At 39.3% G+C, this 108,833-nt stretch overlaps 11 protein-coding genes, 2 long non-coding RNA genes and 2 pseudogenes across 18 annotated transcripts; 7 read left to right on the top strand and 8 right to left on the bottom strand.

Annotated features, from left to right (window-relative positions):
• Positions 1–11,409: 11,409 nt before the first annotated feature.
• LOC121781066 (miltiradiene synthase KSL1, chloroplastic-like) lies at positions 11,410–14,456 on the top strand. Its single transcript, XM_042178749.1, has 10 exons — positions 11,410–11,947; positions 12,029–12,204; positions 12,282–12,379; positions 12,467–12,669; positions 12,736–12,845; positions 12,937–13,035; positions 13,117–13,332; positions 13,418–13,553; positions 13,643–13,888; positions 14,017–14,456. The coding sequence occupies exons 1-10, from the start codon at positions 11,801–11,803 to the stop codon at positions 14,350–14,352; spliced, it is 1,767 nt and encodes a 588-aa protein (XP_042034683.1). The 5' UTR covers positions 11,410–11,800; the 3' UTR covers positions 14,353–14,456.
• LOC121781067 lies at positions 11,798–14,943 on the bottom strand. Its single transcript, XR_006046128.1, has 5 exons — positions 14,811–14,943; positions 13,708–13,861; positions 12,449–12,504; positions 12,027–12,170; positions 11,798–11,939 (listed from the first exon to the last, which is right to left on the bottom strand). It is a non-coding gene; the product is annotated as an uncharacterized LOC121781067 (long non-coding RNA).
• Positions 14,944–18,554: 3,611 nt separating this feature from the next.
• Positions 18,555–21,788, top strand: LOC121782299 (probable folate-biopterin transporter 2). Its single transcript, XM_042180090.1, has 5 exons — positions 18,555–19,321; positions 20,220–20,479; positions 20,570–20,665; positions 20,738–20,908; positions 21,035–21,788. The coding sequence occupies exons 1-5, from the start codon at positions 18,949–18,951 to the stop codon at positions 21,638–21,640; spliced, it is 1,506 nt and encodes a 501-aa protein (XP_042036024.1). The 5' UTR covers positions 18,555–18,948; the 3' UTR covers positions 21,641–21,788.
• Positions 21,789–21,907: 119 nt separating this feature from the next.
• Positions 21,908–33,107, bottom strand: LOC121781667 (annotated as a pseudogene).
• Positions 30,231–30,978, bottom strand: LOC121782300. The gene is made up of 2 exons (XR_006046291.1): positions 30,525–30,978; positions 30,231–30,354 (listed from the first exon to the last, which is right to left on the bottom strand). It is a non-coding gene; the product is annotated as an uncharacterized LOC121782300 (long non-coding RNA).
• Positions 33,108–34,549: 1,442 nt separating the features above from the next.
• Positions 34,550–35,350, top strand: LOC121781666 (probable CCR4-associated factor 1 homolog 11). Its single transcript, XM_042179379.1, has one exon. The coding sequence runs from the start codon at positions 34,550–34,552 to the stop codon at positions 35,348–35,350; it is 801 nt and encodes a 266-aa protein (XP_042035313.1).
• Positions 35,351–42,026: 6,676 nt separating this feature from the next.
• LOC121780855 (early nodulin-like protein 1) lies at positions 42,027–42,907 on the top strand. Its single transcript, XM_042178497.1, has 2 exons — positions 42,027–42,276; positions 42,394–42,907. The coding sequence occupies exons 1-2, from the start codon at positions 42,090–42,092 to the stop codon at positions 42,744–42,746; spliced, it is 540 nt and encodes a 179-aa protein (XP_042034431.1). The 5' UTR covers positions 42,027–42,089; the 3' UTR covers positions 42,747–42,907.
• Positions 42,908–43,302: 395 nt separating this feature from the next.
• LOC121780854 (nuclear nucleic acid-binding protein C1D-like) lies at positions 43,303–49,244 on the bottom strand. The gene is made up of 6 exons (XM_042178496.1): positions 48,948–49,244; positions 46,487–46,542; positions 46,260–46,314; positions 45,707–45,787; positions 45,394–45,636; positions 43,303–43,704 (listed from the first exon to the last, which is right to left on the bottom strand). The coding sequence occupies exons 1-5, from the start codon at positions 49,150–49,152 to the stop codon at positions 45,401–45,403; spliced, it is 633 nt and encodes a 210-aa protein (XP_042034430.1). The 5' UTR covers positions 49,153–49,244; the 3' UTR covers positions 43,303–43,704; positions 45,394–45,400.
• A 5,124-nt stretch (positions 49,245–54,368) lies between these two features.
• Positions 54,369–59,824, top strand: LOC121782364 (pentatricopeptide repeat-containing protein At4g31850, chloroplastic-like). Of its 4 annotated transcripts, none has more exons than XM_042180160.1 (3): positions 54,369–57,987; positions 58,072–59,314; positions 59,423–59,824. In XM_042180160.1, exon 1 carries the CDS (start codon positions 54,607–54,609, stop codon positions 57,928–57,930), a length of 3,324 nt encoding a protein of 1,107 aa, XP_042036094.1. In that variant the 5' UTR covers positions 54,369–54,606; the 3' UTR covers positions 57,931–57,987; positions 58,072–59,314; positions 59,423–59,824. The 4 variants fall into 4 exon arrangements, with proteins under 4 accessions (XP_042036094.1, XP_042036092.1, XP_042036091.1 ...); XM_042180158.1 differs by having other exon boundaries at positions 54,369–58,226; positions 59,111–59,314; XM_042180161.1 differs by having other exon boundaries at positions 54,823–54,934; positions 55,207–59,314.
• A 1,695-nt stretch (positions 59,825–61,519) lies between these two features.
• On the top strand, positions 61,520–65,874 carry LOC121782483 (plant-specific TFIIB-related protein PTF2-like). Of its 3 annotated transcripts, none has more exons than XM_042180346.1 (2): positions 61,520–61,653; positions 62,003–65,874. In XM_042180346.1, the coding sequence occupies exon 2, from the start codon at positions 62,003–62,005 to the stop codon at positions 63,554–63,556; it is 1,554 nt and encodes a 517-aa protein (XP_042036280.1). In that variant the 5' UTR covers positions 61,520–61,653; the 3' UTR covers positions 63,557–65,874. The 3 variants fall into 3 exon arrangements, with proteins under 3 accessions (XP_042036280.1, XP_042036282.1, XP_042036281.1); XM_042180348.1 differs by having other exon boundaries at positions 61,520–63,670; positions 64,713–65,874; XM_042180347.1 differs by having other exon boundaries at positions 61,520–64,604; positions 64,713–65,874.
• A 997-nt stretch (positions 65,875–66,871) lies between these two features.
• On the bottom strand, positions 66,872–67,672 carry LOC121781665 (probable CCR4-associated factor 1 homolog 11). The gene has a single exon (XM_042179378.1). The coding sequence runs from the start codon at positions 67,670–67,672 to the stop codon at positions 66,872–66,874; it is 801 nt and encodes a 266-aa protein (XP_042035312.1).
• Positions 67,673–70,381: 2,709 nt separating this feature from the next.
• On the bottom strand, positions 70,382–74,120 carry LOC121782952 (transmembrane 9 superfamily member 8-like). Its single transcript, XM_042180965.1, has 7 exons — positions 73,882–74,120; positions 72,691–72,855; positions 72,504–72,613; positions 72,301–72,409; positions 72,098–72,210; positions 71,865–72,015; positions 70,382–71,725 (listed from the first exon to the last, which is right to left on the bottom strand). Exons 1-7 carry the CDS (start codon positions 73,981–73,983, stop codon positions 70,568–70,570), a joined length of 1,908 nt encoding a protein of 635 aa, XP_042036899.1. The 5' UTR covers positions 73,984–74,120; the 3' UTR covers positions 70,382–70,567.
• Positions 74,121–83,079: 8,959 nt separating this feature from the next.
• On the top strand, positions 83,080–87,006 carry LOC121783024 (BTB/POZ domain-containing protein NPY1-like). The gene is made up of 4 exons (XM_042181059.1): positions 83,080–83,883; positions 84,882–84,951; positions 85,053–86,222; positions 86,286–87,006. Exons 1-4 carry the CDS (start codon positions 83,822–83,824, stop codon positions 86,820–86,822), a joined length of 1,839 nt encoding a protein of 612 aa, XP_042036993.1. The 5' UTR covers positions 83,080–83,821; the 3' UTR covers positions 86,823–87,006.
• Positions 87,007–93,624: 6,618 nt separating this feature from the next.
• LOC121781663 lies at positions 93,625–95,664 on the bottom strand (annotated as a pseudogene).
• Positions 95,665–100,284: 4,620 nt separating this feature from the next.
• Positions 100,285–106,595, bottom strand: LOC121782629 (pleiotropic drug resistance protein 1-like). Its single transcript, XM_042180557.1, has 17 exons — positions 106,113–106,595; positions 105,919–106,039; positions 105,655–105,828; positions 105,408–105,567; positions 105,227–105,303; positions 103,685–104,730; positions 103,456–103,616; positions 103,266–103,369; positions 103,027–103,177; positions 102,765–102,943; positions 102,347–102,679; positions 101,970–102,260; positions 101,681–101,898; positions 101,384–101,611; positions 101,143–101,314; positions 100,807–101,061; positions 100,285–100,730 (listed from the first exon to the last, which is right to left on the bottom strand). The coding sequence occupies exons 1-17, from the start codon at positions 106,466–106,468 to the stop codon at positions 100,467–100,469; spliced, it is 4,290 nt and encodes a 1,429-aa protein (XP_042036491.1). The 5' UTR covers positions 106,469–106,595; the 3' UTR covers positions 100,285–100,466.
• Between the last annotated feature and the right edge of the window lie 2,238 nt (positions 106,596–108,833).

Raw genomic sequence — 108,833 nt, 5'->3', positions numbered from 1 at the left:
ATTCTAATTAATTGACTTTTATACATGCTCAGTTCTGAGAGGAAAAAAGGGAGCAAGCCTAGTTGGGAGTTTTACAAAACGTGAACAAATCGGATATACTGAAAGGTGTGAGAACACTTTCAGATCAAATCAATTTGGTGGTTCAACCAATATGTGATCGGATACAATTCAGGTTTATCGAAAAATTCGTATGCTGATTCTAATCACTACTTAGAACCGAGAATTGATCAAATATAGGAGGTTGAAGCGAAACATCGCGTCATTTCACGAAGAGTTGCGTCTCTTCGTTTTGGGTAACCGAATTTGACCGAATGGTAAAGGGTTTCTAAAATTGCAAAATAGTCCTTCAATTATCAGAAATTACATTTCCGGATGAAGATTTTTGTACAGCAACTTTAATGGAAATAAAAAATTACATTTTCCGGATGAAGATTTTTGTACAGCTCGACCCCAGCCAGGGGCTCTGCCCCTTGGACCCCGCTACTCGGGGGCGCTGCCCCCGAACCCCCGTCTAGTCATAACGAATTCAAATAAGTGTACACTACGCACTTCCAACTTATTTGATGTCTCATTATGAGCACTTTGATCAATCAAGTTAATCCAATTACACTAAAATATCCAACATGCCTAAATGGAATTATTTTAGTATTCATTGCACTTCTAAATTGCATAAAAAATAATACATCTAGAATTACTTATACAATAACATACAGTGTAGTCGAGTGGAACGAGACTTGCCCATTCTTAATCAAATAGTTAGGAGTTCAATTTCTATCTTTGAATATGTAGTGATCTTGAACTCTTGAGTTAGTTAACATGTAAGTGCCTACAAATAAGCATAAAATAGTTATTGGATCTACCGATGGATACTGTCATACTGATGCATGTAACAACCAAAATATATTGCTTATATAATTCAATATTTCCGATTCTTATTTCGTATTATACTCTTTGCCTGATTTGATGCTCATTCCTTCTTACTAAAGTGATTAAATATGTAGTTAATAATTTAAAAGTAGGAGGATCTAATATATCATAATATCACTTTCCATAAAAATAGTCTCATGCTAAAAATGAAAAGTTTCTTTTAATTTATCATTCTACTTTTCCCTTTTTTTCCCTCTTTTCTTTCTCCTATTTGAACCAATTTTGTATTATAATATGTGACGTCCACTGATAAGATTATTTTTGATGAAAAGAGGGAGTAACACTATTCAAGTTGAAAAATAAAATAATTAGGGACCATTAATTGACCTGGATGTGAAATAGTTGACTACGAAGCTCACATCGAACTTGAAGCTCAACTCATCAGGTCCAAATTGGAGATTTTAGTGTACTAATTACAAAATTGTTTTTTCTCCAACCACCTCTTTCTTGGTAAATCATACACTGTTGACTAGTATAATGTTGTTACCAAAAGTTAATAACAAAATATGAATTTAACGTGTGTTAGTGTAGTGGTAAATTAAAAATTTGTCCGATTCCAAATATTATGAGTTGTCCGATGCCAAATATTATGAGTTCGAATCCATCGTAACATCACCTCTAAATTTTTATCTATCAATAGAAAAAAAAATAAAAATACATAAATTTAATATAGTAACTTTTAAGTTTGTGGGCAACCGGAGCCCAGCCCTTACCACTTCTTTGGGCCCAATTTAATTTTTGCTGATTCAGTTCAAGCAAACCTTACCGTTATTCCACAATTTTGACATATCTACAAATATTATTGTTTATTAATATTATTTTCTCTATATAACTATTTAAAAATACACTTTGACTTAACATAAATTTTTAATTTCATAAAAAATTAAGTAAAAAAAATTAATGAAATATATTTATTATTTATAATTTTGTAATAAAATATGCATACAATAAGTTAGTGAAGTATATGGTTTATTTTAAAAATGAAAAAAAAGATAAATGTAATTTTATATAGCAGAAACCTGAACGTCAAAACATGTTACTCCCTTCGTCCCTGAAAATTTGTCACCTATTTTCTTTTTCGTCTATCCCTAAAAATTTGTCACCTTTCACTTTTACCTTTCATTTTTACCATTTTTAGTAGAAGACCCTACATTTCACTAACTCATTTACATTCACTTTTTATTATAAAACTAATATACAAAAGTAGGACCCACGTGCCACCAACTTTTTCAACCCATTTTCTATTACATTTCTTAAAACTCGTGCCGGGTCAAATGGTGACGAATTATGAGGGACGGAGGGAGATTTTAGCTGATGGAATTTGTTTTTCTTGAAGCGAGTGTGCAATCACATCCGGATGTAGGATAAAAATTTGTGGGCTATTGGAGGTGTCCACTATAGTGGCGGAAATAGAATTTTGAGGCTGTAGACAACAAAACTGGGGCTATGGACAAAAACTGGGGCGAGGCTATAGAAAAGACTAAATGCGTTAATCGTAAAAGAAAATTACTTATAAAAGAAAATTACTTAAGTAACATGCGACAATACTAGATAAAGTTCGACTCAAATTACCAAGGATGGATAGTATAAATACTGCATAGAAAATAGACATCACGTTTATGAATTGCCAACCTTGTTAATATATTACTCCAGGTACTGCCCCATCTTCTAAAAATGTAAACTTCTGAAATGACACAGTGTATTATTATATAATTGATAAAATAAAAAATTAATAAAAAGATAAAAATGATTAGTGGAGAATGAATTTCATCTTATTAAAAATAAAAAAAAGGTTTTTAAATTAGAAATTTTCTAATTTTAAAGAATAAAATAAAATGAAATAGCGTATATTTTTAAAAGTTGAAGGCGAGTAGTAGTAGTAAATAGGAAAAGAAAATGGTTAAATACATAATACAATATTCCTTCCTGACTACTAGTATATTTTTGCTATTTTTGAATATTTGGCTATTGTGGCGGCAACTATTGTTGAGTAGTAGTATTTCTAATTACTACTCATAGTGAAGTACTCCTATATACAGTCTTTGATGAATGTTTTCCGCAAAAATAAACAGTTAAAAGACTAAAAAATCCGGCCGAAACTTGTGAATATGGATTGAAGAAACAATTCGAGAAAATGTTTTAAATAAGAATAGATTCTTGAAAAGATTATAAATTTTGGTCAATTTTCGCAACTTTAAAAATGGCAATTTTCAATTATTCCATAGTCTCATGTTCTAGGAAAATGATTACTTGTGATGGGGTACGTACTAAACAAGCCCAATAGCAGTGACAGCTCGGCCAGCCCAATAGCAGTGACAGCTCGGCCAGCCCAATAGCAGTGACAGCTCGGCCAGCCCAATAGCAGTGACAGCTCGGCCAGCCCAAAGCCCAAGAGTTCAGTTCGGCATTACCAAAGAGTTCGGCCTCAGCCTACAGCTCGGTAAAAACCAACCAATCAAGCTCTGCTCTCAGGTCGGCATCAAGCTCTACTCTCAGTTCGGCATTACCAAAGAGTTCGGCCTCAGCCTACAGCTCGGTAAAAGCCAACCAATCAAGCTCTGCTCTCAGGTCGGCATCAAGCTCTACTCTCAGATCGGCAACCAAAGCAGTTCGGTCTCGGTATTCGGCCGAACAAGGAGTTAGTGGACCCATACAGGATGTCCAACACACCCACTACCACGTGATGTCAGTTCAGGCCACGATCGTAGGCCATGACCTACGCTTCACCCACGATCTTAGGCCATAACCTACACGACATCCACGACTTAGGGTGGTGATGCAAGCCATGATCTGAGTTCATTATATAAATAGAACTTAGATCTGATAGAAGGGGTTAGAATCTCTCTAGAGAAATAATCATATAGCAAGTCTGTGTTGTAAGCTGTAATTCGCAGATCAAGCAATACAAACCTGCCCCCATTTCTCCCCGTGGACGTAGATTTACCTCAGTAAATCGAACCACGTAAAATTCTCTGTGTCGTAATTTATTTTTACGAGCATTTATCATCATCAAAAATTCGCGGAATCATCACTGGCGCCGTCTGTGGGAAACAGAGAACCAAATTTGTGATAAAGCGAATTTTTGACCGTTTTTTCAACCCAAAAAAATGCATACCAGATCGCAGAGTACCCGTATTCCTGCCCGTGAGAACCAGGAGGAAGCCAATCCATCCCATAGGTCGGGAAAACAGCCTAGGGATAAATCCACCACCAGTTCTCATGGTGGAGGAACAAGCCGCTCCAAAAGCCGTCACACCGAGTCTTCCCAGCAGCCCGATTTGAACGAGGCTGTCAAGCTGTTTTTGGCGGAAAAGCAGGAGGAATTCTTAACCTTCCTGCAAAAAAGCCAAAAGCAGCCGGAGACGAAAACGGCGGATTCTCCTTCTCCCTCCATACGAGACAGTCACTACCGCAGTAGTAGTGTCATGTCTTCCAGAAGAAAGAATCCTCGGTACCGGAATCACAGGAGAACTCCATCTCCTCCATACCGAAGAAATGTCGGGTTCGCCATGTACGGAGCATTGAGGACTCCGTTCTCGGACGATATTACCTGAACTCCCCTTCCACAGAACTACCGAACTCCGTCGATAACCTATGACGGACTCGTGGATCCTCATGACTTCCTGGGACGCTATCAGTATAATATGGCGAACCAAGGTCTCAATGAGGTCCATATGTGCAAGCTGTTCCCCGAGCTGCTCATCGGGAACGCCAGAAGGTGGTTCGACAGCCTTCCTCAAGGCAGCATTAGATCCTACCGAGATCTGATGGATGCTTTCCACAGGAGGTTCTTTCAGAAAGCGGAAGCCCGAAATACTTCGGCTCAGCTGCTTTCTATACGTCAAGGTCGCGACGAAAAGATCAGCGACTTCCTGACGAGATTCCATAAGGAATGCCTACAGGTAGATAATCTCAATGATCTACTTGTCATTTCGGCATTCCAAAATGGAATCCTGCCCGGAGCTCTCTACAGAAAGCTCGTGGAGTGCGGTCCGCAAACAGCTCAAGAGATGTGGGACCTTGCGGACAAGTTTTCTCGTGCCGATGAGGCAGACCGTCGAAAACGGTCTTTAGACAGCTCATCTAGAGAAGACAAAAAGAAGCCCGGTCATAGCGATCAGAGGCATCCTCGAAGAACACCTTCTCCACTAAAGGAGAGATAGCGGTCATCCGAGGTGATCGAAAAAGAGCAAGTGTGTTCGCAGATTGCGCTTAAAAGTGCCGAGCAATCAGTTCAGCACCATCAAGCATAGCAATCACAGCAGCCGGAATCAGAGGCCGGCGAAATGACCGAAGTCACACCGGAGCCGAACTCGATGGTGTACGGCACTGAAGCCGTGATTCCGGTTGAGATCGGCATATCCAGTCCCCGAACTCAATTTCTCCTCAGAAATGAATGGTGACGGACTAAGAGCCGAACTACATCTGGCCGAAGAAAGAAGAGAATTGGCCTGCATAAAAGCAGCCAAGTACAAGGAGCAAGTAGCCCGGTATTATAACCAAAGGGTGAAAAAGCTGCAATTTCAAGTGGGAGATCTCATCTTGAGAAACAACGAAGTAAGCCGAGCAGAAAAGCTGGGCGAACTCGAACCCACATGGGAAGTTCCATATCGGGTGTCAGAAGTCCTCGGCAAAGGGTCTTACAAATTGACTCACGTGTCAAGAGCACAAGTACCCCGAACATGGTACGTTTCCAACCTCAAAAAGTTCCATTTGTAAGAGACAGTCCGGTCAATGTGCTTTCTTTGGTTTGCTTGGTTTTTGTTCGTCTCTATGTGCTTTTTATTTGTCTATATGCCTTGTCTATGTGCGTGTCGTCTCTTACAAATGTTACTGAGGTATCTTGTTCTTCGAAGGCTGATCCCCTTCCTAGAACATATACAAGCTAAACGATTGTGAGTCAAAGCTTCTACAGAAGATACAAGACCACAATTCAGCTTAAACAAGCAGTTCGTCCGAAACGAGCTGCAACAAGCCAACGATTGTGCGTCAAAGCTTCTAAAGAGGATACAAGACCACAATTCAGCTTAAACAAGCAGTTCGTCCGAAACGAGCTGCAACAAGCCAACGATTGTGCGTCAAAGCTTCTAAAGAGGATACAAGACCACAATTCTGCTTAAGAATCAAGCACTTCGTCTGAAACGAACTGCAACAAAAGTCCGATTCTCGCGATAAAACTTGCCTGAATTAGGACAAGGGAAAGTCCAATCCACGCGATAAAACTCGCCGAATTAGGACGACCAAGTTCGGTCAAAGCAGTTTACCTCATAAGACCGAGGACGACCATGTCTAGTCAAAGAGGTTTACTGCATAGGACCACTTCGGTTAACTGGGAAAGTCCGATCCACGCGATAAAACTCGCCGAATTAGGACAAGGGAAAGTTCGATCCCGGCGACGAAAATCGCCAAATTAGAACACAAAGACGAGTCCGGTCAAAGATGTTTATTTCATCAGACCAAAGACGAGTCCGGTCAAAGATGTTTATTTCATCAGACCAAAGACGAGTCCGGTCAAAGATGTTTATTTCATCAGACCAAAGACGAGTCCGGTCAAAGATGTTTATTTCATCAGACCAAAGACGAGTCCGGTCAAAGATGTTTATTTCATCAGACCAAAGACGAGTCCGGTCAAAGATGTTTATTTCATCAGACCAAAGACGAGTCCGGTCAAAGATGTTTATTTCATCAGACCAAAGACGAGTCCGGTCAAAGATGTTTATTTCATCAGACCAAAGACGAGTCCGGTCAAAGATGTTTATTTCATCAGACCAAAGACGAGTCCGGTCAAAGATGTTTATTTCATCAGACCAAAGACGAGTCCGGTCAAAGATGTTTATTTCATCAGACCAAAGACGAGTCCGGTCAAAGATGTTTATTTCATCAGACCAAAGACGAGTCCGGTCAAAGATGTTTATTTCATCAGACCAAAGACGAGTCCGGTCAAAGATGTTTATTTCATCAGACCAAAGACGAGTCCGGTCAAAGATGTTTATTTCATCAGACCAAAGACAAGTCCGGTCAAAGAAGTTTACTTCATAAGACCGAGGACAAGTACGATGAAATTTTTTCGCTAAGCTGTAAATACACAGTGTTAGAAGCGAAAACAAAAACAAAATTTCATTTTCAAATCTTGTTCGGCACACAACTCCGCTACCCTACGAGATGGCGTTACGCTATTACAAAGGACTATTCTACTGTCCAGGGTTGCTAAAGTTGAGCCATCTATTCACAAAATCCTCGTGAAGCTGAGTTCGGGCGTTCCAGGCAGCCGCAGAATAAGCAGGTCGACGAGATGCTCTAATCGACCTGCCACCTCTTCTCTGAGCCCGGGAAGCCCTAGCACCTCGGCGGCGAAGAGTCTCTTCACGAAGCATCTGCTGATCTTGCTCGCTCATAGTCACAACTCCTCGGCGAATTTCAGTCCGTCCCTGTCTTGACGATTCCGGTTGCTCCTGAGCCCGTTCTCGTCTTGACGTTTCCGGCTGTTCCGGAGTTCGTTGTTGGCTGGGAGTAGGATTTTGAACAAGGGAACCAGAGGTTTGATCTGGAGTGCGAGCATCTGTTGGCGCGATATGCCGAAGGAATCTTTCTATGGAGGGGCGCCGAGAAAGAACAATGTTGTACCGAGAAGCCCAGCGCCGCAATGATGTCACGACTTGTTGGCAAGCCGAGCTCTCCAGCGCATTGTTCCTCCGGAGTACATTATATTCCTCCCACAGTTCGTCAACTCGACTCTGAACATCTGATATGGTCATTCCCCCGCGCACACGGATGTAATCCTCGTACGCAGTCCTCTCAGCAATGGTCGTATTCAGCTCGGCCTCCAGATCATTCTTATCGGACTCTAAGTCCTTATTATCGGCATCCAGCTTCACTAAACGAGCCAGAAGCTCGTCATTCTTCGTCTGATCGGCTATAGCTCTTTTCTCAGCTTCGTCTAAAGCCGAAGAGTACAGCCGCTTCCAGTGAAGTACCTCCAGCTCCTTGAGAGTTAAGAATACAAAGCAGCTACGTCAGTTCGGCATTTCAGCTTACCGAGCAGGTAGTAAACCACAACAGGAGTAAGAGAGTACGAAAGGCTATACGAAGACACAAGAGCAGAAAGAAGAATTTTTTCATTCATAAAAAAAAAAAAAAAAAAAAAAAAAAAAAAATTTTCTATACAAGGAGGGCTTCAAGGCCATTTTACATAAAGGAAGAAACTAAACTAAGAGAAGGGAGACGAAATCATACTTCGCTAGCTTCGTCTCCACCTTCTCGGTGAGGTTCAGCTTCCTTCTCTGCTTCAGCTTCAGCCTCTGCCTTCTTGCTCTCCCCAGCCTGCTCGGCGCCACCGTAGCCGATCTGCTGCGTCTCCTGATCGGCTTCCTTCTCCGGATGCCCGGCTCGCTCGACTTCGGCCTCCCGCTCCAGCGGCTCGGCCTCACCCTCTCCGTTGTAAGTCGAAGCGGGTGAAACGGGTCCCACGGAGGCAAAGATAGCCTCCAGGTTCTCGTCCCGATCAGCTCGACAACTCCGGACTCGGTCTGCAGAAAGCAGGACCGAGGATGAAGCGAGCTCCTCAAGGAGCGGCAGATTCTGAAGCCGAGCAGCTATCTCTCGGCTGTACAGAGGCAGCACGACGTCGGGCCCCTGCTCGCCCTTATCGGCAATTAGCCTTACCAGACTACCGACAAAGGCCGAGAACTGGCTGCTCAAAAAGAGTCTCTCCGTGTAGGCACGGAGACCCTCTCCTTGGGCAACCACGGCGGCAGCATCCCTCCGTTTCGTCTGCTCTCGCTGGATGACGAGCTGGTTTTTGGCAAACTGAGCTTCATCCTGGGCCGAAATCCTAGCAACCCTGGCTTTCTCAAAGTTTGCCTCAGCCTGCTCGGCCCGGTGACAAGCAGCCGCCAATTTCCTCTGCATCTCGGCATAGTCGTTGGACGCTTTGGAGAGTTCGACGGCGACGAGCTTGGAGAGCATATCATTCCTCTGAAAATGGATAAGGAAAAAAGTTAACAGAGGGCACCAAAAATACAAGACAGAAGCCAAGCCAAGGAATCAAGATCACCTCGGCGAAGTCCGTGGGCCATAAAAATGGCTCACAGATATGCTCCGAAGGAGGCGCCAAGACCACGTCTTTCTCTGGCGCCCTTGGGGGCTTCTGGGTCTTCCCCTTCTTGCTTGCCGAAGTCGACTCCGAAGAGGTCTTTTGCCTCTTCGGATTCTTCTCGGCATCAAGCGCCGAGCTGGTAGCCTTCTCTCTCTCCGGCTCCACAAGCTCGGAGGACTTTCTAATAGCCTTATTCAACATGAACACTGCCAAAAAGCAAGAAAGCAAAGTCAGATTTTCTTCGTTAAAGCAGTAGAGCATAAAGATAAAGAGAAATCCTCACCCTCGGCCTCTTCGTCCGAAGACGAGATGTCGAACACGACGTCGCCCTTGACGAGCTCAGACTCCGTGTATTGTTTCCTAACTATGGGAATCTTGTTGAGCTCGCCATCGAGCTCGTCCAACGGTTCAGGCCGAGGGTGACGGATAACGGACTCCGGCCCTCTCCAGGGAAAACTAGGAGCCGCGGTCCTATCATAGTAGAAGAAGCGATTTTGCCACTTCGGCCACTTCGTTTTACAAAAGGCCCTAAAGGGCTGTAAAGGGATCAAGTAAAACCAAGACCCCTTCCTCTTAAATTGAAAGAATTTAAGGATCGCCTTCAAAGACAAATCCCTTCCTAACCTACGGAGTTCGGCAGCGAAGGCCGACAAGTGCCTCCAAGAGTTCGGAGTCACCTGGCCTAAAGGAAGCCGAAAAAAATCTAGTAAATCTATAAAGGCAGAAGGGAGGGGGAAACGAAGCCCGCATTCTAAGCAGGCCTCGTACACGGTGACGTAACCCTCCGGCGGGGAGTCTGCCCTGTGATCACCGTCAGGTACCACCGCCTTCCCCCCAGGAAAAGAGTATTTTTCGTAAAGGGATATCACAGTATCCTTACTCAAGATACTGTGAAAATACTCTACGGTCTTCTCCCCGGATTCTTTCCGGCTAGAAGACCCCTTACCCCCTTTCCTAACGCTACCCGACTCCGAAGAAGAAGAAGAAGACATTTTTCTTACTTTTTGAAGGTGAAGGTAGTCTGAAGAAATTTTGAAAGCGGAAGGAAATTTTTCACACAGAAGATAGAGAGTGCAGAAGAAGCCAATAGCAAAGGTGTTCAAATGATGAAGAAAGACGGTATTTATCAGATTTGGAAAAGATTTCAAATCATCGCACCGTTTCATATCCCACCTTTTCAGGATTCAACGGCCGGATTTTACTGTCGCATTTAATGCCGCATTTAATGCAGTCACGCGCAGGGCACGTCCCCTGACTTCAGCCTCCCCCGTACCCTTTTCCAGAATGCCGAAGTGACTCGCTTCGCCGAAGTGAATCACTTCGCTTTTCGGGGGGGGTAGTGATGGGGTACGTACTAAACAAGCCCAATAGCAGTGACAGCTCGGCCAGCCCAATAGCAGTGACAGCTCGGCCAGCCCAATAGCAGTGACAGCTCGGCCAGCCCAATAGCAGTGACAGCTCGGCCAGCCCAAAGCCCAAGAGTTCAGTTCGGCATTACCAAAGAGTTCGGCCTCAGCCTACAGCTCGGTAAAAGCCAACCAATCAAGCTCTGCTCTCAGGTCGGCATCAAGCTCTACTCTCAGATCGGCATTACCAAAGAGTTCGGCCTCGGCCTACAGCTCGGTAAAAGCCAACCAATCAAGCTCTGCTCTCAGGTCGGCATCAAGCTCTACTCTCAGATCGGCAACCAAAGCAGTTCGGTCTCGGTATTCGGCCGAACAAGGAGTTAGTGGACCCATACAGGATGTCCAACACACCCACTACCACGTGATGTCAGTTCAGGCCACGATCGTAGGCCATGACCTACGCTTCACCCACGATCTTAGGCCATAACCTACACGACATCCACGACTTAGGGTGGTGATGCAAGCCATGATCTGAGTTCATTATATAAATAGAACTTAGATCTGATAGAAGGGGTTAGAATCTCTCTAGAGAAATAATCATATAGCAAGTCTGTGTTGTAAGCTGTAATTCGCAGATCAAGCAATACAAACCTGCCCCCATTTCTCCCCGTGGACGTAGATTTACCTCAGTAAATCGAACCACGTAAAATTCTCTGTGTCGTAATTTATTTTTACGAGCATTTATCATCATCAAAAATTCGCGGAATCATCACTTGTGATGTATATATATACACTTTAGTTATTCATATCTTTAATTTTACACGGTACACTCCATATCTATAATTGCAAAAATATTAAAATTATGATGTATTCGATTATTCCTAAAAATTATAAGATTGATCAAATTTAGTGATTTTTTTCAGTAATTTGACCTCATAATAACTTAACATTAAACTTGATTTTAGTTTGAAACAGAGTTATCGTTTCAAGTATGGAGTATAAACTTATCCATCACATTTATTCTTTTACTACTATCATTGAAAGAGGGGTCAAAGAAAAGAATCCACAATATAAAATACAGCATACATTTGTTGACTGCCACCACCAACCGATCTGAATATAATATTAATAGCGGTCATTTGTGGCTGCATCCAATAACCAATCTTAATTATTTTTGCTGTGGAAGACTATTTTTCTAGAAGTTGTTGTCGCTTCTCTATATACAATACTACTACAACTACATGACAGAACAACAGGCGTAAATAAATAAAGCAAAAAATATACTATTTGCATTATTATAAGATCATGAATTTGAACAAGTCACTGCAATGGCATATTTCAGTCAGCCTTCTGTTGTCAAAAAATTCCCTCCTCACTTCCGTCGCCGCTGCTGCTCCGCCCATCATCACCTGCCGCAGCTCCGGACCTAAACATGTCGCTCGCCTTCAATCCGGCAGTTATGGCTTTCTCCGGCCGCAGAGTCAGAGAGGTTTTTCCAGTGAAGCATGCTACAGTCCAAGGATCTCCGGTGATCACCAATAAGTCATCTTTCGCCGTGAAATGCAATCTTGCTACAACAGTAAGTTCAAATCTCCAAATCTTGATTCCGGTGATACATCAGATGAAATATACTCGATTTGAATGAATGCATTTCTTACAGGATTTGATGGGGAAGATAGCAGAGAAGTTGAAGGGAGAAAACAGTCATTTTCCGGTCACTTTTGAACGTGCAGCGGATATACCCTCTTATCTGTGTATAATCGACACCTTCCAAAGGTTGGGAGTCGACCGATACTTCCAATCTGAAATCAACACTATCCTTAAAGACACATACAGGTATATCCAGCATCCACATTGCTTTTATGAATAGAATCAGAAGTTGAAGCTTCAATATCTGCCTTGATGATCAACAGGTTATGGCAGCAGAGAGACAAAGATATATTTTCGGATATTTTTATTCATGCAATGGCATTTAGACTCTTGCGAGTCAAAGGATATGAAGTTTCGTCAGGTACAAAGAAAAACCTTTCCAATTATACATTTGTACGAGAATATAAGATATGCTCGGATGTGAACGAACCTTTTTGTCGTTGTTTAGAGGAGCTGGCTCCGTATGCTGACCAAGAGCGCATCGACCTACAAACGATTGATGTGGCTACAGTTACCGAGCTTTACAGAGCAGCAGAGGAGAGAATAGACGAAGAAGAGAGCAGTCTTAAGAAACTACATGCTTGGACCACAACCTTTCTCAAGCAGCAGTTGCTCACGAATTCCATTCGTGACAAGAAGTTGCAGAAACTGGTACTTACTAATTGGTCACATTTTCATGAATAAATTTCATATTAATCGATTTTTTCTTTTGTCAAGGTGGAAATCTACTTAAAGAACTATCACGGGATATTGGACAGAATGGGAGTTAGACAAAACCTCGACCTATATGACATAAGTCATTATAAACCTCTAAAAGCTTCAGATAGGTAAAGAGCTTAGCATATCTGCGTCATATATCTGATAAACTGTTTGTGCCGATCTATACTAAGCAGAAACATGCTTTATCTTTTGTTTCAGATTCTCTAATCTACGCAATGAAGATTTTCTAGCATTTGCGAGGAAAGATTTTAACATTTGCCAAGCCCAACACCAAAAAGAACTTCAGCAATTGCAAAAGTATGATGACAATGTGATAGCTTAAGTGTAAAACTTCATCTAAATAACGAAAAAATATGCATTAATCCTGTGTACACGCAGGTGGTATGCAGATTGTAGGTTGGACACCTTAAAGTATGGAAGAGATGTAGTGTGCGTCGCTAATTTTCTAACTTCTGCAATTCTCGGTGATCCTGAATTGGATGATGTTCGTTTAGTCTTTGCCAAACACATTATTCTTGTGACACGTATTGATGATTTTTTCGATCATGGAGGGTCGAGAGAAGACTCCTACAAGATCCTTGAATTAGTAAAAGAGTAAGCTTCCTTCATCTATTTATTGTTTTTTTCCTTTTTATTCATGTAAAATAGTTTAGTAACTTTGACCCTTTGAAAAAAACAGATGGAAAGAGAAGCCAACTGAAGAATATGGTTGCGAGGAAGTTGAAATTCTATTTACAGCGGTATACAATACAGTTAACGAGTTGGCAGAGATGGCTCATGTAACACGAGAACGTAAAGAATTTCTAATTGAGCTGGTACGCCGTTATAGCAATATGCTTCAAACGACTGCATAGCATCTTATATGTGTTTTCCTCAAGTAATTTTATGTTTTCTACAAGTGCAGTGGGTTCAAATAATATCATGTTTCAAGATAGAATTAGACACATGGAGCGATGACACTGCACTAACCTTGGATGGTTACTTGTCTTCGTCATGGGTGTCAATTGGCTGCAGAATCTGCATTCTCATGTCAATGCAATTCATCGGAATTAAACTATCCGATGAAATGCTTAAGAGCGAAGAGTGCGTTGATCTGTGTAGGTATGTCTCCATGGTTGACCGGCTGCTCAACGATGTACAAACGTTTGAGGTAAGATTTTTCCAATAATACTAGAAAACAATAACTAAACACTAGTATGAAATATAAGCATCTCGCATCAACAAATACAGAGAAGTAGATGTTTATGGCTGAAACAAAAATCGAATGTATTTTGGCAGAAGGAACGCAAGGAAAATACAGGAAACAGTGTGACCCTTCTGCTAGCAGCTAATAAGCATGATAGTGCCTTCACTGAAGAAGAAGCTATTACGAAGATTAAAGAAATGGCCGAAGGTAACCGGAGAAAATTGATGCAGATTGTCTACAAAACAGGAACCATCTTCCCAAGAAAATGCAAAGATATGTTTCTGAAGGTATGCAGGATTGGGTGTTATCTGTATGCAAGCGGCGACGAGTTTACATCACCACAACAAATGATGGAAGACGTGAAATCCTTGGTTTACGAACCCCTAACAATTCATCCTCTTGAAGCTAATAATGTGAGTGGCAAGTGAAATGAATTATGCCAGCAACTATTCAAACCAGATTCTACATTCTTGTAAAACTATACTGACTCTAATTCATTGAATGTCACAATAAGATGTTACTTTGATTTCAACAGTCTTCAAGCATTTTCACATACTAGCATCCAACACTGTGATTAGGAAACAAATCACGAGCTCACAAAAAATGCCCTTGCTATGTTACTGTCATCAGTTTCATACCACCATACTCAAACAGAACTTTTAAAACAAAATTAGAGTGCCATAAATCTACTCAAGAACAAAATTAGCATAATAATTTGAAGCAACCTAAAAAACTGGACTAATAATTCGAGATTCAATAACCTAGTTTTCCTTAATTCACGACAATTCGCACAAAATACTGACAATTTCAATCAGTATAATTTGTTTAACATTGAGTCCATCTTCATCAGCTGATTGTGCGACCTAAAATTAGTGGCGAAATATACCTGTGCGATCAAAGCAGGGCACCAACACCGCCGATGTCGAAGCTGCGGTGAGGCTGAGGTGGCAGCGAAGCTCACAAAATAATTTACAGAAATTTTTTAATGAATATAAAATATTTTTTTAATTCGCTCACAAATTAATTTTCAGAACTTTTTTTTTGGATCGTCAATTATTGTGAAAAATTAAGTACTCTGTTTTAAATTTCTAACTAAGTTAGAGTCGTAATTTTTTTAAAACGTCCCAACAAAGCTAAGTCATTTACTTTTTGGATAAAAATATAAAACATCTGATCACTCTTATTTTATTTCATCACTTATTTTATTCTCTCTTCATCTCTTCTATTTTTTCATCTATCCTATTTATTTTACTTTCATTTAATATACTCAACACAATTTCTTAATCTTTGTGCTCAAAAGTTTTGTACCAACTTAATTGGGACGGGAGAGTACTAGTTAGGCTTTTGTTAGTATTAGAGTGTCCACAATAGGAAGGATACGGCGGCGGCCGCAGAGTCGGCGGCGCCGCGCCTCCCTATAGTGGTGGACACATGAGGCGCGACGGATAGCACAAGGCCGACTAGTCGGCCTTGACGCGGCGGGGTGTGGAGAGCCGCGGCGGTCTATTGCACAGATCCGGCGCCGCGGCGCTGGACAACTTATATTTATTTTCGTTTGTTTTTAATAAATACTCTCTTTCACAATTTATTTTCTTTCCGATAATTTTTATTCACATTAAATTAAAATATACAAATAATTGAAAATTAAAATGTGTCCAAATAAAAAGTGGTCACTATTGTTGCAACATTTTTTTTTTTGCTGTGGACAAATAAAAGTGGTTTGTCCACCACCAATGTGTCCTTCCGATCGTGGACACTCTTAAATTAGAGCTTAATCGAATACTAAATGTTACTCCTATTCTAATTTGGCAACAACCTCCAAACTGCAATAAGTTGTTATTTTTCGTTTCCTATAAGAAAAAAATATTCCATACTTTCACTGTAACTTTTAATGATGAAGTGAAATCAAAACACTAATCAGTCAATATCTAGCATTGGAACTCATACTATTTTAGTGTGTCATTTTTATATTTATTAAAGGTTGATTAGATATAGTAATAAAAGGTAAAATTAGAAAATTAGAATAAAGTACGAAAAAAAATAGTTACCAGATTTTTTGATAAGCTATCTCAGCACTTAAAACTAAATGGAAAATCTTTCATTTTAATTTAGCTCTAGTCTGATGTAATACTCTCTCGTTTTCATAATTTGATAAGCTATCTGAGCACATAAAATTAAGGGAAATTAGCCCTAAAATCATAAACTTTGCCTAAAATTTGATATTTCCCATAAACTTTAAAGTTGGTATATAATATCACAAACTTTGCACTTTGTTTGGTATTTCCCACGACATGTCTATTACTATATTTGACTAACTTACGAGGCTTTTTTTTATTATACTTGACACAATTAAATCAACGTGGTTTTCAACGTGACTTTTTATCCTACATATTATGAACTTAAAAAGAAATTTAAAATATCATAAAACGTATCACAGTTGCCTACGTAAAATGAGATTTTGATGAATATATCTTGTTTGAGTGAGTTTGAGAAATACCAAACAAAATGTAAAGTTTGATATTATAAACCAATTTCAAAGTTCATGAAAAATACTAAATTTTAGGCAAAGTTCATGGTTTTATAGACCAATATCTCTAAAATTAAATGGAATATCTTTCATTTTAGAGACCAATATCCCTAAAATTAAATGCAATATCTTTCATTTTAATTTAACTCAAATCTGATTTTGTAATACTCTCTTCTCCCCGTCCAAAATTAAGTTTCTTAAATTATTTTTCTATCTGTCCATAATTAATTGTCTTCTTTTATTTTTTATATATTATTTTCATAATGAACTTCGCATACTAAATTATCTCATTCATATATCATTACTCCAATAAAAGTAAAATCAACTTCATTAATTATTTTTACCCATTGTTCATTTCATTTTTTAAAATAGGAGCAAATCAATTTATGTCACTTAGAGCATCCGCAATGGGCGGACGATGGCACGCCCGATGGCGCGCATCGTCCGCGCCATCCATCGTCCGCACCCATTGCGGGTGCGCGCCATAGGGCGCAGACGATAGTCGCGCCCTATACTTCCGTCGCGGAGGATAGCGCGGACGATGGCCATCGTCCACGCCATCATCCGCCCCATTGTGGAGGTCGCGGACGATCAACCGCGGACGATGGCACGCGGTTTCGTTTTTTTATAAATACCGTTCATTTGTAACATTCATTTCACTCGATTTCATTTTCGAAACTTACAATTACATAATTACTACGAAATGGATTCAAGCTCCATTAGTCCTACGTTTAGCGCAGGGGCGCATTGGCCGGGTACAGAACCCTGCGATTATCGTTCGTTCGACACCAACACCCATTACGATCCCGATTTCAGTACGGAATCGTATGGGTTGTCTGACATGGAGCCGTCTCCGCACCGCCCAACCACAGCGGCCGATCCCGACCCCGCCGCGACCGCTTCCGCCCCAGCCAGAAAGAAGCGGAACCGGCAGCGGGCGCAGAAGTTGCCGCCTCCCGGTGATTGCGATGAGTACGCCCCCGGCCGTACGAACTACAACGACGACGAAACTCTCACCTTGGCCCGGTGTTGGGTAGATATATCGGAAGATCCGATATTCGCGAACAACCAGCGACAGATCGCGTACTGGGAACGCATCGCGGACCTCTACAATTCGGTGAAGCCGCCGACCGCGTACAAGCGCAAGCGTGAGCAACTCCGCAAGCACTGGGATCAAGTCAAGAAGCAAGTGAACTTGTACGCGGTGGAGTTCGAGAAGTTCACGCGGTCACAGGGGAGCGGCGAGAGCTTGAGCGACGTGCGCGCTAAAGCGATGTTGTCGTACCGGTCGATGTACGGCGACTTCAAGCACGAGGCCATCTGGGCGCTCTTGAGGGACAAGCAGAAGTTCCAAGGTGGAATTCTGCACACTGGTGCTCCGAAGAGGACGAAGACCACTGAAGCTATTCATTACACGAGCAGGGGTAGCGGCAACCACCCGGTTGACCTCAACCGGACGTACGTGGATGAAGGGAGTTCCGGCACACCGGTGTCCTTCCGGCGTCCTCCCGGCGTCAAGGCTGCGAAGGCCAAGGGGAAGGCGACCGCGACCTCATCGTCGACCGCTGCAACCCAAGCTCCGGTCCCGGTAGAGCTCCCGACCCAGACGACCACCTCGTTTGAGTCGTTAGCAACAGCGTCGATGGCAAGGACGATGTTGCGGACGCACAGGGCCCTCAAGAAGTGTACCGACCCCGACGAAGCCGAATATCTCCGGGCGTTACTCGATGAGCTGCGTCGGAAGTTGGGAATTGGTCTGACTTAGTTTTTTTTTTTTATTAGTTCAATGATGTAACTTTTTTTTATTAAAACTTCACCGTTTATTATTTAGACCGTTTTTTATTTACTCGTTACTTGTTATTTGAAAACAGTTAAATTAGTTAAACAAAATAATAAAATGATGATGTGGCGCGCCATAGGGCGCACCTTAGGGCGCGACTTAGGGCGCTCAATTGCAGATGGGGAGGTAGGAGGATAAAACTGCTGACGTGGCGCGCTTTAGGGCGCCCCATTGCTAATGCTCCTAGTCATAATTAAAGCGAGTAGTATAATATTATTTGAAATGTCATTATTTAGGAAAACTATTTTTAAACCGCTCCATTCAGCTATCTACCTGTGCCTTTGATCTTTCTTGCAATCTCTGATTTTGACAACTTTCACACACAAGAAAAAAGAAAAAACTCGGGCAAACTACCACGCCTCTGTGAAGATCTGCACCGTTGCTATTTGTTAATGAAGTAAGCAGCAGTTGTACTCTGCTCAAATGCATAGTCAATGAAGAAATCAACGGTTTCCGACAAGATTCACGATAGTTGATTCCAAGATTCTCCAACCAGAAACCTAAACCCCACTTGGGATTCCGATCCTTTCCGTTTCCTGCATAAATCTATGTCAAATCAAGATCCAAGTTGACTTTACCGAGTTCCCTCAACAAAATCTTGTAAAAAAGATTAGATTTTTCCAGCCTCAGAAACATTTTTGTTCTCGATTTCGAGTAATGGGGGAGGAAGAGAGGCTCCCAGTTCACAGCGATGAAGCGCGGGAGCTTCCGCCGCCGCCTCCGGGGAGAGAGATGCGGAGAATTTTGTACAGCCCTGTTGATTGGTTGAAGATGCTTGCAAGAGAATTGCATTGGAGCTTTGTGTTTGGAGTGGTGATTGTGTATGGCGTGAGCCAAGGCTTAGGCGGAGCTCTTGCGAGAGTTGGGACGCAGTTTTACATGAAGGACGTGCAGAAGGTGCAGCCATCTGAAGCGCAGGTTTACGCCGGCATCACTTCTCTTCCTTGGATCATCAAGCCGCTCTGGGGTATCCTCACCGACGTCTTTCCGATTTCGGGGTATCAACGGAGACCTTATTTCGTTTTGGCTGGTAACTGTTGAGTTCTTGTTTAGTTGCATTGTTTGTGGTTGTGATTTTGGTGATTGTGGTGTTCTTTGCTATTTCCTCTTTAAGATGCCTAGGTTGTTGGAAATTGGGTTCTGTAATGTGCAAGGATGGTTTCCGTTGTTCATTTCGTGTCTCTGTGTTTGTTAGATGTTAGATGTCAGTGTGATAAGCCTTTTGGTTTAGGTTCTTGAAGTAGGTTTGTGTTGATGCCATCACTTGCTGTTTGTTTATGTGATCGTGTCATTGTTGATGCCCTTGAATTGGACGAATGATAGTGAGAGAATGATGGGTTTTTGGTGATAGAGCTATTAATTTTACCTTTTACCAGCACCATGTAGTTGCTACCGGATAAAGAGTGAACTCGTGGGTGGGGTAAGGTTTTCTGCGGAGATCGATTTAGTAATGCTCGTCTGAGAATTTGGAACACCAAGAGTTAGGTTGCAATGATTGGTGAAATTTCAGCTATGTGAAATGAGAGAATAAAGGAAGCTAGTTTAGGCTAACTGTCTCAGATCTCGGTTGTAGTGCTCTTCATATATTTCACGTCTATATTGATATGGCTCTGAACAAAAGATGAAGCTTCTGGTGTTCACAAGATATTTCATTGTTTACAAAGCTTATATGGGATTCTGAATTAGTGTTCATTTTTAGTCAGAAATGGAGCATGTTTATTGAGCAAACCAGAAAATACCTCTCATGGATTATAAGAACTTAAAGAAATTATGTTTTTCTTCTTCTTTGACCTTTGTTGTATTCTTTAGTTGCATAATCCTCATTCAAAAACTGGCATCCTGTCTCTCTACTCGGGCATTTATTTCTCAAATATAGTTTGTAAGTAATGCGCGTGTATTTCATTATGCTGCAAACTTTCCTTTCCCAGGCGCCCTCGGAATTGTTTCCATGCTCTTCTTGTCACTGCACCCAGCACTACACATAGTATTAGCATTGCTTTCATTGACAGCAGCAAGCGCCAGTGTTGCGATTGCGGATGTTACTGTCGATGCATGTGTGGCACAGAAAAGTGGCCTTCATCATTCCCTGGCAGCTGATATGCAAAGCTTATGCTCCTTGAGCTCCTCAATCGGGGCTCTCGTGGGATTTTCTCTGAGTGGTATATTTGTTCACCTAATCGGTCCTCAGGTGAGCTTTCTCCGGTTTTGTTGAAGAGATTTCAAGCTACTGAAAATCTGATAACTAAACTAAACCTTTCATGTTCCTTTTTAATCTAAGGGGGTATATGGCCTGTTAACTATACCAGCTGGGCTCGTCTTCGTAGTTGGTGTACTGCTCAAGGAACAACGCATATCCAGCTTTGCTTATGAACAGGTACTAATGCATAACTGGGGTGGATCAAGATTCAAACTTGAACACTGCTTAATCTTCGGTTTCTGAAATCAGATAAGCCAGAACTTAGCCAATGCTGGCAAAGCAATGTGGAACACATTGAAATGTCCAGACGTGTGGAGGCCATGTTTGTACATGTACTTGTCCTTTTCATTGGGCCTAAACGTCTCCGAGGGGATGTTCTATTGGGCGACAGATTCACCAGCCGGTCCTTCGTTTTCTAAGGTCCATTTGAACTGATCTCATTAACAGCATATCCACATATAAAAGACATGCTTATTTTCTTATGAGAATACTCATATTAGGTCTGCAGGTGATACAGTGTGATACTAAACTTTGTTGTTTATGCAGGAAATAATTGGTTACATCATGGCAATAGGCTCCGTGGGCTCGCTCCTCGGAGCTATACTATACCAATACGGCCTAAAAGACTATCCCTTCCGGGATCTTCTCTTCTGGGTCCAAATCCTATCCTGCCTCTCCGGGATGCTGGATCTGGTGCTAGTGTTGCGCTGGAACTTAAAGCTCAGTGTGCCAGACTTCGTCTTCGTAGTGGTTGATGCAAGTGTGAGCCAAATGATCGGACGCTTGAAATGGATGCCACTTCTTGTTCTGAGCTCCAAGTTGTGCCCACCTGGCATTGAGGGCACCTTCTTTGCCCTGCTTATGTCAATAGACAATGCCGGGCTCCTCACTTCCTCGTGGTTGGGGGGTATCCTGCTCCACGTCTTGAACGTTACACGTACAGAGTTCGACAACATGTGGCTTGCCATTCTGATCAGGAACATGCTGAGGATCGCCCCACTCTTCCTGCTGTTCTTGGTTCCTAGAGCAGATCCAAACTCCTCTATCCTTCCTGATGATGTTGTCAACATGAAAGAGGCTAATGAAGCTCGAGAAGAGTCTGAAAATGTCGAGCTCGTAGCACTTGTAGACCGCACGGATGGTGGTAGATAGGACCGCAGAAGATGCAGGTGTTCAAATACCACAATGCTTAACATCTCACCTTAGTTTACTAAGCAAAATTACCCTTTTGTTAGGTCATTGTATTCTTTCATCTTCTTATATATTGAGTTCACTGAATTTTGTTGAGATCAGTGTGATATACGTACTGCTGAATTTTTACTACATGGTTAGTTTAATAAATTTGCATTTGACCAAAAAAAGTACTGTACCATTTACCAACGCAAAATGCCCCAAAAAAATTCAAACAATCCATAGATCTAACAGCAAAACTACTAACCTGGTAATGCGATCAATAAAAACAATAAATGTTGTGCTTGAAATGAAAAGCACTTTGCTACATATTTGCAAGGAAGGTTTCAAAGCTGATCAAGCAAAAGTCTTTAACTTTCATTTGACAATCTAAATATTAGTTCAAACTTCACCGTATTCGAGTATTCTTCCGAGTAATCTTCGCATGATTTCTCATTTGTCGGCGACTTCATTTTACCCTCCTTTCCCTTTCCCTTTCCCTATCTCTATCTCTCTCGCGGGTCCTTTCTCTATCGTAATCATCCCACTCCCTGCTGCCACTCTTGTCATGGTCCCTATCCCGCTCCCTTCCTCTATCACTATCCATCTCGTGTGGTCTGTCCCGTTCACGCCGTCTGTCCCGGTCTCTGTTCACATCATTATCCCTATCTCTGTCTCGGATGGATGATTCCCATTGAGGGCTTTGGCTTCTGCTTTGGCTACGGCGACGCTTTTTTGATGGCTCACGTGAGTCATCTCGTGGCTCCCTCCTCTCAGACAATATCTCTGCAGTTTGACAGTGTTAAGTGGTCAGATTTCACATGAATGCTATGTCGAAGTTTGGGATTTCAGCAATAGATACATTGAAAGCTTTTGAGGAAGCAAAATATTCTAGAACTGTCAAGACAGTGGCTTCCTTACTCTAAATCACATACACACAACATTTTACATGATTAATGATAGTGGCAGGGAATTTGAGGTTGGCCTGTTTAGCATTACAAAAATTATGGAGTGACACTCTCTTCTAAACATTAGTACTTACTTTTGCCTGACACATGAGCATTTGAGTCGACTAGACCATATTCAGCCTGCAGCCGGCTCCTGTGCACAGCAACTTTTCTCTCGATTTCCTCAGGATTCTTTATCCCCTGTTCTTCAAGGGATTGACGGTATTCCATCAAAGCAACCTCAAGACGCCTCATTTTTTGTCTGCAACAGAATCATGTATATTATTCACATTAGACAAGGTGCTCAGAAATTGAACAAAATAAAATCAAGTAAATCTGAACTTCTACACAGAACTCTTGATGTTCCAAAAAATAAAACTACTGCTACAATTTATTAGTTTGAAACAATCAGAAACATGAGCTGAAACTGAATCATAACTCACACCTACTTCAAGTACAAGCATCATCGTGTCAACCCAAAAGCACATTCCAAATTAAAATAAAAATCTACTCTAGCAAAGGGCTAATATTGGTGAGGATATATCACAGAAATTGGGGAAATGGGAAGACTAAAGACCCTTGAACTCCCTTTCTCTAATGACAATTCAAGAGATTAAGACATACTCCCTCCACCCCACAAGAATATGCACTCTTTCCTTTTTAGTCCGTCCCGCGAGAATATGCACTTACTTATTTTGGAAACTCCTTTCTCTCTAATGAAGGGCGACTCAATCTCCACTAACAATAACTTAATTACTTTTTCTTTCTACGTCTCTCTTACTTTACCAATTGTGTATTAAAATCCGTGCCCAACCCAAAATGCATATTTTTATGGGACATGGGGATTATCATGTTAACTTCAGAAAAAAATGATTGAATACATAACTAATTCAGCTCCAAACCAAAAGGAGTTATATCTTTTGTAAAGTTAATTACAGAAAGAAGTGCATTGTACCTCTGCCCTTCATTCACCCCACTATCTAGTTGTGTTGAATTAGTGGCATCGGTAATAAGCTCAGGCTCCTCTGTTTTGTAGGCAGCATCACCAGCATTCTCACTACCAGAAGATGAATAAGTCAACCCCAGGCCTCTAGTGCTTCTATCACGCTCCTCATCACTCTCCTCGTCCTCTCTAGCCCACTTAGAGGAAGGGAGAATTGATTCATTTTTTCCTTCACTATTGTTAATGTCAGATTGCGAATTTGGGGAGGAAAGAATTGGTCCTTTCCCCATTGACTGCATATTATTATCCATTTTACCACCCCTTACTGATATTTTCCCCAGATCCATTTCCGAGTTTGGTTCCTTCTGTCCACTTGGGTATCTTCCAGAGCTTGACTGGCTATGAGCAGACTTTAACTCATCATCTAATTCGTAGCCCCTTTGCTTTTCCGCCTCTTCCAGATAAAGCAGTCGAGCAACCATCATTTCTCTTCCACCAACCAGAGATAACCCATTGTGTCTGCAACGTCTTTCCAGTTCGGTAAGGGGCAAACTCAACAACTCTCTCATGGCAGCTCCTTTACCAATTGCTAAAGCAGCATCTTGGTTGAACTTTTCCCCATCACCTGCTTCTGCAGAACCAGTCTTCCTCTCTAGCTCAGGGGCATCACCACATATAGAATGGAAAGGGATTACACCTGAGTTACTAGATCGAAGAAAGGTAGCTCGCAATCCATTGACATATGCATCCGAGAACAGAAACCAATCAGCCCATACTTGAAGAACTTTCAAAACACGCTCCTGAAAATGTCAGAAGAGAAACCTTAATTTCTGACAAGGTAAGTCAGACAAAATTTTCAAGATATTGAACAAGGTAAGCATTACCTTAAGGGCTTCAGCTGTAATTCGTCCAGTTACACTACGATACAAGTCATTAAAGCTTTCCACAATGTCTGGTAAAGTTGCTTCAAATTTGGTGCGATAAGCAGATGCATTTTTCACAGGAGCGCTGCTATTGTGCAGGATGTCTGAGACTAGCATGAGTCAAGCAACATTTGTGGGAATTGGAGTTTCTTTAAGAGTCAAAGACTCAATTAATACTTCAACCACCTGAAAAACAATAATGCACATATTTATATAGAGACATTAGTCAAGTTGGCAAGCAGAGTCCACCTATCTTTGTACCGGGCAAAATTCCAAGAAGGGACGTTATGGCAAAATGTATCCGCCATTTGGACCCTGAAAAAAAAAGATTCCAGCCATGGTATAGACGCGAGAGCTTCTCGCGTGTCTTAAAAGTATAGACGCATATTCCTCTCGCGTGTTAAAAAGAAGAGACACGTCTTCCTCTCGCGTGTATTAAAGAAGAGACGCGTCTTCCTCTCGCGTGTTTAAAGAAAACACGCGACACGCTCTCGCGTGTCTCCTTGCTCCACAAAATCACTCCAGACGGCAGAACATACGACATTACGCGAAGAAGAGAAGAAAATCGGCGAAAATTCTGCCCAACCAGCCAAATTCGAAGCCTAGTCCGCTAATTAGCTCTCCCATTCCAATTTGAAGTGTTGTTAGGTAACTTTCAACCCTTATTTTCGTTTTTATTGGTATATTTTAGGTGGGGTTATAATAGTTAGGGTTCATGGGGTAGAAATCGTTTTGTTGAATTTGGTGTTGAATTATTCAATTTGGTTGATTTTATCTTGAATTTGGTTGTATTTGATGTTGAATTATTCAATTTGGTTGATGTTTTGTTGAATTTGGTGTTATTTAGTTGCATTTGGTGTTAATGTGGTGATTAAATTTGGTTGATGTTTTGTTGAATTTGGTGTTATTTTGTTGCATTTGGTGTTAATGTGGTGAATGTGATTGATATTTTGTTGAATTATTGAATTTGGTTGAACTATTGTTGAATTATTGAATATGGTTGAACATGGTGTTAATTTGTTGAATTTGATGTTAATTTGTTGAATTTGGTTGAATTTATTAAGTGAAATTTTTTTAATAAAATTTCGTTTATAATTAAACATGTTAAATTTTGATTATATTAGGATGTCGCGATATGGACCAGAATATCCTTCTGTTTTGCATTATCAGCACAGTCATATATCACGCAAGGCGTGGGCAGGCCAGGAAACAACCTCGTTCAATATTCGGCGCTTTGAGGGACATTTCTGGGAAATCGATAATCATCACAGACGCGTGATTGATTATGTTTGTAGGTTTGGTTTAGGTGGAGTTCTTTTCTGTGGTAAGGCTCTGGATGTAGATCATTCGTTGATCACAGCTTTAGTTGAGCGTTGGAGGCCAGAGACTCATACATTCCATCTTCCCGTAGGGGAAACTACCATTACATTACAAGACGTTCAAGTATTATGGGCTTTACGTGTAGATGGAGTACCCTTCACAGGAAATGGGTTTTGTGAAACTGGGTGGAGGGGTTTATGTGAAGAGCTCTTGGGCTTCCATCCCCTTCAAAGCGAGATGAAGGAAAACGGTATCTTGGCATCCGCGCTAATACATAGGATGACAATTCAACCGTTAGGAGATGGTCTCGAAGATGAAGCCTACATTCAACGGGCACGTATGATTGTGCTTGTGCTTGTGCTATTGGGAGGGTTGATCTTACCCGACGGCTCAGGGTGTAAGATACCTCTCATGTGGTTGACCCAACTTCGAGATGTAGAGGCTGCCTCTATGATTAGTTGGGCGAGTGCTGCACTTGCTGCATTATACCATAATCTCTGTGAGGCGTCTATGGGCAAAAGGACAGACATTGGAGGTCCGTCAGTGCTCCTTCAGCTTTGGGCGTGGGAGAGAATGCCCACTTTGAGACCGGATTTTACAACGGCACGTATACATACAAACAACACGCCATGTGCATTAATGTAAGTTTCTTAAGTTTGGTTGTTTCATCTCATTTGTGTATTTAATGACAACATATTTAATTGACATCTTTAAATATGCATGTTTTATTTGTTACAGGCGGAGACATTGGCACGTATATTTCAGATGTCGCGCGGTTTTGACCCAGCAGACGTCGTAGGATTGTTGCACGAGATTAACAGTCTTGCTCTTAACTGCCTCACCGAGTGCGGTGAGAGTGAACGCACGGTCATACCTTCCACACAGCGCACTGATGTGGATATGTCCCGGGGGTTTATCCGAAGAGCTCGCGGTATTGGCCAGAGAGGTATCCGAACAGGCGGGCATGGTTATTCACGGCATTTCAGAATGTCCCAAGGCATGCCAGGGTCATCACAAGCAGCAAATGAAGAAAATATTAATTCAGATGATAACATAGATTTGGATGCACTCATCGACAATTTTGCTGGTGAGCCCGAAATGCAAAATCCACCAGCACCAGATCCCTCTAGTTGGTTTCCTACTTGGTCAGACGCGCCACAGTCTAGTTGGGTGACTCCATTAGATAGAGTTGGGCTACCATGGAATCCTACTACACAGGATTCATTCTTTTCGGATGTCCATATCGTGCACTCTCCAACAAATGATGATGATGATGCTGCTGATGATGATGATGATGATGAAGATGCTGATGATGATGATGATGTTGCTCCTAGGAGTAGTGCCTACATAGAGCGCCCCACGAGGAGATAGCATATTGACCCTCCTAGGAGTAGTATTCAACTCGATCGACCTAGTAGCAGTTCACATACATCCCGTCCCGATAAGGAATGCTCCAGACCAAGTTTGTCTCAGACAATTATGGGTATGTTCCCACGTAGAAGGTCTAGCCGTGACAACAGAGGAAAAGGCCCGAGTAAATATACACCTTCGTCATTTAAGTAGAATAATATCATTAGATGTATTGTCTATTTATTACTGGTGGATTGATTTGAGATGTACTGTTGACTTATTATATGTTGATTGATTTATTACAGGTGGATTGATCAATAAATAAAGTAAACTCTGTCGAATTTTTTGTAAACAATATTACTTAAGAATGTCATTTCAGGCTTAATCTTGGTTCAAACACATAATAAACTCCAACCCTCAATCACGATTCTCAAACATAAAATAACTACATAACACGTCCTAAAGTGCACTTTCTTCTATTATGGCCGGTCTCTCCACAAAGGCGGCATCGAGGAGAAGCTCTTGGCGCATCTTCTTCGCGCTCATCCATTTGGTTGTGTATCCTCCTTCTGTTGTATCGCCCACGTGAACGAGGAAGTAGCCGTGCTGGTGAACATTCGAGTGTCCATTCAGGTTCATACCAATAATCTTGGTGTCTCAGTGGACGGAACACAGCTGCATAAAAGTGCAGATGTAAGACATGATAAAAATGAAAGAATACAAAGTATTTAAACAACATACCTGCGTACTGGTGAATCCAAACATATGTGTGGTATCGTGTATCAACATGACTAAAGATGTCATCACTGCGTTCTCTCAGCACCGCAACAGCGTGAGAGCAAGGCATTCTCCAGGTCTGCCACTTTCCACATGAGCATATCTTTTCACGGTAATCTACAACATGTATATTATGGCCTCTACCCGGACCTCTGTGATAGGTTAGCACATCATAGATGCCACGTGCTATGCTTGTAGTCCTAACATGATGACGTCTCCTTCATTAGTCATTCTTCTGAAATAACTCCCAAGCCCACGGTGTCAAAGGTGTCTGACATTGTTTGGCTAGAGTCGTTCGGTTAACAAACCAGTTGATGGTCCGCCAGAATGTAATATCAACGATAGCTCTAATTGGGAGTTCCCTCGCAGCTAACAACACATTATTATAACACTCGGCCATGTTAGTAGATGTCTCACCCCATCGACGAAATTCATCGTGTGCCATAGTCCATTGTGATCTATCTATGGTGGTTTCGAGATACCTCAGAGCTTCTGGACTCACCTTTTCTAATTCACGCCTTGCAGTCCAATATCTCCGCTCCTCACTCACTTCACCCATTATCCATACCCATTTCTTCACTCCGGGGACTTTGTGTCTTTGTAACACATTCGATCTAACGTGAATTAAACAGAATCGATGATAACCAACTGGTGCCTCTTTCCACACATCAGCCTTCATGGCATTTATAATGCCTTGATGTCTGTCACTTATTATGCACACTTCCTGGTCATGCTTTATAATATGCACTCTCACAAGATTCAAAAACCAACTCCAACTCTCGTTTGTTTCTTCATCGACAATAGCAAAAGCAACAGGCAAACAATTCTTATTTGCATCGTAACCTACTGCAGCAAGTAGTTTACCTTTCAATCTTCCACGCAGGTGAGTCCCATCAACTGATAAGACCGGCTTTGCTACTTGGAACGCCTCTATTGCTGGCTCAAATGCCCAAAATACGTAGCGGAACACCTTTGTATTACCTTGACTCAATACAGGGTCATGCAACCACTCAACGATTGTCCCCGGATTTTGAGTTTGCAACTCAGTCAGGTAGCTGGGGAGTTGTCTGAAGGACCCCTCCCACCCACCATATACAAGCTCAATAGCTTTTCTGCGAGCGTACCATGCTTTCTTGTAGCTGATTTTCACGTGAAATTTATCTTTGATATATGTATGTACTGCAGAAGGCTTGAATGCTGCATGGTTTTCAATTTGACTTCGAATGCAGAGAGCAATCATGGATGATGTAAGATTAACATGTTCACTTGGATCGTGATCTCCCATACAGCAATGACGATCAACCCATGAGTTGATAGACCAGCTACCATCACGTTTCTTAAACGTTGCTTTAACCTCCCAATTACATGGGTAGCGTTGCCCAAGGTCCCTGCCTATTCTTTTCGGACCAAATGGGTCCCTACAAACTGCATGTCATCTTCTTGAATGACTATCCATAACCTCATACATCCGACCTGTTCCCACATGCCATAATGTGATAGCAGTTTTCAACTGCAATTTGCTATCAAATTTTGTTCCCACATCTATATGTCTCGGATTATCCTCATCTCAATACCACATATCTTCATCAACCAATCCATGGTCTTCTGAAAAGTAACCACGGCTGCCTTCACATGGTAATGATCGAAAAAATGGTAACCCTTCAGGCACATAGTTGGGAATAGATTGCTCCCCACGAACAGATGGTTGTACATACTTCTCAACCATCATATCAAGTGCCTCATCGTCTGTAGAATCTTCACACGATTCTGCACTATAATCAAGATCACTTGGTTGAGAACCATCGGAACCATCACAATCAGAGTCATCTGCACCACCAACATTATCTGCACCATCACAATTATCAGAACCATCTGCACCATCACCATTATCAGACCCATCCGAACCATCACAATTATCAGAACCATCATAACCATCACATGTCAAATTTGGTACATCTAGTGGTTCATCAACCTCTCTCCCAGATGTGTTAAATTCAAAGCTATGATATTCATCATCCCTCCTAGATGTCCCGACATCAAAACTAGGATAACCATCTCTCCTAGATGTTCCAACATCATGATGAGTGATAGGTGGTTCAAATTGCAACGCAGTGGGAACAGGAGTATATTCAATAAAAAGTTCAATTTGACGTGGATTTTCACCAAACATATACTCCAACAAATTAGCATCCCCTGGTGTAGCTATATAATTCATCACTCCACTAAAAACCACAGGATGCCTCCATGTTAAATCAATCGTATGTGCATCCAACTCAATTCCAATTTTTTCACATATCATTGATACAAGCTGATAATATGATATCTTTTCATTCAATATAATAAATGAATTTGCACGAGGGGGATCATAAGCAACACCCAAACCTGGGAGTTGAATAATTTTCCCATCCCAATATAAACTCACAAACACCATTAAACCTGCAAAATAAGTGCGACATAACATCATATACTATAAATTCAACATACTTAGATAAATATTGAACAAAATTAAAATCGAAAATTCAATACCAAGTTCAATGCCATAAACCCTAAATCTATAACTAACTAACATATAGCAATGATAATTGAAATTAATAGTCAATAATTACCTAACACCACTTAAAATAGGAATTAGAGCAACAAAATCACGGATTCACTTCGATTTTCGCCGGCTAGAAACGTTGGCCGTCGCTGAGAGTGAGAGATTGAGCGAGCTGGAAGTGAATTCGCGAGTGGAAAGTGAGGTCTCTGCCGTTTGGGCTGGAATTTGTGTCTACCCGAAACACGCGAGAGCGTGTCGCGTGTTTAGTTAAACACGCGATAGCCTGATGCGTGTTTAGTTAAAACACGCAAGAGCTTCAAGCGTGTTTAGTTAAACACGCGAGAGCTTCTCGCGTCTATACCATGTCTGGAAACTTTGTTTTTCATGGTCCAAATGGCGGATACATTTTTGCACGGCGTCCTTTCTTGGAATTTTGCCCTTTGTACCGAGCTCATGACATGCATGAGTTGCATTTCCTGATGCGATAATTTTTCAAGCCAAGCAAACTTGTTCTATCAACATAAAACATAAGCTTTAGCAATCACCTCTCCTGCAGCATCAGCATTATCTAGAGAAAATCCATGGCTTCTTTTATCTGGCTTCTCTCCAATGTCAATGTACGTAGCATGTCCTCAAATTCATCTCTTTGGGTATCTGTCAGCGTCCGTTCCATCACCACACGCTGTACGAAATCACAAGATGGAATACATAACATCATTCAATATTGAATAAAATAGGAGAACCAGAAAACAGCATGAAAGACTGGAGTAGTAAGTACTTTGCTCTTCCCGGCAGCATAAGTGCTCCCAGCTTCCTTTTCATGCCCCAGGCCTTTTGCTGTTGGTAATGAAGGCGATATCCATCTTTACATGAAAATAGCAGGGTGTGAACAAAATTACATTGTCAAAACTCAAAAGTTCAATAAAAGGGCGTTATACAATATTTCAGTCACTAAACACTTTTCCTGCATGAAAGCAATAATAGACTGCAAAAACCGCTAAACATATTTTCACTTCAGCAGCAGTTACTGGGGGACCTGAAGGACCGGACAAAATGACAGTTGCCCCCTGGAAACAACACAGGAATGGATTATCATAAGATTAGAAGATAGATTAAAAAAGTATAGCATTAGATCCCATGAGTGGAAGAGCCTATACGGCAGTCATTCAAAATATCAATCAGATAACAGATGAAATAAAACATCAAACTCACCTCCTTGCTCCTGATGGCCATATTGTTGGGTTACAAACCCATCCCACATCGGATGAGGGAGGGAAGTTGGAAGGTGTATATAATTCCTGTCCAACCCTAATTAGTTTGAGGCTTTTGGGAGTGACCCAAAAACAAATCCGTGCGGGCTTGACTCAAAGCGGACAATATCAAACTAATGTTGCAGTCGACGATCCTAACAAGTGGTATCAGAGCCCAGGTGGCTATGGGTTGTGCCTGGATGAGCCCCGGTTAGGGTCGGGCCCTGAAGGACTCGGGTTAGAGTCAGGCCCAGGATGACCCAGGGGCCAGGGCTTGAACGACCCATGTTCGTGTCGACTGCGTTCCCGATGTGGTCTCGGTTTGAGGGGAGGTTTGTTGGGTTACAAACCCATCCCACATCGGATGAGGGAGGGAAGTTGGAAGGTGTATATAATTCCTGTCCAACCCCAATTAGTTTGAGGTCTTTTGGGAGTGACCCAAAAACAAATCCGTGCGGGCTTGACCCAAAGCGGACAATATCAAACTAATGTTGCAATCGACGATCCTAACACATATGTCCAGGAGGTGGAGCAGGAGTGCCTGTGATGGAAGAGAGACAGATTTACCCCATCCAATTTTCAATTCATATTCATAGACCACCACCCCTGGATTAAAAGAAAAGACGATCAGTACTCCACGTTATAGACATGTTCTATAATTGCAACTAACCTACTGAATCATTCTTCAGCTTCTCATTTGGGTTGATAGTTCCACCTCTCACGAAAGCCTTTGACCCAGGCGTATTATCCGCTTGAAATGATTCTACAAATTCCTGATACAACCGCGCAGTTTCATCCTCTGCTCTCTGCAAATATCAACAGATTAGGTGTGGATATAAGAAGATTACCGAAGCTCAATAAAAGGAAAAAATTTAATTATCTTCATTGCAATTGAAAGGAGTCAGTGAGCAGAGAAAATACCTTTTTCTTCGCCTCTTCCTCTTCTCTGTGCTTTTGAAATGGCGTCTTCTTCCGAGCACTCATTATCCTTAATGAGCAGTAATGGAGTATAATTACCTTACACGTGTTGTAAAAATATAATAGGAACAAATACTGAACCACAAAATCATCCAGTAACCATAAAAACTGTCACAAAGCCAGGTACACATATTGAGCCATAAAGAGTCGAAAAACACATTAAATAGTCCCATAAGTTCAATAATGCAAACAGCTCCAGCAAGCATACAACAATAAATAATAACCATCGATCCAAATAATCGTTAATAAATTCAGATAAATGCAGAAAATTAAATACAGCGTGGAGTGATTGAGCTATATCCACAATTGCCAATTTATCGTAACAATTCGATATTGGCGCTGCGTAGAGTGATATTACAGCAGCAATCAGACACGATCGATGAATTAAAGAATAATGGATTTTTACATGTCACAGAAGCTACAAGTTTGGTGCTTGGTCCACCTTATTGAAAAACCCTCGTATCATAGAATTTTCGTTTAGCATTAGAGTAAACACAAAGCTTCTGAAAAATCCAAAAAAATTAGAGCGAGAGAGAGAGAGAGATAGCTTACTGGAGGTTAATGGATCTGTCTGATTAGAAATAATTTATGATGTAGAAAGTTTAGGCCATCCGCAATGGCGCCTAGCGCACCGCCTAGCCGAGCGCCGGCACTAGGCGGTGCATTGCAACCGCCCAGCCATTTTCGGAATTAAAAACAAGTTCAAAGTTCAAACTCTCTTCAATTGCAGCATTAAGATTGTCGTCCCCACTTATTAAATATTGGTCGGAGGCATAGAGTACTCTGCAAATCAATAAGAAAGATAGCAAAGACACACATATAGGCAAAACAACTTCTCATTCCACAGTTATCGTTGATCCAAAACTACCAATTAATTAAGTAAAAATCATATGAAAAAATCAAAATTCTCTCATAAATTCAGCGGAGAAACAAAGTACAAACTGCATATTTACTCACAAATGATATCAAGGGAGATGACGAAGAATCAAGAGAGAACACACTATACTACTAGCCAGACATTAGACAATTCATCGTTCTAAAACTGCATAACATGTATGCCAGTTCCCAAATTGCTTTTTACATATCTGTCAACACTCATCGAGTTATGAAATGGACATGGAAATGCGGGGAAACCATGAAAACACAAAGTTGGATGAACAATAGCTCTTTCATAATCTTTTTATTGAGAAGAGAAATATTATCTCAAGAATTGCATGATCAGGAAACAGTACAACTTCTATACTTTACAGACTTACAGTAAAAAAATCTATACAGATGTGACACAGACAATAGTTTTGTATGACTATTGCACCTCCACATGATATTACCTGATCACATATTTACAAAGAGATCACTTCTGCAATGCTCCGAAGCAGCATCAAGTTTGTACAGTAGTTCAAGAGTCAAAGGCAAAGCAAAAGCAAGTTTATGTATTATGGAGTATATAAATAGGTTTAATTCTATTTTAATAATAAGGTTTCATCCTTCAGTTCGGTTAGTAAAGTAGTTAATTAATAAATAAAATTCCTTAGCTTATATTACTAATTAAGGAGCAGATTAACATGAAAGATGTAATTAAGTTGTAACATAAAAGACAGTTATTATATATACCGTTAGTTTGAATAAGGTAAGTAAGAAAAGATGTTAAAATTTCCTTATATACATTAGTTAGGGAGTAGTTTGAATAAGGTAAGATTTTGCAGATCATTACTACTTTCCTTAATAGAAACAGCGGAGAAGGGAAGATATAATCTGTTATATATAGACAGATGTGCAGTTCCATCCATCACAAAGCAAAATCATATTCTAAGAGAGAAATCAGAATTACCGAAAGCAAAAGAGAGAAATTTGAGATCGAATTATTATGGCTGTGGTGGTGAGAAAGGTTTGGCAAAGCAACCTGGATGCCGAATTTCGTCTGATCAAAGGGTGTTTGAAGCAATTCAGGTTCGCGTCGATGGACACCGAATTCCCGGGCACCATCTACAAGCCCGAGGGGAGCGTCTCGTCTCTCTCAGCCGCCCATCTTTACGCGTTGATGAAGAGAAACGTGGACGCTTTGAACATCATCCAACTGGGGCTGACCCTCTCCGACGCCCACGGCAACCTCCCCACTCTCGGCACACCCGCCACCTTCTACGTCTGGGAGTTCAACTTCCGCGACTTCGACTCCGACTACGACCGCTACAATCCGGAGTCTATCGCGTTCCTCCGCGATCAGGGCATCAACTTCGCGGAGCACAAGCGCAGGGGTATCAACTCCCGTTTCTTCGCTGCCTACTTCCTCAAATCCGGCCTTGGAATGGGCCGGGCCTGGGTCACTTTCCATGGGCTCTACGACTTCGGGTTCTTGATCAAGATTCTTACGAGGGAGGCCCTGCCCATCCATCTCCAACACTTCATGCTGCTGCTGCGTCGCTTTTTGGGCATTCAGGTCTACGATTTGAAGCCCATCACCCGCTCCTTTGCGCTTCACGGTGGCCTCGACGCCGTGGCTCGGAGTTTGAGCGTCGAGCGGGCTGCTGGGAAGAGCCATCATGCCGGCTCAGACAGTCTCCTCACTATGCAAGTCTTCACTAGGCTTGTCCTCAACTCCAACCACGCTTCCTCCGTTTGTGCTATGCTTCACCGATTCAACTATCTATTATATGGACTCACCTGTTAGATGATAGTAGCTATTCATTTCAATGTTACTTCTTGTGATTGTAAATCACCTTTACTTTACTTTCTAGTACAAATTAATCATAATGGATTTTTGAATTGCTATATATAGTGTCTGTTAGAATTTCTTATCTTCATTTGAACAAGATTACAATTTGCATCATCATATTTGAAACTTGGAAGATTAATGAGAATTAACCTTTAGGCATCATCTTTTAAACACCATGCAAGAGGTCACTTGTGAATATCATAATTAGTACGCAGTAGTTTACTTGCAAGTCTCATTAATTGTGCTAATAATTTTACTTTGATTTTGAATTCATTGTGGTATTTACCGTATTAGTGAATTTTGGAGTATTTATTTGTCTTGGTATTTGAGCAAAAGACGGATGAATTTAGAAGTGGCGCCGTGGCGGTGATGCACGTGGATTTTTCTTAAAAATTTTAAAATACCTGCTTTGAAATATTAATGTAAAGTTATAAGTCATCCGCGACAGAGTCTCTTATCTGTCTCTTAACCGTCTCATCTTTTCACTATTTATGGCCCCACTATACTTTTCACCACGTCTCTTAATTAAGAGACAGCACATGCATCCCTCCATCTCTTAACCATCTCATCCATTAACTATTCATTCAATTTCATTTTTTACTTCTAACAAATTCAATTAATAAAAACACACTTCATTAAATAAAATAAAATTACAACTTAAAAAAATAAAAAAATAAAAAAGCACATTAATAAAATCCTAAAAAAATAAAAATGCATAATTTAAAATCTTCCGCTCACTCTCTCTAGATTCAAAATCTCAAAACACAAAGAAGCAGAAGAAAGAGTTGTCTAATGATTATCATGTGCGTCTACAGGTTGCCAAATTTTGCCCAAATGTGCTCCATTAGATCATCCTAGAGTTAGCGTGGGCGGTAGAATCACGTGGGCTGTAAAACTCAAAAAAATAAATTTACCGTTGAGCGGTAATATTACCGTTTTAATTTTTTAAATTTTTTTTATTAAAATCGAATTAAAAAAAATATTTATTGCGTCAGCATGACGACGCCCACTCGCGGGCCGGCGAGTGGGCTCCACGCCTAGCGCCAGCGCTCGCCACGTGGCGCTGGCGCGTGGCGAGCTGTCTCGCCAACTCTCCCTCCGGGACGAGACGCCCGACGAGACGAGACCGAGACGGAGGGCTGCATTGCCGTCTCGCTGCCGTCTCCTCTCTCGGAGACGAGACGGATAAGAGACGCGTTGCGGATGCTCGCATATAGTTTAAATTTATTTATTTATTTATTTTTTGAAAGAACAAGATTGATTATTGAACATTATCTCATCTAAAACTTAAAAATTTATAAATAATTTTCACAAATTAAATACTCTTATTAACTTTTGATTGGGAGAAGAGACATACATTTTTATATAAGTTTATATTAATTAAAGTTTTGATGGAATTGATGATTTTAGAAAAATGAAAAAAAAAATACGTAAATTTGAATTTGAATAATAAACATAAATTTTAAGCTAGTATATTAATAAAATTAGGCCTTAAAACTTGTTCAAATTATAGAATAAACTTGATTTTGTGGAGATATTTTGTAGTAGAATTTCTCTACAATTATGTAGTTGAATATCTAGATTATGTAATAAAATCTAGACATATAGAATAGAATATAGGAAGAATGCATACAGCAAATTGTAGAATATCTAGATTATGTAATAAAATCTAGACATATAGAATAGAATATAGGAAGAATGCATACATCATATATATATATATATATATATATAGGGTTTTGATCTATGCAAAACTGGATTTAAATACAGAAACGCAGAACAATATCATAATTAGGGCACTTTTAGGTCATAATTAGGTAATTTGTAGGTCATGCTAACAAAGCATGACCTAAAACGATCTTAGTATGACATTAAATCCAAATATTATAATATGACCTAAAATTGCTTAATTATGACCTTCCGTGTTTTTGGTTAATTATTGACCATTAGATCATCTAATCCTAGGGCTGAGATTTGGTCTGCATTTCTGGATTTAAACACATACTTATTTTGATCATCTCCCTATATATATATATATATATAGGGTTTTGATCCATGCAAAATCATTTTTAATACAAAAATGCAGAACCAAGCATACAAAAGTCATTTTTAGGTCATTGTAAGCTTATTTTTACGTCATTATAGTAAGGATGACATGAAATGATCTTAACATGACCTCAAACCCAAAGTTTATAATATGACCTAAAACTGCTTTACAATGACCCTCCGTGTTTTTGTTTAATTATTGACCATTGGATTGTCAAATCTCATGGTCAGGATTTGGTCTGGATTTTGTATTGAGATCAAGTTTTGTATTGATCATTTTCATATATATATATATATATATATATATATTTGGGGATTCAGTTTACAATGTGAAGCCCATCGCATTTGCTCTTGAACGACAGACTCGGCGTGGTGGCTTATAGTTTCTGTGTCAAGCGCCGCTGTGATAGTCTGCTCAACATGCAACTCTTCACCCGTCTTGTCCTCAACAGAGCACCTGCATCGCTGTCTCGATGAGGGCTCGGTCTCTTTCCGGCGAGACGAGACCGCATCGAGACAGCGATGTGGGTGCTCCGTCGCGTCTCGTAGCCCGGGGGGAGGGGTGGTTGGCGGGCTGTCTCGCCACGCGCGTCGGCCACGTGGCAAGCAGCGGTTGGGGCGTGACGCCCACTCGCCGGCTGTGCGAGTGGGCGTCGGCTATTTTTAATTATTACTTTTTAAAAAAATCTGTAAAATAAAAAAATATTAAAATTAAAATGAAAATTGACCGTTTTTTTCGCCCTTTTTTTACCGTATTTTTTGCAGCTTTTTTCCCACATTCATCTATACGTTACCCAATTCCCCCACCATTTTTTCCACACACAAACACTATCATATCATCTCTCTTTCCTCTCTGGAAAAATGTCAGGTGACGGAAACTCCGGCGGCGACTACGACTTGAACGCGTTTGTCGACCGGGGGGCATGTACAATGTTTTGGGTGCTTCCGGTTCCGATTCGTCGCCGGGCACCCAAGGCTCGTCGACGCTGGCGTACCAAACACCATCTTTTCCAGTTGGTGCATAATATCGTCCCTCCGGTTCGAGGAGCATGCAAACGCAAGGATTATCCCAAATTAGGGAGGATATTCCGGAGGAACACACTCCGGAGGCGGTGGAGGACCGTGAGGACGGCGGTCGTCATCCATACACACAAGCGGAGACGATGGCTCTGTTCGACGCTTGGATCAGCACGTCGAACGATCCCATCCTCGGGAATCAACAAACCCACAAGTGTTTTTGGGATAAGGTCACTGACGTATACAGCGCAAAAAAGCCGGGGGGCTTCAGCCGCAACCTGAAGATGCTTCGTGCTCATTTTGAGTGAGCCGACAGAGATGTCAAAATATTTTGTAGGATCTACAAGAGGGAAGCGGAGCAATACCAAAGCGGAGCCAGTGGATCTGACATTCTGAGAACGGCTTTGCGAGTCTTTAAATCCGACACCGGCAAAAATTTCAAATTTCCCGATGTTTGGGAGGCGGTCAAACATCTTGATAGGTGGGCTGGCGGTGTCGATTCCAGCACGGGCTCGAGCTCGAAACGCACGAAGCATACGGCGGGTGGCCAATACTCGTCTAGTGATGGCGGGGAAGGCAACGCCTCACAAGAGGTTGAGTTCCCGACATCTGATGCAGGGGGCTCCTCCGGTACACGACGTCGGCCACAAGGGAACAAGGCGGTGAAGGCGGCTAGAAGGAGGGGGAGGGGCCGAGGCGAAACAAGTCAGGCGGGCTCCCAAGGGCCGTCGTCCTCCCTAATGTCCATGTACTTCACCGCCACTATGACTGACACTTCCCGCATGACGCCTACCCAATATCAAGTCCATCATGCGGGCATTGAGTATCTGGCAAGTCAACTTGGTATTCCACCTCCATCTAGCTTGGGTGCACCGCCACCGCCTTCGGGGTATGATTCGCCCGCGGAGTAGTTTTTACAATTTAAGTGTGCAAATTTTAATTTCTAGTATTTTAAATTATGTCTTTTTTATTTTTTTTAAGATTTTAATTATGTGTTTTTTTAGGATTTTAAATTTTAATTTTCTTTTATTTAATAAAGTGTGTTTTTATTAATTGAATTTGTTTGAAATAAAATAAAAAATGAAATTGAATGAATAGTTAAGGGATCAGATGGTTAGGAGATTGAGGGGTGCATGTGATGTCTCTTAGTTAAGAGATGGGGTAAAAAATGCAATGGGCCCATACATAGTGAAGGGATGAGACGGTATTGAGATAGAGACGCCTCACCAGTTGATTACATTCATTGAAATTGTAAATCACCTTACCTTTTTAATATTGATCGCGGGTTATCCATTTTCTCAACTCATTATAGTGTGTCTTAATTTTTTCTGCAACTCATTATTGTGAATTTTAAATATAATTTTAGATATATATTGTAATTACTTCATATCGTGATAAAATAAAATAAAATAAAATAAAAAGTAAACATAATTGAACTACAAATCACGTGAAGATAGTCCAAACTGATATTTAAGAATATTTTTCGAACGGATTGACATGTACTATCAATATGATTTATCATCATTTATTTGATTCAATTTAACAAAATTTGTGATGTATCAAATAATATTAATATCAATTATTTTCCCTAATTGAATAGTATTAACTTTTGTTTTGGAGAATAGAACAACATTTTTATATAAGCTTATATTTAGTAAAATTCCAGTTAGAATTTTTTAGAAAAATGCAAAGAGTGAAATACTATATAAATTTGAATAATAAAAATAAATTTTTATATTTAGAATATTTATAAATTTAGGCCTCAAAATTTGTTGAAATAATAAAATAAACTTGACTTTTATGGAGATAGTTCGTAGTAGAATTCTCTTCAACACTCGACTAATTTCACTGAACAGTCAATTTGTATATGCACAACGACAGGAGACATACATAATTTAAATGATCACGAGAAAATTCCCCAAAATAGTTAAGGGCAAGATTCTTTTGTATATAACCAAATTTGATTTGGCAAAAGAGAAGACAAAAATGTTAATTTGGAAGTTGAGCAAAAGTGTGTAAATTAGAAGCACAAACTCCAACCATCATCAGCTCATAAATTGTATATGCATCATCCAGGTTACCAGACATACTATATGATTGAACTAGAGCATTCATTATATGTATAAAGATTAGGCTTCATCTCTCTATTGATGATGATACTATAACAAATCAAAACAAATCAAATCGGGATCAAGTCCAACAACATTTATTTCTAGAAGCAGTACTCCTTCCGTTTCTTCATAGTTGAGTCAGTTTTTTATTTCGGGAAGTTTCTTCATAGTTGAGTCATTTCCATATATAGTAATTATTTTCTCTTTCTTAATTTACTTTCTCTTACTTTTTTTCTCTCTACTTTATTCAGTTTCTACTTTATTCTCTCCACCTTTTTCTCTCTCTTACTTATTTTATCTATTTATTCAACACACTCAACATCCCTTTCTTAAACTCTGTGCCGAAAAGTTTCGCCTCAACTATGGTGAAACGGAGGGAGTACATTGCAAAGACCGTGAGGCACAATGATCATAAGCTACAATGATCCACCCACTGTGAGCTATTCGATGGAACATGATCGCAGGCCTTGGTTGAATACGATCTGCATTATATTATTTTGCTTTTAAACTATGCTCTAATTACCAATCAAATATAATATGATTCTATCTAATAGTTATAATACATAAAATTCATGTAGATTTTATAGCAAAATAGGAGTATAAATTATTCATACTTTCAAATTATAATTTTATTTATAAAAAGAATTTTCTCTCTCTTTGTATAAGTGATGGACCATTCAATATATTATTAGTAATATTTTGTTAAAAGGTATTGTTACTTAAAATTACAAATTTGAGTGTAAATTTGATATTTTTCACAAATTTTAAAGTTGGTTGTAAAAATAAAAAATTTAGGTTTTATAGCAAATTAAATTTTTCATACAAATATTTTTTTAACTTAAAAAAAATTCACTACAAAGGATAAGTTCAGAATTTATAGATTACATTTGAAGTTAATTACTTATCAAATTAAGCTAAAGTTAATGATATTATTATGGATCAATAGTCTTATTTAAATTTTATTTATTATCATTTCTCACACAATTTTTTTATTTTAGATTATGTGAAATGTGTCTAATCAAATATTTTATGTGTTTTATTATGATATTTCATATTCAAGTGATCATAATTTTCATTTAATTAATATTATTTGTCAAATAATATTAAGTATGTACAGCATATAATTTAAACATGAGATTTAATATTTCCCAAATTTAGTCACAAAAATCATCAACTTATCCCTAATAGTGAACTTTCCAGCTGTTTTCGTGTGATATTCAACTATAAATCAATTTTTTGCGACCAGTTTTATAGTTATAGAAAATATCAAATTTCGACCAAAATCTAATATTAACAACAATATTTGCTACTAAAAAATTGACATTTTGACCAAAGTATTTTTTGTATAAGTTTGCGAACCCCACATTCATATCTGCAAATCGTAACGTTACTCATACCGACAGACTTACCCCTTTAACGGCTAGTTTTCCCTCTCCCATTCCTATATATATACACACCGCCGCAACACCACTTTCACATCCACCACAACTCAGCTGCTTTAAGAGTTTTCCCCAATCGAAATGGCCGGAATTTCAACAGCTCAAATCTCTTCAGTTTTGCTACTCATTTTCGTGTCATTGAGCTTCTCAGAAGCTAGAGACCACCTCGTCGGCGGCAAATCCGGCGCTTGGAAGGTCCCTGCCTCCGACGCGGAGTCTCTCAACCACTGGGCCGAGAAATCGCGTTTCAACATCGGAGATTCTCTAGGTAACGAGTTAGCGCAATTGAGTTCCAAATTAGTTATCTCATATCTGTAGATCTAATACCTCCTCTAATTAGTAGATCTGGTTGTTAATTCAATTCTTCGGGTAATTAATTTTGCAGTTTGGGAATACGACGGATCGAAGGACTCGGTTCTGCAAGTGACGAAGAGAGATTACGTGACCTGCAACACGTCGAAGCCGATCGAGACCTACACCGGCGGCAGCACCAAGGTGAAGCTCCCGCATTCCGGTCCGTATTATTTCATCAGCGGCGCCAACGGCAACTGCGAGAAGGGGCAGAAGGTGATCGTTGTGGTCATATCGGAGAGGCGTGGCAATTTGAAAATTTCTCCGGCGCCTTCACCAACGGAGAGTGAGGGTCCGGCGGTAGCGCCTGCTCCTGCCAGCGGCGCCGGGAGCTTGAGTGGTGGATTTTTGGCGGTGGTGCTGGGAGCGATGTTGGTTGCGGTGTGAAGAAATTTGGGGTTTTGCTAATGGTGAAGGAAGTAGGAACGGTTTATTTGTTTGATTCTTTTGCGATGGAGTTTATTTTTTTTATGTTTTTTTCGGATTTAATTATTTTGGTGTAATTGAGATTACAATTCGAAATACATTCGATAAGTTTATGTGTTCAATTGAACCTTGTTGTTCTTGTTTTCTTAAGTAATTAGTGTTTTCAATTTTTAAATGAGGGCCCAATCAATGAGAGAAAAACACACAAATTATCACACGTGAAAATTTCAAGCAAGAACATTCGCAATTCAATGAAAAAGGAATGACAAACTTAACTTTTCCCGCGATGAAAACATCCTATTGTTATTTGGAGTTGTAGAATTTCATCAGCGATGAATTCTAATGTTTCGGATAGCTAATGAATTCTTATATTTCTGGCACACTCCTCTGAAAGAAAATACGAGGTTCAAACTTTCTGAATCAGCACCACCGTTTAGTGTTGCCAATAAGAGGCAACTGTTTTTACGACGTTAATTGCAATTATAAGGCGCTAATAACTCATTATAAAACAACAAACTCAAAGAAGCACAAACATCGTATATATTCCACCCTTACATCAAAATACAATCTTTCACAGCTCAAAGTCGCACATTTCTTAAACCAGAGCTTGATTGGGTTCGAAAAGGTGAAAGAAGATTCCAACACGTTCTAGTCAAACAATGAACCTTGGAACTAGTGGAGGACTGACTGCAACTAAATACTTTACTTACAATCGCAAGCAAACAGCTATAAAACAACTAAATGGACCTTGAACTGGTGGAGGACGGCAACCTCATCAGACAGGCTGGTACGATGGGTATTCATTCCAAACGGGGGCTGTACACATTTGCTGAGGTCGTCCGCCATCTGCAATCAGTTGAATACGTCTGACCTTCCTTGGATTTGAATTGAAAATGCTGGCCCACATGATCAATGGAACCTGCAAAGGAAGAGAAAAGGAGAGAGTGTCAAAGTTCGAGAAACACTGTACTTCATAGCATGGACGAAGAATTGCACTAATTTTCTTTTGGAATAATAAAAGCATTGGCATCATAGTTTAGCAAATCATGTCGCAGGGTCACAGGTAGCCTTCATAAAGTGTAGATTCCAAGCACAATAATAAATATCACAGAAGTTGAGATATCATGCCACCTTCCCTCTATTTCCAATAGATATAAATAAAACATTACTATCAGTCGAGTATTTCTCACAAAGCACCATGCATATTCATGACAAAAAACCACTGCATATATTACTATTAACATCGTAAAAACAGTTACCTCTTAGCAGAGTGTAACATAGAGCCTAGCATCTAATGAGGGCATAAACAGAGGCTAAGGAGGAAAAAAATAATGGCCGTCCAAAGGCCCAGAGAGCTGGAGGCTTGGCGGTAAATATTTAACAATGACTAAAACCATAGTATAGGAATAAAGACAAAAAAGTGCCAATTGTATTAACTAAGATTCTAGTCGCACTAGAGCCTACCACCTAATCAGGACCTACGCTGAGGCTAAGCTGGAAAAAAGCGGACCAGCCAAGACTCATCAGCTAGGAGCTAGGCGGGAAGCAATGACTACAACCATATTGTAAATATAAACAAAACAGAATGTGCCAATGCATCTAAGATTCTCACAGAACCGAAAGTATTTCCTATACTGAAGTAAGCTTAAAATAAAATTGTCCACTACAGAAAATAATACTATAACTATGGACGGAAACTTGGCATAGACATGGCCAGATTATCCCTGATGGTATAATTTGTTTCTTTTACTATTTGATTCTACTTCCGTATCTTGGCATGGTGCATCACATCTAAATGATATATAGCGCAACTAGTAGCATTTTTGTTAAGAGTAACTAAAGCCATTTTACCCATTCATGTCATCTAGGATAAATTTAATTCAAATTACTACTAAATAAAAACAATAATGGATTTGATTGAGGGGGGTAATGGCAAGGTGTCAAGGAGTTAATATGATTAATGAGAGGGAGTTAATGAAAATGGACTAATAATTACTATATTGTGATCCCTGAGCGCCCCGCACCCAAGCGCTATTTTAACAACGCTTTAATAGTTTCATTACTCTTTTGAGACACCTATATATAGGTCCCTTGAAGTTTGAGAGGAATGTTCACTCATTTGTTTAGTTTAATTGTTAGATAATTGTTTAGCATTATCTATGTTAGTTCATACCATTACGTTTCCATCTATTTTCTGGTTGTGCCAGCCTTCCTCGCCCTTTTCTCTAACGTGGTATGGCTACTTTAGTAGTAAAAAAACAAAGAACTGTCTAAGTAGCTATTCAGTGACTCCTATAATTCACAAAGGGCAAATTTCCCACCATCAATTCACTAAGCTCTGTCCAGATTATGGTCGGACTAAAAACAAAAACGACCTTACTATAGGAAGATGTCATGTGGTCCTATTTTTACTTGCCTACATTTATATGATTAAACAAAAACAACCTTACTATCTTGACTACTGTGACAGTATTGAGACTTTTGTCTCTCTGACCATGATTTTCTGGACAGAGCATTTGAATCAGTTAAACAACAACAACAAAAAGGTCAACCAGACATTTAAGTGCAACACGGAATAAAAAATTTAAAGTTGAAACACAAAATCTACCATAGGATCAGTCCAGAAGTACGGCATCATCATATGAATCCACAGGTTGTAATGGTCCCTTAACACCATTTTTATTATCACCAAGAAGCTCATGTGCTGCTTTCTCCAGAAATCCCTGAGAAACAGAAGGAATAGATTGCTTCTCGGATGACTGATATTTTCTCTTCTTCTGCAGATTTCTGTTCACATACTTGAATCCATTGCCCTCCCCACGACTAATTCCCCGCATGTTTTGCTTCTGTTCTGCAAACTAGGTAGTTAACAACCAAATGAAAGGTTAAGGTTTGCTACACTATAAATTAGAAAAACATACCAGAGGAAAGATCAGGAAGTGAATGCTCAATAAATCGTGCTGCTGCGGGGGTGTTAATGGTTGTCGAGGGTCGCAATGGAGCTACAAACACAAGTAGTAACATTTTAGGAACTGATGGTAATGAAACCACTGATCATAGTTGGTACAAGATATTATCATGCTAATAAATATTTCGTGTGCCGATGTTTAGTGTAAAAGGTCCTCAATGCCAAGAGCCTCGCAAATTGATTACTGTGCAGCAGACCACATTCACACTGTTTTATTCATCCCATCAAGATTAGCACAGATTATGGGCAACTTCCAAGGTAAAACTGATGACAGAAAAAATAACGATGATGGAGTAGAGCTACTAAAATGCAAGCAACTGAAACTTGCTCCAAGGTATTGTTAGGACCCCTAAAAAATCTCAACAGAAAGTCCATTAAACAGCAAAAATTAATGTTTTGGCAAAAGGTTTTCTTACTTTGGATTTGGCAAGCAATCATGAAATGAACTCTAAATTCAACTGTATCTTATACTTGTTCTTTGGGGGTGAAAGGCGGGCTAAACATACCTTTGCTCAAGTCAATGCAGCGCTGCAGTTTCGCTTGGTACAAGCTCAGTCTCCCCTGAAACCATAAAACAAAACCACATAAATTAAAATGTGTAAATAATAAATACCATATTCAAGATTTCAAATAATAAACAATTTCATTGGGGATACAAAGCAGCTGGATCATTAAGTAAGAAAACATTACCGGAAGGTTGAGAAACACAGATAAAGTTGGTAGAAACACTCACAAACTCTTTTTTCACAGGATGATCATCTGGATCAACACCTTTGCATCTTAGCCTCACTGCAACCACAATGAACAGAGAAATCACACACACACACACACAAAAACTGCAATTCAAGCAATTTCAAAAATTCACCATGACGAACATACCAAATAAAAGGCTAAGCATCTTTTCTAATTGATGCGACGCAAATTATCATCACAGAAACGCATAAGAAGCACAAAAAGTGACCCTTTCAAGATTGACGAGGTTCTAATGAACAAAATTAGAAAGTAAAAAAAAACCTTCACGTCTTCTCTAATTGACACATGCAGCAATAAGAGCATCTCCAATAAGCCTGGACTTCACATAGCCCTCACATAGCCTTCACACTGCCACATCATCAGCACTACAATTCTCCTGCCGCATCAGCTTGCCACATCAACTGGACATCAAATAGCCCTCACATAGCCTTCACACTACATATCCACATCACTAATAACAATTATATAATTTAATTTACAATCGTATCAACATACGGAATTTAATTTACGAGACAAATACATTTAAATTGAATAATACTATTAAAATTTCAAAAAGTACAATAATTTAAAAAAATACATTTAAAAAAATTACATAAATTTACATAAAAAATAACGCCTTGCAATCCTCCGCGCCCACAACTCTTCAACTAAATCCTTTTTGAGTCGAATATGAGCATCCGTCTGACGCATGTCGGCATGTGCTTGGAGGAGGGCTTCTTCATCGTGAGGTACCCCACCTCGTACGTTGGCGGTGGCCCAATCAGTCAGTTGTACACCTTCATCTTCGACAATCATGTTGTGCATGATAATACAGGCGTACAGTATATCAGCAATGCAGTCGACATTCCACAAACGCGTTGGTCCCTTAACTGCAGCCCATCGAGCCTGAAGCACACCAAATGCGCGCTCCACGTCCTTTCACGCCAACTCCTGCCGCATCGCAAAGTAGGCCTTCTTCGCATCTGATGCGCACCGGATCGTCTTCACAAAGATGGGCCACCTAGGGTATATCCCATCCGCCAAGTAGTAGCCCATATCATGCTGGTTGCCGTTTGCGACAAAACTGATGGCCGGACCGACGCCCTGGCACTGCTCGTTGAAAAGGGGCGACGAGTTGAGGACGTTTAGGTCGTTTTTCGAACCGGCTATCCCAAAATACACATGCCAAATCCACAACCGGTAATCAGCTACGGCCTCGAGGATCATCGTGGGGTGGGATTTTTTCCCTTGTAGCCGGTCGTGTAAAACCCCTTCCAGGCAGCGGGACAGTTCTTCCACTCCCAATGTATACAATCTATGCTGCCTAACATTCCCGGGAACCAATGCTGATCCCCGTGCATCCGCAGCAGATTCCGGCAATCTTCGGGGGTAGGCTTTCGGAGATACTGATCACCGAATACTTCGATCACGCCCTGACAGAAATACTTCATACATTCGATGGCAGTCTTCTCACCGATGTGGAGGTATTCGTCCCACATGTCTGCCGCGGTGCCGTAGGCCAACTGCCTGATTGCCGCAGTGCACTTTTGAATAGGGGTGTGGCCGGGTCTGTCAGCCGCATCGTGCCTGAAGCGGAAATACAGATATCGTTGCTCCAAAGCGTTAACAATACGCATAAACAAGTCCCGCCTCATCCTAAAACGACGCCTGAAATGGTTGGCGTTAAAACGCGGCTCCTCTGCGAAGTAATCTGTGAACAGGCGCTGATGTGCAGCTTCATGATCACGATCAACCACTTGTCGACGGTGGACAACTGGTCGTGGGCGAGGTGCCGCCGGCTGCATATAACTCTGCATCCATCGATCAACCTCACGGCTCGTATAAGCATCTAGTTCTTCGTTCAGCATACGCTCGTACTCATCCGCATCCCCACCACTACCACCGGCATTACTCATTTCTTAAATTGATTTTGTACAGAAAGTAAGGTAGAGAGAGAGTACTCGTTAAAACAAGTGGTGCGAATGAAAATGACGTTCAAAGCGCGTATATATAGTGTTTTCAAAAGAAAAAAAAAATAAAATCTGACGCCGGTTTGACGCCCGGGACCCACAATGGCGCCATGAGGATCGGTGTCGGAACCGGCGTCATCGCGCGAATCGGCATGGCCACGCCGATTTTGACGCCGATTTCGCCGACGCCGGTTCCAATGGTTCGGCGTCAGAACCGGCGTTGGCGAAAAATCGGCGTCGCGATTTTGACGCCGGCATTGGAGATGCTCTAACACTCGCACAACCAACAACGGAATCTCATCGAAACAGAGCTCTCGCTTTGAAAAACTTACGAGAGGGTTTAAGCAATTTCAAGGTCAACAGAAAAAATTAAGTATTAATACTGGGCAATAATAAATACTACTCCTACTTAACTGATGCATGCAACAAAAACTCAAAAAATAAAACGAAACACACTCACAAACATGAAAAAGCAGAGAGAAATTGGCATACAAGCAAAGAGAATGGTTGTTGTTTTGGCAATCAATAAGAGGGATTGGGCCCTATCGAGAGGCTCCATGGTTGAAAGGGTTTCTGTGTCACAGTAAGATAACAGCACCTCCAAATTGGCCTGCACTTCATCGATGTTGCTACGAGTTCTATTCACTGCCTCCATTACTGATTCCGGTATCACTTTACTAACGCTGCCGTTTTCCATTTTTCTATAATTTAGCTGAATTTAGCTTTCTCACCTTCGTCTGTGTAGAACTGAAGAAGGGTTCAAAACTTCAAATTATGCAGAATGAGATTTTGGGGTTTAAGACTTTTGGGCTTTTAGTTTTACCCCAAAAGTTCAGGTAATTGCTAATTGAGCCCCCAAGTCCTCGCTTCAATTCCGTATTGTTGTAGCAATTTTTTTTGTTGGATATTGAAATTTTATAAAAAGATTAAATAAAAATATAGTACTCCCTCCGTCCCGTGTTACTTGAACGTTTCCTTTTCGGCACGGAGATTAAGGAATGAGTGATAGACAAAGTCAAATATTACGGCTGTAGGTGATAATTTTTACTAAAAATGGAAAGAGTGCAAATAACTTGGGACGTCCAAAAAGGAAATAAGTGCAAGTAACATGGGACGGAGGGAGTACTATTTTGCTTTGCTCTTTCATTCATCTCTCTTCTTAAGTTGCTGTAAGATATAATGATAAAAAGAGTATTAAATGCAAATGCATATTATTAAAAACGAAATGCAAAAATAGTGCAAATAGTTTCCACTGTGATGGTTTAGATCTTGGAGGTTTGAAACCAAGTCCGAAGACTTACTCCGCTTTAATGGTAAGCAGAGAAATGCTGAAATAGTGACGGATTTGTTAGAATAGACGGTAAGTTGGGATCGAGGCTGAATGTTTACACTTTCACCATCTTCATTACAACCATTACTAACATTCTTATTTGACGACTAAACATCATAAATATAGGAATCAAAAGTTTAGGAAATGTAGGAATTAGTGTGTTAAATAAATATTTTGAATTGTGTAGACAATGAGATTATAATCTCTCCATGGGGAAATCGGGTTTCTAGGTCACTTGGCCATTAAAATAACGAAAATGTACCCAATTTGTTATCTATTCCATATATGGGAAAAAACGCCAATGACAATGGCGTGTCTATAAGTAAAGACGCCAATGGAATTGGATTTTACTATGCCGTAGTATTTTACTCGTATTTTCTTCAAATACAGATATGTAAAAACACGCCAATTTGGTTGGCGTGTTTAATCTGAAAACGCGTTTGGGATTGGCGTGTTGTTATGAAAGAAACGCCAACACGACCGGCGTGTTAATAGAAAGACGCCATCACGGATGGCGTTTTCCAAGTGAAAAACGCCAACACGTTCGCCGTGTTTATGCAGAATGATATACCAGTCGAGGCTCCCCCAAATCGGCGTATTTTACTCACACCACACACTTCGCGATTTTCTCCAAAGCAAAGCCTTCTCGTCGGGAATTCGCCCTCCTCTCCGTGATTTCGCCCTCCATTCATCAGTCGGTGATATTCTTCCCTAAATTTGTATATTTTTTTCGGTTAGTAGGCTTATCTTTTACATTGTTATAGTAATTGTTGGATAGTTAGCTAGGGTTTGTAATGGGTTGTGAATTGAGTTGAAATATTGTGCATGTTGGATTGTTTGAATGATGTTATTGTTGATTGTTATGTTGGATTGGTTGGGTTTAAGTGAATTTTTGTATACATTTGATTATAAACCTTAACCCTAGGGTTGTTATAGCTTAAAAATTGGGCAAATTGATTTGGTTTATGTGGGTTTTGGTTGATGTATATTGTTTGGTTTGACTTGTTAATTTTGTGTATATTGTTAGGTTGAAATTGAAATTGAAATTGAAATTGTTAGGTTGGGCAAATTGAAATTGTTAGGTTGATGTATATTGTTTAGTTTGAATTGTTAATTTTGTATAGGTGAATTGTGTTATGATTTTGAATGTGCAATGTTGTGTAGGTGAATTTGTCTATTGTGAATTATTTGATTTTGGTGTTCCATTTTGTATTATTGGATTAAATTGTATCTAATTATTGAGATGGTTTAGGTTTTGTTATTGTTTAATTTGGATTATGAATGTTTTGTAGGTAAATTATGGCATCATCTTCGACTTCTCGTCACCGACTTGCATGTGGTCCTGCGGATCCTTCTGTATTGTATTTTCAGAGACAACACGTCTCTAATAACATATGGGCAGGAATTCCATTTGAAGACGTCCGCTGCCGACGATATGAAGGAATCATTTGGGATGTTCCCATAAATCACCGTGTTTTGGAAATAGTGGACCAGATGGGGTTCGGCGGTATATTGAGGTGTGGTCAACCAAAGGACATTGACCACCATCTCATCACCGCATTGATTGAACGTTGGAGGCCTGAGACTCACACGTTTCACTTTCCAGTCGGTGAAGCGATTGTAACATTGGAAGACATGGAGGTCTTATGGGGCCTCAAAGTCGACGGAGATGCTGTGACTGGTTACCTACCCCCGAAGGATGTGGGATATTGGAAGGACGTGTGTTTGGATTTTCTAGGATTTATTCCAGACTCATCCGAGTTGAAAGAAATGGTTTGGAAGCAGACAAGCTTATCAAATCAATTGAGGATTAAGCTTAATGATGAGCAGGAGCAATACATATATGCTCAGCGGGCTCGTATCTATTGTCTGCTATTACTTGGTGGTCTGATGATCCCGAACGCCTCCGGAAATAAAATTCCGTTCTTCTACCTGCAATTTTTATGGATTTAGAACGGTGTTCTACATATAGCTGAGGTGGTGCGACGCTTGCTTGCTTGTACCACAATTTATGTGAAGCAGCCGTTGCTAAGAGGACCGATGTCGGGGGAGCTTTAACTTTGTTACAGTTGTGGGCTTAGGAGAGAATCCCAAATATTAGACCGAGGATGCTCAATCCCGTGCATATAGAATATGCACCATGTGCAAGCGCGTAAGTTGTTTACTAATTCTATTTTTAAGCTTAATGTTTATTAATTTTCGTGTTATTCGCTCAATGTTCATTAATTTCCGTGTTACATTTTTTAGATGGAATGGTCCGGCGTCATATGTAAAAGCACTCGGGCATTGTATTGAAAATTTCCGAGATCAGTTCTCCATAATGCACGCTAACCATGTAATTCATATACCTATGAATTGTTTTTTGTTTCTTGTTTATGATTGAAATTATTTTGATTAAATTTGTTTCACATGTAGTTTATTTGGACGCCTTATCTCCAATGGACCTTGCCAGAATGTTGTGTTGCCGGTCGTCCTATATGGACGTCGAGCACAACTCTTATATGTTGGAGTCTGGTTGAGCCACACCTGCCACAACGCATGTTGCGACAATTTGGGATTGTCCAACCGTATATCCCGGTCCTCAACCGGTTCCACGGTTCTGATTTTACAAAGCAGGATCGCCGGGGAAAATCTGGTCGGAATTGGGTTGAATACCACGCCCATCATATCCAGGACTGGGACAATAGGCACGACTTGGTATGGACTGATTTGGAGTGCACTATGGAGCCTGTTGCAACCGACGAATATATGGATTTGTTTCGCCAAATAACTGTGGTGTATTTAACCAAACCGGGCGTGCATGCTGAAGAGGGCTTCCACGAAACGGCATCTTCTCATAATTTCGTGGTAAATTGCAAAAATTATTAATTATTTAAATTCATATTATGATATGTAATTAACTTTGAAAATTGTAGGTGGAGACGCTTCACAACATACGCCATTTTCTAAGTGGCTAAGATATGTCAGAACATCCGGCTTTGGAAACCATTTCGAGGATGGTTGAAGATGGACTGCAGATATCCGGTGAGGCTGAGCTGATGGACTACCGTCTTTCACAGCGCTCTGCAATGGACATGGACGTCCCCGTGAGGCAAAAGGCAAAACGACGAACCAAGAAGAAAGCTGCATGTGGAGAGTCGTCATCTCAGTTAGTACAGGACGACGATGACGCTTTTGTGGATCCACCTCCACCTAGGTCTGTTGTTCAAGCCCGACATTCTGTCAGCCAAACCGGTGGTACAGGAGAAGATATTGGCCTCAGTGATGCCCACGCTTCTCCACCGTGGTCGTCTGTGCGTGATGATTTTTTTGGGGTGGATCTAGAGAACGCTGTTGTTCAGGATACTCCTCCCTCTAGGATCCATAGATCTACATCCAGAATTGGGAAGGGGATACAGGGCATGTTTATGCGGAAATGGCGAGACGATTAAACTAAACCCCAACTATTTGTATTTGATGTGCAATTGATATTCTTGTTTTTTGTTTGAGTTGAACTCTTTATATTGGTAATTTGATACATCCTCTTTTTATAATTAGTTATATTGATAATTTGATACATCCTCAAGAAGAGGATGTTTATATGGAAGAAAAAAAGGAAGCTTGCAACTGCAAGCAATCTGACCAAAGACGCCAATTTCAAGGGTGTTTTTTAGGTAAACGCCAGTCACGTTGGCGTTTTATAGTTGGAGTAATTTTGCTCAATGTTTCACAGATTGCAACGCAACGTTCTGTAATGACTCGCCAGTCTGATTGGCGTTTATGGAAACCCGCCAACAAGGTTGGCGTTTTTTTACGTAAAACGCCAGTCAAGTTGGCGTTTTATAGTTAGAGTAATTTTGCTCAATGTTTCACAGATTGCAACGCAACGTTCTGTAATGACTCGCCAGTCTGTTTGGCGTTTCTAGAAACCCGCCGACACGGTTGGCGTTTTTTACGTAAAACGCCAGTCACGTTGGCGTTTTTAAACTTAAAAACGCCAATATCATAGGCGTCTGTAAGTATTGAACACGCTAACTTTGTTGGCGTGTTTTAATTTAGCTGTATTTGGAGAAAATACGATTACAATACGACGGTTTGTAAAACGCCAACTCCATTGGTGTTTTTACCTATAGAAACGCCAACTCCATTGTCGTCTTTACTTATAAACACACCATTGTCATTGGCGTTTTTCCCATATATGGAATAGATAACAAATTGAGTACATTTTTGTTATTTTAATGGCCAAGTGACCTAGAGAACCCGATTTTCCCCTCTCCATGACTAAACAAACTGGAATCTGCACACACACAGTATTTCACCTTGTTCACCTACACACCTAGCTATACGCACATATTCACCGTAACAACCAGCGGCTGTCTGGTCGATTTTGCCACCGCGGTTGTCGGGTTCCGGCAACTCTAGGATAATACTGTCTATCCAGTAACCTTCCCACATCTCTTATTGGTTCAATTTTATGCTCAATTTTAGTTCAAATTTTCCTCCTAATTTGAATTCAAACAAATTATTAGTAATAAATTTGGAAACAAAAGCAAAATAAAATATCGCTCTTACACTTAATGTCGCGTTCCCTTTTTGACAGCAGCGTGGTGACCTTATCTGACATAGCGACTTCAGCTAAAACTGGCATAAAGTGGAGCGAGAGAGCAGCGCAACGCCATAGCCACAATTTTCATTACCTTCTACCCGCAAATTTCGATGTCTTATCTTTTGGGTAATTTCACAAACATCTCACAGACAACCACCCCATCCCGTCATTTCATAACAATTGAGTTTATTGCATAGAATTTTATTCCCAATTCCTATATTCCAGCAACTTCATGCATGGCTGCCGTGATGCTGAGCCCTTCTAGTTTGTGTAGCTGTAACTGTAGCCATGTATCTTTAACCATCAATATCGGCAGACCATGCCTATCCAGCTATACTGGTGCGACGGCGAACAGAAGAAAGATTAAATCTTTTGGGGGTTTGAGGTATGGATCAGTGATTTATTGGAAGAAAATCAAGAAAAAGAATGCTAGTCTTTGTGGGTATGTGATGAGAGGTGAAGATGAAGTCTCAATGAAGGGCATCTCCTCGGAGGAAATCATGGCGCGTTTGAAGTCGATTCCTGACTTGGACCGTGCATTTTCTTTCTTCAACTCTATCACAGGTATGCCACATGTAATGCATACCACAGAGACTTGCAACTATATGCTCGAGCTGTTGAGGGTGCATGAGAGGATAAGGTGTATGGTTGTGGTGTTTGATATGATGCAAAGACAGATAATCTATAGAAGTTTAGATACTTACCTCATTATATTTAGGAGCGTAGGTGTAAGGGGAGGCATTCGACAGGCGCCATCTGCGCTTGAACGAATGAGAGAGTTTGGGTTTAAGTTGAATGCATATTCATATAATGGATTTATCTACTTGCTTCTTCAGGCAGGGTTCTCTAGGGAGGCTCTGATGGTTTATAATAGAATGATCTCGGAAGGGTTGAAGCCGAGTTTGAAGACTTATTCTGCTTTAATGGTAGCTAGTGGGAAGCAAAGAGACACTGGGACAGTGATGGGCTTGCTAGAAGAGATGGAAAAGTTGGGATTAAGGCCTAATGTTTACACATTCACCATCTGCATTAGAGTGCTTGGGCGAGCAGGAAAGATCAGTGAGGCGTATGATATATTGAAGAGGATGGAGGTGGAGGGATGTGCACCTGATGTAGTTACTTACACCGTTCTGATTGATGCTCTTTGCAATGCAGGAAAACTTGATTGTGCCAAAGACGTGTTTAAGAAGATGAAAGGTAGCAGCCAGAAACCTGATCGTGTGACTTACATTACTATGTTAGACAAGTTTTGCGACTCTGGAGATATGGACTCGGTAAGAGAGCTTTGGACTCTAATGGAGGTTGATGGTCATAAAGCAGATGTGGTTACTTTCACAATACTTATTAATGCTTTATGCAAAGTAGGAAACGTCGATAAAGCATTTTCAGTGTTAGATGAAATGCAGGAAAAAGGGATATCGCCGAATCTGCATACTTACAATACTCTGATTTGTGGGCTTTTGAGGCTACAAAGATTAGATGAAGCATTGGAACTATGCAATAACATGGAATCTCGTGGCATTCACCCAGATGCATATACATACATCTTGTTCATTGACTGCTATGGAAAATTAGGAGAAACTGACAAAGCTATTGAAGCTTTTGAGAAGATGAAAGCTCGTGGTATTGCCCCAAATGTTGTTGCCTGCAATGCATCTCTGTATAGTCTAGCTGAATCTGGTCGTCTTAGTGAAGCAAAAAAGATCTTTGATGGAGTAAAGCTGAGTGGGCTCATCCCTGACTCTATTACTTATAATATGATGATGAAGTGCTATAGTGCTTCAGGGAAAATTGATGAAGCTATGCAACTACTCACTGAGATGATTGACAATGGTTGTGTTTTGGATGTGATTGTTATGAACTCTTTGATCGACACTCTTTACAAGGCTGGTCGGTCAAATGAGGCTTGGAACATGTTTTGCAAAATGAAAGAATTGAAACTTGTCCCTACTGTCGTGACTTATAACACACTATTGGCTGGGCTTAGAAAAGAGGGCAAAGTTCAAGAGAGCTACAAATTAGTTGAAAGCATGAAAGCTTATGGTTGCCCTCCAAATACGATAACTTTCAATACTCTTCTGGATTGCCTCTGTAAAAATGACGAGGTTGATTTGGCCTTGAAGATGCTTTATGAAATGACAGAAGCAGATTGTCGCCCTGACCTTTTTACTTATAACACAGTTATCTACGGATTGGTGAAGGATGGTAGGATTACGGAAGCTTTTTGGCTCTTTCATCAGATGAGAAAAATGCTATATCCTGACTGCATAACAATGTATACCCTTCTTCCTGGAGTTGTGAAATCTGGTTCAATTGAGAATGCTATCAAACTTGTTAAGGAGTTTGTCTACCGGGCTAGAGTTTCACTTGATAGATCTTTCTGGAATGATCTCATGGCTGGAACACTCAAGGAAGCAGAGCTGAATCATGCTATTTCCTTTGCAGAGGATATAGTATCTGCTGGTCTTTGCAAAAATGGCTTAATAATGGAGCCTATTGTTAAGCTTCTGACAAAGCAAAAGAAATCCCTTGATGCGCACAAACTATTTCTGAAGTTCACCAAATCTTATGGGGTTCGGCCTACTGTTGAAACATATTATTATCTGATTGAAGGACTTCTTGATATTCATCTTAAGGAACTTGCATGGGATATTTACAGAGATATGAAGAGTGCTGGTTGTGCTGTGGATGTCCCCACCTACAATTTGTTGCTCGATGATCTTGGGAAATCGGGGAAGGTAAATGAACTTTTTGAGCTTTACAGTGAGATGCTTCATCGTGGTTGTAAGCCTGACACAATTACTCGCAATGTGCTCATTTCTGGTCTTGTAAAGTCAAACAAAGTAGAGGAAGCTTTAGATCTATTCTACGATCTTTTAAGTGGAGGCTTTTCTCCTACTCCATGTACATATGGTCCTCTTATAGATGGTCTTATGAAGCTCAAAAGACTAGTCGAGGCAAAGAATTTGTTTGAGGAAATGGTTGAGTATGAATGCAAACCTAACTGTGCCATCTATAATATTCTTATAAATGGATTTGGAAAAGCTGGTGAGGTTGATATTGCTCGAGATTTTTTTAATAGAATGGTGGAAGAGGGGATCAGACCAGATTTGAAGTCATACAGCATACTTGTAGATTGCTTTTGCTTGCTGGGCCGGGTGGATGATGCAATGTGCTACTTTGAGGAGATAAAGGCTGCTGGACTTGATCCTGATTTGATTTGTTACAATATCATCATCAATGGCCTCGGGAAAGGAAGAAAATTCGAGGAAGCTATTAATCTTCTTGATGAGATGAGAAGTAGAGGGATGAAGCCTAACCTTTATACTTTCAATTCTCTAATCTTTAATCTAGGAATTGCTGGAATGGCAGAGGAAGCAGGAAACATGTTCAAGGAACTCCAGCTTCTGGGTCTCAAACCAGATGTTTTTACATATAATGCTCTAATTCGAGCATATAGTATGTCTGGTAACCTGGATGATGCATATGCAGTATATGAAGAGATGATGGTTGGAGGTTGTGTTCCTAATTCTGGCACTTTTGCTCAACTTCCAAATTAACATTTTTGTCTGCTCTGTGGGCCAAACCAGATTTCTTTATATACAAAAGAAATACCGGTAGAATCTCGTTTGTTACCATTTTGGGGAATGTGCTCATTATCATTTAAATTGTGTATGTCTCATGTCGTTGTGCATACACAGATTGATTGTTCAGTGCAACCTTAGTAGAGTGTTGAAGAGTTTTGTTCTCCCTTTGTAGAGAGAGCTGGCATTTGCTTTGACTCTCGAACTGCTGTACAAACTTGATGCTGCTTCGGAGCATTGCAGAAGTGATCTCTTTGTAAATATGTGATCAGGTAATATCATGTGGAGGTGCAATAGTCATACAAAACTATCGTCCGTGTCACATCTGTATAGATTTTTTACTGTAAGTCTGTAAAGTATAGAAGTTGTACTGTTTCCTGATCATGCAATTCTTGAGATAATATTTCTCTTCTCAATATAAAGATTATGAAAGAGCTGTTGCTCATCCAACTTTGTTTTTTCATGTTCCTGTTTTAAGGTTTGTTTCTCCGCATTTCCATGTCCATTTCATAACTCGATGAATGTTGATAGATATGTAAAAAGCAATGGGGCATTTGGGAACTGGATACATGTTATGCAGTTTTAGAACGATGAATTGTCTAATGTCTGGCTAGTAGTATAGTGTGTTTTTTCTTGATTCTTCGCCATCTATCTTGATATCATTTGCCAGTAAATATGCAGTTCGTACTTTGTTTCACTGCTGAACTTGTGAGAGAATTTTAATTTTTACATATGATCCTTATCTTGTTTTACTTAATTAAATGGTTGTTTTGGATCGACGATAACTGTGGAATGAGAAGTATGTTTTGCCTACATGTGTCTTTTTGCTATCATTTTTATTGATTTGCAGAGTACTTTGAGTTCATGTGGTTAACTGAGAGAATATGGCCAAGTTTGGCATATTGATAATTTTAAAAAAAATATTATGCTATTTAAATTATACTACTGTATTTTTTTAGAATGATAAAATCATTATGGCTTCACTTTGTACCTTCACACTGATAAAATCAATCTGGTTTCATGTAAATCCGTGACTTATACTACTGAGTGAGAATCATATTAGTTGCTCGCAAACCAAATTCTCCACTGCTTGCTGAGACCACTAGCTTGGTTGGAACTAGGAAGTTAATTGAATATGTTTAAAACCAATGGACAGCTTCTGCCACATGTTTAGACAGCCATGTCCTTGTCGAAATAAAGCTCCAAGGTCTAGAGCAGGCTGCTGAGAACTTATCAACTAGTTGAAAGACCATGTCTATTGCCCTTAAGACATATCCCTTTTGCAACTAGCAAGCAACTATGGATATCTAAACATCTGTCTTGAATGATCAACCACTATTGCAATGAGCAGAAAGCAGAGGTAGATCACTTCTTCATTGTACTTCATATATGCTGTTTTATGTTTTATGTATTTCATTTCTAACGTAATTTATACAGTGTATGTGGTTTTATTGCATGACATAATTAGATGGGGGTTGAAATTGGAGACCTTGTCAAGGCCACAGTGAAGTGCAAAGGAGCGGGTGATGGGCTTCAGATCGTAAACCTGAATCCCCAAATAGTGATGCTGGAGCACCATGAACTCCTTCTGATGGTTGGGCAGTGCCTCCCTTGTCAAAATCCAGACCAAGAGCCTGAAGTCGTAGAGCCCGTGCAAGGTAAACCAAGTAGGCAGTGAAGAATCGGGAGTTGATACCCCTATGCTTGTGCTCGGAGAAGTTGATGCCCTGAGCGCGGAGGAAGGGGATGGAGTCAGGAACGGTCTGTACATTGTTTCTCTGTTGAATTTATGTGAGAATTTTAATTTTTTTCACATGATCCTTGTCTTATTTTACTTAATTTAATGGTCATTCTGAATTTATGTTTTACTTATAGGTGTGTTTTTACTATCATTCGTATTGGTTAATTCTAGTAACATACCATTTCACCTACAACACTATCTGGCTTGTGGCGACTGAAAGTTGATTAAGGTTCAAGATATACTTAGAATACCTGGAGAGACACTGGTTTTGTACAGACTTTCCCAACTTCTGGAGTGAGAATGCTTCTTAAGCTAACAGTTGGACAATTTTAGATGTATTTTTCCTTTCAATAGCAGGAGTAAGGCTGGATAAATATGCATGTAGCACTTATTTGGAGTTGGTATGTATGGAAGAAGAATCAGAACATCCATTATTCTGTACATGCTGGGAGTTGATGAAAATTATGGCATACATGTATGAGGAGCAAATTTTTTCTTATAAGTAAAGCTTCCTTTCTGGCAGGATCTGCTTGAATTAATGAAAATTATGTGCAAGACACATGAGGAGCAAAATTACCTCATAGCTGAAACGTCATTTATGGACAAAATCATTTGAACTATTTGTGTCGATTCTGGATTTAAATATTTTTATGAATCCTAGTTGATGCCATTTTCATACTTGTCTCGATTCATTGGAGTAAAATTAGCTTGCAATTTTTTTAGAAATAAATTAGATTGGAAAATAGTTTAAATTGGTTTTTGGATAAGCATTACAATTATATTTTGAAAGTTCAAACGATTAAAATGACCTATAAGGGCATTCACAGTAGGGCGGACGATAGCGCGCCCGATGTAGGTATGCGGACGATGAAACATCCATCGTCCGCGGACGATACGCGTTCGACCACGCATCGTCCGCGGTATCGTCTGCCTCACTGTGAGCGAAGTGGACGATACCGTGGACGATGCTGAGCGTTTTCCTTTTTTTTTTTAATTCTTCAAAATTTATATATATATATATCCACCACAACCTCCTTCATTCTCACTCTTCCATTCTCTATTTACACTATAAAATGAATCTCGGTGATTACCCAAGTACGAATAGTCCGATGTTTGGTGGTGGTGCACGGTGGCCGGGTACAGACCCTGATGAATATCGGCCCTTCGACTCCAACACCAAGTACGATCCCATTTTCAGTACAGATTCGTACGGGCTGTCAGACATGGAGCCGTCTTCCACCCGCGCCCGCGCCCCCGCCGCAGACATAAAATTAATAACAAAACAGTAGTGAAACCTATAGGGCGGACTTTAGGGCGTCCCACTGCAGGTGGAAGGGTAGGAAGATAGAATGTTGATGTGGCGGAGCATAGGGCGCCCTATAGGACGGACTTTAGGGCGCCCCATCGTGGATGCTCAACAATTTAATATAAATATAATTATGATAAATTTATATGTATATATTAATAATTTCTTTGCTATATAGATAAAGTTAGTTATTTGATTGGTATAACTAGTATACTGTATTTTCCAGTAATATTACCGTTTGGAGAAACACAAAAAGTAATTGTTCGAAGGAAATAATTTAGCGTGTAATATACACTTATATAGTTTTCATAAATTCCAACTATCAATTTGAGGTATTAAAAAATACATCAAATTGCCAAAATTGAAAAATATTTAATAACAAATGACTTAAATATAGTTTTGACCACTCACGTCTATCCATAATCAATTACTAAAAGCTAATTAAAATATTTACTTATAAGAATAAATGAGAATACTTATTTTAAACCTGTATTTAAAATCTAGAAAATCAAACACTAAAAATAATCTAATACAAACGCCATGCCCAAGCTCTACAAACTAAACCCCAAAATCCTAATCTCTTCCGTTTCGGCCGCCTCGGAAAAATTGGTGTCCGCGCGCAGAGAGTAGTGGCGGCCAAATAGTCTGTGAGGTAAAAATCCACTCTCTTCCTCGGCAGTCGTTTCTCTTAGGCTGTAATTGTTTTAATTGAAGTATAAATTTTATGTTTCATAATATTATTCTCTCTTTTTTTTTATCTGCATCCTTGTACAAAGGTTGCAATTTGGATGTCTATATGATTAGTACATGGTAATCATATAAGCAGTCTAGAATCAATTTGGATGTGTATGTGTTTAGTTCATCGATGTCATTGATAAATCAATCGATAATTTATCTGCGAAATGTGCCAAATAATCAATACATTTTCTCTTTAAGTTCCAACATTTTAAAAAAGTCAGTAAGTGCTTGTACCTCACTGATTTGATTGTTTCAACGAAAAGATGGAAAGTTCTCGCGCCTGCGAGCGCTGCAGGAAGAGGACGCTAGTCCCTGATAATGAAACAGGTAATATGGTCTGCACGTCGTGCGGAATCCTCCAACAATTCGATAATTTTGAAGTGCCTACTGCCGGCATTACTGGCACCAACGTTCACCTCGGAACCTCTGGCACCGGCACTGTCCATGATTACAAGGAAACTAAAATCTATCATGCTCAAAACTTGATTGACGATTTTATGTTCAAGTTGGATTTTTCTGCCCAGAAATCGCAAGAGGTTAGGCTTTTGATTGAGAAGGTCACTGATGGAGAATACGGCCAAGGGGATTGGTTTTCTGTTCTGATTGGGGCATGTTCTTATATTGTGATGAGAAAGGATCAGAAGATGATGCCCATTGTTGAAGTGGCTGATACAGTTTGTTGCGATGTGTATGAATTAGGGCGGATGATTGGACGGGTGGTTGAATTTGTTGATTTGAAGTTGCCTGAGTTTGATATTGTGAATGCTTTTGAGCGAGCAATGACGAGCATCCCTAGTTTTACTCATGTGGCGGCGGATTTGGTTAAGAGGATGCTGCAGCAAGGGGTGTTTTTGGTGCAGTGTTTGATCAAGTGGTTTGTTACGACGGGAAGGAGACCAATGCCAGTGGTGGCTGCAGTCTTGGTTTTTGTTGCACAATTGAATCAAGTAGATAGTGTGAAGATCGAAGATGTGGCAATGGAGTTGCACGTGACAATAAGCACCTGCAGGTTAAGGTATAAAGAGCTTCTAGAGAGGCTTGTCGAGGTCGCACAGGTGCTGCCTTGGGGGAAGGATGTGACGGTGAAGAATATTTTGAGGAATGCCCCATCTGTGATGCAATACATGGAGATGATATCGTTCAGTCGAGGTGGAAAACAACGTTTCAGCTGTGATGTGGAAGAGATTGTGGGGGACTGCTTGAGTAAAGACATTGGATATGGATATGATACCCTCAATATGGAAGAAGATTGCAGCAGCAGCTCTAAATATTTTGAACCGAACTGTTTGCCTAGCGATTGTCCTGATAAATTTCAAATCTCTCATGAGTGTTTGACATTGATTTATTCAAATTACTTGGAGGGGATCTCTGCCATTGATGTAGTGAATCCAAGGAAAAGGCAAAAAGGAACGTTTGATCTTCACGGATATACTGAGTGGTGGAGTGGGAAATCGGAGATGAGCAAGAAGATGATTCTGAAGGATATATTGGAGAAGGATGTGGGATTGGATGCTCGGCCGCCATCTTTCAATAGAGCGTGCTTGGCTAGGGCTGAGAGGCGAGAAAAGATTAAGGCCGCAAAGCTGCGCATATTGAGGATTATGCGTCCTAAAAGTGGTGGGGGCAATGATCTTACTGTATCTGCGCCAGAGAAAGCGAGGAAAAAGACGAGGAAAAGGAAATGTGGTGTGGAGATTGAGTGGGAAGATCTCATAATTGAAACTCTGCTCCTTCATAACGTGAAGGAAGAGGAGATAGAAAAAGGACATTACAATGCTCTGTTAGACTTGCATGTGTTTGCTCATGTTAATGAATGATGAAGCCTCCGTTAAGATTTATGGTTCTCATCACCTAAACCAAAATAGTCCATTCTGCATAACACATGCATGAAGTTTTGTGAAACACCAAATTTTTGCATATGAGTGATTCAAGTAAGTAGCTTCAGCCATTAGAATTTTTATCTTGTTTTACTTAATTAAATGTTTATTTTGGATCAACGATAACTGAGGAATGAGAAGTATGTTTTGCTTATATGTGTGTTTTTGCTATTATTTTTATTGACTTGCAGAGTACTTCGTGCTCCAGTGGTTTAACTTAGAGAATATGACCAACTTTAGCATATTGATGATTTTAAGAGCATATTTTATGTTATTTAAATTATAGCACTTAGTATTTTTTTTTTGGACTGATAAATCAATCTGGCTTCACTTTGTACCTTTAGACTGATAAAATCATTCTGGTTTCATGTAAATTCCTGAATTATACTACTGAGTGGGAATCATATTAGTCGCTTGCAAAACATATTCTCCACTGCTTGCTGAGACCAACTAGCTTGGTAGGAACTAGGAAGTTAATTGCATATGTTTACACCAATGGACAGCTTCTGCCACATGTTTAGACAGCCATGTCCTTGTCGAATATGAAGCTCCAAGGTCTAGAGCAGGCTGCTGAGAACTTATCATTAGTTCAAAGACCATGTCCAGTGTCCTACCAAGACATCCCTTTTGCACCTAGCAACTATGGATATTCAAACATCTATCCTGAATGATCAACCACTATTGCAAATTTGCAATGAGCAGATTGCACAGTGAAGTGTCAACTAAAGAGATACAAGACCGTCTGAATTCATCAGTGTACTTGCATAAATATTTCAGGGAAATTGTTGATTCAGATTCAGGAATATGATCATAATGGAAATCATGAAAATCAAAATAGCCAGGATTCCCGGTAAAAGGCTGTATAGATTTTGTATGGAATCTGGGGACAGCAACTTAATGGGATATATCTCTTTCAGAATTAACTTGAGACAGCTTGAAAAAGTTTACCGAAATTTACTTCTGACAGTCAGTCTACCTGGATTTGAAGGTTGTAGTGCTTCTACGTTGGCCAGAACATAATGTTCCCTATGTTGGACTGCTGAATGACTATGATGCCCTTTTCTTACCATTTTTTCCTATGCTTTTCAATCTGCAGGCCCTGCAAGTGAGAGAGCAATGGACAAAGAGTTCAAAGAAGGATGAGCTTTGGGAGAAGGCTCTTGAATGTAATGCTTAGCGTGTTCTTAAATTGATAGTTGAGCTGGAAGGCTTATGGGTGAAACTAGGACAGTACCTATGTACATGAGTTGACGTACTTCCCCCAAAGCAGCTGCAGGACTCTCTCCCCCCTCCGCAAACTGGAAGAGGTACTTACTACTTAATTTATTGTAAAGCGGAAACAATTTAAAAAAGCAAAATGAAGTCTCATGATGCATCTGGAAAAAAGTATATTAATATGAACATGTAACTACTGCCATATAGGTTGATGTAATAGAAAAGGCCTTAATAAATATGGTATATTACTATATTTATGGTCCTTTTGTGAGGGCTATTGTAAGGACTACATTATCACCAATGCACTAAAATGCAATTCAGCAACTTTAAGTCTTGTAGCTTAGACCATTGAAGAGAAGATATATTAATATCCTAGTTCCTTGCCTTGATTGACTTTCTTTTGTGAAAGGGTTATGATTATCATTGGAAGTGGTATTAGCATTATTAATTTATTATGGTGGTTGTTATTATTCACTTTTATTATCGTGAGATGTGGTAATGATGGAAAATTTGAGAATGATAATAAGATAGATACATGGGGGCTAAATTATCACACCTAGAAAAAACAAGCTTTGATAATTCTTTTGTAAGTTTGATAGAGATCGTTCCCTGCAGATTATCTTTAATTAGCTTGTTTAGTAGGAGTAGTAATTTATTCTTATTGCTGTCTGGACTCTGGAGTCTAGTTATTACTTATAAGTGGAGTGTTAAGAGAGTGAGGGTTGGATTATAAATAGCTCCTCAATGGAAGGGCAATGTGTCTTGGATATTGCCTTTACTCCATCAACTGGTGTGGTGAACGAGGGTGAATACCCGGACCTATGGTGCTCGTTGGGAGAATTTAAAGGCACTCAAGGAATCATCCAGCTGGCTTTTGCACTTCCAAGGTGTCCACGGAGGTGCGGAGTTTGACATGATCCAAGCCATGGCGGCACAGCTCGCCCACAATCATGGCCAGCAGCATGGGTTCAACTGAAATAGATTTGTCGATGTAACAAATTTTACGTTGAACTATCTCCACTAAAATCAACTTTATTTTATTATATGTCTTTCTATTCACACATATGGTGATAGGAGACACGTTAAAATTTTGTAAAAATGATGATCGAAGATAATTTTAAAAAATTAAAAAAAATATCATGTCAAGAGGTCTTTAGATTATATAGAGAGATAATAAATTAGTCTTTGAAAGAAAATAGAATAATATATAAAAAAACTCATACTCTTGTGCAGTATATAGTGGAGTATATATGAGCAGTCTAATGTTTGGCTAGTAGTATAGTGAGTTCTCTCTTGATTCTTCTTCATCTTCCTTGATATCATATATATGCAAATACACATGCGACTGCCAGCTGAATTTATGTGAGAATTTTAATTTTTTTTTATATGATCTTGTTTTACTTAATTAAATGGTTATTTTGGATCAACGATAACTATGGAATGGTTATATTAAGGAGTATATATATTATTAGCAAAACTAAAGTCACCATATTTTACCAAAATACTGTATGATACATTTTCATACGAACTGTCTCAAACTCATGAAGTTTGACAATTTAACACAATTTAAGATTTTTCCAAACTAAAACTGACGTGACTAAGTTATAATTGAGTTACAAATCAATGTACTATATCAAACTAAGTTTTTCAAAATTTTAAGAAAAAGCCACACGCATCACCGCCGCGGCACCGCTTCTCAATTCACCAGTCTTTTGCTCTAATGCCACGACAAATAAATAAAATTCACTAAATCAAAGTAAAATTATTAGCACAATGAGACTTGCAAGTAAATTATGATATTCACAAGTGACCTCTTGCATGGTGTTTAAAAGATGATGCCTAAAGGTTAATTCTCATTAATCTTCCAAGTTTCAAATATGATGATGCAAATTGTAATCTTGTTCAAATGAAGATAAGAAATTCTAACAGACACTATATATAGCAATTCAAAAATCCATTATGATTAATTTGTACTAGAAAGTAAAGTAAAGGTGATTTACAATCACAAGAAGTAACATTGAAATGAATAGCTACTATCATCTAACAGGTGAGTCCATATAATAGATAGTTGAATCGGTGAAGCATAGCACAAACGGAGGAAGCGTGGTTGGAGTTGAGGACAAGCCTAGTGAAGACTTGCATAGTGAGGAGACTGTCTGAGCCGGCATGATGGCTCTTCCCAGCAGCCCGCTCGACGCTCAAACTCCGAGCCACGGCGTCGAGGCCACCGTGAAGCGCAAAGGAGCGGGTGATGGGCTTCAAATCGTAGACCTGAATGCCCAAAAAGCGACGCAGCAGCAGCATGAAGTGTTGGAGATGGATGGGCAGGGCCTCCCTCGTAAGAATCTTGATCAAGAACCCGAAGTCGTAGAGCCCATGGAAAGTGACCCAGGCCCGGCCCATTCCAAGGCCGGATTTGAGGAAGTAGGCAGCGAAGAAACGGGAGTTGATACCCCTGCGCTTGTGCTCCGCGAAGTTGATGCCCTGATCGCGGAGGAACGCGATAGACTCCGGATTGTAGCGGTCGTAGTCGGAGTCGAAGTCGCGGAAGTTGAACTCCCAGACGTAGAAGGTGGCGGGTGTGCCGAGAGTGGGGAGGTTGCCGTGGGCGTCGGAGAGGGTCAGCCCCAGTTGGATGATGTTCAAAGCGTCCACGTTTCTCTTCATCAACGCGTAAAGATGGGCGGCTGAGAGAGACGAGACGCTCCCCTCGGGCTTGTAGATGGTGCCCGGGAATTCGGTGTCCATCGACGCGAACCTGAATTGCTTCAAACACCCTTTGATCAGACGAAATTCGGCATCCAGGTTGCTTTGCCAAACCTTTCTCACCACCACAGCCATAATAATTCGATCTCAAATTTCTCTCTTTTGCTTTCGGTAATTCTGATTTCTCTCTTAGAATATGATTTTGCTTTGTGATGGATGGAACTGCACATCTGTCTATATATAAGAGATTATATCTTCCCTTCTCCGCTGTTTCTATTAAGGAAAGTAGTAATGATCTGCAAAATCTTACCTTTCTCAAACTACTCCCTAACTAATGTATGTATATAAGGAAATTTTAACATCTTTTCTTACTTACCTTATTCAAACTAACGGTATAATAACTGTCTTTTATGTTACTTACAAATTAATTATATCTTTCATGTTAATCTGCTCCTTAATTTGCCGAATCTGCCGTATGCTGAGACAGAAGATGAACATTATGTTCGTTATTGGGCTTTTACTAAAATAATAGATCTATAGACCATTAGCATTTAGTATCGTATTGAATTCATATGCCTTATTTGAATTAGTGTTTGTAGACTATTTTCATTAACTCTCATGTAAAAGTTTAAATTTAATAAGTAACCAGCCACTAATTGTCTAATTCTCTAACTCTATATTACTATGTTTTCATCTATCTCTTTTCCGATTAATTTGCCTATAAATTTATATTAATTCCTAATTTAAAACTTTATGTGTTATATAGCACGTGCTTATGTTCCGTCACTGACTTTCATGTTACAAGATTATATCTTCATGTTAGTCTGCTCCTTAATTTGTAATATAATGAGTTTTAGCTAACATTCAGATTTCGAGCTAGTTCATGAGTTAGTAGGACTTGTTACGTTACGGCTTAGTTTCGAACTGCATTTATGTACACATTTTGATTAAATACTATGATAGACAAATTATACATTCAAATTTCGAGCTAGCCCATAATCTAATCGGACTATTCAAGTTAGGGTCTAGTTTCGAAGTGCGTTTATATACTACATATTTTAATTAAGTGGAGTATTTGATAGACAAATCTACATATTCAAATTTCGAGCTAGCCCATGAGTTAATCTAGGACTGACAATTTTTGGCACGACACGATAACCCGACACGAATCCGCACGAAATTAATGGGTTTAGGTCAAAGCTTGTTGGGTTCGTGTCCTTATCGGGTCGACCAGTTAAGAACACGAAAATTTCGTGTCGTGTTCGTGTTACCCATTAAGAAATAATATTATTATATTATTAATTTTTATTATTTTAAAAATGATGTTTTTTTAAAGATTTCATTGGATTTTGTTGCTATGAATCTATTAATATTATTGTTCATCAAATCAAATTGTATAATCAGATTTTAGATTTTTAATGATTAGATTCAAGGTTTTGTAACTTTTGTTAATCATGAGCAGTTGTTAACAGGTTCTAACCGTGTTATCAGGTCGTGTTGCTATAGTACCGTGTAATGTACGTGTTGTTATCGTGTCGTGTTGACCCAAGGTGGTTCGTGTCAGGTTCGTGCCGTGTTCGGGTTTGAGGATAGCAGGTCGTGTTCGTGTTCGGGTTTGAGATTTTCTTAACGGGTCGTGTTCGTGTTTGTCCTTATTGGATCGTGTCGATAACAGGCTGACCCGATAACGACCCAACACGCACAATTTGTCACCCCTAAGTTAATCGGACTGTTCAAGTTAGTGCCTAATTTATATACATAAATTTTTATTGAGTAGTAATGATAGAAAATTCCAATTTTGTAGTACAACAAAATTATATATAGCATACAATGTTGTCAAATAGCTGCTATAGCGGGGATATTGCGCTATAGCATATCCGTTTTTAATGAAAACGCTATCGCCACACCGATACGTAGCATTTTTCTGTGGCGGCCGCCATACCCGTGGCGGTCGTGGCGCCATAGCGCTACCATATCCCGCAATAGCGGTATTTTAGCCCAATTTTGACTTTTTGGTGCTAATTTTGACTTTTATTGGGCTTTTTATTTTTTAATTTAATTTTGCATAGGCCCAATCAGCCCACCCCAATAATTCTAAACCCTAATTCCACAACCCCAATCTGCCGCTTTTCATCTCTACTCCTTCAGTCCTTCCACAATCTGCCACCCACCGTCGCACCGCCGCCGCCTGTTGCAGCCTAGCCAGCACTCTCCAGCCCCACTCAGTGACTCAGCCACCGCCCAGCCATACAGCCCCTCCTATTCACAATCTGCACCCTACAGCCCCTCCTAGGTCAAAGAAGAGGAAAGAATCTTCTACATCTAGTTCAAGTTGTCTTAGAGTTTCTAAGAAAAAAGAACCTATCATACCTAGAAAAGGGAAAGGGAAAAGGAAAAGGCTTGCGCTTGTAGATGGAGAATCGGAAGAGGAAGAATTTGAGGATAGTGTAAGTGGAGATCAAGAGGATGAAGCAATGGAGGATGAAGATGAAATGGATGCCGATGATAGTAATGATGATGAGCTAGAAGACTATGTTGAGCTTGATGATTGATGTCTATTGAGCTTATCATGGTTTTATGTTTTGTTGAACACTTGAACTAAAGACTTTAATTGCTAGACTTTTATATAATTGTTTTCTATTTTATGCTTTATTACATGTTTTTAGAGTTTTTAATGTTATATTTTTATTATTTTCTAATTTTTTGAATTATATATGAATATATAAATATTATTTTATATATTTAATTAATGACCGCTATATCCCGCCATACCGATACGCTATATCCCTGTGGCATTTTTCGGGCGAACCGCCATGAACCGCTATACTGCTTTGACAACATTGATAGCATATAATAATATGGTCTTACTAGCACGTTTTCCATTATCTGATCAACAAAAGGCAGTGCAGTTCTTCATCCTTGCTACAAAGATGACTCCAAGAGTAAATTTGAAATATGAACTTTTACAATAACTAATACAGATTTCCCTCAACAAATTTGCAAAATATGGAAGCCCAGTATACAACTCAATCAATCAATCTTGACAGAAGAATAAATCAGCCTGGTGAAGACGAAGCACGCATAGAATCCAATGGTGCCGGTGAGAACGAAAAACGAATATGAAGCGAGCAGCATGTACCCGAAGTAGAGGGCGCCGGAGACGGGCTTCGTGATCTCGAGCTTTGTGAAGAAGTAGAAGGTTGCGTAGAGGAAGAGGTAGAGAGCTGAGGATCCGGACGTGAGGTACGACCTCCACCACCAAAGGTAGTCCTCGCTGCACAGCTGGAAGTAGCAGAGCACGATGGTTATCTCCGCGCAGGTGATGAGGAGGATGATGAAGACAATGAAGAGGAACCCGAAGATGTAGTAGAACTGGTTCAGCCAGATTGAGGTTAGGATGAAAAAGAGCTCGATGAAGACAGCTCCGAACGGTAGGATGCCTCCGATCAGAATGGAGAAGATGGGGTTCATGTACCACGGCTGCTCCGGGATCTGCCTAGGTATTTTGTTCGTCTTCACCGGGTTTTCAATCGCTGGCTTCTTGAAGCCCACGTAGCTCCCCACGACGACGAGCGGGACTGAGATTCCGAACCAGAGGAAGACCAATGCGAACATTGTTCCGAACGGCACTGCACCTGAAGATCTCTGACCCCAGATGAGAGCATTGAGCACGAAGAAAACACCAAACACGAGGCCAGGGAACAGGAATGCAGTCTGGAGTGCGATTTTCTTCCACTCCGTTCCTTTGAACATCTTGTAAATCCGGGCAGCAGAGTAACCGGCGAAGAGTCCCATGAAAACCCACACAAACAACATGGCCGTCATGAGCCCTCCCCGGTTGGAAGGGGAGAGGAAACCGAGGACAGCGAAGACCATGGTGACGAGCATCATCCCGAGAAATTGTACACCGGTCCCGACATAAACACAGAGCAAGTCCGAGTTGCTTGGGGGCCTGAACACATCTGCGTGCACCAATTTCCATCCCGTCTCCTCCTGGGCCTCCTCCTGAGTCTCGAGCTCGTTGTACTTTGAGATGTCCCGGTAAAGTGTTCGCAGCATTATCATCGCAACCATGCCAGAGAGGAAGAGCACAATCATGAGAGAATTCACAATGGAAAACCAATGGATTTGATCATCAGTCATCAGAAGATACGTGTCCCATCTTGATGCCCACTTCACATCACTCTCCTGAAGATAAGACACAAAAGATGGAACTTTATACTGGTCGATTCGGTCAGGACTGCTATCGGTAGCATTGACAAAGACAGCTACGATAACTCACGACGTATTAGTATGCAAAGTAAAAAAAAGCCTTTGAAATAATTACCTGGAATGCGACATCATAAGTAAAAATGATTTCTTGTTTATCTTCAACCTCTTGAGGGGAGTTCGAAGAAGAAACTGTTCTCTTTGATTGGGGATCGCATGTAGTGAGATGAGCATTCTCGTTCCATTTTCCATCATATTCGTGTTTGACACTACAGAACGAGGTATAAATAGGCAAGTTTATTTAACAGAGCATAAACCACTTGAAATAACAGTACACCAGTGTAGACCAACCTAAATGGTATGACCTCAAAACCGACAATCCTAGCTGAATCAGTCAACTCATCTCTGTGAAACTTGACCGTAAAGCTCAAGTGGTTGTATATGAAGTATTTTTCATCCTTGCTCTGCATATGATACATAATACCAATTACCAAGTAAAGTAGGAATCCTGTAAATAAATCATACAATTTCAAGGTTATATTTAGCTAACTTACATCGGCATACTGCCCTTTCAGCCCAACATGATGACCAAGCTGGTAGATAGGAGGACCTTCTTGTTCTGACCTTGGGATCGGAACAACCAAAGGGAGATTATCAAGGATCCTGCAACGAGAAAACAGGCTCATCAAATAAGCAAGACATGTTAAAAGAAGGGCCGCAACAAAATGGAATTTGTGTACTGCAAAGGCTGACGTACATGTTAACACGATATTCATCCTGAATTTTTTCTTTGAATGCCTTTGCTTTTTTGGCATCAAGTGTAACTCGACAGACAACATTGCAGACTTGTGGTTCCCCCATTTTGAACTGCAGCAAAAGCATAAAACAAGAAGTCAATAATAAGAGAGAATGTCAAAGAGCATTGTGAAAGCGATAGGACGGACCACATAGGGGGAGTTCTCAATGCGGTCTCCACGAAGTACTTCTCCAAGATTTTCACTGCTGTCGACTATCTTGTTCGGGTGACAGTAGGGAAGGGAATAGTATGAATATGGAAGCTGAGTCTTTATAGAGGTCAATTTGTTTACTTTCACGTTCAATGGATCCCCCTGCATTCGATTCGGGAAATAAAAAAGAAACAAGACACAGACAGAAAGGAGTGTTAGAACAGTCCAAGACCAACCAGAAACTTCTAAAAATGGACTCTCTAAACTTAGGAACAAGATTTCAGGCTACAAATTAGCCAACACTAAGAAATTCAAATTTCATACTATGATTTACTGATGCCTTTGCCCAATGTGTCTCTTTCGCCTCCCCATTTTCACATTTTAAGAGTGCACTAGTATAGCATCAAGGACCAAGGGATGTGGATTTCAATAATCACCCCACAGAAGAAATGTTTCATGACAGAAACTTGAACTAATTAAAAGTTGAGAACAGACAAGAATATTTCACAAGGTGAAAATGCACAATCTGCCCACAATAATGCCTTCTGCATTACTAGTATTTATGCAGGTAATGAAATCTACATGCTGCAAACTTCATTCAATCATACACAAGAGTTTCAATACAAAAGAAAGGTAACAGGTTTAGAATCACGAGCAGTTTTAATGAAGCCATATAAACATGCTCCGAAATCGAACTGCCATCTAGTCGACCACCCATATTAGTTCATTAATTATGCCCACCTTAAAGATTTCCTTCTACAGTCAAAACAACTGCATCACAAACAGTCTGACACTCTACATTCTTCAGTCCATTCAGAACTGCACTCCACAGACATTTTTGCTCACTCCTACAAGCTTAAAAATATGTCCACACCATCCATTCCTTGATTTGAAGCAAAAAAATCCATGAAAATTGTTTCCAACAAGACCAAAACAGAAAAATGAGCTGTTATTAAGCCTATTATCAACTATCATTATCTCCTAAGCAAGAAATCTCTCTAATCAAAACCTATATCAAAATCAAAATTTTACGCACTCAAGAGCATAGGCAGGCACTAGATCTTCACACATAACCAATATCAAGAAACGAACAAAGTTCTTATCACATTGAATCAGCAAAAGACTGAATCAGAAAAATCCCAAATCAAAATTAAGCTACAAAATCTTGGGTTTTAAGAAAGATTGAACCTTTTGGAAATCTTCGGGGGCAACACCCGGGAGATAGAAGCTGAAGGCATTGGGCGCAAGGAGCAAAATGCAGAGGGCTGGGAAGAAGGAAAGAGCACGCATTGTGTGAGATCCAAGAGCTACTCTTCCAATGGCGGAATGGAGCAAATGGTATGTGGTTCCAGATCCAGAGAGAGGGAAGAGGGGTGAAGGAAGGATCAGATCATTCGTGTGTGTTTTAAGATTGTCGGTTGCTTTGAGGTACTTTTACTTTCACTCTTGGGCTACAACTCCAAATCAAGGATTATTATTTTAATCATTATTTATTATTTTTTTCTTTATTTCTATTTTACATTATTTTCTGTATGGTACTCTTAGTGGCACGAGCTTTAAAAAATGTTAAGAAAAGTCGGTGAAAAAAAGTTATTGGAATATATGTCTCACTTGTATATATATGTTTTAAATAAAACGTGAGTATAATGCGATAATAGAATGTTGAACTCTATAACCATTTATGATCAAAGAAACCAGAACTCCACTTGTAATATATAATGAAAGAAGTATTTTAAAAAATGAATCGGTGTTCCACTGGTAATATACTTCTTTCATTCTATAGTAGTGGATGCATTTCTTTCCGCTACGAAAAAGAAAAATATGTGTAGTGTATTAAATAAAAAGATAATAAAGTATAGAGAGAGGAAAACCGAAAAAGTAGAGAGAAGAAAGTAAGAGATGGGGAAAAGTAATTGAGATACAAATGTGTTGACTTTTACTAAAAAAAATAAAATGACTTTACTATTATGGAACGTCTCACAATAATAAAATTACTCCTCTAGTATGGAAGTGATAGTGATAGACTAATAAGAAATATATGTGTTTTGATAACAATAATGCTAGAATTGCATAATTATTGTACTCCTAGTAAAAATATTGTTGGTACAAAGTTAATAGCTTAAATATTTTATTCATATTATTGAAAGGTAATGATACTTTTAGAAAAACCAAGTAACTGAAGATGGGCCTATGTAAAGAAAACCCAATCTACTTCATCAAGTGACTCCAAAGTTCAGCATATTAACGGCCCATTTCGTGACCAAAATTGGAATTATGGCGAAGGCATGGGCTCAACTTAAAATACAGTTTTAGATTTTTAGGGTACGTTTTGATAGTAATATTTCGCTAATATAATGACATTCTAATTCTACTTGTTGTTTGGTATGTTAGTTAAATTATTTCTTGCCTTATGGTTATTTTCTCGGCCTGCATTTATTTTTTCATTTTTTTAATATTTTAAATAAATACACCCAAATAAGTCGGTTAATTAATTTATATTGCAAAATCCAATCACGTTAACTAACTCGAATTACCTTAGTGGATTCAAACTTTTCTTCCCACCTACTTTTATCGAATACACCAAATTCTTGCACTTGCATTATTTTCCAAGAATCACACGAATGTTTATACATTAAATTACAAAATAGGGCAAAAAAACAAAGGAATATGGATACTCATAGTAGTAGGTCGACCTTTATTCACATAAAACCTGGAGAGGATCTTATGGCTGTAACCCAGAATCAAAACAATTTTTTTGTCATTAAAGTAATTTAATTTCTCAAGGACAAATTAAAAGGATTTGTGAATTTATAGATAAAATATCAAATAAAATAGAATAAAGGTGGGGCATATTTAACATAAGGTCCCCCACACTGAAAAGTGAGATAGCATATGCCTCCATCATAAATATTTGGGACCCATTTTGGTCCATCATCATTAATCTATGATGTTTTATGCCCACGCCTATATTTCCAATAATTATTGCTCTTAGCCCCAAATTCTTTTTCGAGATCATTTTCATGAGTAATGGGGAATAATATTTAATGATTTTTCGGAAAAAGTTCGTCGTCAAGAAAGTTTGGCCGTGTTGTAGTTTTGAAATTATTAAAAGTATACTTACAATTGAAAAAATTATGATTAATTAAAGATGTAAAATAAAGAGTGTGGTTCTCTTTTTTGATGATTTAAAAAAGCACAAAGTGAAAAATGAATCAGTAAAATTTCAAATACAAACCAGGGTCAAAAGGCAATAATTAACGACAATAAAAATAGCAATTGATAAAAATTAAAATAGAAAAAATCAATATTAAACCAACATTCAAGGATTAGCAAGCTAAAAGGTTTTTACTTGTTTATTTTTTAGTAATTTATTTACCACTTTGTGTGCCAAACTGTACAATAATTGATGCCCGGACCTAAAGTCACATATTCGAATCCACCATAACATAGCCTTTAAAATTAAGGGTAAGTCTATGTGGGCACATTATGGCCAGCCATAAAACTGGTTTAATAGGAAAAAACCGGTTTAATAATAACTTCCGGTTCAATTCTAATTTCTATGACATTTATATCCTTGTACAATAGAATGTTATTTTAATCCCGCCAACCTCTCCAGAAAAAAAAAGGCGTTTTTTTTTCACTTTCCTTCCCTTTCCCTGTCATGAAAATTGACACCTCAAAGAAATCTCTTGCTGGTGCAACAATGGCGAGAAAGGTTGTAGTTGTGACATGACATTTTTTTACTTTGATTTTTTGGGTTTTCTATGAAAAATATAAATAGATTTTGAAAAAATTTTATGTACAACTATCGATTGTTACTTTTTTGTTTTAGTTTCTGTAAAAAAAATTGATAGATTTATGCAGGATTTGAAGAAGAGATATGTATTGGTGTGTGCATAGTAGGTGTTTGAATAAATGTCCAGATGAGTTCATTCTTTGTTTTTCTCTTTCTGCTAGTGCCTGGTGCTCAACTTCTTCTTCGTTCATCTCCTGTGGATTCAAAGTTGCATCAAAGCATATGTATGTATACATGTGTGAGTGAGCGTAAATACTAGGAGTAGTATAAAAGAAATTCTTTTTTGACATATAAGAAATGAAGAAAAAAATGCTCCACAATCCACAAGCTTATAAGTTAACGGAAACAAATCTAGAAAGAGTGGATGCTCGTAATTATAATGAATTTTGTTCAGCACATAATAGTATGAGATAAAATGGATCAAATGTCAAACTATCCCCAATTGGTTAATTGGATATAAGAGTTTGTTAAATAATTCGATTAAAATCCCAAATTTGATCTAAGATCAAAGATCAGTTAAAGTCATTAGTTATATCATACCGTATTAATCAAATATCGATTGAGTTATTGAATTGAGTACAAGATAAATTTAAAAGTTAATTACTCAGTTAAATCTAAATTTTGTTACATTAATCTTATCATTCAATTAATTGCTTTAATTGAATAAAATATCAAACTAGATATGCTATTGTATCAATTGGATATCAGATAAATTGAATAAAACTATCAAATTATCCCCAATTAATCAATTGGTGTAAGATTTAGTTTAGTCATTAAATTAAAATCCCAAATTCAATCTAGGATCAAAGTTAATTCAAATTATTAATTGTGTCAAATTAATTTCTTATTCGATTGAGTTATTGAATTGTGTATAATATAAATTGCAAAGTCAAGTACTCAATTAGTCAATTAGATATACTATTATTTATCTAATTCATCCAATTAAAATTCAAAAATTAAATTAAATAAAAATCAATTAAAATAATTGGTTGTATCAAATTAATCTAATATTCTATTCAGCTATTCAATTGAATACTAGTATTAGATAAATTACGAGGTCAAGTGCTTTGTTACTTAAATCTAAAAGTTTGTTGCATTAGTCTCAGCATTCATTGACCTGGTTTAATTGAATCATAGATCAAACTAGATATCTAATTGCATCAGTTGTACATAAGATAAATTGAATTAAATATCAAATTATCCTCAATTGTTCAATTGAATATTAGAGTTTGTCATTCGATTAAAATCCAAAATTTAATTCAAAACTCACTTGAATTGTTCAATTTAAATTATTTAAAATCCCAAAATATCCAGTTTTATTTCATAACAATCAAAGTTCTAAATTAATTCTTAATATCTTAATCGAATCAAATATCAATTCTAATATCAAACTTTTAATTCAAGACAAAGTTCATCAATTCAATCTTCCGAGGTTGATTACACGTCCAATTTTAGTCCCGGTGAATTTAAGACTAATTCCTTCTTTTGGTAGGTGTGGATTTATAGTAATGAATCATTAAGAGCATCTCCAGTGGGCGGACATCCCACTAGGACATCCACTAGGACATCCCAAAAACACCTCCTGCCACGTCACTAGGACTTCCCATCCCACTGCCACGTCACTAGGACATCCCCTCCTATGTCCGCCCTTCCCACTAGGACATCCCGCAATAAAAAAAATCATACATTCATAAATAAAACAATTTACATTTACGGAAATAAAATTTGACCGAGAATACGAACGGGAAAAATTAACAACTTCATCGGAAAACTTGAAATTAGAGATGTAGAGAGAGAAACTTGTTAACACAAGTGGTGCGAATGAAATAAAATTCAACGAGCCGTATATATAGAGTTTTTAAAAAAAAAATTTAAAAAACGGGACGTCCGACCGGACGTCCGACTGGACGCCACAATGGCGGACGTCCGCCCGCCCGTCGCCGGGACGTCCGAGGACACCCGACGTCCTCACGGGACGTCCGTATCCGACCCTAAACGCCACAATGGCGGACGTCCCGGTCGCCCGTCGCGACGTCCGACCGGATGTCCGACCGGACGTCCGCCATTGGAGATGCTCTAAGTATCTAAAGTTGTGAAATTATAGCTATAAAAATTACTAATTACAATTAGGAATCCAATATTATTATTCTAAGACTATTTAATTGTAAACTTAGAATATTAATTTAAAAAATAAAAACTTAGAATATTAATTTTATTTTCTATTGTGTTAGTTTATCATTTTCATTATGAACGATTTTCTTTTGTTGGGGTTTGTTATTTGTTAATATACTTTTGTACCATAATTATATATATATATATATATATATATATATATATATATATATATATATTGAATTAATACAAAATTTTGTAATTCTATAATTTAATTTCATTAGTATTTATGGATAGTATTACAAAAATTTATTAAGAGGAGAAAATACTGTCAAAATTAAAATGATAGTATTGTGCTTAGTGATGCTTTTGTACACGAAAGCTTACTTTCATGGAATAAATTTCACTAAATATATTATAATAAACTTTCAGACTATATGGGCTTTTAAAAAGAACTCAATTAATCATTGTCTGCTTTGATTCAAATTCCAATTAGAGGCTACTATTAAATACGAGTAGTTATTAGTGTAACTTTATTTCAAGTTTTGAAATATACAAATTCCCTCTCGTCTAAAAACTTGAGTTGAGAATTAATAACCAAAATAAGGCAAAGGATATATAAGTAATTTTAAGTTATCCACTAACTATAACTAATATTTTAATTATTAATATACACTTAAATTTACTAAATTATCCCTGTATGGATGGCCACTATATGGCCATTTAGCATCACTCTAAAATTAATATTTATCTACCAATAAAGCCTATATAAACTTCAAAAAGCACCCAAGCAACAAAATTTTCCTCAAAATAAACAAGAAAAAACACATTGGACTTCACCAAGCTGCATAGCATATTTTTAGCCTTCATTCCAACGCCTTTGATAACACTAAAGTCTAAAGATTGTGGTTTTAGAGATAATTATTTCTAGTTAATTCAAAAATGTTAAAGATAGTAAGTAGATTGAACCGATTATAAATTCAGTAGGTCTCATTTGATAATTTAATATCTGTTACATATATTGGTCAATTTCTGATATCCCACATGGAGTGTATATTATTAGTATCATCGTTTTCCAGTTGACAGATTTTATCACTCACTAAATTATGTGTTCCTGATATATTGGCTATGATTATTTTGCTAGTGCTTTATTTTATTTTATTTTAATATAATTGTCGTACTTTAAGTAGTTTGGGGTTTCAATGTATAGAATTAATTGATTATAATATTTGAAACTAATTTTGCTCGGCCCCTAAAAAGGCTACGATATTGGAATAGAATGTTGATGTGCCAAATTGAACTGGGACCCCATTGTATTGCCAAGAGCCTCAAGATTTCTATATTCAAATACAGTATAATCTTATGTTTGCCAGATTTTTTTATGCTCAAAATTTTGTTGTGAATTAAGCATGTTTAATTTTCACACCTCCACTATAGAGTAGATTTAAGATTAATGAGTCAAGTAATCAGTTAACATTGTATATAACTATACATAAACTAGAATTAAGTATACATGTGTACTTTTATTGATGCATCTCAACATCAAATTCATTGCAAGTTAAAAATATTTTGCATAGTGGTGTCATTATCAAATATCAATGACAAAGCTTTGAAAACTTAGTAATGAGTAAGTGATGATTACATGATGGATATGCACCAATAACTCATATAATGAGTTCGAAATGGTTTGTTATTTTCATAGGATTTACTTGATTCGTCTGACCTACTAATACTATAAGAGCATCCACTATAGGAAAAATGGGGCGGACGTCCCGGAGGGGGCGACGATGGGGCGTCCTATATGGATCGGCGATAAAGGGGCGAGGACAGGGCGGTTGGGGCGGCGGGGCGATAGGCGTCTGCCCCCTTGAATTTATTTATTATTTTATTTTTTTGAAAATTTCCTGTATAAATACCACTCCTCCGCCATCCATTTACCCCATTTTCACACACTCTCCCTTCATTCATTATCTACACTTTCACTCTCTAAAAATGCACGGTGGAGACGACGAATCCCCCGACTCGCACGAATCGGGATATGGCGGCAATCCTTCCCAGCCGTCGGGATATGGCGGCTATCCTTCTCAGCCGTCGGGATATGGCGGCTATCCTTCTCAGCCGACGGGATATGGTGGCGGCCTTTTTATTTGTATTTTTTTACGTTCGTTGTATAATTTTACCTTTGCCAATACAATGAATATTCTGTCTCAATTACCTCGTTTTATAATTATTTCAATTCAGCTTATTTAAAAATGAAACGAAAAAATTAAAATGAAAATTGGTTATAAAATTTCGAGACTATTGGAAGTGTCCGCCTATAATGAGGATGTGAACACAAAAATTGGGGCTATGGACAAAAAAAGGGGCGGGGCTATAGGGGAAGGCCGCCTATAGTGGATGCTCTAATTACCATTTCCAAAACTTGTCAATAAAAACAAACTAATGATTGCTCCAATTCAAATCAGTAGATCTTTGATATACATTATTTAGCATGTCCTGTTTAACTAAATGAATTTATATGCAAGTAAAATTTGCATTTCCAAGGTAGAAGTAGATCAAGTCATCAAGGGAAGAAGGAGAAATTAAATATCCCTTTCAAAAAAGAATGTTGTTTGGCTAGGAACATTCTATCCATAATGTGACATAAAATAGAATTGTGGAAATCAAATGTATCCATACTTCCCAGTCAACTTTTGGCTGGTATGGTATAGCTTAACTTGGTCAAATATACATTCCTACAAATTATTTTATTGGCCCAAAAGTGGGCAAAATATGCAGAATGAATGTGGTTGGATAATCAATAAATCTGAGGGTGTATAGATTGGTCTCCACAATTACTATCCAATTTTAAGCCCCCTAGCAAAATGATTCACATTCTCACTTGCACCATTTCAATTTACTTTACCTGCTATATGACATAACATGACATCTCCTTATTTTTGTTATTTAAACCAAGAGAATGTATTTTGTCGTTGTTTAGTACTTCCTCTTTCTCTTTACAAAGTGACACATTGGACAAAGTTTTTAGGTAAGGTTGTTTAGTGGTTAAATGAAGAAAAAAAAAAATAAGAGAGAGAATAAAGTAAGAGAGATATAAAGGTACTTGATTAGTATTGAATCAGAAAAGAATATGTCTCGGAACGAAGGGATTAGTATTGAATCAATTCAAATAAAAGGTTTACGATAACATTTTTGCTAATGGAAAATTTGAAATTTCAAATAATTATAAAATTGAGCTATTCCAAACACACAAAGTACATACTCATAATTGATAATACACATCTTGCACACACAACAAACACACTTTCACATATCACACAGAATGTGTGTATGTATGTAGAGTATGTGAAGTGTATAGTGTATGCATGCAGTGTGCGCGTGTGCGCATGCATACAACGTAGTTGTGGACCTCATATTCTAATAACTCATTCATACTCATATTTTATTATAAAAATAATATATAAAAATCATATCCACGTTTCACTAACATTTTCAACTGACTTTTCATTATATTTCTCAAAATCCGTACCGGGTCAAAGTGATACAATATTTGAGGGAAAGAGGGAGTAGCTTAGAGCATCTGTAACGCGGAGGGCCGGGCCGCAAATCGCGAGTCCCGACCCGTCCCATGCGTTACACGGAGGCGAGTCACTGCCCAGGCCGGTCCCGGGGCCGCGTTCCCGGCCTGGTGAGCGTCCCGCGTCCCGGCCTGGGACGGCGTTGCAGCTTCGGGGCCGTGACGGAAGGGCTGCAATTTTTGCCAAAAATTGGAAGAGAAGAAGAGGGAGGAAGAGGAAGAGGAAGAGGAAGAGGAAGAGGAAGAGGAGGGAGGGGGAGAGGAAGAAGAGGGAGGAAGATGAAGAAGAGGGGCGGCGACGTGCTGCAGATTTGCAATTATTGTTCTGAATTTTTACATTTTGGAAGAGGAAGAAGAGGGACGGGGATAGGAACAAGGAGGAAGAAGAAGGAGAGGGGCGACGTGCTGCCTACTCTCCAATTTTTATTTTTTTTAATATTCTAATTTTTTTTATATTTTTTAGGTTATAATTTATTGTTTTTATATTAAAAATGAAATTCTCGTGTTATAAATGAAATTTTTCGTGTTATAAATTTCCGGTGTTTTTTATTTTACGTGTAAAATAGGTTGGAGTTGTGAATAGTGTCATTTATTAGTTGCGGCCCGAGTTGCGGCATGCAGGGTTACAGCAGTTGGGACCTGGGCCGCAACTATAGAGAAATGATGACGTGGAGGGGACTTGGGGCCGGAAATGGGGACGGGGTTATTGATGCCCTTAGTTTGTGGCACGAAACGTTGGCACACAACACACCTACCTACTGCAAGGCAAAGAATTTTCATGAAATTAAAAAAAGAAAAAGAATATAAGTAGAGGAATAAAGAAGAGAAGTAGGGGCAAAAAGGTCCACACAAGGTTGGCGTGCATTAACTGCACAAAGCTTGATAAAGCAGCGTAGTGTGTGCATTCCTCTGTTCCTCTCTGTCAATCTCCCACTTACTCCATTCACTACGCCACCCCCTCTCTCTCTCTCTCCTCTGCACCCCAACGCTTCACACAGAGCGACAACTTTCTCAGTATTACACAGTCCCTCCACCTCAGAAACAAATACACGCATGTCGCCTTCATTAATATAGCGAGAGAGAGAAAGGGGCAATCTTGAGATTCGCGACTTGAAAAAGATGAGATCTTGGCAAATCAGGAGGAGGAGTACTAGCCAAGGCGGCTGTGAAAAAAATTTAATTCTCGGGGCTGGTGGACTATAATCTGTCACAGCATTTATGGCATCACATCACCTCATTTCGCAATGCAATTCTCTACTTTTGTCTCTCAATTGCGCCGGCTCGCCACCCGAGGAGGCCCTTTTCCTTCAAGTGGTGAATCAGAGAAAACACTAAAAGATAAAAAGTGTGGGGAGATTTTTTTGATATTGTTGGTGGGTTTTGTTTCTTTGTGTTTGTTGTGGAGGAGGGCGACGCTGATGTGTTCTGGTCGGAGAGGGACTCATAATGTCTGATGGGATAACGTAAAGATTCCTTCTTTTGTCTCTTTTAGGTCGCAGAGAATGATTCTTGGGTTTTTCAGTTTCTTGCCCTTTTCGGAGCTATATGTATTTTGTTTCCCTGAATTTCTTCGTTGAAAGTTCCAAGGAGTTCAGTTTTGAACAAGTTTGAAGGTGAATAAGTTGAAGAAAAAAAATTAAAAGATGAAGTATATGAAGCTGGGGTCGAAGCCAGATGCTTTTCACGCTGAAGGGAATTGTGTGAGGTAAATAGCAGTGTGTGCTTGTGTGCGAGTTTTCCTTTTCTCATATCTTAATGTTATTTGGTTCATTATGATATATGCATTTATGCTCATGTAGTGTTAGAGTCCATGTCAAAGATTCTCCTTTTCTTGAATTTATATGTTTACTTGGCTTGAATTTACGAGTAGAAACAGTATTTTACCTATTTACCTTTGTTGCTTTAGTAGAATTTCTCTTCCCCCCTGCAAAGGGAAGTTTTAGGCTTGGTGTTAATTACTATACTCATCAGTGTGCTACGTATTTTTTTAGTTACAGGAATTTCTCACTTTCATTATTCACACTTTATGTGGAGGGCACATTGGAACTGTAAAGTGTGAGACCTACTTAGCCTAAGGTTTTACATGTTAATGTATATTTAAACTAGCAAAAGATTAGAAAGTAGCTTCTGTGTCGTTGATCACCTTTTGTCTTCAATTTTTTATTTTATCTTCCTTTTTTGCTGGCCATGTTGCATCATCCCTTTTAATTTAACGTTTTGATTATTCTGAGGTGATGATATAGATTAGTATAGTTACCTTGCTCAGTGATGGATTAAGATCAAAATTCAAGCACCATTAATGAAATTTTTTAGGCTTTATCCTATAAACAGAATGTTTTCTACAAACAATAGTATGCTTATCACTACCCCGAGTTTTATGCAATCTGGAGCCATTCTGTGCCTCATTTAAGAAGAAACATAGGTTGTGAATACAAAAATTTGACAAGCATTTTATGTAACAATTTGAGTTTGATCTCATTCATACAAATATGATAATACAAATTCTATTAAATGAGATGAATGTTCAAAGCTGCTTGAAAGGTTCTGTTGAACTTGGTTGAGTTAGATTGCATTTGGACCAGTATCTCTATTTGTGCCATGCACATTGGCAGTTCATTAACAGATACACTGTTGTTACATAATGCCTTAGTGGTTCCGCTAGCATGCCACAATGTAAGGTAAATCTTGTACAATTCGCTGCAGGTATGTGTCATCTGAATTGGCGACCGATATCATCATAAGTGTTGGCGATGTGAAGTTCCTTCTCCATAAGGTGACTTTTCTGGAAGTAAAACTGTTTCATGCTGATCTTTTTCTGACTTTTTTGAGTTAGAGCTGTGTCTAATTGTCAAAGTTTGTGTTTGGATTTGTCAGTTTCCTCTTTTGTCTAAGAGCAATAAGTTGCAAAAGCTCGTATCAAGAGTCAGTGAGGAAAGCCCTGATGAAACCCAGTTGGTCGAATTTCCCGGTGGCCCTAAAGCATTTGAGATATGTGCCAAATTCTGTTATGGCGTGGCAGTGACTCTCAACCCCTACAACGTTGTGGCTGCACGCTGTGCAGCAGAGTATCTTGAAATGACCGAAGATATTGACAGAGGTAACCTGATCTTGAAGATTGACATATTCCTCAACTCCAGTGTGCTACGCAACTGGAAAGACTCCATCATCGTCCTACAGACCTCCAAATCTCTCCTTCCATGGTCCGAGAATCTAAAGATAGTCGGTAGGTGCATAGATTCAATAGCATCCAAAACTTCGGTGGATCCTTCGCTGATCACCTGGTCTTACACGTACAACAGAAGACTGGCAACATCAAACCAAATAATGCGCAGTGGACTGAAATTCTCTGAAAAGTTGGAATCCGTCCCTAGAGACTGGTGGATCGAAGATATCTGTGAGCTGGATATTGACCTGTACAAGAGAGTCATGCTCGCGATTAAATCCAAAGGCAGAATGGATGGGGGCGTGATTGGGGAGGCATTGAAGGCTTACGCCATGAGATGGCTGCCAGATTCTGTCGATGCATTGGTGTCTGAAGTTCATATCAACAGAAACAAATCCTTAGTTGAAACTATAATCTGCTTGCTCCCTTCGGATAAAGGTATCAGCTGTGCCTGTAGTTTCTTACTGAAATTACTCAAAGTTGCTATTCTCATAGAAGCCGATGATTCATCAAGAGAAGTGCTGATAAAGAACATCAGTTTGAAACTCGACGATGCTCTGGTCAGTGATCTCTTGATCCCTGCAAGGCCTCCTCAGACAACTATCTACGACATTGAACTTGTTCAACGCCTCGTGGATTTGTTTGTGGAGAATGAGATGAGTAAGAAGGATAAGAAGATGATTGAGAAGAATGGGGGTGACTTTGTTTTAGGGTATGGATCTTGGTTGAAAGTTGGCAAGATCGTAGATGGTTATCTTGCAGCAGTTGCTCATGACCAGAGCCTCACCGTTTCCAGTTTCATCAAACTGTCCCAGTCAGTTCCTGAGTCGGCCAGACCGATTCATGATGGATTATACGGCGTCATTGACATCTTTCTAAAGGTGCATTCTTTTTTCTCAGTTTGCAATAATTTTGTCAAAACTGAAATGTGTCATATATTGCAGGAGCATAGTGGATTGACAAAATCTGAGAGGAAGAGGTTGTGTGGGCTAATGGACGTGAAGAGACTGACAACGGACGCCACCATGCACGCAGCGCAGAACGAGCAGCTGCCACTACGCGTGGTGGTGCAAGTTCTATTCTTTGAACAGGCGAGCACATCAGCAGCTACTCACGCTATCAGCAACATCGATGATGCCCCTAGAAAGACCGAAGAGAACTGGGGGAAGACGGCGCCTGAAAACTGCAAATCCCTCAGAAAACAGAAGGATGAGCTGAAAATGAAAGAAGAGGAGGAAGCAGTGACAAGTGGAAAACTTGTGAAAAGAGGCTGCAAGAACGGAGGATCGAGTGCGCAGCTGCTGCCATCACGTTCGAGGAGGATATTCGACAGGCTGTGGGTGATTGGGAAAGGGGTGGCCAATGGAGAGAACAAGAGCTCCGAGACTTCAGGGAGCTCTCAAAGCCCGGCCTCAATGATCCGAGGAGAAACGAAGTCGTCTGGCTCATCTTCGAGGCATCGGAGACACTCGATTTCGTGATGATGGTAAGTGTAAAGTGGTAGTAGGATCTCCATTTATTGTAGTAGGAAAACTGCATTGTATCAGTTTCTTTGGATAATCCTGTGGTTTTGTTTTCATTCATCTCTTCTGCACATCATTGTATCAATTGGTTAAATTCTTGTATATCTATTCCTCATTTAGTTCCCAAGGATTCATGTTAAAACTGTTGTCTTCTGTTTTATTTTTTTGTCCCTCTGTAAAAATTAAAACCAGAAAAAAAAACAAGGCTGCTAAATTTACAGAATGAAGGGCAATTTTTATTAAAAAATGATAGCTACCAATAAAAAATTGATTACTTGGAGAAAGAGATAGTTTTTCTTCTTTTATCCCTTTTTTCCTATTCCCTCCATTCCATAGCAGTGGAGATGTTTCTTTTCAGGAGTTTTAAGAAAAAATTATGTTAAATAAGTTAAGTAAAGAAATAATAAAATATAAGATGAAAAAAGGTATATAGATGATGAGAAAATAAAGTAAGTAGAAAGAAATATGTTGACTTTTACTAAAAAAAAAAGAAATGACTCTATTACTATGAAATGTATCAAAATAGCAAAATGACTCCACTACTATGGAACGAATGGAGTAGTATTTTAGACCATTTTCTTCAATTTCTTTCCTGTTCATAGAGTCTGTTTAATTTTCTTTTTTCTTCTATTTACCTACAAATTTGGAAGTTTGTTTAAAGATATTTTTTCTAATGTAGTACTCCCTCCGTCTGCCATTATGAGTCTCATTTTTTGGCGACACGGGTTTTAAGAAAGGTTAAGAAAAGTGAGTGGAAAAAAATTAGTGGAATATGAGACACATTTGTATATAGTATTAGTTTTAAATGAAATGCGAGTAAAATGAGCTAGTTGAATGTGAGATCCTATTACCATTTATGGTAAAAGTGAACCGGGACTTCTATTTGCGGACGGACTAAAATGGAAAAACGGGATTCCTATTCGCGGACGGAGGGAGTATTTCTGTATTCTAGGCTCTTTTTTTGTTTATAGTTTTCTTTTCTGCTCTTTTAATTATTTTTAATGTTGTGTGACCCATAACTATGGTCAGATTTGCATGATTTTTTTGTATAAAATACTCCTTAAAAGTTAGAAGTGACCCAAAATACCATTTTCTACTTATTTTTGGCATACTTTTCTTTCTCTACTTAATAATATAGTGCCACAACATTGCATAAACACTTATAGAATGTTTTGATTAAATAAGAAAATGTACAGAATTAAAAACTGGGCGTATTTTAGTAGTAGATTTCAACAATAAATAATATATAGAATGTATTACTGGAGAAGAATTTTGAAACATGGCAATGATAACCATCAAAGACTATTAGTTTTACGACCAAGAAAAAGTTGGTGCTTTAGTTTCCAACTCTCTTTGTGGAAAACATATTCTTCCACTATAAATACAATGAAAATATATCCTTCGATTTCCAGTCAAATTGAGTTAGCTGGAATATTCAATGTCGCCAAGAACACATAAATCATTAGTTTTATTACTTGTGGTCACAGAAAACACTTTACAAACGTCTCCCATTTCTTGATTGTTAGAAGAAATCACGGAAGATCACAATTAGAAGATACTGATTTATTCTATACCATACTTAGAAGATATCAAATCATGTAATTATGATAATTAGGTTTTCCTTATGTGGATATTCCTAATTCTATATAAACCCTGTACCTATGTAAATCAAAGTAAGAAAATAAAAGATAAAAACCTTCTTCTCGATTTTGATCTCTTTATCATGGCATCAAGAGCAGGTTTCGAATTCGATTATGGCTCAGAAAAAGCTCATCACCGCCCAAATACCAATCCCGACCAAACGGCATAGATCAAGCCAGAAAACCAAACTCCTATCAAAACCAACCAGCAAAGATCAATAGAAACCATGGCAGAAGATGCTAAAAATGATCCAGAACGGCCAACAAGGTTGAAAGATAGCAAGAATGTCGTCGTGGCATTCAAACTCGACGGAAAGAATTACCCACTATGGTCAAGACTTATGAAAGTCAAGATCGGAGGCCGAGGAGCCTATTCGCATATCAAAACCGAACCCCCTGCACTGGGGAGCAAAGGATACGACGACTGGGAAGAAGACGATCTGGTGGTGTTTTCCTGGATCGTTGACAACATTGAGAACGAAATCATCGCTGATTTCGCTCATCACCAGACATCAAAGGCACTCTGGGACAGTCTCGCGGTGACGTTCGAGAACAAGGCGGACAAGTACCTGATTTACGACCTGGAAGAAAAGGCAATCGAGTTAAAACAGGGGAACCTAGACTTGGAAACATACTACCGACGGATCCAAGGGCTGTGGATCAACATCGATCGCTGCCAGAAGCAACCCATTACGTGCTGCGACAAAGGAGTTAATCAATACAGAGCACATTCAAATGAGAAGAGATTGATTAAATTTCTGACCGGACTCAATCGAGAGTATGAATCGATCAAACGGGACATCCTCAAGGAAGACCCCTACCCATCAGTTGAATCGGCCTACGGGTGGGTGAAGACGGAGGCAGCTCGACGTCAAATCATGCCACCGGCATCGCCTCTGCCCACCGTAGACACCACCGGCGATAACACCGGGAATTCATCACTTGGGGAAATCGGACTTGGTCTCGCCGCCCAGAGCAGTCGTCCGCCGCACCGGAGCAGACCACCTCAGCACCCCGCCACTACCAACCGACCGGGAAATCGCCCCGATACATCCAAACTGTGGTGTTCCCATTGCGGGAAACAAAAACACACTCGGGAAACATGCTTTCAGAGGGTAGGATACCCTGAATGGTGGGAAGAAAGACAGAAGGCGAGAGAGGCGATGGCAAAAATCGCCATCGCTGACGGAGCAGGACAACCGCAGCCGTGTCAAATCGCAGCCGGGAACAGAGGGCCAACCAATGGGGAACGCAATTCCGGTGGGGGCAGCGTGCGGGGTGCCGGAAATTTGGCCGAGAGAACGGAGATGATGACCGAAGGAGCTGCGATGGGAGAACCCTCTCAAAGGGGGGTAAACGGCGAAAGAGGTATAGGGTTTGGTTGATAACCAAACCCTAAGTCAATTTTTGCAATTCGGTCCCCTAGTATGCTTAAATCCCAATTGTTACCCCATTATATGAATATCCGACCCCCAGACTTCCAGAAATTTGAAATTGAACCCCAGACTCTTGAAAAACGTAAATTAGCCCCTAGGTTGAGTATATTTGAGTCAAACAACCCCTTTGCACCACTAGAACATTTTTCCGCTGCACTTCAAGTTCAAACCGGGGTTGAGGGCACTAATAGGGGGTGGATTTTTGACTGTGGGGCTACTGATACTATGACTCCGTATAAAACTGATTTTAATAGCCTGGGTGGAATCACAAAATCATATATTAGAACTGCAAGTGGAGATTTGATCCCAGTAGAGGGGTCAGGCACCGTCGAAATATCCCCCACTCTAAAACTCTCGAATTGTTTATATGTCCCGACCTTGTCACAAAGATTGTTGTCTATTAGCCATGTAACGAGGGAATTGAATTGTACACTTCTAATGCAACCCAATTTCTGCATTCTACAGGATATTCAGACGAGGAGGATTATTGGGCGTGGCACTGAGAACCAAGGACTCTACTACGTGGACGAGATAGCTCAAAATGGTACTGCAATGCTGGCTCACGGATCCACGAGACAAGAGACTTGGCTGTGGCACCGAAGACTAGGACACCCCTCTCCTGGTTACTTTAAGCTTCTTTTTCCAAAACTTTCTATTCCTTCTGATTTTTGTTGTGAAACATGTGTTTTGGCTAAGAGCCACAGACAGTCCTTTAAACTCACAAACACCCGTATGAATTCCATATTCTCTTTAGTGCATGCTGATGTGTGGGGACCTGCACCTATTATTGGGGGGAATGGCTTTCGTTATTTCGTAATTTTTGTTGATGATTGCACAAGAATGACATGGATATATTTCTTGAAACATAAATCAGAAGTAGTTGATAGGTTTATCCATTTCTTTAAATTGATCCAGACACAATTTCACACCACAATCAAAACACTCAGATCTGATAATGGGAGGGAATTTGTGAACAGTACTATGACCGATTTCTTTAAGGAGAAAGGCTTAATCCACCAAACCTCTTGTGCCCACACACCCGAACAGAATGGGGTAGCTGAACGGAAAAATAGGACAATCATAGAAATGACCCGTGCCCTTATGATTGAATCCCATGTGCCCAAACATTTTTGGCCTGAAGCTGTTGCTACCTCCATCTACCTCATGAATAGACTACCCACAAAAATCTTGAACAAAAAGACCCCTCTCGATACCTTATCTAAAATGGCCAAAATTCCTGATCACCTAAACCTCTCACCCAAAGTCTTTGGATGTACAGTATACGTCCACATTCCAAAACACGAACGATCCAAACTATCCCCGTGTGCAACAAAATGTGTGTTTGTTGGGTATGGGCAAAACCAGAAAGGATACCGCTGCTATGACCCTGTCACTCGAAAAATCATCACCACCATGAACTGCAATTTTTTGGAAACCGAATTCTTTTACCTCACCCACCTTAGTAGTCAGGGGGAGAGTGATTCAGGTAGTTCTGCGGACTATCTAAGTTGGGTCGTGCCATTGCCAAGTCCCTCTATCGAGGAACCAACCGAGCCAGTGGTCGTCACTACCGCCGAGCATGTCTCATCTCCACCTGAGTCATCTCATCCATCACCCACCGATCCTCCTCAGACGATATCCGAGGTAACTCTAGACTCAATCTCTGGTGAGAATTCAGTTTCCACTAATCTTGTTGGCACAGAAGAAGACAACACTATTGATAGTGATACAGGACAGTACAGACTCCCACATAGGACGACTCGGGGAGTGCCACCAAAACGGTACTCACCTGAGAAGATCGGAAAGAAAAGCAGATACGGGGTGTCAAACTTTGTACAAGGAAATCTGACCAAGATGGCCCGAGCCTTTGAGGCGGCACTATATGAAGATGAGGAGATCCTACAGACAGCAGAGGAAGCCATGAGGCACAAGCATTGGAGAGAGGCGATGTTTACTGAAATGAAGGCCTTGTTGAAAAATGTTACATGGGTGAAAAGCAAGCTACCAGATGATGCAAAGACTGTGGGATGTAGATGGGTCTTCACGATCAAACGGAGACCAGATGGCACTATAGATCGCTACAAAGCCAGACTCGTGGCGAAGGGGTACACTCAGACATACGGCGTAGACTATGCCGAAACTTTCTCACCAGTAGCAAAGATAAACACAGTGAGGGTCCTGTTCTCCATTGCAGCCAACAAGGAATGGCCGCTGCATCAGTTCGATGTAACTAATGCCTTTTTACACGGAGAGCTGCCAAAGCCAGTATATATGGAACCTCCGCCTGGGTTTACGGAAGAGTTTCAGGATGGGGAAGTCTGTCAGCTGAAGAGAACATTGTATGGTTTGAAACAATCTCCGAGAGCATGGTTTGGGAGATTCACTGAAGTAATGAAGAAGTATGAGTACAAGCAGAGCAACTCAGATCATACCTTGTTCCTCAAGAAAAGGGATGGCAAGATTACTTGTTTGATCATCTATGTAGACGACATGATTATCACTGGAGATGATGAAGAGGAGATAGCTGAGCTAAGGAAAAATCTTTTTAGAGAATTTGAGATGAAGGATTTAGGGCAGCTTAAGTACTTCCTAGGGATTGAAGTCCTGAGATCTAAGAAGGGAATCTTCATCAATCAGAAGAAATATGTACTTGATCTTTTGGCAGAAATAGGGATGCTGGATTGCAAACCCGCAGAGACTCCAATGGTACAAAATCATGGACTTCAAATTTGCGAAGGAGGAAAGTTGGCGGACAGGGGGAGATATCAAAGGCTGGTAGGGAAATTGATCTATTTATCTCACACGAGACCCGACATTGCCTATGCCGTAGGGGTAGTGAGTCAGTTCATGCACCTGCCTCAAGAAGAACATTGGGAAGCTGTCCTAAGGATTGTCCGGTATCTAAAGGGGACGGCAGAACATGGGTTACTGTTTGAGAAACATGGTCATATGGAGATACATGGTTACACAGATGCTGACTGGGCAGGAAATCCGGTTGATAGGAAATCGACTGCCGGATACTTCACCTTTGTTGGAGGAAACCTTGTTACATGGAGAAGCAAGAAACAGAAAGTGGTAGCCCTATCCAGTGCTGAGGCTGAATTTCGAGGAATCCGAAGTGGACTGACAGAAATACTATGGCTAAGAAGACTGATGACAGAACTAGATCTCCGCTCGACACAATCGTGCCGACTCTTTTGTGATAATAAGGCAGCAATCAGCATCTCAGAGAACCCAGTGCAACATGATCGAACCAAGCATGTGGAGGTGGACAGGCATTTCATTAAGGAAAATATTGAAGCAAAAGTGGTGGAGATACCATTTGTGAAATCCGAAGATCAACTGGCTGATATTTTGACAAAGGCTGTGAACTCAAAGTCCTTTCAAGAAGTACTGTGCAAGTTATGTATCGGTAATCCCGTTACTTAACTTGAGGGGGAGTGTTAGAAGAAATCACGGAAGATCACAATTAGAAGATACTGATTTATTCTATACCATACTTAGAAGATATCAAATCATGTAATTATGATAATTAGGTTTTCCTTATGTGGATATTCCTAATTCTATATAAACCCTGTACCTATGTAAATCAAAGTAAGAAAATAAAAGATAAAAACCTTCTTCTCGATTTTGATCTCTTTATCATTGATCAACCTTGATACTTCAAACACAAAACACTAATTATTACAAATAGAAAATTTGATGTTTCAGATTAGGCCGACTTGCTGTAAGACTATCCCTTCTCGAAGCAGTGACTCCCGGATTCTCGATCATGTCCATCGATTCCGGCTGAGCTCCGTTCGGAAGCTTCCAGTCGAAATGATAGAGAAGCTGAGCCAAAACAAGCTCGACACTGGCCATAGCAAATGTGATCCCTGGGCACATTCTTTTCCCTGCTCCAAACGGCAGGTAATCGAAGTCGGCTCCTACAAACTCCTTCGAGCACTCCTCGAACCTCTCTGGTTCGAAACTGTCCGGGTTGGTCCAGTACTGTGGATCCCTCGAACCTTCACGTTTGCTGGGATTACGTACCCGTCGATCACGCGCTCTTCTCGTGATGCTCGTGGCAGGATTGGAACCGGAGCGTGCATCCTCAGTGCTTCCCTGATCACCAGTTTTAGATATTTCAGATTCGGCTCGTTGTCTCCCATGGCCGCGATGGTCGTGTAGTTGAACACCTGTCGCACTTCTGCCTGCACCTTCGCTATCACGCGCGGGTTCCTCATCAGCTCCGCCATTGCCCAGTCCATCGCTGTCGATGATGTCTCAGTTCCAGCACAAAACATATCCTATTTATATATAACAAAAAATAGTCTTAGCAGTGGACGACGCGGGACTCATTAATAACAAAAATTTGCTATAAATAGATAAAGACTAAATTACAAGACTATTTTTATGCAGTTACATAAACGACTGCTTTGATGTCCTCTTTCCTGATAGGAAACTGGAGCTCTCCAGTCTCCTGGAGGCGGAGCAGGACATCAACAATATCTTCGTTACCAAAATCGTCGTTGCCCTTCCTCCCTCTCTCTCCATCCTCGCTTCCGCTATCGATCTTGGCCAGATTGCGCTGGTGCTGGCGGATGAGCTCGTCGAGGATCACATCAAGCTTATGCCTCATCATCAGCAGCCTGATCTTAGTCCAGCTGAAGGTGTTGATGACAAACGACGAAAGGAAAAAATACGCGATCTCAAAGCCTCCCACCATCTGGATCCCGTCCCTCAGTATCTTGATCAGCGTGTCCTTGTCCTTGGACACCTTCCCGAAGGCGGCGCGACAGGTGACAGAGCTCATCATGGAGAAAATGGCGTCTCTGATGTTGACAGGCGCTCCATCCGCGGCCGCTCGTCTCTGCGGATGGAGGCGAAGGAGCAGACGCTTCGGGGGCTGAGGAGCTCCATGATGCAGATCTTGCGCATCTGGCGCCAGTAGTCGCCGTAGGGGTTGAAGGCGATGTCGCGGTAGTTGTACCACAGGACCTTGATCCCGATGGAGTTGGGGCGGTCCGCGTAGCAGGGGTCGTGCTGCTTGAGCATCTCGCAGGATAGCTCCCCCGAGGATACGACGATGGTGTCGACCTCGCCTAGCTTGAGGCGCATGATGGGGTCGTATTGTTTGGCGAGGTCGGTGATGGAGTGGAAGGCGAGGGCGCTGATGAGGTGCATGTTTCCGATTATGGGAACGGTTTTGGGGGCCGGGGGTGATGCACAACCAAAGATGGAATTGAGGAAATAGGATAAAGTATGATTCTTTGGGAAATACAACGATAATAACCACCACTCTCTACACCAACCCGAGTTAAAGACAACACCACTCGGAAGAATGTAAAAGAAGATAAAGGTTAAGAACTCACCACTTCTGGAGAAAACCAAAAAGCTAAAGAATTCAAGAGATTAGGCAATTGGAAGCCAAAATGATATTATTCATCAACAAACGTCCGTCCCCTCTTTCTCCATATCTTTTACAATATAAAGTCATGAACTAGAACTCATGACTCTTCACTTTTCATGATGTTTCAATTTCCATTATTTATTAACCAATTAAATAGACTTTGAAAAAACTAATAAGGACTCCTCATTTCCTTTATTCTCTTCATCTTCATGTGCATTAGGGGGCCAGTTGGAGGAGGCGGGTTTGGATCGGGTTCGGGTTCGGGTTCGGATGAGGAAGAGGGCTATGGGGAGGATGAGAGCTAGAGCTGCGAAGTTCCATGAAACTTCCATTTTGAATGGGAGAAGAATGTGGTTCAGTGGTTGTGTTGTGATGAGTTTGCATGGGAAGGGGATGGGTTTATATAAGTTATGTTTAGGGGTGAAGATGATGAAATATCAAACAAGTCGGCTCAATTGCTACAATGGGATTTGGAGTTATGCTTAGCTTTGTCACTTCACTCTGATTATTTAATCAGTTGTAACTTGTAACAGACTTGACCTAACTCTCATGGAATATGGGATCATTTAAGTCATTTTATTTTATTTTTTTCGACGTCTCATTTGGGAATAGATTCATAAACGTCCAATTCATTAGTGTTGAGTAAACCTTGTTGTGGTATACTTGTCTTATTTTGACTTGGCTTGCATTATAAAATAGTGCTATAAAGAAAAATATAGGAGGGAAGTGTACAAATGTTTCACTTTCATGAAGTTTTTATTGAAGGAAATGATCAATTTTGTCCTATTATTTTTATCATTTTTGGAAATTGTCTCATCATTTATGTAATTATCATTTTGTTCTCATCATTTCATTTTTAGCAATCGAAATATCAACTTTGTTGTCGAGGTATATGTTGATCACATAAACTGTATAGTAGTATATCAATTACCCAAAATTACACGTTGATTATCCAGTAGTAGTGTAAGTTACCACGTCAATGTATCGATAGTCAAAAAAATATGTGGAACATTTTATTATGAAAAATGAAACGATTATTAGTATCAAATACTGCCTTCCTCTCACTACAAATACTGCCTCCGCCCTGAGCAGTATGAACGATTTCCTTATTTGTCCGTCTCTAAAATATATGAACTTTCTAATTTTAGAATAGTTAAATAACACATTATCTTACATCATTTTATTTACATCTTATACCATTACACCACACTACTAATGATGTGGAACTCACTCTCCACTAACACTACTTACAGTACCTTTTATCTCTCTCTTACTTTACCAATTATACATTAAAACTCGTGTGGAACCAAATGTTCATACTTTTCGGTCGGATAAAAGGAGTATTATTTCTATGTCCAAAGAAATCAATCATTTGTAGCAAGACGGAGGACGTAATAATTACCCCAACGTTGAGACATTTAAAATAAATGACGGGACACTCAATCATTTGCCTTTTAATTTATTGGAATATGTGACTCACTTAACAAGTATTCCATTCGTCCTAAAAAATAGATAAACTTGTATATGACACATATTTTAATGTGCAATTGGTAGACTAAGAAAGAGATATAAAAAGTAAAAGAAAGGGAAAAAGACAGTGGAAGTAGTGCTAGTGAATTGTGCCGTCCACATTATTAGTCGTGTATAATTTGTTAAAAACTTTTTATATTTAAACTTGATCTAATTTTAGAGCACAACCTAAAATAAAAACTAGTCTATTTTTTTTTTGAAGAGACTACGCTATAAATTATTGGTAGTATGGCATCATGAATTGCACATATGTCCAATAATAGAAAGCCACATTTTGGCCTAGCATGATTATGAATATTCTTCACCTTTTTATTAGCTTAAATTCGAATATCAATTTCGTAATCAGTCAATAAGTTGCCGTTGCTCAGTTGCTTTTTTATTGAAAAATTGCGTTGAAGAAAATTATACTCCTCAAGTATAAAGATTGATGTCGCTACTCATCATAATACTAATACTAGTACTTAATACATACTCATCCGTCCTCAAAGAGTATGAACTTTGAGTTCGGCATGAGTTTAATGTATTATTGGTAAAATAAAAAAAGACAAATAGAGACATTTTTTAAGTATTATTAGTGAAGAATGAGTCTCACCTTATTAAAGAGAAAATAATTTTTAAAAGTTGAATGTTCATACTCTTTGGAAACGGATGGAAAGGAAAATAGTACATATTGACGGAGGGAGTACGTGGAAATGTGGGAGTGGCCCTATTCGCACTATTTTTCTGAATAAAAAATGTCAAGTAAGTTCATTCCTTTCTCATTTCTCAGTCAAGGTCTACTTCTGTATATTATCAATTTCTCATCTTATTTTCCAATCTCCATATTTGACGTAATTGAAAATCACAAAGTCTAGTTTAAACAAACACCAGCAGCTAATATTATTTTGAAAAGCATAAATGAATTTTAATAACCATAATTCACCATTTTTATAATTATTTATCAACCACATGAAAACCGGCGTGGCAGAATACTGTTCAATCTGAGTTAAAACTATGACATGCACACGTCATACATTTAATAAAGTCTTCCGTGGCAATCTCCAAAACAATTTTAAAAAAAAAAATCTCCAAAACAATTTAATTTCTTATCTTAATATTCTCTCGATTCCCAAAAATTTGTCACGTTTATCTATATCTATTCATCCAATTAAATTTTTCATATTTCACTTTTTACTATAGGGATGGATATTTCACTAATTTATTCTTATTCGAATTTTATTATAAAACTAATATTTAAAAATATAACTCACATTTTATTATTATTTTTTTGAACTTATTTTTAATTTAATTTCTTAAAATTTATGCTGATCAAAGTATGATAATATTTAAGAGGCGGAGTGAGTATAAATATGTATAATTTTAGTATCTTATAGAAATAATTGAGGGAAAACAGTGTCACAAATATTAATAACATTGGAATGCTACCCGCCGTCATCACCGCTACAATTTTTAAATCGAATGGTTGAAATTCAACTTTGGTGAATTACAGAGAAGTAATTGGAGAACAGTCACGGAGTGGAGTTGCCATTCCTGATTATGGTGCAGATTAGAGCTGAGGAAAAATACCGAAATACCGAAATACCGGCCTTATCGTACCGAAAAAATATCGAAAATATCGAATTTTTGGTATACCGTGACTTTCGGTACGGTATGATACCTTACCGAAAAATTTTGGTTAGGTAACGGTATGGATTTTCAAATACCGCGGTATACCGTTGCATACCGAAATTCGGTATATACCGTAAATTAAGGTATATACCGTAAACTAAGGTATATACCACAAAAATATAAGCACAATTATATATAAAATATATTTTATATATTTTTAAATTATAAAATCTATTGTGAAATATAAATATAATTATGAATAAATTATATTTAATTTATTTTTAAAATTATAAAATATAAATACTATTCTAAAAACTCTAATTTTCTATTTTAATTGATGTTGAAAGTCAGGTATACCGAACTTCGGTATGGTATACCGAAAATGAGGTACGGTATCGGTATGGAAATTCGTCATACCGAAAATAAGGTATACTGAAGTTCGGTATACCGAAAACTTTGGTAAGGTAAAGGTATGATTTTTTCGCATACCGTATTTACGGTAAGGTATACGGTATGGTGATTTCGGTAAGGTATACCGTACCTACCCACCCCTAGTGCAGATACTTGTGAGAGGATTAAACAGATTAATTTAAATACGAATGATTCTAGAAAGCTGAGATGACAAATTAAAACAAATACTATTATAAGAGTAATTATAAACACTATAATAAACAGATTAATTTAAATACGAATGATTCTAGAAAGCTGAGATGACAAATTAAAACAAATACTATTATAAGAGTAATTATAACACTATAATAACTATTTTTGTTATTATTATAGTTACTTATAAAATAAGTATGATTCGCAATTTTAAAAATTATAGTCTTAAAATTTGCTTGATAAATTATTAATTGATGATATAATATTCAAAATTATTATAAAAAATTGATTATTACTTATAACAATAATAACTACTGTAGTAATAATAAAAGTTATTAACTATTCCCTTCGTCTAGCATTAGGAGTCCCGACCGAGTTTTGAGTTATATAAAGGATAGTGAGGAGGAAAAAGATAATATAATATAATATGTGATCCATTTTTATAAACTACTATACTAGATTTATAATGCTCCCTTCGTCCCACAAAGTTTGTCTCATTTTACCATTTTCATTCAGTTCCACAAAGTTTATCCCACTTGAAATCTTACAAAAAAATAGACATTAAATACACCCTTCAATCTCTTCAATGTGAGACTCTTATTCCACTACACACCTCTATTTAATACAAAGTTAAACAATTTCTTGAACACGTGTCGGGTCAAACTTAGACAAATTTTATAGGACGGAGAGAGTAAAATGTAAGTGCAACGCGGGGCGACCTATCTACCATTTATAGTAAAAATCAATCAAAACATTTAATCGCGGATGGACTAAAATGAGAAATTGAAAATCCTAATATTGGGTGAGAGGGATCAATATTATATAGTGTATCTATTTAAGAATCCTAAAACTAAGAAAAAATATGTAAGAAAAAGTATGAAACAAGAATCCTTAAAAGTGATAGTAATGCTATTTTTCTTGTTTTACATAATTCTTTTTACTTGTTAGACAAAAAAATTAAACAAACAAACAAATTAAAAATGATAAAATAAGAAATCTGACTATTTTTTATGGCAAAATTGTGACAAATAAACATGTCATATAGGCTTTGTACGAAATTAGTTATTGGGTTAAGTTCAGATCTACTTATTGTTTTACTCCAGAAATTATTAATTAAAATATTAGGAAGCGGATGCATTTTACGATGATGGTATTAGTAATAAAATGTTAGTAACAAAAATGTGTAGAATGCGCACATCAAGTTATGGACATTCCATAAAGAAGTGAACTAAAATTATTGATTGTGATTCGATTTAGTACAAAACAATTTAATAAAAATAAAAACAAAATGGCTACGGCCTCGCTCGATCAGAAATGGTTTTCATAATCTGATTCTGATATAATGATATACACACTATTACAATTTGGCAAAAATGAAAATAAATGGTTTTCATCATCTTCTCTGGAAGTTGAAGGTCCGAATTGAGAAGGCGAAGATGAAAGTGAAAAGCGCCACGAATCCGAGAAGCACCCCTGCCACCAATCCCAGCTGGCTCCTCTCGAAACCGAAGTAGTCTTTCAAGAACTGTTTCACGGTCGTGTCTGCTTGGTCGGACATGAAATCCTCAATCTCCCCGAACTGTGTCACAATCATGCCGTACAATGTGTACGCCATTGGCGTTGCCCAGTAGTACCATCTCACCCATATTGGCATCCTCTGTTACACAAAGCCATGTATTTTTACTCAATATTTTGATCATTAATTTACTACTCCTATAATGCAGAAATCTTACCGGTCGAGGGATGACGAATCCTGAGAAGAGATTCCAGATTCCGTAGAAGAAGGAGGAGATGATGGCGGCGACGTTGTGGTTGGGGGTGACGGCGACGGTCATCATCCCGTAGAGGACGAAGTAGAGCAGCGAGAAGAAGAAGAAGAACAAGAACCAGAAGAATTTTTCGGCGGTCCAGTCGAATCCCATCATTGAGTAGACGATGAGGCCGTAGACGACGGATTGGACGAAGACGTAAGGGATCTCAATCAGAAACTGCACCACAAATTAGTTTGTTTGTTAATGAACTTGATGAGATTTAGTGGAAACTTTATGGAGAATTTGGTGGTTGCTTACTTGTGAGAATGCATAGGGTAAGGCTGAGTACATTCCGGCCGCTCTCTCTCTGTAAAACACGGTTCTCTCAATAGCCACCACGGGCTGGACCGTTGAACCATATTGGAATCCCAAGAAGTTGATGGAAGCATACATCGAGCCCATTGCGTTCAAGAGATCTTGTTGCGTCTTCCTGTTATTTGTAAATTTAGTATTCGAGTAGGTATATGTTGAGTAAGTTTAGAGTTGGAGTTTTGGTTACCATTTAGAGCCGAGGTCCCAGAACATGGTGCCGAAGATGAGGGCAATGAACGTCGTGAATAGGAATCTCACAGCCGTGTAAGGAGGATTCCTCCAGTAAGACCAGTGTTGTTTCCACAGGCAAGCAATGCATTGTGTGAGGAATGATTGGGAGTATTGTGTGGGGAAGTATAAATCTTTCGTGCCAGGGCGTGGGACGCTTAGTTCCTTAATCAACGCTTTGTTCCTCCTGCAAAAACTCAAGTTTATAAGTGCATGTGAAGAAAGCTAATGTATGATATAGGAGTACAACACTTACTGGTATAAGTCTGATTTCTTGTAGTGATCAACAAAGTCTACTCCCAACAAAAGCTCTTGTGCTGAAGTGGTGGCTTCGAGCATCCATGTAGCCGGGTTGTAGCCATCTTTGATCTTCGATACTCCTTCAACTGATTCGAAGTATTTGATTAGATGGGTTGATTGGCGTCCTAGAGGTCCCACATAGATTTCTTCTCCTCCTCGTTTCATCAGGAATAGCTGCCAAACACATCCGAAGTTATTATTTTTGCATTGTTGGTTATTTGGTAGAGCGAAGGTAAGTAGGGTACCTCATCAAATGCTTCAAAGATGTCGATGCTAGGCTGATGGATCGTGCAGACCACAGTTCTTCCGGTGTTGACAGTGTTCCTGACAGTTCTCATCACAATTGCAGCAGCTCTCGCATCAAGCCCTGAAGTTGGCTCATCCATGAATATGATTGAAGGGTTCGCCACAAGCTCAACTGCAATTGTTAGCCTCTTTCGTTGCTCGGTTGAGAGGCCGTTGACCCCTGGCAATCCTACTAATGCCCCTCTCAAATTGGTGAGCTCTACAAGTTCCATCACCTCCTCAATGAACATCTGTGATTGATCACACGGATTATCATCAATCTAATTCTTGAAATCTTATCATAATTGAAAACAAGTTTTAATGTATGAATATGAACCTTTCTAGTCTCAGACTCCACTTCTTTGGGCAGACGCAACCACGCTGAGTACACAAGGGACTCGTACACAGTGACATTCGGAGAGTGGATGTCGTTCTGCTCACAGTATCCAGAAATCCGAGCGAAGGTTGCTTGGTTCTTTGGATACCCGGAGATTGTGATCTCCCCATCAATGTAGCCACCTGTTTTCCTTCCAGCCAACACGTCCATAAGTGTGGTTTTACCGGCTCCACTAACTCCCATCAAAGCTGTGAGAACACCAGGCCTAAAAGCTCCACTTACACCCTTCAACAATTCCAATCTATCTTCAGTGGCTCCTTGGGCTTTCATTTCCTACAAACCAAAACAAGTTACTTCATTTTATCAAATGTACATCACTATGTTGATTTCTATATTAATTTCCAACTCTTCAACTTACTGGTGGCATGTCAACTGAGTATCTAATGTCATCAAATGTGATGGAATGTGGCTCAAATGGGAGCACCATTCCTCTGTTATTGTTTCCAGTCACAACAACGTCTCCTCCTGTGGATGAGGAGCCAACGGCGACACCTTCATCTTCTAGTTCGGGTAAAACAGCTTGAGGCTTGTCGAATGCTGCACCATTTAAAAACAAAATATTAACACTCATGTATTCAACACTAAAAAAGAAGAATACATTTAATTATGTTAACACTCACCATTGAGATAAGTGAGTGAAGCAAGGTAAAGAATGTTGAATAGCCATATGAATCCAACGGAAGCCCCTACTCCGATCCAGTACCAATATGTTTGCGGGTAGAATCCCTGGCTTTCCATGAGAACAACTCCTAATTTTGTACCATTTACCATCTACAAGAATGATCATATCATACACCATCAACTTTGGTTGTAAAGCAAAACATAATAGTAATACTAGTAAATAGCAATAATATCTTACTCTGCTCCAACTGTGTCCTGTGAATTCATTGACCATAATTGCATTCTGGAAATACATCAAGGGTGATGCATAATATCCCCATATCCACCATGACTTCACATCCTCTGCAGTTTTACCGAACATATAAGTAATGAAAAAAAATACGACTAACGTCTTCCAACAAAGACAAACACAAGATCTTCATTCATACCTCGCGACAGCACAAATCCACCCAATGCAAAGAGCAGAAGCAGCGCAAACAAACCAAACGTGTTCGCGACAATCATGTTCCTCCCTGCAGCACCGATGAATCTGAACAGCGCAGATGCCGCTTGATGCACAACCAACAACAACAAATACTGCTTGAGAAACCTACATCATAAATTTATCAATCAATACCTTATTCATTGAATCATTTCCCATTGTAAGTCGAAACATACCTTGACACATTCGGATCAAATCCGATGACGTAGTAGGTCAGGAAAACCCATATGCCGACTTCAACAAAGGTGATCGGAATCTTCAACACCCACGAGGGAATAGCATAGGCCCATGGCGGGAAGAAAAACATATCCCTCTGCTTGTAAAAAACAGGGAGCTTGTAAATCGTCATCGCCAGCTCCGACATTCCGTTAAACATAACCATAATAACGGTGAAAAAGAGCGCGCCGGTGTAGACGCCTCCGTCTGCCACATTATCTTTACTCATCTCAGTCCGGAAGAAAACCGCCATGGCAACAAGTGAAATGATGGTTATTTGGAACAGCTTGAAAAAGTAAACAAACGAGTTCCTCTTCATCAACAAATACTCTCTATCAGTGCATGCTTTCAACATTTCTTTACTCCCCAAGCCATATTTCTCCGTAGTCAAGGCGGCGGGATGGCTCTTGCTTCTGTCGAACGGGACAGAGAGCTCCTGGGAGACTCTCTCGCCGCTTACAGAGGACTTGAACGCCGCAGCGAACTCCTTAACCGGAATGTAGCGGTAAGGCTCGTCGCGGCGAGCCCAGTATTGTTGTTGGTCTTTTTTTGAGGTGACTTCTTGTAAGAAATCGGCGACTCCTTTTCTCTCCGGGCATTTGAAGCCCATGGATTCGAAGAATACGAGGACATCGTCGCGGGGGCCTTGGTAGACCACCTGGCCATCGGACAGGAGGACGATGTCATCGAAGAGGGCATAAGTTTCAGGAGCCGGCTGGAGGAGGGAGATGAAGGCGGTGCCCTTCATGATGTGGACTTGCTGCCGAAGCATGTTCACAATTTGGAAGGTGGTGGAGCTGTCGAGGCCGGTCGAGATCTCGTCCATGAAGAGAGCCCGTGCGGGCCCCACGAGCATTTCTCCGGTTGTGACACGCTTTTTCTGCCCGCCAGAGATTCCTCGGACCATCTCATCGCCGACCAATGTGTCGGCGCAGATGTCGAGTCCGAGGACTTTGAGTACGTAGTCGGTGATGACATTTGCCGCGTCTCCTTCCGTTGCTGTCGCCTGCATTCACTTATATGATGCTCAATTTGCCTTAGGTTTTTAGGAAATATAATAGAAAGTTACTTTTATATATTACTACTATATAGTGAAAAATGAGTAAGATACCATTAGTAGAATTGTGAGTTTATTACAAAAATTAGTAAAATACGATGGAAACAATTATTTACATATTGATAAAAATAACAAATTGAGATGATTAACGACCGACAAAGAGAGTATTTTATTTATTTTTGCTTGGGCAAGATACAACATCATGGTCTAACAATTAAATAGTACTACAAATGTAATTTGTGTCAAATCTACTTTTATATATTAAATCTTGCTTGTTATATTTCAACATAATTATATAGTAAAATATTATGTGTACTAGTATATTTTATCTAGTCATCACATTCATGTACAGAAAAAGCGAAACAATTGAACATGACATACAATAATTGACTTGGCTAAACATAATTATTAGACAAAAATTTGCAAAAGTTATTTTCTAAAATACCTTCATGTAGATATCAATATCAGGATCTGGTTTGATGTTAGCTGCTTTCTCTCTTCTTGATAATTCAGCCAGCATCTCTAGTAAAATTAGTAAACAACAATAATTAAATAACTGCAAAGTCATAAAATTTCACACTTGATCAAAATCAAAATTATAATTAGTCTAGTGTAATTGTACTAACCGTAGCGTGAGCCAACTCCTTGGCATCGTGCGGAAAAGGCTAAGGTTTCTCTAACGGTCATCTCTCCAATATGCAGATCATGTTGGCTTATGTATGCTGCTGTTTTCTGCGGGATGAACTCTTCCATCCCGTGTCCGTTATATGTCACCTTGCCCGACACCTAATCAAATATATCGAATACTATATTAAAATCGTGTTTATTTTACTAAATATGGTGTAATGAAATATAGTATATAGTTAGTCTTACTTGTAGTGATTGATCAAGCTTTCCGGCCAAAGCAAGCAAAAGGGTTGTTTTCCCGGAGCTTGGAGGGCCTAAAAGTAAAGTCATCCTACTTGGCTTGATGACCCCACTAACATCTTTTAAAATGGTGAAGGGCTTCTTTTGGCTAGGGAGTATGTGAAGGAAATTCAAAAATCCCTAAAAAAAGAAAATACGAATAAACAATTAATCATGTGTGACCTGTATATTGATGATATCACTATAAAAGGCGAAGAAACAACTTGTTACCTCTATTATGTTGGCGTTGAAGTTGATGAAAGTAGGAAGAGATCTTTTTGCACTATATGCATGAGCATCAATATTGAGATTCTCAAATCTCACTTCAATTGTTGGTATATCAATCCCAACCCTATAAACAATACAAAAACCATTAGATTTAGATCACACCTCCAAACACACATACAAAGCATACTATATAGTACCTATCAATTCTGTTCCTGTGCTTGAGCAAGAACTTCTCATTATCATCCTCCACATTGGCAACCAACCTCTCAACCAACTTCCTCTTGTCTTCATAGCCAAGATTCTCGATCTCAACCTCGTTGGCGCCTTTTGATCCGAAGATGAGGCCTTTCCTGAGACGGTCAAAGGTAGGCAGCTTCTCGAGGGCCGCCCATCTCAATGCTTCTTCATCATCTTCCTCACGCGAAGAACGAGAGAAGACCTCCATCCCGGTGTTCCTCCATATGTTAGAGCTGTTTGCTCTGTAGCTCGCGCTTGCTCTCGAACTCGTTGCTCTCAAACTATTACTAGCTTTAAACAGCTCCCCTGCATCCATTTCTCACCACAAAACCTCTCAAAACAACCCTCTGTTTTTTCTTTTCTTTTCTTGGAATTTAGAGATGATTTTTTGGTAGATTGATGAATGGGTAGCAAATTCAGTTTTTTTGAACTTGTGCAATGAAAGAATGAAGTTATTGTTTAGTTTGTGAATTGTTGGAGAATTGTATCATCGATATATATAGAGGTAGATAAGGTATGGTCCATGCATAATTGAAGGCGGTTTTTGGTCTTCAAAATCATGAGTTTCTCATTTGAAAAGTCTGAATTTTATTTTTTTATAGCTGATGAAACTTGTGACCATCCCTTCTAGTAAAATTGAAGTTTTGGTCAACAATTTGCTCCTGAGGTTGCCAGCTTCTGATTGGCTGCTGAGGCGCTTGGTCAACTTAAATAGGCCTCACTTTACATTTGGTGTAAATAAATTATGTGGAGCCATTTTTAGTTTTAATAACTTAATAATGCATGCATGTGTAAAGACAAAGTAGTGCTGATAAATAATGTATGAATGAATTAATTGATTATATAAGTAGTGTTATTTAATAAATCGATCGTCATTAAGTGCGTAAGTCCCTTCTGTTAATTCGCATCCTAGCCGTGGGATTCAAGAAAGAGACGATAAAAGAATGAAATAAATAGTATAAATTGAGAATTGATAAATCTTTACCCCAAAATTGGGTTACTGAACTGTTTACCAAACTTGGGTAGTAGATTTCCATTTGTGCCAATCTCTTTATTTAAATTATTTTTAAAAATATATTTCTAATCAAAGTAATTTTATAAGTTTTAAATACTAGAAATGAGCCACTCACCCTTAAACGGTCTTTTAAGAGGTGAGTGACTCATTTCTAATATGGTATCAGAACAGGCCCAAGTCGATGATGGATTTTATCTCTATATCTCTTCTCTTGCCTACCAACGTGATGGAAGTCCGATGTTTCATTCCGGCCCACACGTGAGGAAGCGTGTTAAAACTCTTAAATCTTATCTCACATCGACTTGATGATGATCCTGACTCTTGTATATAAGTATGAATAACCATCTCATTTATAAAGTCTTTTAAGGAGTGGGTGACTCATTTCTAATACTAAAAATACTTTAATGTATATGTATTGTAATGTAGTCACACTAATTATAAATGTCATCACGCCAATTATACATTATCTTAAAACCAGCTGTACAATGTCATTACACACCATTATACAATGTCTTCACATTAATTGTACATTGTCATCATAAAAATCAATAAATCATCATCATAAATCTTAACAGAAATCATATTTATAATGACCATGTAAATATATGAACCCATGTAAATAAGAATAATTAAGATATAGTTAGAATCCTAATGAAATTACATTTAGTATGATAAGAAAATAGTTTTCAAAATAATTAAGTGATATACTTATATTTCACACTAAATGAAATTATCAAAGTTAAATTTATGTTAAAACGAATAAAATATATTTAAGTTAAAATTATATAAATAATGGAGTATTACTTCTATATCCATTAGACTAATTACATATGCTATGATTTGGTTTCAATGATTGCATCCTATGTATATGAAAATCCTAAATTGCCCTATATATGTGAAAATAATAGTAGTACTCCTAAATTATGTTGTTATTTGAATATATTTTATGATAGTTTTGCATATTCGTAATAAAAATTCTAAACAAAATAAACTACTGAGATTGGAAAGGCTTTCAAATTTTGTGGAAATTATTGGAGTTGGGCTATGACTACATATGCTTGCAAATCACTTCTAATTTTATACTCCCTCCGTCCCCTAATAGGAGTCGCTCTTTGACCGGGCACGAGTTTTAAGAAATGTAGAGAAAATTGGTTGAAAAAGTTAGTGGAATGTGGGACCCACATTTTTATATTGGTTTTATAATAAAATGTGAGTGGAGTGAGTTAGTGGAATGTGAGGCCTACTACCATTTATGGTAAAAATGAAGAGTGACTCTTAATGGGGGACGACCCAAAATGGAAATTAGCGACTCTTATTCGGGGACGGAGGGAGTATTTGAAAGTAGTTTCTGGTCTCCGTTCCTACAAAGAAGTATCTAATTGACTATCTATTCTTCATTACTGTATATCCTAAAATATAAATAATTAACAAAATCGTCATAGATTATGTTTTAGATATATGAGATTATTAAATGAGGTAAGGGACCCCAGCCATCACCATTTGGTCCCATTTCCTACAAGCTTCCAAAACTTGGATTACTACATAATACTAATATGTTAAGGCTTAATTATTGTACCATAAATAGGACAACTTAAGCTAAAATAACTCGGGCTTTCCTAAAATATCCAACTTTTATTTTATGTAAAAAAATTAACAATGATTATCT

This window comes from Salvia splendens, chromosome 20 (genome assembly GCF_004379255.2).
Source record: "Salvia splendens isolate huo1 chromosome 20, SspV2, whole genome shotgun sequence".
In the NCBI taxonomy this organism is placed as follows: domain Eukaryota; kingdom Viridiplantae; phylum Streptophyta; class Magnoliopsida; order Lamiales; family Lamiaceae; genus Salvia; species Salvia splendens.
This window is presented reverse-complemented; position numbering and strand designations above follow the sequence as displayed.

Coding starts and splice junctions, on each gene's coding strand:
- LOC121781066 (XM_042178749.1), top strand. CDS start 11,801: ATGTCGCTCGCCTTCAATCCGGCAGTTATGGCTTTCTCCGGCCGCAGA. Junction 12,846..12,936: donor CCTCTAAAAGCTTCAGATAG/GTAAAGAGCTTA, acceptor CTTTTGTTTCAG/ATTCTCTAATCTACGCAATG. Junction 13,554..13,642: donor AAGAATTTCTAATTGAGCTG/GTACGCCGTTAT, acceptor CTACAAGTGCAG/TGGGTTCAAATAATATCATG.
- LOC121782299 (XM_042180090.1), top strand. CDS start 18,949: ATGGGGGAGGAAGAGAGGCTCCCAGTTCACAGCGATGAAGCGCGGGAG. Junction 19,322..20,219: donor ACCTTATTTCGTTTTGGCTG/GTAACTGTTGAG, acceptor TTCCTTTCCCAG/GCGCCCTCGGAATTGTTTCC. Junction 20,480..20,569: donor TTCACCTAATCGGTCCTCAG/GTGAGCTTTCTC, acceptor TTTTAATCTAAG/GGGGTATATGGCCTGTTAAC.
- LOC121781666 (XM_042179379.1), top strand. CDS start 34,550: ATGGCTGTGGTGGTGAGAAAGGTTTGGCAAAGCAACCTGGATGCCGAA.
- LOC121780855 (XM_042178497.1), top strand. CDS start 42,090: ATGGCCGGAATTTCAACAGCTCAAATCTCTTCAGTTTTGCTACTCATT. Junction 42,277..42,393: donor CAACATCGGAGATTCTCTAG/GTAACGAGTTAG, acceptor TTAATTTTGCAG/TTTGGGAATACGACGGATCG.
- LOC121780854 (XM_042178496.1), bottom strand. CDS start 49,152: ATGGAAAACGGCAGCGTTAGTAAAGTGATACCGGAATCAGTAATGGAG. Junction 46,315..46,486: donor ATCCTGTGAAAAAAGAGTTT/GTGAGTGTTTCT, acceptor TTATGGTTTCAG/GGGAGACTGAGCTTGTACCA. Junction 45,788..46,259: donor CTGCATTGACTTGAGCAAAG/GTATGTTTAGCC, acceptor TTGTGTTTGTAG/CTCCATTGCGACCCTCGACA.
- LOC121782364 (XM_042180160.1), top strand. CDS start 54,607: ATGGCTGCCGTGATGCTGAGCCCTTCTAGTTTGTGTAGCTGTAACTGT.
- LOC121782483 (XM_042180346.1), top strand. CDS start 62,003: ATGGAAAGTTCTCGCGCCTGCGAGCGCTGCAGGAAGAGGACGCTAGTC.
- LOC121781665 (XM_042179378.1), bottom strand. CDS start 67,672: ATGGCTGTGGTGGTGAGAAAGGTTTGGCAAAGCAACCTGGATGCCGAA.
- LOC121782952 (XM_042180965.1), bottom strand. CDS start 73,983: ATGCGTGCTCTTTCCTTCTTCCCAGCCCTCTGCATTTTGCTCCTTGCG. Junction 72,410..72,503: donor GATGAATATCGTGTTAACAT/GTACGTCAGCCT, acceptor TTCTCGTTGCAG/GATCCTTGATAATCTCCCTT. Junction 71,726..71,864: donor CTTATGATGTCGCATTCCAG/GTAATTATTTCA, acceptor TCTTATCTTCAG/GAGAGTGATGTGAAGTGGGC.
- LOC121783024 (XM_042181059.1), top strand. CDS start 83,822: ATGAAGTATATGAAGCTGGGGTCGAAGCCAGATGCTTTTCACGCTGAA. Junction 83,884..84,881: donor GCTGAAGGGAATTGTGTGAG/GTAAATAGCAGT, acceptor AATTCGCTGCAG/GTATGTGTCATCTGAATTGG. Junction 84,952..85,052: donor TGAAGTTCCTTCTCCATAAG/GTGACTTTTCTG, acceptor TGGATTTGTCAG/TTTCCTCTTTTGTCTAAGAG.
- LOC121782629 (XM_042180557.1), bottom strand. CDS start 106,468: ATGGATGCAGGGGAGCTGTTTAAAGCTAGTAATAGTTTGAGAGCAACG. Junction 102,261..102,346: donor TGGAGTCTGAGACTAGAAAG/GTTCATATTCAT, acceptor GATCAATCACAG/ATGTTCATTGAGGAGGTGAT. Junction 101,315..101,383: donor TGGGACCTCGGCTCTAAATG/GTAACCAAAACT, acceptor TACAAATAACAG/GAAGACGCAACAAGATCTCT.